The sequence below is a fragment of the Podarcis melisellensis genome (assembly GCF_964234715.1).
Source record: "Podarcis melisellensis genome assembly, chromosome: 11".
Lineage (NCBI taxonomy): Eukaryota > Metazoa > Chordata > Lepidosauria > Squamata > Lacertidae > Podarcis > Podarcis melisellensis.
Window position 1 is genome coordinate 17,601,126 of NC_138543.1, and position 144,179 is coordinate 17,745,304.

Consider the following 144,179-nt stretch of genomic DNA (forward strand, 5'->3'; position numbering starts at 1 on the left):
AAGTGCACTATGTGAAGGAATGATTCCATGGCTTAGGCTCATGAATGATAAGTGAAATGTGCCAATCAAGTATATCTAACTATGTTCTAAGCAAGCCATAAATAGCACACAGTTGATATGTTAAAGCAGTTAAATGAAGCTCATTAAGTTTTTTGAAATCTTGTTTTATATAAATTAGAATCTGAAATCCGTTTGGAGAATGTTCAGCATCAATTAAAACGTGAACCTAATAAACGCTTCAGGTTTGACCGGACTATCATTGCCTGTCGTGTTCATTTTGTACAATTATATGTAATTCAGGGCAGCAAAAATAATTTTAATGAGATATTATTTATTTTTGGAGCAACGTTTCTGGTTTTCTCTATATGTTGAAGCCAATCCAATGTTTTAACTGATTTTAATATGGTATCTTTATATTTTATATCCTACCCATGGACCTTATGGCTAAGGGTGAGTAAGAAAGCGAATAATAATAATAATAATTAATAATTTATTTTTAATATCCCGCCCATCTGGCTGAGTTTCCCCAGCCACTCTGGGTGGCTCCCAATCAAGTCTTTAAAATAGTACAGCATTAAATATTAAAAACTTCCCTGAACAGGGCTGCCTTCAGATGTCTTTTAAAGATAGGATAGCTGCTTATTTCCTTCACATCTGAAGGGAGGGTGTTCCATAGGGTGGGCGCCACTACCGAGAAGGCCCTCTGTCTGGTTCCCTGTAACCTCACTTCTCACAATGAGGGAACCAGAAGGCCCTCGGCGCTGGATCTCAGTGTCCGGGCAGAACGATGGGGGTGGAGATGCTCCTTCAGGTATACAGGACCGAGGCCATTTAGGGCTTTAAAGGTCAGTACCAACACTTGGAATTGTGCTCCGAAACGCACTGGGAGCCAATGCAGATCTCTCAGGACCGGTGTTATATGGTCTCGGCAGCCACTCCCAGTCACCAGTCTAGCTGCCGCATTCTGGATTAATTGCAGTTTCAGGGTCACCTTCAAAGGTAGCCCCACGTAGAGCGTGTTGCAGTAGTCCAAGAATAAGTAAATAAATTGAGGATCCTATGGCAAGATCCACCGGGATGAGCAGTTGAGGATGTAGCATCGTAATTCTGGATTAGCTGAAGATAGGCTGGCATAATTTGCTCAATGGGGCTCAGGCAGCTGAGCTGGAGCTGGCTAATCTGAGTTTGGTGTAAGTGTCAAAATGGTGCATTCTGCTTGTGTGGTAGGGGCAACACCAGAGAAAGGAGACTTGGACTGGATCCTAAGCCTATGCAGCTCAGCACATGACCTAGCAACCAAGCAAAGAATATCTTTTTAAAGGTTTGTTTCCCTTCTGCCTAGCTTTGGCAGAGCAGCAGCCCCACCACTGAACGTGTTTTGGATCTGTAACTTGCAGTGATTTGCTAGGATTGGGAGCTGTTCACTTCTGAGGGCCTCTCCAGGGGATTTGCCTTTGCACATATGCCGAGTTGCAGCAATGAATACAGGAAGCCTAACAAAACTCTTGCTACCCTGTTGGGAGAAAGGAAAAAAACTTTTCAACTCAGGGCCCATTGCAGTTGAGAGCAAAAAATTCCAATTTTCATCAGAGAAATGTTAGAGGGTATGGAGTTATGTGACCCCCGAGCCAAGGAGATAAGAAACTATGCAACCTTCAAGAAACATCTGAAGGCAGCCTTGGAGAAGGAAGTTTGTGGAGGCAGTGGAAGACAGGAGTGCCTGGCGTGCTCTGGTCCAGGGGGTCACGAAGACACAACTAAACGACTAACAACAACAATAATGTTTTCTATTTCATTAGGTTTTATATACAGTGGCACCTCAGTTCTCAAACAAAATCCGTTCCGGAAGCCCATTTGGTTCCCAAGATGTTTGAAAACCGATGCATGGTTTCACATTGGTTGCAAGAGCTTCTTGCATTTAGCGGAAGCTGCATCGCACATTTGGGTTCTGAAAACGGAAGCATTTACTTCTGGGTTTTTGGCATTTGAGAACTGAAATGTATGTCAATGGAGGCATTCCCGGAACCAAGGTTCCACTGTATGTTGGAAGCCACCCAGAGTGAGGTATAAATAATAAAATTGTTATTATTATGGAATAGGACATCCTTATTTTCATCAGAGAAATGTTAGAGGGTATCTGTACGTGTGTGGATATAGATATAGATGATATATAGATATTTGTGCTTGAAGATAATATTGGCTTTTGATTCATTTATTTCATAGTTGAAGATTTTGCCTGAATAGTTTTGTGCATCTCTGTTCTTCAGAGTGCTTTCTTTGTTCTCTGTACTGTGGCTTTTTGAACCACCTTCTTTTCTAGGGTAGGTGGGTAGTGTCTAAATTTCAGGGACAAGCTTAAAATGAGTGGGTTTCGATTGTTTGGAACCTGCCGTAGAAAAACCATTAAAGCATGTGGGTGTAGCATCCACAATGGAGCCTGAATCACTTTTCTTCCTTTGCGGTTTCCATTTAATCAGCACCTTTAATGTGTTCAAGGCTGGCCGGTGTGGAATTGCACTTGTTGAGACGGTGTTCTCATACAAATTTTGCAAGCTCTCAGAAAGGCTCAGAATAAACGAGGGACAAAACAATATTAAGGTTGTTGTACTAAGGGGCCTAAGGTCATCACGACGGACTTGTCGCAGATAAGACACACTGGCACTTCTGAGAATGGGGCTTTGTTTGAATGCTGATCTATCTTCAATCACATGAAAAACAACAACGGAGATGATACCATCAGGGTGTTTGCATCACAGCAATCCTTCCCGGGTGCAACAGGGACAAAATATTCCTCCTTCTTCCTTTGCTTCCAAAATGTTTCACTGCTGTTTGTTACAGCTTTGTGGCAGTCAAGCACAGTATTTGTTAGGTTGTCATAAAGTCTTCCTTTATTTATACTTTTTGAAAGTGTGTGGCATATGTTTCTAATGAAATTTGGTAGAGTTTAAGTAGATCCTTTCCTCCCCTGAAGACTAAAAAGAAAACAAATGTATATGATAATAATTTATAAGAATAATTTATTACTTATACCCCAGCCACTCTGGGTGGCTCCCAACAGAATATTAAAAACATGATAAAACATTAGACATTAAAAACTTCCCTAAACAGGGCTGCCTTTAGATGTCTTCTAAAAGTCAGATAGTTGTTTATTTCCTTGACAGGTATTTCACAGGGCGGGTGCCGCTACCGAGAAGGCCCTCTGCCTTGTTCCCTGTAACCTCACTTCCCGCCGTGAGAGATACACCAGAAGGCCCTCGGAGCTGGACCTAGTGTCTGAGCTGAATGATGGTGGAGACACTCCTTCAGCATGAATTATTGCCTTTCCGTTACAGCTGATATCCACTTGCACCCAGCTGTACATTCAGCTATAGGGGAAATAGGATCCAGTACAGTAGATCAAATGCCGCTTCAGCAGATGTCATGACTCCTCTGAACAGTCTCACATATTGATCTTACTCCGAAGGGTACTTAGTGCACTTCAAGTGATTTTCTGAGGAAGATCAACATGAATAAAGAACAAATATCAGAGAAAGCAACAAAAGAAATGCACAAAGCTTAATTGGCAATGCACAAGTAGGGAACCTCTGTCCCCCTCAGACATTTTGCTGTAATTTCCACAGGTTCCCTCCTCATCATCCTATTGGCCATGCTGGTTGGGACTGATGGGAGATGGAGGCCAACAACATCTGGAGGAGAACAGGTTCTCCAGTTCCAGGTTGATGCCTATCATAGAAGATGAGGCATTTTTCAAATTAAAACCAAAACATTCTTACTGAACCTGTACTGTACAGATATGGTAGCTCACTGAAGAAATAAGCTGTTATTTACATGATTAAACTGAACTGTAACTCAATTTCTGCTTGCTTGTACCACCCCGAACCTGATTTTAGGAGATGAAACTACACAGAGGAAAATAATCATGAGTTAAAGAAAACACTTACGGGATTATCCAGCTTTCCACTTTTAAGATTTATTTTTAGTATTTTTTTGTTGCAAAATAGGGAAGCACTTTGCAGGTGTGTGTGGGCTTGCTTTTTTCTTTTGTAAACTTTAATCCTGTTGTGGAGATGGAATTAAGTATATAAAAAATATTCTGCTAAGGGTTGATGATGGTTTTGTTTCTGTTTTGTGACAGGCACATTTTGCTGTCATTTCCACAGGTTTGAGTATGGTTAAGTTGATTTTTTTAGGGATGCACTGGCCTTGTTCCCAAGGTAAGTTTGATTCAGTGGTACTTACTTCTGAGTAAAAACGTCTCATAACTCTATTGAGCAAAGATTGGTCTTCTCTTGTGACCATATGCCAATTATCAAAGAAAGAAATAAACACCATAAACTTCAAACAGAAATCCTCGTTTACAAATTATGCACAAATTCATGTATATCATTTCCCAGAATGCTTTTAGAACCTTACAGGTCCACCACATATGAAAGAAGGTGTCTTCCTTTTGCTTAGATTTCCAGCAGATATTTGCACTTGTCCTATACATTTTTGCAAGCTTACTAGGAGTCAAATACCACCGGTACATCATTTTCATATAATTTTCTTTCAGCGTACAGCAAGATTCTGCTGCCCAAAGAGCTCCTCCGTCACGGCCTGGGCAGGCCGGGTCTTCCTGTTATATACTTGCTGGGATTGGCAAGGCATATAATCCTCAATTGAATCTCATTTAACTCTTTGGGGGGGGGGGAATTAGCATCAGACGTCATGTGCTTGGAAGTTGCCAAATCAATTAACCAACTAGGGGTACTGTGAATAGCACCACTTTTCCTATAACTTGATATTGCTGGATAGTTTTGATGAACTGCAAAAGCATTTTTAGTTTGCTTTCTGTTCTGGAACCTTTCTTTATTAGTGCCACTTTGTTTTGTATGATTCCTTGCAAATGAAGGAAAACAACTTTTCTCCTTGTATATGTTGATAATATGATTTTGGTTACTGAGAACAAACAAGAGTCTACAGAAACAAGATGGGGTGCAGGCCTGGCCAGGACATAGGCATGACATACTTGTGACAAAGGTGCCCTGTGTGCTTGCTTGCTTGATTAACAGCTGTTGGGAACTTCAAGGTCCCTGCTCTCCCTTCTTATGGTCTTTGTACTGGACCTGGAGACTCCAATAGAGAGCATTTCATGTCAAGAAGGAGCGCAAGTGGGCACCCTATCAAATGACAGGGCAGGAGCTACATGGAACAGGGCATTTTCACTGGTGGTGCCCATAGTATGCCTCACTCTTTGCAGACCTGCATTCTTTTGACCTGTATTTTGGAGCTTTATAATTTAGGGAGACTTTGGAAGAACTGGTTGACAAGTCTTATCAGTCGCTGACATATGAGTGGATTTTATTTGCTGCTATTCTGGGCTTCTGGTGCACCAGGGTTTACATCAGCATAATAGAGTTGGCCAGGATGCCAGAAGGGATACAATTTATGAGCTTTCTCCATTATCTGCACAGCAGGGGGTGTTCAGTCAACAGTGCAAAGGCTGAGCTGAAGCGTTTCCTGCTGGTTACCTGCTTTCAGCAATAGGGGTCGCTGTTTGGTAGTACCCAATTGGTTAGCTGTCAGATTCTAGAGCTCCCTATTGGTGGCTTTTAAATTCCAAAAATACAGAGTGCATTAATAAAACGCAGTGTTTATTCATAAAGCAGTAACCTAAATCTCCATTGCTATATATTGGGTATATATTTCAGTGGTTGAATGTACAGGTTTATGGCCATGCTGTAGTGTAGTGCTTATGCGACTGTGAATAAAAGGTGGCTGGGTTCACCGTCCCAGGGTTTCGGGGGGGGAGGTGACAAAACTAATTTCCAAGTCCCCCCCTTTATTTCCATTACAAGTCCTTGAGTCTGTACTCTGAATAGTGACACCAGGGACCTAGAAGGTGCAGGGCTTGTCAGTCCAACCCCTACACAGACTCCTCAGGGCTGACCTTAAAGCAATTGGAACAATTGGGCCAAATTGGGCCCTGTGGGCTGCTCCTAAGGGCCCCACCACCATTATACCGCTAGATACCGCTGTGGCGGGAAGGTAAACTTCATTTCTGTGTGCTCTGGTTTTTGTCACAGTGTTCCATTGCACCAGAAGTGCTGTTTGTGGACAAACGCCGGCTCCCTTGGCCTGAAAGCGAGATGAGTGCCACAACCCCATAGTCACCTTTGACTGGACTTTTACCTTTTTCTTTCTTTTTTTTTTTACCTTATCCCATGTTATGTACTAAGCTTGGATCCTAGAATAATAGGTAAGTAGGATCCTAGAATGCAACAACTGATTGGCTTGCAGCAGCAGCCCAATCAGACCCCAGGAGGAAGCTAATCAGCCTATTAGGCTGGTAGGACTGTAGAATGCAACAACTGATTGGCCTGCAGTAGCAGCCCAATCAGGCTCTAGGAGGGAAGCAGAATCAGCCAATCAGACGGGACTCATTGTGTAAAGAATGTATATAAAATCCTGAGGTTTTGGGGGGAAATCATCACTGTTTTACAAGCTGCAATAAAGAGCATGAAATCATTTCAGGACTCCGAGTATATTTCACCCCAGCACATAGGGGTGCAATCCTTTTCAGTGGCAGCACCCTCACCCAGAAGAGAAGTTTGCAAAGCTTTGGAGGTCCTCAGGTGGCTTTTTGTGAGTCAAAAGGGTCTATTTAGGAAAGGAAGAACTCACAGCTACCTGTGCACCCTCAGAAATGTTTGGTGCAAGATCTTGGGCCTCCCTGGCTCATAGCTGGCGTGCCAAGGCCTGGAACATATTTAATCCATCATTTGACTGCTGTGATTGGAGTCACCGAGGTTCATAATCTTGATAATTAGACTCGCTCAGACATTTGTGATATAAAATAAGTGGGTATAAGTCTGCTATATTAGGACGTGATATTGAGAAGTCGCCTAAAGCTAAAGATGACTGAAGATTAAGACCTTTGAATTTAGTAGGGAAGCAATTAAATATTTGGGAGTATTCATTGCAGAAGATAATGGATAACTTTCATACGGAATAATTTCTTGCAGTCAGGTGTAGAAATCTTAAGTAGATGTAAATGGAATGGATGAATTTAGGCTGTGTTGGATAGTATATTGGAGAATATTAACTCTAAAATGAATATCCTGCCAACTTTTCTCTTTGTTTCTTTTCACAATGTAGGGAAGATACTGGTTAAGAAGGAAAGAAAAATTATAAGTTGCAATTGTAAGTAGGCTTTGGGAAGCTGGTTTCATTGGGGGAAAAGATTCTTCTCCCCTTCCTATAAGGTTTGTGGATATGGAAAAACAAAATTAAAGGATGCAGATATTATGAATATTTCTAAACTGAAAAAAAATTAATACTAGCAGAATATAATAAAATCATCAACACATAATAAAATTCAATTTCCTATCTCATACATTTCCCCTCCTCTCATTGGTTCTTCATAAGCCACTACATTTTTTTTCTTGTACTGTAGGGATTTGTTTATGCCGTAGAGGGGCTAGGGATCCTTTTGCCAGAGTTTCCTTGACCTCCACACCAGAGGGAAATATTCCAGGATGCAGGAAATTAGAGTCAGATGCGTTTGGAGCTTCTTCTTGGAAAATGTGGCTAGAGGCTGATACCCGGTTTCTCAAATGCCTTGGTACTCAAATGCCTTGGTTCCCAAATGCTGAAAACCCAGAAGTGAGTGTTCCGGTTTTTGAACAGCAGCTGTCGGCTTTTGTTTCTGGGACGCCTGCACCAATCAGAAGCTGCACATAATAATAATAATAATAATAATAATAATAATAATAATAATAATAAATTTATTTATACCCCACCCATCTGGCTGGGCTTCCCCAGCCACTCTGGGCGGCTTTCAAAAGAATATTAAAATACTGAATACACCAGACATTAAAAGCTTCCCTAAACAGGGCTGCCTTCAGATGTCTTCTAAAAGCCTGGTAGTTGTTGTTCTCTTTGACATCTGGTGGGAGGGTGTTCCACAGGGAAAGCACCACTACTGAGAAGGCCCTCTGCCTGGTTCCCTGTAACTAGGTTTCTCGCAGTGAGGGAACCGCCAGAAGGCCCTCGGTGCTGGACCTCAGTGTCCAGGTAGAACAATGGGGGTGGAGACGCTCCTTGGTTTTCGAACCTTTTGGAAGTCAAACGGACTTCTGGAATGGGTTAAGTTTGGTGCTTTTGTTTTTGCTATTTATTTTGCATTTTTGTTTTTGTGGCTTTTTGGGTTAATTTGCTTTTGTGACTGTGTGGAACCAAGTCCAGCTACTGACTGATTGATTGTGTGACTGCAGAAATGGATAAAAGCCCCCCATTCAAACAATGACTATCATCTGTGGAGGTAAGGGGGGGGAAAAGAATTTTTTATTTTTATCATCTACAATACTGTTTTATTTATTTTATAGTACAGTACATTGATTATTGCTTTCATTTTATGGATCAATGGTCTCGTTAGATAGTAAAATTCATGTTAAATTGCTATTTTGGGGGTTGTTTTTAAAAGTGTGGAATGGATTAATCCATTTTGCATTACTTTCTATGGGAAAGCATGCCTTGGTTTTGGAACACTTTGGTTTTGGAACGGACATCCGGAATGGATTAAGCTTGAGAACCAAGGTACCACTGTGGTAGAGATTCTCCAAGGTTTCAGGCAGGAACCTTTCTCTCTCCGTAGAGATGTCAGAGATTGAACCTGCAACCTTAACTATGTGCTTACCAGTGAACTTTGTAGCATAATGGAGGCCGGTGCCTGGATTTCTGAGCTCTGTATATGATTTTAGGAAATGGACTTGGAAACCCATAGCAACACTAATATGCACCGTGCTTTTTCACCTCGGAACAAAGAAGCTTTACTTTCTTCCACTCACTTTTAGAAATACCGGTACATATTTATTTATTTATTTGCTTTGATGCTTGACTGCCCAGTGATTCTTGTTTCCTAATTAATATGTCCACTTTTACATATTGCAGAGTGTGTACAGATTTAATTTCTTTATGCCTGTTCAAGCTGAAATGCATTTTCATGCACTGTTATTGATAGCAGATGGTTGTGATTTCTATGACAAATTAATGCCTAGAGGCTAAAGAAAAACAGGTGCTGTGGTTTTATTTATTTATTTGTGAGTCAACTTTTTTTGATGTTGACTGAAGTTGTGCCGTAAGAAGTTGGAAAAGCACTTGCTTGACCCCGGTTCCCCCCTAAAATGCTTTTCACCAGTTCACCTGTGATCGATGTCAGGCTAATACCTCTGTAATTTCTTGGACTTCTTTTTTCCCCTTTTAATATCATATTGGCAGGACTGGACCAATGCATTTTGGCACCTGAGGCAGACCCTCCAATGGTGCCTCCCCACCCTGCCAGGGAAGGAGGAGTGAGGGAAGATCTACATCAGCAACAAGGGAGAGAATTAAGATCAACATCAGAATTTGCCGCCCTGGTGGATTCTGCCACCTGAGGCAGGCACCTAACTTTGCCTCATATATGGGCCGGCCCTGCATGTCAGTTCCTTTCCAATCTTTTAGTGCATATTGATTTTAGAGCCTTATCTTACGAGATGCATGAAAGGAATGCATGAGTCAAAAATAGCAGTTAAAGTGAAAAAAAAATCTTCAAAGTACAAAAATCAGTCCAAATGATTCCATAAACTACAGCATAACAGGCTATATTTTCTGTTAAGGAAAAAAAAATCACTACCATGAATAAGATATTTTATTTTTTATGGACTTATGTGTAGAGCTCTGAGATCAACGGGAAAGATTTTCAGTGCAACTCAGAATATTATTGCTTGTATTATATATTTGAAGAGTTCCACTGAGAGAGGTGAAGATTGTTTGTGATTTCCCACTTTTAAGAACATAGCTGAAGTTTTATGGCAAGGCTTCCAGTGAAAAGAACACACATTTTGTATCTTCAATCTAAATTAAACAAACACAAACTGAGAAAGTTGTGTATTTGCTACTCTCAGCACATGTTTTAGAGCAAAGGATCACACTGAATCCAAATAGAATTGTTGCCCATTTCTCACTTCCCATATTATACCTAAAATTGGTCTCATTGCATAAGATTCTTTTACTTAGACCTTAAGTGCAGGGGAATACTTGCTATTTTCAGATCTATTATCTATTATTTATTCTTATAATTTATTTCAGGCACTTTTAGTCTATTCTGCATTAAATTCCGTCCCAGAGGGGATTACAGAAGAATAAACATAATGCATAAAATATTATAAAAGCACATGTATATACAGATAATATAACCTTAAAAGAGCAGCAAGAAATTAGCAAGTCTAGCAAAGAGCAGGACCCATCTATGACGACAACAATGTAGCCGAAGGCCTGGGACAAATGAATGTGTTTTAAATTGGCACCAAGAACTGATGCAGTTTAGTGTCAGTTGAATGTCAGAGAGTAGGGCTCAGCAAATGTGGCCCATTTAAGAGTTGCTCATCTCCATAAAACTGTAATATCCAGTCAATTTTGTAATGGGAGCAGGCAATTCATTGGGTAGGTTCTCCTCTGTACAGTTGTACCTTGGAAGTCGAATGGAATCTGTTCCAGAAGTCCGTTTGACTTCCAAAACGTATGAAAACCAAAGCGTGGCTTCTGATTGGCTGCAGGAAGATCCTGCAGCCAATCGGAAGCTGCGGAAGCCCCATCAGATGTCCGGCTACCAAAAATAGTTCGCAGAACAGAACAGTCACTTCCGGGTTTGCGGCATTCGGGAGCCAAAACATTTGAGAACTAAGCTGTTTGAAAAGCAAGGTTCAGGTTACAAACTTAATTCGTTCCAGATGTCCGTTCTTAACCCAAAACTGTTCTTAACCTGAGGCACGCTTTTGCTAATGGGGCCTCCCGCTGCCACCGTGCCACCAGCGCGCAATTTCTGTTCTCATCCTGGGACAAAGTTCTCAACCCGAGGTACTACTTCCGGGTTAAAGGACCCCTGAGCATTAGGTCCAGTCGTGGCCGACTCTGGGGTTGCAGCGCTCATCCTCGCTTTATTGGCCAAGGGAGCCGGCGTACATGTGGCCAGCATGACTAAGCCGCTTCTGGCGAACCAGAGCAGCAAACGGAAACGCCGTTTACCTTCCTGCCAGAGCAGTACCTATTTATCTACTTGCACTTTGACGTGCTTTTGAACTGCTAGGTTGGCAGGAGCAGGGACCGAGCAACAGGCGCTCACCCTGTCGTGGGGATTTGAACTGCCGACCTTCTGATCAGCAAGTCCTAGCCTCTGTGGTTTAGCAGCGTTTATAACCTGAAGTGTTTGTAACCCGGAGGGTTTGTAGCCCGAGGTACCATTGTATTGTGCTTTAAGGTCTGTATTCAGTGCTGAAGCTCCACTAACACAAAAGACGGACGTGCATGAAATGGCATTCCTTTTCTTCTCCTGTCTCCCCCAGCACCCTGCTCTGTGCCCTTGAGATCAGCTTGAGAGCTGGGAGAAAACACTCTGGAGCTGATTTTGGAGGTCCGTAGGGGGAGGCCTGAATTTGATGTGGTTTGAATTCTGAGCAGTTCAACAGAAGATTTCTTCTTAATTTTTATTTTCTCAAACTCTGTATTTTTGACATTAAAAATGTTGTGTTCAAGCCAGATAATCAGCTCATGTTTTAGACAGGGTAACAGATTAGTCTGAGAAAAGTGAGAGCTGGACCATAAAGAAGGCTGATCGCTGAAGAATTGATGCTTTTGAATTATGGTGCTGGAGGAGACTCTTGAGATTCCCATGGACTGCAAGAAGATCAAACCTATCCATTCTTAAGGAAATCAGCCCTGAGTGCTCACTGGAAGGACAGATCGTGAAGCTGAGGCTCCAATACTTTGGCCACCTCATGAGAAGAGAAGACTCCCTGGAAAAGACCCTGATATTGGGAAAGGTTGAGGGCACAAGGATAAGAGAATGACAGAGGACGAGATGGTTGGACAGTGTTCTCGAAGCTACCAGCATGAGTCTGACCAAACTGCGGGAGGCAGTGGAAGACAGGAGTGCCTGGCGTGCTCTGGTTCATGGGGTCACGAAGAGTCGGACACAACTAAACAACAACAAACAGCACCTGCCATTTTAATAAATTACAGATTTTATGAAGAGAGAAAGAATCACCGGTAGCCTCTATATTTTTTAGAGAAGCTTCTTGCTGCCTACCGAGGTACAGGAGACATTTCCTCTGTAATAAATTACAGATTGTTTTATAAACTGAATCCAGTCTTCGCTGGTGCACAGAATACAGATTTACAGTGAGGATAACAAGAGGAGATGTATCAAAAGGTAACCTGAGACTCAAAGTCTGTTTGCCTTGTATTACAAAACCTCAAATGCAATTTTGCATCTCTCTATTTTTGTTGCTGTTGTGAAAGCGCTTATGACTTATGATGTGGTGAAAAGGAGCAAACAGAGGAATAAGGTCAATCAAATACCAAACATTCTTGGTAGGAAAGATGTAAATCTGTGTCATGAGTGCATTGTAAATTAAAAGGAGTTGGGGATCAACAAAATGGACAGAAAAGGGAAAAGGGAAGGGGGAGATTAAAAGCAGATCAGGATTGAGACTCAACAAATGGGTATTGCTGCTGTTAAAACAAAACTTTCCTAATTGTTTCTTAAAGTTATGCATATTTCAGAATATTACAAGCTGGAAATAGCAAATAAAAAATGACAATAATATAACAGTATAAACAATTTCATAATATCATAGTTTGTTACTGCTACTAGTAAATTCTTACATTTTGCAGTATTATGTATTTGAGGGTTGTGTTATTTTACAGATATTGTGCTTTTTTTATCTAATTTGTTTTTTATCTCATTTTGTTTTTTATGCCCTGTGGCATGTTTCAATCTGTCTTAATGTTTTTTTTTAATATTTAGAAAAAGACGTACAAGAAAATTAATATTCTAAACTAAATTATTGTGATGAATTTATCTTGTTCCTCTGCTCAGACAGTGAATTGGTTTGCAAAGAACAAGAACGAAAAGAAAAAATTCAATAAAACATTGGGAAATGGGACTGGTACACCTTCTTTAATTATTCAAATTTAACTTAGCCCTTTAAGTGTTTGGTCCAAGAGTCTGAATGATCATAGATCAATCTATTTTCTAATTTAATTTCTCTGTTGAAACGTTTTCAGTTATAAAGCAGTAAAATGATACAAAAATTCATTAGTGACCAAACCATACAAAAGGAGATTTTTTTCCAATTCTGCTGATCTCAAAATTAAGCTTTTTAGAGATCTGAGCATTGATCATCCATTGTGATTCACTGGCAGAATTTGACACAGCATATATATAACTGAACAGTTTCTAGGTGTAAGTGATAATTAAAGGCATAGATACCCACTACAGTTAATGACACATTACTGGCTCTGGGTGAATAATTTGCTTCCACAGATAATTGACTCTCTTCTTTCTTAATTTCATTAATTTTAAATGTAGACTTTTAAACTTCCCTTATATCTCTAATAGATTTTAAAACCTTCACTGCTGAACCAGGTCTGAACTGTTTACAATTCAAAGCTGTAACACTGTACAAGCCCTTCGGTAATTTAAAGTCAATGTCATTATGTAAAATCTTGTAAAAATCTAAGAAACAGTTCAGTTCGCCATGAGCTCTTTCTCTCTCTCGCCTTGAGTAAATGCTTTTAATATGCAGCGTTCATTTTTCAGCTTAATATCCACTATTAATTCTGGAAGTACCATAAATGATATGTACATCTATTAAATATAATTATGAATTAATCTAAAGGATAACTATATGTTTCATCAGAAATTAATGGCAGAAGCTTAAAGATCAGTACAAAGGCATAAATTTAAAAAGCAGAACACCATCATTTGCCTTGTTATGTCATTTGCTGAAGCAATATGCATGGCTTTCCCTCAATCTCCAGTGATTTACAGGTGCTTTCCACACATAGGAATGATGAGGCTGGTTGCATAATCACCTCTCAAATTCATCCCTCTAAAATGAAGGTCGGCAAAGATTTGCAGCCAGAAGATCAGAATGCCTAGATAGAAAACTCTGTGGCCTGAGTTCCAGAGTAGGCAGGCCCAGACCCAAATGTAGGGACACACACACAAGGTAAAAGTAAAGGTAAAGGACCCATGGGCAGTTAAGTCCAGTCAAAGGCGACTATGGGGGTGTGGCAATCATCTCGCTTTCAGGCTGAGGGAGCCGGCGTTTGTCCACAGACAGCTTTCCAGGTCATGTGGCTAACATGACCAAATCGCTTCTGGTGCAACGAGGCACTGTGACGGAAGCCAGAGTGCATGGAAATGTTGTTTACCTTCTGCTGCAGTGGTACCTATTTATCTACTTGCGCTGGTGTGCTTTTGAACTGCTAAGATGTCAGAAGCTGTGTCAGGTTGCTGTCAGTGGCTCCCAGCTGGTTGCCCAGGAACGTATAAAGATGAGGAAAAGTTTCTTACAGTCCTTTTTTACTTCAAACTTTACAGAGAGAGGCTATAGAATCCAGCCACTTGGATAATGGTATTGTCCTGAATGAATTTCCACCCCACCCCTTCTCTCCCATTTCCTCATTTGACATCCTCATCACTTCCTCTACGGTGCCGCTAAGTGCCCTCTTGATTTTCTTTTCTCATAACAAATATCCAGTATCATTACTAAACATTCATTTTTCCATTTCCCCCCTCCCTGTTGATTTCCCTCAACTTCCATTTCTGGTTTATTACATCAAATTATACATTCCCGCTATAAAGCGGTACCTATTTATCTACTTGCACTTAAGGGTGCTTTCGAACTGCTAGGTGGGCAGGAGCTGAGACCGAAAGACGGGAGCTCACCCCGCCGCGGGGATTCGAACCGCCGACCATACGATCGGCAAGTCCTAGGCACTGTGGTTTTACCCACAGCGCCACCTGCGTCCCTATTAATTTTGCTAACTCTGCATAATTCATCAGTTTTTCTTGCCATTGTTCTTTCAACGGTACTTCTCCGGTCTTCCAATTCTGTGCTATTAAAATTTTTGCTGCTGTTGTAGCATACATAAATAATGTCTGTTTTGCTTTCGACAAATCTTGTCCTGAAATACCTAACAAAAAAGCTTCTGGTTTTTTGACAAATGTTATTTTAAACATTTTTTTTTTCAGTTCATTGTATATCATTTCCCATTTTTTAAAAAATAATCTTGCAGTCCCACCACATGTGGTAAAATGTACCTTCCCCTCCTTTACACTTCCAACAGTTTTTTTGTTCTGTATGTACAGGTGGTATATCACACCAGTAAAACTAGCAAAAATGTTTGCTCTCCTACTTTTAAGGCTTGCCGGGTTTCTGTTTTCTGAATTCTATTTTTAAAGACAATGTTTAGATAAGATTTGTGATATATTGCAGTGCAAAATTTACAAATCAAGTAAGGGTTAAGGGAAACTGCCACATTTCCCCCATATTTTTACTTTATTAAAAAAAAATCCTTTGCTCTCTTGACATGGGTTGTGGCCAAAAAAAAAAAGTTCAAAGGTGTAACAGTTATGGGGCCCAATCCTGGGGAGTTTCAGAGGAAATAAGGGCCTTTAGATCCGAGAGATCAAAAGTTGATGCTGCTCCACACCTGGAATTCCAGCAGAAACACCACTGGAGGTAGATCTACACCCATGGACATCCTGCTACCAGCTTTTGGAGCTCCTTCGTAAATCTACAATATCATATTCAATGTAGCATTAAGGTGAAGGTTCTGTCGGTGCAAGGATATCTTCTGGTGCAGTGGAGCCATCTAGCCTTCTCCTCCCTTGGTACACACGCTAAATGCCAGGGACATGGCTAAATCGAATGCCTAGGAAGAGTCAGGCCCTGGAGATGAAGGACTGCCAGTACAAAGAGAGCCAGAGTCTGACTCTGGAAGCAAGAGATTGCAGCCACAGACAGAGCAGGAGTGGGGTAGTTTGGACCCCCTTTATCAAGAGTTCCCAGACTTGGAGAGCTCACAGGCAGAGGGAGGGGAGGAGATAGAAGACATTGAGGGGGTTGCTATGCAACCAGGAGGGAGACAGCGTTCAGAGGAATTGTCCTTTGATTGCGGGGAGAGCTGAAAGGGTTAAGATGCAACGGAAGTACATAAGAGGAAGGACTGGACTTTGGCGCCCTACGTACTGCGAAAGGGGAGGAGACTCAGAGTGACCAACTCGTAGCAAAGAGTGGCAGGCTCGGAGCCATGCTCTGGATGTAATTTTTAAATAAACAAGCGTACAATAAAACTGCCAGAGAGTCATTAATTCTTCTTGGGGCTTGCTTGCCCACCTGAGATCATTACACTAAATCTGTTTCTGGGTTTCCATCCAACCCTCCAAAGCAGATTTGGGGATAGCACAGAGAACACACAGGGGCTGGAGAAGGAAATTCCATTGCACTTGAACTAATCCTTCGGCAAGGATTGTGTTGAATAGTGTCCTTAATGCTTAACACAAAACATTTCGAAAACACTGGGCATTAGAAATAACATCCAATTTGCAGTTGATTTGCAATTAAATTGTGCCAGTTTCCCTTTCTTTTCCCTTATTTAATTTGTAGACTGAGACGTCACAGATAAGACTCCAAGGCACATTCAGTCCTGCCAGGGAGATCAGGAAGAATAGTCAAGAAGAGGTTGCCACCATTACTTCTATGCTTCCCCTGTATCTGCTGCCAGAGTTGGCTGCCTCTCTAAAGTTCATAGTAGGATCAGTACTGATTTAATTCCTGTTCTGCAGTGGAAATTTCTGTCTTGATCAAATGCTTTCTTCCGATCGAACCAATAAATATATTTCTTTTATTTAATTTTGAGCTTTGTGAGTAAAGTCTCAATGGCGAGTTGTAAACTGGTTATCCTACAAAGAAAAGTTAATCTGCTACGGAAGGCAGAAAATAGTAGATTTGTGCCTGGGGCAAACACACATTCATGCCCTCAAATGGAAATTTTCAAATACGTCAAACATCCAGACACATGGAGAACAATGGCAACAGCCATAGTTAATCTTTGTCAGAAATCCAAAGGGGACATGGTTTTATATTGAACAAGAAATGTAAGCTCTGTATAACAGAAAGAAATCATTTAAATAATAAGAGCAAAACAAAATAAAAAAAAACCCCTCTGTAAATATGTTCTTAAAAAACAAAAAACCCTTCTGTTTCTTTGGAAAGCTTTGCTGTATTATGAATTACTCAGTCTTATACTGTGACATTTCTTTTAAGGCTGCATATATAGTTAAAAAATATGTTGAGGGGGGGACTCTTGTTTCATGTTTGGTTATACTTTATGTGGTTATACTTTATGTCGTGTGGTTATACTTTATGTGGGGCCAAGGAAGCCCTTCATTTTCAGGATAAAAGTGATTGCGCCCCAGCTGTAGCTAAGTACCTTATCTAAGGGAGATTATTCACAGGAAATATCCAGCAGGAAAAAGCAAAATGGGGAAGCAATGGGGTTGCCGGGAGCCAGAGAGAATGCTCTGAGACAGTCTCAGCGCTTCTGTCTCCCACTCCTCAAATGTGCATTGACTCAGCTGCCAAGTGAAGTGCAGACTGTAACATCTGCCAGAATCCCTTGAGGGCACCTCAGAAACTCAGGTGGTCTCTTGTTCCCAAAGTACCCACTAGTGGGGAACGTACTCCAAATAGTTCCATTTCCTCCTTTGAGCACAGGACTCCATTCCAACCACTTGTTTTGTTTCAAATACATTCTTTTCTCTCCTCTCTTTCATTACAGAGTTCTTCTCCAGACTCCCCTTGTACAGTATCTGCCCTGGCCCTCCCTAACCAAGAAAGGCACACTTCTGATAGTTAATTGACAAGAAAAGCACTCACAGCAGCTTTCATGGTGCTTCAGATACACACACACACACACACACAGAGAGAGAGAGAGAGAGAGAGAGAGAGAGAGAGAGAGAGAGAGACTTTTAGCCTCTAGGTCCTGCGGAGCAGTTGCGGCAACAAGGAGACCTTGCCCCTCTGCCATCTTATATACCCTCCCCAGATGTACTGTGTGCCCATTATTTGAGACTTTTCCTGCTCAGAGGTTGTCGCTGCTCCTCCTGCTTCAATCCCCTCCTGGATCTTGGAGACAGAAGGGCAGAAGAAGGTGGGCAGTATACTGAGCCGTCCGTCAGTCAAACAGCCTGTTCTCCACCACATTCTCTGCACCTTCCTCTGTTTCACACTGCCTCCTGACTCTCCCCCTCCCCTCTGCCTCCTGCTTTGCAGGTGGCATCAAACCCCATAAATCGCTGGTGCCCTCTCCTGGGTCACTTTCCTTGTCCCCTGCCTCCACCTCACAGTCTTCCGAGTCCTGTCAGGTCTGACAGTGTCATCTCTTGCTTGCTTTTTCTTCTTTTTCCCCTCCTTGGTTCTCCACTAAGGATGACAGCCCTAGACCTTTCAATCCTCCTGCTACTTTTCCTTCCCTCAATTGTCAAGTATGGGAGTTTCTCTGTCCCTTCTGGCAGCTCAGCGATAAGAATTAATGAGCATTTGGTAGATTTATAGTCCTTTTATTACGTTCCATTCTGTTGTAAGCACAAACAGGCAACTCTCTGCAAGGATATCAGTTGACTACTCTGACTCCTCCCCACTTCCACAGCAAGAAGCATGCCAACGGGAAGTTTCTGCCCACCCCCATCTCCTTTGCTCTCTGACACACTCGGACCTCCAAGTCTGGGGAAAAGGAAGAGGTTCTCCCCCACTCTCCATTGATGTATTGTCCAGCTGCTCCCTCCCTTCTGGTTGCTTAGCTACTATCTCATAGATGGGTAGCTCCACTCTCAACTGTGCAGCTTCTGTGTCTGCTTCTGGAAACACTGGAAGTGGTGTCTCTCTGTGTGTGTGAATATCCCCCCTTTTCTTCTGTTAGGGTAGCTGATCTCCCTGTGATTGCATTCCCCAATCTTCCAATCCAGACCAGCCCCTGACATCAATTGTCCTCACTGAGCCCACCCAAATTCCTTCTGCAGGTCACCTTTTCCCTTCCCCTTTCCTCACCAACCTCTCTCTCCTTGGTGTCCATCCTGCTTTGCCTGTATTTCCCCCCTGTTGCTTCAGTCTCCCTCCGCTGCCTCCATCCTGCCAGGACCCAGAGAGAATGCGCTCAGACATTCCCTGCCCTACCACAGCCCCATTCAGGTAAGTAACAGCGACACAGGTGTCAGTAGGGCAATTCTGCAGCTCTGCCCCCATCCCATGGGCCATGATAGGTGCTTTCTGAAAGCCCCATTACATCCTCAGCTGGGCTGCCCTCTAAGTACAGGGAAACTGCAGAACCGTTCTTTTCTTTTTATATGAAATATTTCCACTTTCGGTGAAATCTGTGCAGAAAGTTTTTAAGGACTTCTCTTAAAAAAAAACAAAAAACAAGTCGAGGAACCACAGCAGTCTCGGGAGCTTGGCTGCCAATATGCTTGGCTTCCTTGACTTCACTTAAAACTCATGGGAATATATAATGAGGTATCTTCTCCCATGGGCTTTTCCAGATCAGAAAGCGCAGGCATCTGGGGAGGCTGGAGAAACATTTAATAGAAAGAAAACCATACTTAACCACCCACACAGCCGCTTCACGGCGATAAGGTCAGCTCAGAGCTGCACCCGCAAAATGATATAACTCCCAGAGAAGGAGACAGAAAAATGGAAGCCTCTATGGCAGAGAAATAAAAATGTCAAGAAACTGAAGGACAGGTTTTGGCCTTTTTCTTCACCCTAATTAGAGGATCACTGTTGTGAAGATTCAATAAGCAGCAGGGCTTCATCCTAAGGTCATTAGTGGATTCTATTGTCCTATGTACAGGTTCTTTTCAAGCATCCATAATCTAAAGATTCAGAATGTGGGCGAGAGCTATGAGTTCTCAGATTTCATCTCCATTCTCATATTTGTGAACAATCTTCTGTTCCTTCCTAATTTTAGATATAACCAGTGCCAGTCATCTCCAGACTGATGTCCACCAGACATTTTGGTCTAAAGCTTCTGCCAAATTGAGGAAGACTGGAATATACCTTCTGATTTTCAAATGCAGTAATAAACTGAGAATATGCTAAAGAGAGTGATATTTATTTTATGTCAGGATGGTACAAGACTTTAAAAAAACTTCTTTAAATGCACACATCATACATAGAAACTGTCGCTCCCAGCTGGAAACTAGAAAACAAAAGTTACTTTAAAGCTGACTTAGCTACTCTGTGTTTGAGATCTTATCTTTTTAATTAAAAATAGGTGGCCATTCAATCACAGTCTCAGTCTTCTCTGTTGTTTCCATGAATCACACTATTTCACTCTGTTTCACTACAGACCAAAATAAATCTTGCAGCTCTTTGTTTCTTTTGGGACAAAGTCCTCCACTTTTATTTAAGTAACAATTCCCAAAAAAAGTTGAGATACAAAATATTTGCATAAGAATGACCGCTACTTCCCCAGGTGGTTTGGTTATTAAAAAGAAGCACATACCAAATATCACCTCGGAGGTTACTTTTTACACTTTGGGTTGAATATGCGGTGGAGAAATTCATGCATCTTCCCTTAAGTGTGATGCACAATGTATGGTGCATGTGGAAGCGATGTGTTACACAACAGAATGGTGAAAAAAAGGAAATTCAAGTCTCTTAAGAATACCAGGTTATAATCAATGTAGTGCTACCGTGCACACATCAGCAGTTGTTTCCAATTGGTGGTCTGCAGACCCCCTAACTCACCCAGGAGGTCTGTGGCACATATCCATCTACTGTCCAGGACATCTTGTTTTGGGGGACTATGCTCTCATGCAAGAGCACGGAATCCCAGAATGCATGAGATCGTGGCCAAATGCGCATCTTGCATGAGATTAAGGTGTCCCCAAACACAGTTTTGGGGGAGCCATGTTTTCGCGCAGGTCATGTGACTCAGGTGGGAGCATGACCCAGAAGATGCATGGCCTGTTTTTGCACTGGGACATGTTGGAGGGTCGGCGGTTGGAATCCCCGTGACGGGGTGAGCTCCCATTGCTCGGTCCCTGCTCCTGCCAACCTAGCAGTTCTAAAGCACATCAAAGTGCAAGTAGATAAATAGGTACTGCTCTAGCAGGAAGGTAAACGGCATTTCTGTGCACTGCTCTGGTTCGCCAGAAGCGGCTTAGTCATGCTAGCCACATGACCCAGAAGCTGTATGCCAGCTCCCTTAGCCAGTAAAGCGAGATGAGCGCCGCAACCCCAGAGTCGGTCACGACTGGACCTAATGGTCAGGGGTCCCTTTACCTTTATCTATGTTGGAGGGTATTGTGGCCCCATTCAATTCAATTTATTTATTTACGGCTATTAGCCCATAAAATATGTACAAACATAAAAACACAGAAGCATAAAAACCGGTACATCTAACAACAGAAGGGGAACACCACGATGCAAGGGTGGTCATTGAACAGTGACAGTAACGGCTTGGGGCCCGGAAAGATCCAAGGGACGGTTCACAGAAAAAGGAGAACTGGAGACGAGATCCGTCATGCGCTCTCATCATGACTGTCCGATTAGTTTTTGTTGTTGTTGTTGTAATTTTTTGGTGGTTTTTGTGTGTGAGATAACCGCATTCAGGAATCTCGCCACCTGCAGAGTTACAGAAGGATCTGTATCCTGCAAGAGCAGTGCGGCATGTGACTCAACAGGTCTGCCAACCAAGCGCAGTAAAGCAGGACCCAGGAATTTAGTCCTAGCTATGCTATGTAAGGGACAGTTGAACATTATATGAGGAAGAGATTCAACTGTTTTCCCGTCACACTCGCATAGCGGAGACACCAAACCTTGGAAAATCTGTAGCTCAACAGGTTCGATGGAAAAACATTGAACCTTGCACGAATAAATGCAAGTCGGTGTGGTGCAGATGAAAGAGATGACATGTATGATAGAAGGCCAAGTGGTGGGGTTATTCCGTGATACCTGGGAGAGCAGACACCCCCACCCCTAGAGAGGTTGTGTTGATTTTCAATGTCTGCTAATCTTTGCTCAATAAGGCTTTTGGCTGAGCGTAGGTTCATCTTTAAGGAGTCCGCTGGGGAAATTCCGATGCTCAAAAGTTTGGGGTGGCCCCATTCGTGTAGCAAAAAAACTACCACAGAGTGATTAACATTTTCATAAGTAGGGGGTCCATGGTTTTGTTTTTGAAAAACAGGGGGGTATGCAGCACTTAGCTAATTGGGAACGAGTGTGCTACAGTGAGCACCCCCTAAATCTGTTGTGAGGTTCCCCCCAATTCTCCAGTGAAGTGAAGGCACAAGACAGGTGTTGATCATCAGGTGAGCAATGCAGAAGGACGCTAGCTGCCAAAGCCCACAGAGGCTCCTTTTATTGATACACATATGCAAACTCAAGCAGATACATTTTGGGCTGTGACCTTTACACATCTTGGTTCCGAGATCGTGGGGTGGTACAAAGTTATTTTGGCACCTGTTTTCACCGCGTCATTTTCCCCTTGCACAGTGTATGACGAAGGAGACAAAAGGTCTCAGAGAAAAGGTTACAGACAGGACACCGCAGACTGCTGAGACCGCAAAAGGTCAGACAGAGGGAACAATGTACAGACAGCTGTGGCTTGTCTGGGGGAGGATGTGCCCTGCACCCCAGGGTCACACGTGCAGGTAAACTGTGACTGCCTGCTGGTGGGGAGTGTGCTCCCTCCAGACCCCACTACCCACGCCGCGATATCCCTACACTCCAGAGCAAATTTGGTGATGGTGTTGGGGGGAGGAGAAGGGGTAAATCGCATTTCACTCCTGCAAGTATTTAGTTGAATACATTTGTTTACAGGTGACACAGTATTCAAGGGGCTATCTCAGAGAGATAATCCTCTATAAGTACAGCTGAATATGGACACATGGTCATTAATTTTCAGTAGATCATAGGCAGCCAATTCAGAGCTTTCAGGATTGGTGACACATGATTCCATCTCCCAACCCACTTTGCAACCTGGCTGTGTTGTTCTGCACGAGCTATAATTTCTGTACCATCTTCAAGCATTGCCTCCTGCAGAGTGCATCGCAAGATCAAGCTGTGAAGTTTTCAGGACATGTACTGCTGAAACAAGGCTATTCTAGTCCCAAACTATAATTTTTTTAAATCACTCGTTTCTATTAAAAATATTCAAAGTGCTTTACAGTTAGCAATTGTTTATGCTGGGCAGGCACTGCAACAACATTTTGTGCTATGTAATCTTTAAAATGAGAGGTAATGGGGCTCGAGTTTGTTTGGAAGACATTTAATAAATGAAATGAATGAATGGGTATGTTTCTGAGCACAATTCAAAGTGTTGGTGCTGACCTTTAAAGCCCTAAATGGCCTTGGCCCAGTATACCTGAAGGAGCGTCTCCACCCCATCTTTTTGCCTGAGGTCCAGCTCTGAGGGTCTTCTGGCAGTTCCCTTCCTGTGAGAAGTGAAGCCACAGGGAACCAGGCAGAGGGCCTTCTCGGCAGTGGCGCCCGCCCTGTGGAACGCCCTCCCATCAGATGTCAAGGAAATAAACAACTACCTGACTTTTAGAAGACATTTGAAGGCAGCCCCGTTTAGGGAAGTTTTTAATGGTTGATGTTTTAAGTATTTTGTTGGGAGGTGCCCAGAGTGGCTGTGGCAACACAGTCAGATGGCGGCAAATAAATAATAAAAGTATTATTATTATTTCCTCAGAAGAGTAAGGCAGCCTCTCCCTCATCAGGAGAGTCTCCATTGTTGCCCTTGCCAAAGCTCTTTATCTATCGGTAGTGGCTCCTTCCCTGGGGCTCCTTCCCTGTCAGATGTCAAGGAAATGAACAACTATCTGACTTTTAGAAGACATCTGAAGGTAACCCTGTATTGGGAATTTTTAAATTTCTCTGTCTTTTACAATTTTTTGTGTGCTGTCAGCTGCCCAGAGTGGCTAGGGAATCCCAGTCAGATGAGTGGGTATAATAATAATAATAATAATAATAATAATAATAATAATAATAATAATAATAGACAGCTTACAAATGGACTCAAACAATGCACATTATGAAACAAAAGACTTTGATTTCAAAGGTCGAGGTTCCATAATAGATTCTTCGATCTATAATCAAGTAACTTCCTGCTCACGCTGAGACTGGTTCCTCTTTTCTTTTCCTCCTCAATCTCTGTGGAGCTGCCCTTCTCCAACCAACTTCATCAATTGCTATCAGAAGAAGAAGAGTTTGGATTTGATATCCCACCTTTCACTCCCTTTAAGGAGTCTCAAAGTGGCTAAAATTCTCCTTTCCCTTCCTCCCCCACAACAAACACTCTGTGAGGGGTGAGGGGCTGAGAGACTTCAAAGAAGTGTGACTGGCCCAAGGTCACCCAGCAGCTGCATGTGGAGGAGCGGGGAAGTGAACCCAGTTCCCCAGATTACGAGACTACCGCTCTTAACCACTACACCACACTGGCTCTCAAACCTGTCACTATCAGTCTCAAACCTGCCACTTTCTATCTCAGCTTCATTGTGTTCCTGCTTTCTCATACCTCAAATACCTGTCCTCGCACTAACAGGTCTTTTTCCACAGCCTTCTCTGCCTGAGGGTGGTTTCATGCGACCATGCTAGCCAAGCTTCTCTCTTAACTTCAGATAGGCCAACGGCTAAAAAAAGTGCTTCTTTGAGGTGAAATTAGACAAATTCCTGGAGGAGAGGGCCTCTAGCAACAGGAGGGGAGAGCACTCACAAGGACAGTGTGTGAAGTACTCATGTATCTCTTGCTTTGTGTGCGCATACATTTGGCCTTCAGCTTCTCCCTCCTGCATCTTCTGTGGAGGAAGGAGCTGGAAGCCCGGCCATTTCCTCTCCTGAGCTACAAGGAAGAAGAAGTGATGGTTAAGCGAGTGCTCCCCCCTCCTTCATTTCACCAATTTCTTTGAGAAAGAAAAGATGAAGGAGAAACCTATCCAGGAGGCAGAAGTTTCACGGAATTCAGCATAATCTGGCTGGCACTGTATCCTTCCCTGTGGCTGCATGAAATGCTCCCTTTTCCTGTTGGTCTCTGAAGCAAATGAACGTGTTGGAAGATGGGAGCATTATACATCATTATCACCGAATAGGTTTGTTATAAAGTGAGCAATTTTTATACCGCTTACAGGGGTATACGCACCTCCATTTGTTTTCTGAGTCAGCATCATCACCATCCCTGATATATTTTAAGGCAGACCTTTGCCAACTTGGTCTCTCCAGAGGTTTTGTTGGACTGCAACTTCCACCATCCCCAGATAGCATAGGTTGGGGTTGATGGACCTTGCACGAAGCTATTTTAAGGCCTCACATTTAAATCAGGTATTTGGTTTTGGGAAATTGAGGCTGATCCTTCTTTTTTATTGTGTATTTGACTGTTTTAAAATCTGAATGTTTCTTCTGCTGTGGTCAGGAATTGTCCCAAGAATTCCCTTTGATGAAGCATTCTGTTACTCTCGAAAGTAAAATAGAAAAGAAAGTTAAATGCCTGCTGTTGCTATAAAAAGATGTTATCTTCACATAACATCAGAATCCAAGCAAAACACACTTGCAAGCTGCCCTTTGGTGTCTGATGATGATCTATTATGCAGAAAATCCTAGCATCTATAAACTTCCTTTGGGGCAGAAGGATTGTCTGCCATTGGGTAGCTGTTATAGCCATGGCTTTGGTATTTGCCCCAAAGGCCAGATTCATAAAAACATGAATATTTATTTAAAATGCCTATCATTAATTTATATCTGGTAGAAAAAAAATCGAGTTTTTCCATGTCGAATAATATTTCCCCCTAATATTTCATTGCAGTCCAGAGCTGGCTATTCATTATTTTCACAGTGCAGATGCTTAGAGAAATCTTTAACTTGCCACACTTATACCATATTAATATTGGAAGGAGGAACTGAAACAATGCAAGTCAAAAGGCAGGGGAGGGGGAGATCCTATTGTGTTCCTTCTAAAAGTTCTTAATTTTCATTTTGTTTGTGTTTAAAAGAGCAGGATCATCAAATAATCTCATTTCATTCTTAACAATATTAAGTTTCAGAATTCTTTAAGACTTATTAATATGCATTGCTCAGGATGTCTGTAATTTCTGAAGAACACAAGATAGGTATGCTCACTGCACATCAGGCTTGGTATATCTCCAGTGGTACGATCTTTTAATAAATGTGTTCACTGATGAGGAAATTAGAACTTGTATGTATTAAAAGGGCTCACTTCTTATACAGCCAAGTGCTTTCATGAATAGTTATGTTTCTGTCAATACCATAGCTCACTGGGAACAGGTTAAGTGCAACTGAAAAGTTTGGGAATCTCAGACAGTATCTGCTTCTTCCTGTCCTAATTATTTTATTATACTTTAATATTATTTATTTCAACCATTTGTATACCACTTCATCACAGTTATTTCTAAGCAGTGTACTAGAGACCCAATGCAGAAAGACTAGCAAAAGGTTAAACATAAAATCAGAGTTCAATTTAAAAGGCTGCTGGAATAATAATAATAATAATAAGTTCAGTAAGTGCCAGAAGTTCAACATGGAGGCAGTGCCACAAAAGTGATGCCTTGATGCATAGTTCCTGTGGCATACAAGCCATGCATCTGAGCTAGTGGCTCCCCTAAAGACCTCAGAAAACAAGCAGGGATCCTGGACCCAATTTGTTAGGGACCTTGTATAATAATACAAGTACCTTGAATCTGGCTTGGTAGCATATAGGCTTTGGGTAGCATATAAGCCAGTGCAGGCTTTTGAGCAACAGAGTTATGTAATGGTGGTTGTCTCCATTAATAATAATAATAAATTTTATTTGTATCCCGCCCTCCCCAGCCGAAGCCGTGCTCAGGGTGGCTAACAACAATAAAACAGTACAAAAGTACAGCACAAACAACATTCTAAAATCATTCATTATAAAATTAATTAAATTCAAGCCACTGGCCACCATAGGGCCAGAGCTCCGTGAAGATTGCCGAGGGAGGGAGTCAGGCTGTGCTCTGGCCAAAGGCCTGGCAGAACAGCTCTGTCTTGCAGGCCCTGCAGAAAGATGTCAAGTCCCGCAGGGCCCTAGTCTCTTGTGACAGAGTGTTCCACCAGGTTGGAGCCACAGCCGAAAAAGCCCTGGCTCTAGTTGAGGCCAGCCTAACTTCTCTGTGGCCTGGGACCTTCAAGATGTTTTTATTTGAAGACCATAAGTTTCTCTGTGGGGCATACCAGGAGAGGCGGTCCCGTAGGTACGAGGGTCCTAGGCCATATAGGGCTTTAAGGGTTAAAACCAGCACCTTAAACCTGATCCTGTACTCCACCGGGAGCCAGTGCAGCTGGTATAGCACTGGGTGAATGTGATCTCGCAGCGAAGACCCCGTAAGGAGTCTCGCTGCAGCATTCTGCACCCGCTGGAGTTTCTGGGTAAGTCTCAAGGGCAGCCCCACGTAGAGCGAGTTACAATAATCCAGTCTGGAGGTGACCGTCACGTGGATCACAGTGGCTAGGTCAGGGCAAGAGAGGTAAGGAGTTTAGCAGCTGAGTTTTGCACCAGCTGGAGTCTCCAGACCAGGCCCAAGGGTAGCTCCACATACAGCACATTGCAATAATCAAAACCTGAGTTTCCCAATGCATGAAGTTGGATCCTCCCTTACAGAGGGTCCATGTTGCGTGCGGCCCCTGGGACTCCCCCCAACCAGCTGGTAGGCGGGGCTTTGCCCTGCACCCGCTGGTGGAGCCATGATCATGCCACTAGCTTTTAGCCAATTGGCATTGTGGTGTGATCGGGGTTAAGATATTTAAGCGGCAGTACGACGTGGGGACCTCCTCTTGCTTTGCACTGCCATACACTCACTCACCCACCCACCCATTGTTAGGTCAGTGTCTGGCCTTGCTTTGGACTTTGGTTGGTTGCCTGTTTTGGATCGGGGGCCGGGTAGGAATTTTTTCCAATGTGGCAAATTGGCAGTGGCCACTTGGTTTTTGCCTACCTCTTAGCAATCGTCACAACTTTGTAAGGTTTGGCGGTTAGGTATTGGTTAAGGAGAGTGTGTGGAGAGGAGGGGCGGCCATCCCCTGCCCCTCCATTTGATAGGGTATTCCGTTAAAGGAATCCGGGGGTCTGGATCTTGTCTGTTGCCCGGGGAGGGACTAGGGCCAAGCCAGGACCCCTGGGAACCCCAGGGGTGAAGACCAGTCAATAGCCATTGTTGGTGCTCCCTTTGCTGGTAGTTTACCCTTTCAGGTTCCCTGCAGGGTGGACAGGAGCCAGTTATATTCATTGATACTAATGCCTAAGCCAATACCAGTCACACTTGTGTATTCCATCAAGTTGTGGCCTAAATTTTGCCCATTAACCTTTAAACTAAATTCTGTGTCCATCTCGTCTTTATTTCCTGGGGAACGGGTTTTGGGGGCTCGACGTGCAATCACCATGGCCAGACTATCCCTGTCCGAGAATGGCCATAGCTGATATACTGGCCATAGCTGGTAACAGGCACTCATAGCCACTGAGACTACTTGCAGAGGTTGATTTAGGGGGACATTTCTGGTTCTCCCACACTGGGCACTGAGCTGAAATGGTGCTGCAGGGGGTACCACAACAATGGAAGTTAAGAGACACCAAATTTGGGCATCAAACTGTTGGGATACTGCCAGGGAGACAAAGGCCATCACTGCCTCCAGCTGGACTCCGGACGTCCATCGATCTCCCGTAGACATGCAGTATCAGCAATTAGTGACACCAAGCCTCATAGATTGCCACATTCCTGGGCTGATGCACACTCTGTCAGCAGAATTCACACACAGCAAAAGTTGCACTCAGGAGGGTATCATTTAGAATGTTTATTCAGCGTTGGTCAGAACAAAGAACAAACGTGACTGCCTGCTGGCGTGTTCTGGCGCAGAGAGAGAAAACGAAAGCAATAGCAAACATAAACATCCTGTGAACTGGAAATACGCAGACTCTGACTCACACAAAATCCTGCTCCCTTTTAAGGTAGAACGGAAATAACCTAACACAAACAGTGTTTCGCTTAAATTTGAAAGCCCAAAGTCCACCACTGCTACTTAAACCTCCAGTGGCAATGAGGGACCCAAAGGCACCCCCAAACTCTGAACCTGTTCTTTCAGAGGGAGTATGACTCCACCCGGACGCAGGTGGCGCTGTGGGTTAAAGCCTCAGCGCCTAGGACTTGTCGATCGAAAGGTCGGCGGTTCGAATCCCTGCTGCGGGGTGCGCTCCCGCTGCTCGGTCCCAGCGCCTGCCAACCTAGCAGTTCGAAAGCACCTCCGGGTGCAAGTAGATAAATAGGGACCGCTTACCAGCGGGAAGGTAAACAGCGTTTCCGTGTGCAGCTCTGGCTCGCCAGAGCAGCGATGTCACACTGGCCATGTGACCCGGAAGTGTCTCCGGACAGCGCTGGCCCCTGGCCTCTTGAGTGAGATGGGCGCACAACCCCAGAGTCTGTCAAGACTGGCCCGTACGGGCAGGGGTACCTTTACCTTTTACCTTTATGACTCCACCCAGAACAGAAACTGGCCAATCAACAGAACCACCAACCCTTATTGCTTTCTCTTGAGCTTTAGTGGGTGGGACCCTCCCAATTTTTGATGGGCATCACATTCTAAAACCTGGGCTTAGGTTTCCATCTACCAGGAGAACACCCCCGATCCGCTCCCACCCCAGTCATTAAGTTCTGCTGTATGGATTTAGTGGGAAAGAGCAGAACACAAAGAAAAAAGAAGGACACTTATGCACTGTGATCAAGCTTGTTCCTTGCACAATGCTGTGATATTGCCTGGGCTAATGGACTATGGAATAAAGTTCTCCTAATGGAACAATAGCTACAATCTGCACTCCCATCTCTGTTGCTGAGGTTACAAACATGAAAGGAGTCAGCACATGGATGCCCCTTCCACTCCATGTCTAGTCTGTCTGCTCTAATGCCTTTGGGTCACTCACAGACTGTTTGTAGTTGGCTCAGGGTATGACTCCAGTGGAAGAACAACAAGGAAAGGAGAGTTAAGAGGTAAATTACAGCCACTTTCGTACATACTCAGGAGCTGCGCTTTAGCCATCAGGCTCACATAAATGCTTGCTTCCCTATCTGGAGAATTCAACAGCCATTAGGCAGCTCTTATCTGAGAGTCAAGAGATTTTTTAGGAGGGTTTATTCGTCTTAAATAGCCTTACTGGGTCACAGTTTAAATCTAGCCACTTAAAAAAAATAATTCAAACCTTCAAGTGCTTATGCTGTGTTGTGAGTCAGAACGAGGAGTCTCTTGAAGCTGAAGTTAACTCTACGATGCAATGCCAGAACCGTGGAGAAGAATCAGTTCAAAGAAATGTCTATGAAATCTGACATATAGACCACCCCCCGCAAGTTATCCTTTTCTATTCCGATGGTGGAAATGTCTTTTCCGTTCTTTCATATACTTATTTCTCTTCTCAGCTGTAGCATTTCACTTTCCTAAAGCTCTCCATGCATTTATTTATTTATATATAAAAGTCTGCTCTTCACAGTCACTACAGAAGGTGAATATTAGGCCTAGAATCACATAAGAAAGCCTCTTTCCCCATTTAGCACTTGTGGAAACAGCTCTCAGAACTCAATAAACCCTAGCCTGGGCTTGCTGAGAATACTGCAAGGCACCTGGATTCTCCTCCAAACAAAACAAAACAAAACACCCATTGATTTTGTGCTTTCTTTTTTAAAAAAGAAAGCTTTAAACACAATTAAAAATGTTCATACAAGCATAATTTACTCAATTTTGGCTTTCATATTATTCCCATCTTAGTGACTCTACGCAGAAGGGCTTTCCTCCTCCCTGCACGTGTGTTTTTATTCCAGATTAGCATATTTTGAAGCGTTTATTCCAGATTAGTGTTCTTAAAGAGAAACAGCATGGCATATCAGCACCGGTAGTTGAAACGCAGCAGAATATTCATTATTTATGAATATCATGCTGTGTTCAAAATGCAGGTTTTCATGGCGGCACGCTGTTTCTTTCTAAAGTAGAATTCCTTGATAAATGAACATTGTATTTTGATTTGTCCCATCAGATATAAACTGTCAGGAACGCAGTGGGGTCTCTTGCATTCTGACATATCACAGTTCAATAAGGGGGGGGGGAGCCTTCCCCCGACTGTAATAAAATTTGAAGTACCTGAACTTGATGACATGGGTGTTGACAAAAATACACACCGGCTCCATACTGATTTATGAATCCTCAAATTATCCATACTAGTGGCATCCTGTCAAAGCAAAATATTGTAGTTGAGACAGAAGTTCCACCTTCGCAATGGCTCTTCAAAGAAAAAAAATTGCACCGTTTCGGGTGAAAGATACCATGTCAAAAATGCAAAATATAGGACAAAAGCTACAAAACCCCTCATTAGGTATGTTTCAGGAAACAGTCCCCAAATTACTTGCCGTGCTCAGTTTTTGCAGTCTCACTACTGCCATTAGTGAATACCTGAGGGTCCAATGCATTTTGTGAATACCATACAGTACTTTTCTGTGTATGAGACGCCCCCATGTATAAGACACCCCCTATTTTGGGGGACTACATTTAAAGAAAATGAGGGGAGATGGCCCAAAGTTGTTGAGTTTTTTAAAGGGGGAATTGCACGTGTGCCATCACCCCAGCAGGGCCTTTGCTGGGGGTTGGCAAAGTGGGCAACCGCTCCCCCCACACCACTGTGCTCCCTAGAGACAGTGCCTCCCGCGGCGGCATGGGGGGGGGGAGTTGCGCGCCCGCCAACCAGCTGGCTAGCGTTGCGGAGCTTTCTCCCCCCCCCCACTATCTGTGTATAGGATGACCCCAGTTTTTTGACATGATTTTTGAGACAAAAAACCGCGTCTAATACACAGAAAAATACGGTAAATTTGACCAGGATGATGCCATAAATTCAACAAATACTAGTGTCTTTCGAAACAGGACTACTGCTCACCAATAGCAGCTCTGTTCACTCCCTGCTGATAGGTCTGGGTTTGTATTCTTGACACCTTTGACTGGAGAACCATGTACCATAGTGTGACTGGTAAGCAGGGATGTAAGCAGACCTCATTTTCCTTTCTGCCCTGTATGATTCAAATCCTCCCATTCTGCAGCAGTTTGCCTTCTCCAAAGACTGCATTTGCCATCCGAATGTCCCCTGTGGTGAACTGATGTGACTTGCGTAATTCACATAAATACAGTGGTACCTCTGGTTATGAACTTAATTCGTTCTTAACCTGAAACCGTTCTTAATCTGAGGTACCACTTTACTTAATGGGGCCTCCCGCTGCCGCCGTGCTGCCACTGCACAGTTTCTGTTCTCATCCTGAGGTAAAGTTCTTAACCCGAGGTACTACTTCCGGGTTAGCGGAGTCTGTAACCCGAGGTGTTTGTAACCTGGGGTACCACTGTAATTGCATAAATTACGTTTAAATTAAATTACGTCTGCTAACCAGGAAGTGGTTGCTCCAGGTTAAGAACTTTGCCCCAGGATAAGAACGGAAATCACGGGCCAGCAGCGCAGCAGCAACAAGAGGCCCCATTAGTGAAAGCGCAACTCAGGTTAAGAACTGTTTCAGGTTAAGAACGGACCTCTAGAACGAATTAAGTTCTTAACCTGAGGTACCACTGTATTCTACCCCATTCCTTTCAGTGCAAATGAAACCAAATGTGCATCAGAGAGGGAGAACCCTACCCGCCAGGCATCCCATGTTCTTGAGGGAGATCCCAGTGGCCATTTTGGATGCCAGGCTCTCATCCTGGGAAAAAATGCTTTTTTCAAGTCAAGATCGTGGTGGAGGTCATGTGATTCACCTAGGAGCGCATCCCGGAAGACGTGAGCCCCAAATTTTGACTTGAAAAAGATGGACAGTATGTAGGGAAACCCAAAGTAAATTACAGATTGCTTATGGACTGAAAGAAATAATAGCAGCAACTGCTGATTTTATTCACTGTACATGAGATGGATAAGCAAACGCTGACGATTTCTGCTCCTTTTCCTGTTTTTGTCGGACTTTTCCAACATCCTTAGTGGTGTGATGAAGGTAAAGGTAAAGGACCCCGACAGTTAAGTCCAGTCACAAACAACTCTGGGATTGCGGCGCTCATCTCGCTTTCCTGGCCAAGGAAGTTGATGTTTGTCCACAGACAGCTTCCAGGTCTTGTGGCCAGCATGACTAAGCCACTTCTGGTGAAACCAGAGCAGCACACGGAAACACCATTTACCTTCCCGCCGGAGCATTACCTATTTCTCTACTTGCACTTTGATGTGCTTTTGAACTGCTAGGTTGGCAGGAGCTGGGACCGAGCAACAGGAGCTCACCCTGTCGCAGGAATTTGAACTGCCAACCTTCCAATTGGCAAGCCCTAGGCTCAATGGTTTAGACCACAGTGCCACCCACGTCCCTAGTAGTGTGATAGGAAAGGAGGTGATGGGCCCAGTGGCCATGATCTTCATTTTTTTAATGTTGAGCTTCAGACCGTATTTTGCACTCTCCTTTTTCACCCTCATTAAAAGGTTCTTTAATTCCTCCTCACTTTCTGCCATCAAGGTTGAGTCATCTGCATATCTGAGGTTGTTGATATTTCTTCCGGCAATCTTAATTCTGGCTTGGGATTCATCCAGTCCAGCCTTTTGCATGGTGAATTATGCATATAAGTTAAATAATCAGGGAGACAATATACAGCCTTGTCGCACTCCTTTCCCAATATACAGCCTTGTTGTACTCTTTCAGCCTCCCCTACAATCAAACAAATAAAGCTAGTGGTTTTTCAGTGCTGTGAACATGCATCCAGTGGAGACTTAAGAGCTGTCTGAGTAGCCTGACGACATCCAGAGATCCATCAATGAAAATGATGTGTGCTTTTGCGTGCATAGTCCTTGATTCAGCGGGAAGTGCACATGCAGTGCTCATTGGATCAGTCCCTAAAGGCTTTGTGTAGTGGAGCTGACTAACTAAGCTGATTGACCACAACTGAATGAGGTTTATATTACCATTCTGCAGGGCCGTGGAAATGCCTTGAGTAGCTGAGAAACAAGACCCGAATCATGTAAAGCTGTCGATTCCAAGGTGTTTCATACAGATAAATGGGTTTTATGTATACATTATGCCCCAATGAAATATGGGTTCTCTGCAAAGTGTTTTATTTTCCTTATTTCATTTTATGATGATTTCATTTTGTGGGCGTTTGTGAGTATTTGAGGGCAGCGAGGTGTTTTATTGACTTCAGGGATTCTATTTCATTTTCAGGCACAAAAGGGGATTTTATTACACTAGATTTATTTGCCCAGCTTTGGCTATTTCCTACTGCATATTCTCCAAGATGCTGGTAGGCTGGTTTGTAATTATGCTCAAAATTGTGGGTTCATTAAAAAACCACACAAAAAACCCACAAACCACATGTGAGCTTTATTTAGTACAGTTTCGGGTCATTAGATTTGAAACATTTTATCAGTCTATATTACCCGATGCTTCCAGATGATTTAGAGGCACCCATCAGTTTACTTCGCTTAGTTTCCTTAACTGAAATGTTTTGTCTCGTTTCATTTTATGTTGAATGGCTCTCTCTCTCTCCCTCCGCTCCCATTTTAGTCTGTATTTTAGGTTAACAAATATAACTCAAGGAAATCCTGTGACAGTGATTTCGAACTCTTGTTCAAAAATCATATTGACAGAAACTATTTTCACCGAAGAATAATTGTAACAGTCGACGGGATCCAGTCCTTCATATATTCATGGGGTGGGCTTCAATCCTATATGCAAACCGAGGAGTAAGCCCCACTAAACTCTATGTGACTTACTTCTGAGTATGAATATGGATGGCAGCACTACTGAGTTCATTAGTCCTAGTGAAGGAAAAGGTCAGTGAATATTTGTGTGGGATCCTGACGCAATGCTTCCCTTTTTCTGATGTCAGTCTCCTCTGGTGTTTCACTTGTGCTCGGTCCTGAAACTGAAGTGCAGAATGCTACAGCACGGTTGCCGGCAGGAATGAGACCTTGTCAGCATATAACTCAGAGATCTGTAGTGGGTGCCGGTTGTTGGGTTGTTTTTTTTACCAACTCGGGACCAGTCTACCTTGAAGGATTGCTTTCCCCTACATATGCCCACTTGACCACTTCGATCCGCAGCACTGCCACTTTTGCAAGTGCAACATAATTATAATTCCACACTTGAAAGAACTAATCTTTCAGTGTGCCAGTTCCCGCACCTTGGAACTCCCTTCCCATTGACATTGGCAAGTGCCTCCTCTGTATTCTTCTTTTCTTTCTTTCTTTTTTGCATGCTTTTCGTTTCAAGCAAGACTATCCATGTAAATTTGTGATATGTGACTGAATCCCACTCGAACAGTGGCATAGCGTGGGTTGCCAGCTTCCAGGGCCATGCAGAGTGGATTGTGGGAGGGAGGGAAACGGAGTACGCCTGCATATTCAACGGCCTAATGGCATCTGCATCACCCAAGAGATTGCAGCCACAGAGATAAGGAAAGACAAGTCATTCTGTTGTCTGGAGAGGTTGCTTCCTGGTTTGCATGGATAAGCCGTTTTCCATGGAGCCAAGTGATGGAAGCGGGCAGCTGTATGGAGGTAGCCCCAGGTGTTCAAATTTTGCACCGCTAACAATTTTCTGCCTAGGGCAACTGCCCCTGTGTCCCTCCTCACGCTACGCCACTGCACCTGAAAGTAGAAACAGTCTGGACTGAACACAAAACCAGGCTGATATATCCCTGTGGCAGGCTGTGCCCTGACTAGTGCTCACTTGTGGGCTTCTCACAGACATCTAGTTGCCCATTGTGAGAAAACGATGCTGAACTAGATGGGCCTGTGGCCTGACTGAGCAGTGCTTTTCTCCTGTTCTTATGTTTAAAAGGAGCCTATGCTTGAACAAGGGACGCGGGTGGCGCTGTGGGTTAAACCACAGAGCCTAGGACTTGCCAGTCAGAAGGTCAGCGGTTCGAATCCCCACAATGGACTAAGCTCCCGTTGCTAGGTCCCTACTACTGCCAACCTAGCAGTTCGAAAGCATGCCAGTGGAAGTAGAAATATAGATACCGCTCCGGCAGGAAGGTAAACGGCATTTCCGTGCGCTGCTCTGGTTCGCCAGAAGTGGCTTAGTCATGCTGCCACATGACCCGGAAGCTGCACGCTGGCTCCCTCAGCCAATAAGGCGAGATGAGCACCACAACCCCAGAGTCGGCCGCGACTGAACCTAACGGTCAGGGGTCCCTTTACCTTTATGCTTGAACAAGCACATGTGCATGCACACACACACACACACATGAGTAGTCTGTTTAAATGTCCTTGAAAGGGAGAAAAGACCTGCATTTAAAAAATAATAATCCTCAAACTGACTGTTCCCAGAATACATCTGTACGAGTGCTATGGGGGCAGACACAGTAAATGTCAAAGGACTTTACATACTGTCAAAGATGTTAAGCATCATCAAATCACCTTTTTCACACCATGCCAATTCAATGATGTTTTTTCTATAGTGTTTGGCATGCCAAGGAAAAGAGTGCTATGGGCCTCTATTATGTTGAATGATTCACGTTGCTCCTCTTCACAACCACAGCAGCTGTGAAACTGCTGAAATGCCTTTTCCCTCTTTTCCAGACTTTGATGAATCTTAAACTAAAGGTGAGCGTTATTATTTAGGGCAAATTCTCATTTCCTCCCCCTCCACCCCAGAAATGATCTATAGTACTGTACTCATTATTCTTTTATGGTGCGTAGCTTTTTATTATTATTTAAAAAAGCTTGTCCAAGTTAGTTTAGGGGAAATGTCCACGTTTCATTGAAGCTTTTAAACTTATCTGATATAAATCAAGGAAAGAGGGTTTTTTGCTTTTTGGTCTGTCGCTCTGAATATTAAAAGAAGCCTGTCACCCTTTATCAGAGAAAGCACATGATGCGTGCATTCAACTTTTAGCTAAGAATGGGAGTGCAACTTGAAAAGAAACAAATACAATAAGGAAAGGCTAGCAAAAGTTGAAATGGTTCTGAGAGGGGGGGGGGGGAATGTGTGCAAGACGATTGCAGTATACTCCCGTACATTTCTGACAGTAAGAGCTTTTCGACAGTGGAAAGGTCTCCCTTGGGAGGTTGTGGACTCTCCTTCCTCAGAGGTTTTGAAGCAGAGGTTGGATGGCCATTTGTCATGGATGCTTTATCTGAGATTCCTGCATTGCAGGGTTTCGGACTAGATGACCATTGAAGTCCCTTCCAATTCTACAATTCTATGATTCCATGATTCTATTTCTACTCACAAGTTCCACTGAATTCAATGAGATTTACTGCCAGGTAAGTGCCAGGTAAGTGTGTTTACCAGGGATGCGGGTGGCGCTGTGGGTTAAACCACAGAGCCTAGGACTTGCTGATCAGAAGGTCGGCAGTTCAAATCCCCGTGACGGGGTGAGCTCCCGTTGCTCGGTCCCTGCTCCTGCCAACCTAGCAGTTCGAAAGCACATCAAAGTGCAAGTAGATAAATAGGTACCGCTCCATCGGGAAGGTAAACGGCGTTTCTGTGCGCTGCTCTGGTTCACCAGAAGTGGCTTAGTCATGCTGGCCACATGACCCAGAAGCTGTACGCCGGCTCCCTGGGCCAATAAAGCGAGATGAGCACCGCAACCCCAGAGTCAGCCACGACTGGACCTAATGGTCAGGGGTCCCTTTACCTTTACTTTAAGTGTGTTTACTGTTGCAGACAAAAAAATCATTTATGTACATGATATTTGCAGATTAGCATTGAATGTGTACAGAGAAGAATGATCAATATGATAAAGTGTCTGGAAACCAAGCCTTATGAGCAACAGTTGAGGGAGTTGGATATGCTTAGCCTGGAAAGAGGAAACTGAGAGGAGATATAATAACCATCAACCAATATTGAAAGGGCTGTCACATGGAAGATAGAGCAAGCTAGTTTTCTGCTTTCCAGAGGGTAAGACCCAAACCAATGGATTCAAGTTACTAAACATCAAGAAGAACTTTCTGACAGTAAGAGCTCTTTGACAGACTCCCTCAAAAGGTGGTGGGATCTCCTTCTTTGGAGGTTAGATGGCCATCTGTCATGAACACTTTAGCTGAGATTCCTGCACGACAGGGGTTGGACTACATGACCCTTGAGATCCCTTCCAACTCTACTATTCTATAAAAAAGTTTTGTGAAGTTATCCCTCTCAAAAGAAATCAATTAGCCCAAATTACCTTTCCGTTGTGGTGGTGGTTGATCAGTAAAACAGCCCCATTTTGCAAAAAGTTACCTTGCTTGTTGTTTCTTATTGCTAGGTATTACTTAGTGAGTTTTTCCACTTAGGCCAATGACCATACTTGGTGGAGACATTATGGGGGGAAAAGTCTAATTCTGTGCTTTTCCAGGTCTTGCTACAGTAAGAATAAATGTTAGTAGTTCCTTATGAATCATAGATTTCCATTTCCCCTCAAACAGAATAATAAAGTCACTGGAATTCTATTTCACCCTGTCACTACTTCAGGTTGTATACAGTACCAAATTGCATACAACTGGCAATACCTTTGCTATTCGTGAATAATAAAATCTCATTTCTTTGAGGCATACTAAGTTTTTTTAAGAAGCAAGCCAAAACTTCATTTTTGTGCCTCTGAAGGCTCTGTCATTGCTTCTTTAGCTCTGGAAGACAGCAGGTGGGATCTATGTGACCTTTTGGTCATCTCTAGAAGTGTTCTGAGGGCTTCTTCTTGAAACAATGAACTCTTCAGGACACTATCACTTAGCCAGGTGACATTGACTAAGACAGTTAAATTTAATATGTGAATGCAAGCTGTCAAGAGCAGAATAAGAAAAGGTCTACCAAATATTGTGCTGAACTCAATATTCCTGATCCTCTCCAAGAAAACATAAAAATGTAACAGCACTCATAATTGAGAATGGAAGGTTAAAATAGACTGTTAATATAAATATAACTTTTTTGCAAGCAAAATTAAAGTGGGAGGATTTCCTTGAAAATTTTCTCCAAATATTTATTTCAATGCCAGAAAAGAGGGAACAAGGCCAGCCATGCTTTTCAGCAAAGTGAGGCAGTCTCGCATAACACATTTGGTAGGGTGTGTGTGTGTGTGAATGGCAGCAGTGATAAGCTTGAGGACATAGCTATGTATGCCATGTGACCTACCCTGCACTGTAAGCTTTTCCTCAGATGCAGAGAAGACACTGTCCCATCAACAGTGTCATAGGTTTTCACACTTCTCTTCATGGAATAGAAGATGGCTTCTGTCTCAAGGCACCAAAATATCTTGAGAGGAAACAAGATGAGAAAAGGCATACATTTGGGGATTGACCAATGTCTAGTTTTCCAAATAATTTAAATAGACAATTTTACCTTTCTCGGTGGGGAATGTATCCCCTGTTTCTGTCTATGCCCCCAATAATGTTTTTTTGCCATTGTTCTCTCAGCTCCTCAGTAGCATAATTGGTTTCAATCCCCTCCCTTCTTGTCTCGCTCCCTCTATATTTTCACAGAAGTAGCAAACATCTGTGGATATCAATGACCAGATGATGAGTCTGAAGTCAAAACCTAATATCTTTTGGAAGCAGTTTGAGCTATGAAATGGCAGGGAAGGAAGACACTGTTCTCCACCTCCCTAGTCAATTCTACCATGGCTTTTCTTCAAAGGAATTCATCCTGTATCTGAGCACTTCCTTTGATTATCTTCTCTCACCAGCTCCCTATCTTTAACTGATATAAGTCATATCCTCATATAGAACCAGCTTTAATTCTCCCCCAAACCTCTTTAACTCATAATTAATTATTCTCTTGTTATGTGAGATCTTGGTGATCTCCTGAGAGGCGATAGCGATTCTGTCTCATGAATCAGGACCCTGGAGAGCTCCCAATGGGCCATGCTGACTGTGTTTGCAAAATGCTGTCTCCACAAAGGAAAGAGTCATCTGAAGACTTTGAAAAGCTAGTCTTCAGATGACCAATGGTATCAAATAGTATGGTAAACAGCCTTATTAGAGAAACTAACCAATAAAGTGAAGCTGATGTGGGGACAAATAGAAGAAGACGCCTTCACCCCAGTTTGGTTCCCCTTTATCACATACACATTCCAACAAGAATCATAGAATCATAGCGTTGGAAGAGACCACAAGGGCCATCGAGTCCAACCCCCTGCCAAGCAGGAAACACCATCAGAGCACTCCTGACATATGGTTGTCAAGCCTCTGCTTAAAGACCTCCAAAGAAGGAGACTCCATCATGCTCCTTGGCAGCAAATTCCACTGTCGAACAGCTCTTACTGTCAGGAAGTTCTTCCTAAGGTTTAGGTGGAATCTTCTTTCTTGTAGTTTGGATCCATTGCTCCGTGTCCGCTTCTCTGGAGCAGCAGAAAACAACCTTTCTCCCTCCTCTATGTGACATCCTTTTATATATTTGAACATGGCTATCATATCACCCCTTAACCTCCTCTTCTCCAGGCTAACCATGCACAGCTCCCTTAGCCGTTCCTCATAGAAGAAGAATCTGTCGATAGCATATGAATCAATCTGGTTAACCTGATTCAAAAATACACACTCACATCCTTCTCTCACACAAAAACAATTCTCACTACAGCCAACCAAAGACAACCAACCACACCCTAAGCCACCCACAACCTCTCTCACCACCAAGGAGATAAAACAAGTGAATAGTAAGAGAACCCATACAAGTAACACTGACACAACCCCTCACACACACTAAGTAAAATAAAAGAAGCATAACCACCCCACTCACCACTCCCCCCTTCCCCCCTTTGTTCTTCTTCTTCTTCCTAATTGTTTAAACCAATCCATGAACCAAGAACTTATATATTGACCCCTAATAATGAAACATAAGTTGTAGATCTTTTTCCACATTTATTGTGCTATTTTGTGATAAACAAATGACATGAGAAAACTTGGTATACTTATTTCTATAACATTATTCTTGTTTATAAAAATTTTAAAAAGGCTGTCAAGACCTTCCCTTTCAGTAGTGTTGGCCCTACGGGAGAGCTGTCTGCAATCTGTAGATTCTGCTACTGCTATCACTACTATAGTGCTAATATAAATACTTTGAACACTTACTGGAATAAGCAATGCAAGCTCTTAGCACATTCAGGAATCTTCACTGAAAGGTGAAGCAACAGCTGTCAGCTTAAGTCTATATTCATTTTTTTAAAAAAAATCCTTCTGGTCAATAAGTCAGAAGGAATAAAAAACAACACTTGGAGTTCATGTCAGTAGGGAGAGCTTAAAGGAAAGCCTTTAGCTTTAGAGGTGGCTGCTGTTTTCCCTCCTCTACCCTAAAAGCTTGATAAGTTTGTGAAAATGCAGGAAGAGGTGAGAAACAGTGAAAGTGGCAGATGAGAGGGCTAGTACTAAGCTATTTTGAGCTAATGCCAAATTTGGGTGCCGATCACCCAAGTGGGGGAGTTAATTTCCAACCCCTTCCCCCACTTTTCATATTTTCTTTTCTAATTTAAGAAAGGTACAGGCAGATACACTGAAGTGAAATGGGTTTTCCCCCATCCCTCCTTGCTTTTGAAATGTCAACAATGGTAACTATAAAGACTGCATAGGTTGGTGATACACAGCACACACAGATTCTTGCATATTGGTAAAACAACGAATCAGTTATGAGTCAATGCAAAATTGCAAGGCAGGCTGGACTCAGGTCAGAATGACTTGGAGATTACTAAAGTGGGGAAGGTTATTTATTTCTATCTCTTCCCCATTTTCATGCCTTGCCTCAGTTTATTCCCATTACTTCTGAAATGCCAACACACACACTTCTGTCCATTGGTAAAACACACAAGAATCTTGATCCAGCTGTAATTTTGATCACACCAGTTTTTGAAGTGCTTTATCAATGTACACATTCCTATCAGCGATGGAGAGTTTGGGGAAACAAAGACAATACAGTGGTATCTCGGGTTACATACACTTCAGGTTACATACGCTTCAGGTTACAGACTCCGCTAACCCAGAAGTAGAACCTCGGGTTAAGAACTCTGCTTCAGGATGAGAACAGAAATCGTGCTCTGGCGGCATGGCAGCAGCAGGAGGCCCCATTAGCTAAAGTGGTGCTTCAGGTTAAGAACAGTTTCAGGTTAAGAACGGACCTCCGGAATGAATTAAGTACTTAACCTGAGGTACCACTGTAATGAACACAGGGAACTGAAATCTGTAGCAAACTGCATGCGTATCAGGAATGCAGAGGAGTGGGGAGATGATAATAGACTGAGGACTGAGAGCAGGAGCAAGCCAAGGGCGCACAGCACTCTGAACAGGATTCTGAAATCAATAAAAACAAAACAATGGAAATGGTGACTGCAGACCTTGGTAACTCACAACGCTCGTCTTGCTTCCATATTGGAAACAAGGCCAGGTAATTTGGATGCCCCAAATCAGGGGAGAAACAGAGATGAGATGGATTTGGGAACCATCCTTGGTAAGAGTTCAAGCAGAGCCCTCTTCAGCAGATGAAGTGATCTTGTGAGGGGGCAGGAGGGACAAGCAGAGTGCTGAGGCAGGCTTCCTACAGGCATCTGGTTGGCCACTGTGAGAATAGGATGCTGCACTAAGATGGGTCATTGGCCGGTTCCAGCAAGCTCCTCTTGTATTCTCATGGATGGTGACTGTCAGAATTGGGGAACTTTTAGAACCAATGGAGCAATCCGTGTGTTTTAGAGCTTTGAGTGTTTGTTGTTGTTTAGTCATTTAGTTGTGTCCGACTCTTCATGACCCCATGGACCAGAGCACGCCAGGCACTCCTGTCTTCCACTGCTTCCCGCAGTTTGGTCAAACACATGCTGGTAGCTTCGAGAACACTGTCCAACCATCTCGTCCTCTGTCATCCCCTTCTCCTTGTGCCCTCCATCTTTCCCAACATCAGGGTCTTTTCCAGGGAGTCTTCTTTTCTCATGAGATGGCCAAAGTATTGGAGCCTCAGCTTCAGGATCTGTCCTTCCAGTGAGCACTCAGGGCTGATTTCCTTAAGAATGGATAGGTTTGATCTTCTTGCAGTCCATGGGACTCTCAAGAGTTTCCTCCAACACCATTGGTGGTGTTGTATGGTGTTGAGTGTTTGAGAATGCTGATTTTCCAACCTCTGTAGGTCCAAGAGGCTCCCAGCTTCACAAATTCACCTTTCCTGAGTTGTGAGGAGATGAGAGCAGTGTTGAGGAAATGGAGTTGGCATGCTCATCCTCTCTGCCCTGATATGGGTGATGTTGAATCATATCACCAGAAGAAGACTCATATTTCATTTTTTGCCTTTTCCGAAATTACATACAATGCATTTTCCTTAAATCCATGTTGGAAGCACAGGCTGAAAAGATTTGTACTTCCATATTACCAAGCAGCATCCCCGCAAGTTAAGTGGTCAAGTTAGACAGCGGTATTTTTTAACATGCAATTAGAAAGTTGTCGGGATGTGGACTGATAATCAACATTGACTGAAGAAGTTAAGTGAGGACAGAAATAGGTACTCGAAACTAATCAGTGTTCCACAGATAACTTCCCCAGTCAAAGATACTGTGCAGAACTTGATTTGACTGTCCTCTTAACTGAAATCCCATTGCAAACAAAGGAAATGCTCTGTCCTATTGATTTTTTAAAGCTACTAAATTCTCCCAGGGTGTTATCAGTATGTCCTCCTCTTCTATTTTAAATATATTTTAATTTCCTAATACAAGCTAATCAGCAGGCTCAACATTAATCTTGCTAGGGAGGAAGTTTTTTGTTAATGCAATAATTGTAGCCCATCAGTTGACTTGGGTTATAAGCAACTAGCTTTCATTCTAATTCCCAAATGGGTCAACAAGCAGAAAAGTGAATTGTATTTCATGTTGACATTTTGCTGTTTAAAGCTTGCCGGCCGCAGAGAATCAGCTACTATGTGGACCTGGAGCACAGCTCACTGGACTGAAGTTATTAACACAGCAACCCTGTACTATGATTACTCAGAAGTAAATCCTATTGAATTCAATGGGGCTTACTCTCATGCGGGGTGGGGTTAGATAGCAGCCTGACATATCACAACACACTCTCACATCTTATTCTGTACTTATGTAAAGGTGCTGAGCATAATCAGATAGTTGATTTCATGTAGGCCAATATTGTCTGCTCTGACTGGCATATGCTCTCCAAGGCCTGAGGAAGGGTTTTCCTCACCCTTGTGCTCGCCATCTTTCCTAACATCAGGGTCTTTTCCAGGGAGTCTTCTCTTCTCATGAGGTGGCCAAAGTATTGGAGTCTCAGCTTCAGGATCTGTCCTTCCAGTGAGCACTCAGGGCTGATTTCCTTCAGAATGGATAGGTTTTATCTTCTTGCAGTCCATGGGACTCTCAAGAGATCTCTCCCCCTTTATGGATCACTGCCTTGCCATGGTGAAGGGGCTTGAATAACTCAGAGAAGCTATGAACTATGCCGAGCAGGGCACCCAAGATGAACAGGTCATAGTGGAGAGTTTTGACCAAACATGATCTACCTGGAGGAGGAACCAGCAAGCCACTCCAGTATCCCTGCCAAGAAAACTCCATGGACGCTTGCTACTAGGGGTCCTTTAACTGGAAACTGAGCCTGGGATCTTAGCACCCTTAGTGATGATGTATAATGGGAGAGAAGGAGGGGTGGAGGCTCACTCGGAGCAACACCATTATTCCAAGAGGCCACATTCCCAAGCCTGTCTCTGTGAATATTGAATAAAAATGGATGGTAAGATTTTTCTTGTCCATTCCGGGCAACCTGCCATGTGGGTTGGTTTCTCTGCTGCCTGACACTGTGGCCCTTTGGGTGTTGCTGAATTTCAGCCACAGACAGCATGGTCAATGTTCAGGATGATGAGAGTTGGAGTTCAACAGCATCTGGAAGTCCATTGGTTCTCCATCTCTCTTGTACCACATCCTTTGTGCACATCAGAGATTCTTCAAATGTCATAGTACACTTCAGACATTGGTTCTTTAGGTCGGAAGGCATCGTGATAGACATTCACCTCCAGCTGGAGTCAAAAGTCCATTTTGATTCCCCCCCACCTCACCCCGGCAGGAAATACATATCTATATCTCAAAGGATCCATTGTCCCACATCTCATAAAAGTATCAGCAATTCCTGTAAAATATGTATGTGCAAGTGTTAAGATTCTGTGTATTAAGCGACGCACGGTATTTTGAGCAGAATTTGAGACAGGGTATAGGGAGAAAGGACTCACATAGTAGGACTCTAGACGGATCTGAGTTGAGAGGATGGTTAATCACTATGCAACACTAAGCACCATGCTAAGACCCTTATGCCAGCTTCTGTAGATCATTGCTTCAAGTCCATTGTTCATAGCATTGGGCCATGAAGCATATTCTAAGAATAAGGCACAGTGCCAAACATTTCGAATCAAAACAAGCAGATATTTTCACTGTGAAGTGTAATCAAACATATATTACAAGCATCTTCTGCCGATGTGCCAAGGACCACAAATGACGCTCCTTTAATTCCGCTTTGAGATGTTCTATTTATTCTAATGCCGTGCAAGAATTCTTACCAAGTAACAAAAGATGCTTTGCATTTTGAGACTCAAATGTCATCTAGAAGAACAGCAGTTTAAATATGGATGCCTTTAACAGCAAATGACAGTGGTGTACATTAGGATTATCTTGAAGGAAAATAACAGATTTTTTTTTTTTTTTAGAATAGCAAGCCACAACAAGTCCAGTTACTGCTGCCTGGGGCCATTGCATATTATTAAATGGTAAGAAATGTAAATCCTTTTGCCATTTATAAAAGGCAAACCTGGAAAGCAACCCAGAGTCTTCATGTGTTGTAAAGAGAATACACACTACAGCCAACGTTTACATAACTGCGCAATTGGGAGGCAGATGCTGTAGGAAGTGAAATGAGATCATTCATGTTTTATTGAGGTTATGGGACAGCAAGGCAAAGGAAGCTCATATCACTTAAAACTATGCTAAATAAGGGGCTGTGGAAAGAGTTTGAGTTAGAAGGAGCAGTTTATAATGCTGCATCCTTTGGTAGCTACTGCGGTTAAGCCTTGTGGGAGCTGCTAGTTATGGAAAATTTTCTCTTCTGGCTTCCTGCCCTGGACTCTTTTGATTTTCCCTGCATCTCATCCCATACTGGCTGTTCCAAGTGCCCCTGCTAGAGAAGGCTTGTGGCCATGCTGAAATGACTAATTTATTTCCCCCAAAGAAAGAACATAACATTCACAATGTCTACAGCCTCACATTCCTGGCATTGGGCAATTGGGACAGATTAGGGATTCTGCTGGTTTGCTGTCCGCCTCGCTGCCTAGTATTCTTCCTGCTTGAGCTGACAGAGCTGGTCTCAGAGGCAGTGTTGAGGCCTCCCAGACTGCTGGTTTGGGGGCACTTCAATATTCATGCTGAGGCAACTGGCTCTGGGGTAGAAGAAGAGGAGTTTGGATTTGATATCCCGCTTTATCACGACCCGAAGGAGTCTCAAAGCGTCTAACATTCTCCTTTCCCTTCCTCCCCAACAACAAACACTCTGTGAGGTGAGTGGGGCTGAGAGACTTCAAAGAAGTGTGACTAGCCCAAGGTCACCCAGCAGCTGCATGTGGAGGAGGAAGCAAACCTGGTTCACCAGATTACGAGTCTACCGCTCCTAACCACTACACCACACTGGCTCAGGACTTCATGGCTGCCATGACAACCACGGGGCTGTCCCAACTTGTCACCGGCCCGGTGCAAGAGGCAGGCCACACTCTGGACTTTGCTTTATCAACTAGGCAGGAAGAGGTGGTTCTGAAAATGGGGGGTATTGACATCAGTCCCTTGTCATGCTCAGATCACTTCCTGCTGAGATTGAGGCCTTCAGAGTTTAATTAACTATGAACCACAAAATCTGAGATCCCCTCAAAATGGGTGTCAAAGTTTTGCAATCGTTTTGCAGAGTTTTGCAGCAAACCCCCCACGTTTTGCAGCATCCCACAAATGGAGTAATTGATACATCAAAATGTAGCTAATGCCTCCAAACTCAACGTTGTCCAATTTACTCCATACCAGCGCCAAAGTTTTGCAGCGTTTTGCAGCGTTTTGCAGCAAAAAAACCCGTATTTTGCAGTGCCCCACAAATGGAGCAATACCCACTCAAACCCAGGTGTGAATAAACTTTGGCACCATTTTCGAGAGGATCCCAGATTCTGGGGTTCGTAGCTAATGAAGCCAGCTTTCAGCAGCTTTCCCCCGCTATAGAGGTGGAGGACTTCTGAGGATGGTTTGCCCTCGGAGGCTGATGGATCCAATGGGTTTCAAATGGCTCTGGGATTTTCTGGCTGATAGACTGGCCTGTTGAAGCCCTGATCAACTTCTGGGAATTCTGAATAACTTGGGTTACTGACATGATTGCCCCTGAGCACCCTTTCCCACTTCGTGGTGCCTGTTTGGCTCCCTGGTGTACTCCAAAGCTTAGGGCAAGGAAACAAACAGCTTGAATGTGAGTAGATGAAAACTCCAGTCAAACGCAACTGAACAATGGTTCATTATTGAACCTACCTAGCAGCAGTAAAGGCAGCAAAGAAGGCATACTTTGTGGCCTCTATTGCATTCTCATTGCGCCATCCCGCAGAGCTTTTCCAGGTGGGGCCTTTTACAGTCTGGCCTGAAGGAGGTTGACAGAACTGATAGCTGGCTGTGACTTGTTTGCAAAGCACTTTGTAGATAATATCACCCGCATCTGCTGGGACCTTGACTCCACTGTTACAGCAGATGGATCTCAGGAGGGATCCAGAGCAGTCATGTTGTGTTGAATGAGTTTCAGTTGGTAAGACTCAAGGATGAATAAAAATGTGGACATTTGGAATTTGGTTATGTCACTCCACAGAACAGGATACTTCTTCATTCTTCTTTCTTACATCCAGTATCTTGCAGTAGCAGCTGACAGGGAGATGGTGGCACTCACCTGATGTCACTGATGCGCACCAGATTAGGGAGGGGGAGGGGCAAAGCAATGGGGAGGTCAACACGGTGCAAATGCACCAGCTAAGCCAGATCAACGCTGCTGGTGGTGTGTTCGCAACTGATCTTCCTATTGCCTCGTTGCAGTAAGCAGCAACAACAGCTGTTGAGAGTTGAAGTGAGTGGTGCTATCCCATTGCACCATTCACTACTGATTGTCAATGTGCCCTGATAGCACTGTGGTCATAGTAATAATGGCATGACCTCACAAACATACATCTAGCTCAGTATTGTCTATTCCGACCAGCATTAACTTCCCAAGGTCTGCTATCATCCAGGCCTGCTATTTTGTTACAAGTGTATACCTGGACTGTACAGTCTGTACAATCTGACATCCTTTTGACTGGACACACACTAGGAACCGGTCCTGATAATTTCTGCCTAAAAAGAACATGCTCCATGAGCATAGAAAGCTGCCTTATACTGAGTGAGACCTTTGGTTCATCTTGCTCAGTACTGACACCTTTGGTTCATCTTGCTCAGTACTGAGACCTTTGGTTCATCTTGCTCAGTACTGTGTACACTGACCAGCAGCAGCTCTCCAAGTTTTCAGATGGAGAGTCTCTCCCAGTCCTATTCTGAGATGCCAGGAATTGAACATGAAACCTTCTTCATGCAAAGTAGATGTTCTACCACTGAGCTATGGTCCTGTCCCTACGAAACATGATCCTAGGACCCCCAAGTGATGGTACTTCCCTTTGTTGGTGGTCTTACCTCTGAGCTGTAGCTCTTCCCAGATACTGGCTCATAAATTAGATCTGCCTGGTCCTGCCTATTGAGAACTAATGAGTTTACCAAAGGGTTTCTTAATTAAATCACTGTTTTTGGTTTTGATTTTTTCCTGTTCCAAGTAGACGCTGCACCTGAGAAGCTTTATTTTGGGCTGATTCAGTTCTAGGTCCCTTGTCGGTGTCTGAGGAAAGATGAAACCCAGCTAAATAAATTATTTAAATGACGTTAAGGAGCAATAAATCTGATTGCTCTTGGCAGAAGTATGATACAAAGATGGCATTTAGATGAGCTCTGGGAGGGGGGAAAATGTGTATCCGAAGATGAAAAGATGCTAAGCACCGTGCCCTGTGGGAATCTTCACAGAGCTATTCACAACGAGAAAGTCCAATCTGATTAGAACTTTGAAGCGTGATTGGCAATCAGGGACTGTGTCTTTGGCAAACCAGCTCTTCTGGGCTCCTTTGGAAAAAATGTGTGATGTGCTCGCCTTTTACCCTTTAAGCTCTTGAAGGAAAGCCAGCTGGAAGCCTCTTTAAAATACAGAAACGAGGCAGATAGAGGCTTAGCAGTTGTGTTTGCAGCCCACATTCACGGCTGGTGCATGATTAAGTATCAACAAGCTTCAGTGTTAGGATCTGATGTTAGATAAGCACTCCAGAAATTAGTCATTTCCCACCCTGAACTCGGAACTTCTACAGTGATGGATCATAATCACAAAGAGCTTGACATTCTAGCATGATTTACCATCTCCTATCTCAGAAGGTTTCACCTCTTAAAGAAAGGTCAAAGTAGAAGAAATGTCATTGTGCAATTAGCAGAAGTGTGAAAGATTTTTAAATACTCAATATAGGTGTTGGCGAGGAAGTGGGGCTCATCATAACTGGGACCCCAGCATGGGGAGGGAGGGGCTTTAATCCTTTCATCTGCACTTGCTTTTTGCATTAGAAATAAACTTTCACTTGCACCGCCAAAAGCAAGTGTGGGGATCCCTATGTCAGGGAGCCAACAGGGAGAGCAGGTTGTTCACAGGTCAGAGAGAGAGAGAGACTTGGCCTACCTACCGTTAGTTTCTTTATTAAGGAAACAGGACATAGAACACACAGAGACTTCTAATGGTTGCTCGTGTCTTAATAAAGCAGTTGTCCGGACTGGTTTGTAGCTCCACCTTCACTCCCTAGCCCTGAGTGTCAGGACCCTTCCTCTGTGTTCTTCTGCTGTGGTGTACTCTGAAGGACCCTCTCTGTGTCTGCCTGGCTCTCGGCTTAGTAACATGCAAAAAAATGCCTCATTCTGGGAGTGCAGGGGGCTGCAAGCTGTCAGAGTGGCTCTGTGGGAGAAGTCTGATTCCTGTTTCTGCCTCTTTGCTGTCCCTCAAGTTCCCAGCCTCCAGTACTTTCCAGCTCGTTCCCTCATCTGGGGTGTGGCCTGTTTCCCACCACCAGGATCCAGGATCCAAATCCTCTTCCTCCATGCTTTACCGTGTGTGTGTGTGTGTGTGTGTGTGTGTGTGTGTGTCTTGGTCAGGGAGCTTCCACCACTCCTCCTCATCCAGCCAGTCCTTGACACTCGATCAATATCAGGACAACAGCAGGAGCAAGCGGCCAAGCCCAATTTTCTCTGCTAGTGTTCCAGTCTGGATTGGAAACCCTGGTTCTAAAACAACAACAACAACAACAATAATAATAATAATAATAATAATAATGCATTTCTTTATTTATACCCCATCCATTTGGCCAGGCCCCAACCCAGTCACTCTGAGCAGCTCCCAACAGAATATTAAAAACACGATAAAACATCAGACATAAAAAACTTCCCTAAACAGGGTTGCCTTCAGATGTCTTCTAAAAGTCAGATAGTCATTTATTTCCTTGACATCTGATGGGAGGGTGTTCCACAGGGCGGGTGGCACTACCTAGAAGGCCCTCTGCCTGGTTCCCTGTAACCTCACTTCTCGCAGTGAGGGAACTGCCAGAAGGCCCTCGGAGCTGGACCTCAGTGTCCGGGCTGAACGATGGAGGTAGAGACGCTCCTTCAGTTATAGTGGGCTGAGGCCGTTTAGGCCTTTAAATATGTGTCTCATCAAAGGTGACTCTATGAAATTATTTTATGACAACTGGCACATCGCTTCACATCGATTGTTCCAGAGTCCCTTTATCATTCCTTACGCTAATAATATGAGCACATGCTGCACAGAGCTTTCCAGACGTTTCATGTTGTTAACACACTTTTTAGACATGCATCATTTCGTGAAACATTAATTCAGTTTTACTAGCAAACCGGAGGTTAAACTAACCCCTTTCCAACCCTGCGAGAAGCACGGGAAGTGTTCGTGCGACAAACCTACAAACTGCAGCCGACACACTAATGTGTCGCAACACACAGTTTGGAAACTCTGCTGTAGAGCGTAGTCATATCAAAAACCTCACATCAGACTGGTCCAATGTGCGGTCCTCAAGTCCTTTTTGGTGGCCCTCGGCTACATCTGACATCCACCCATCCCTCATGCTGCTTTCCCAGAGCTGGGTAAGTGGAGTGTAGGGCTTTGGGAAGGAGGTGTGAGGGCTCTGACAAGGTCCTAGAGTCCTCCTGCTTCCTCCCAAAGCCTTGTTGTGCTTTCCCAACTTTGGGAAGAAGCTGGGAGAGCTCTAGGACCCTGCCAGAGCCTCACACCTTCTTCCCAAAGCTTGGTGCCTTGCTTGGGAAGGTAGCTTGAGGGCTGGGGTGTGTTTGTGCGGTATCCAATTTTGGCCTTGCTCACCCCCTCCCCCTGCTGCATGACAAGACAGTGTGTGGGTTGTACACTTGGTATGAAGACCTGGGGAGCTCTGCCTCACACTTTCCTTCTCTCTCCCAATCAGTTTTCCTTTGGTGTCATGTCTCTTTGCATTGTAAGCCTAAAGGCAGGGACTGTCATTCTGAGTGAGCTGTAAGCCACTCTGGATGGTCCCTTTTGAGGGATGAGTCAGATTTTTTAAAGGTAATTAAATAAACCTTTTTAGCATCTATGATACAGACATCTAACAGGATTGATTTGTATTAGTTATAGGCTTCCCGATAGGAAGTTCTCTGGGTGTCTCACAGTATAAAAATCAAACACAAAACAAGGCAATAAAATAAAATGCAACATTAAAAACGCTGTACAAAGTAATAATAGAAACCAGGTCAAACAAATTGGAGATGAACAAATAAAGATCAACAGAGCTGAAACAGTGCTAAAAGCTACAACATGATTTGAAAGGTTTAGGAAATTGAGAAGATCTTTTCCAGGCACACACACACACAAAAACATATAAAAGTAGTTGCCAGTTGAAGCTCACCCATTGAAGTTCATTCAGTAGCAGCACTGAAGGAATGGCCTCAGATGCAGATCTCAGGGTCTGGTTAGGTACATGTGGGAAGATGTGATCCTTCAAGTATTGAGAATAACCTTAAAGGTCAAAACAAACACTTTTAATCAGGCTCAGAAGCATACTGGGATCCCTTAAACCACTACGTGAGCAGATCAAAACACTATATCACGACATCTGGGATTGGCTCACTCCAGTAACATGGTCAGTGTCCAGGACTAGACAAATAGATACAGTCGTACCTTGGATCCCGAATGCCTTGCGAGTCGAACATATTGACTCCCGAATGCCGCAAACCCGGAAGTGAGTTGAAATATACTCGGAGTCCAGCAGTGATTTCATGCTCTTTATTACAGCTTGTTAAAACAGTGATTGAATTGCCCCCCAAACCTCTGGCTTTTATATACATTATTTACACAATGAGTCCCATCTGATTGGCTGATTCTGCTTCCCTCCTGGAGCCTGATTGGTCTTCTACTGCAAGCTAATCAGTTGTTGCATTCTTGGATCCTATCTGCCTATTGTTCTAGGATCCAAGCTTAGCACATAACAGAGTGCTCTGGTTTGCGAACGTTCTTTGGAACCCGAACATCTGACACGACTTCCACGGCTTCTGGTTGGCTGCAGGAGCTTTCTGCAGCCAATTAGAGGCCGTGCCTTGGTTTCCGAATGTTTTGGAAGTCAAACAGACTTCTGGAACAGATTCTGTTTGACTTCCAAGGTACCACTGTATAATGCTTCCATAAAAACCAAGTGTGATTGCTCTAGAGGAGCTCTCAGCCGCACATTTGCCCCTTTCTTCCCCAACCATGAATCTCTTTTGAAGCAATATTCTTTGTGCTCTTTCCCAGACTCATTCCCGAGGAGAGATACCCGCTAACAAATAGTTCCCGTATAAACGCTGGCAGCAGAGCTGCTGATTTCACTGAAAACTGTGTGGACAAATGTTCAAAGAAAATGTGTGCAGATGGGAAAGGGAAGTGATTTCTAATTCTGCAAATGTTTATCGACTAATTTCCCTGCTGGTTGTCGCAGCCAAGTCTCAAGCTGTTGACAAGCACCGTGACAATTCTGTCTTTTATCGTTCCCTTTGGGTTTTTTTTAATTTAAAAATGGGTTTTTATTAGGTTAAACTTTTGAAAGACCCCTGACAAGAGAAACTTGATGCATGGTTTCACCTAATGATTATGTAATTCAGAAGACCGTTTGTTATTTGCAACAGAAGAAAAAGTGCATGTGTGTGTTGTTTGTGCACAATGTTCATGGCAACATGAGCACAACCCTCTCTCTTCATCACTGCCAGCTTCTCTGCAGAATGGCTTTTAATTAGTATTCATTTACTAAGTGGTGGCCCATAAAGGGTTTGTTTCTAACCTAAGAAACAATTAAACCAGACCTTTACCTCTCTGAAATATGTTACTCATTTTCCCCCTGTCAAGATACTTAAGCCAGATGGTCCACATTTATTTCACCGGCTTCACCTTTTCCCTGCACAGATGTCCTACTTGTGCAAGTAAGTTGTCACTTTGGAATTTGCTTTTTCTGTTTCAGCTGCACTTTCTGCAGAATTTATATAAAGCAAAGTTATTTCATAATAAAGGGCTAGCCTTTGTCTTCCTGCAGCAGACTAACATGACTACTCATCTGGAATTTGTATAGCGTTGCGAATTATAGTAATAATACTAGTAGTATTTTTTACACCATTTCTATACCACTTGTGCTCTCTCTTTCTCTCTCTCTCTCCGTCTCTCTCTCTCTCTCTCTCTCTCTCTCTCTCTCTCTCCTCTATTATCTATCTATATCTATCTATCTATCTATCTATCTATCTATCTATCTATCTATCTATCTATCATCTATCTATCTATCATCTATCTATCTATCATCTATCTATCGTCTATCTATCTATCTATCTATCTATCTATCTATCTATCATCTATCTATCTATCTATCTATCATCTATCATCTATCATCTATCTATCTATCATCTATCATCTATCTATCTATCAATCATCTATCTATCTATCTATCTATCTATCTATCTATCATCTATCTCTATCTATCATCTATCTATATCTATCTATCTATCTATCTATCTATCTATCTATCTAATCTATCTATCATCTATCTATCTATCTATCTATCTATCTATCTATCTATCTATCTATCATCTATCTATCATCTATCTATCTATCTATCTATCATCTATCTATCTATCATCTATCTATCTATCTATCTATCTATCTATCTATCTATCTATCTATCATCTATCTATCTATCTATCTATCATCTATATAATCTATCATCTATCTATCATCTATCTATCTATCTATCTATCTATCTATCTATCATCTATCTATCTATCATCTATCTATCTATCATCTATCTATCTATCATCATCTATCATCTATCTATCTATCATCTATCTATCTATCATCTATCTATCTATCATCTATCTATCTATCTATCTATCTATCTATCTATCTATCATCTATCTATCTATATCTATCTATCATCTATCTATCTATCTATCATCTATCTATCTATCTATCTATCTATCTATCTATCTATCTATCTATCTATCTATCTATCTATCTATCTATCTATCATCTATCTATCTCTATCTATCTATCTATCTATCTATCTATCTATCTATCTATCTATCTATCTATCTATCTATCTATCTATCTATCATCTATCTATATCTATCTATCTATCATCTATCTATCTATCTATCTATCTATCTATCTATCTATCTAATCTATCATCTATCACCTCTCTACCTCTAAGTAGTGTACAGTAAACTAAAGAAACAACAACCTACAGAACAACCAGTATTACAGAAATACAGTTAACATAATACAAAGTTACATTAATACGCTCACAGTTCTTTCTTCAGCTTCTGCCCCCTCCTCCTCCAGTCGCTTTCCACTTATAGTTTCGATCTTCACAGTCTGGTGAAGAAGGAATAATAGAATCATAAAATTGTAGAGTTGGAAGAGACCCCAAGGGCCATCTAGGCCCCCTGCCTGCTGTGCAGGAATCTCCGCTAAAGCATCCATGACAGGTGGCCATCCAAGCTCTGCTTAAAAACCTCCAAGGAAGGAGAGTCCACCACCTCCTGAGGGAGTCTTTTCCACTGTCGGACAGCTCTTACTGTCAGAAAGCTTTTCCTGATGTTTAGCTGGAATCTCCTTTTTTGTAACTTGAAGCTGGGAACTTGGAGATCGCAAGGTCTCCATCTAATGGCAGCCTGCGGCTTGTGGAGGGCAAACTACCACCAACACATAACACCTTCTTTGGGGATTTGCAATGGCTACCCATCTACTAGCAGGCCAAGATTAAGGTGTTGGTAACATGTAAGGTCCTATATAGCTTGGGACCAGGGTCCTTGAAGGAAGAAGAAGAAGAAGAAGAAGAAGAGTTTGGATTTGATATCCGGCCTTTCACTCCCTTTAAGGAGTCTCAAAGCGGCTAACATTCTCCTTTCCCTTCCTCCCCCACAACAAACACTCTGTGAGGTGAGTGGGGCTGAGAGACTTCAAAGAAGTGTGACTGGCCCAAGGTCACCCAGCAGTTGCATGTGGAGGAGCGGAGACGTGAACCCGGTTCCCCAGATTACGAGACTACCGCTCTTAACCACTACACCACACTGGCTCTTCTTGTTCTTGCTCTTCTTGTTCCATGGTAGATCACTGTGATCTGTTGCAGAGCTACTTCTGTAAGTTCCAAAGATATCACAACTCTGCTCCACAGACCCTGATGCACGCAGAGGCACATGGGGAAGTGTGACCAGTTGCACTGGGTACAGAGCCTTGAGGCAACATGGGGGGCTCTGTAACTATTATGTAAAATGGAAGGTAAGAGGCTGGGGGGGGGATTTTGGAGTTGCACAGGGAGCCACTGAAATTTGAGACCCTGAGGTACACCACTGGCATAGGGATTTCGGCGGGGCTGTTTTGTGGAATAGCATTCCTGTTATTACTAGATAATGATATATAATGAATGAAAAAGGATGTTCAAAATAACTTTTGTAAAAAACCCAAAACCCTTTGGGGAATTATAGGGACCTAAACTGTATAAAAATTCTGCTGCAAGTGTAGATCCGCTTGAAGATGACAGAACAATGGCTCTTGTTTATGTATCATTCTCCACTTTGTTTATTATTTTTGCAATTCAGAAAATGGTATATGGTATGATTGGTGGAGCTGCTGTTTTCTAAATGTTTCTTGATGTCGCATATCAAACACATTAGGCTTTATTAATGTTAAAGCAAGAAGCCTTTTCTCCATGACTATGAAGTGCATATTGATCCGTCAACAAAATAAAGTTTTAGTTCAATTTGTCAACGTTCCTAGCAGATTTAAAATGAAATCACAGTATCAGCCATATAGCTTGATTTGCTGCATTGCAGAAGCCTTAAAAAAATACCTATAAAGCTTAAGAGCTTGTATATCTTTAGGATTTCTAAGGACAGCTACTGCGTTTGACAGACAGCTATCCTCCCACACTATCTAGACGTAGTTGGAAATGAAGGATTGGCCCTCTTTCTGCAGCTGAGCGCAGTGCTGAATATACATTTGGTTTTGGGAAGGGAAGGGAAAATAAAATGTGGAGATGGGTTATTCTACTGCTATCGTGCTCAGAAGGTCTGCTCATAAATAAATATGCCATTATGAGATGCATAATTTATGTTTATTTTTTATTATTTAGATGCATCTTCTGACCTTCAATTACATTATCAGAGCGGACAAAAATAATTTCTTGCAAATGCCACAAAATAATACAGTCGTACCTTGGTTGATGAATGCCTTGTGAGTCGAACATTTTGGCTCCTGAACACAGCAAACCTGGAAGTGAGTGTTCCAGTTTGCGAATGTTCCAACGAAGGAAGCTCCTGCAGCCAATCGGAAGCCACGCCTTAGTTTCCAAATGTTTTGGAAGTCGAACGGACTTCTGGACGGATTCCATTCGACTTCTGAGGTAGCACTGTACAGTCCTAAAGTTAGGGTGTGGGAGAACTGAAGGGGTAGATGTGCCTCATCCAACGACTGCCCAGGGCAGAAGTCGGGCCATTGTAGCGTTCTTAAACTTCACCATCCTATTCAATACTTTTTGCTTTACTAATTTCTTCCCCATGGATGGTTGGTGAAACTCAGCCTGCAGTGATTTTCACAGTAGTGCAGAGGGAACCAGTGAGCTTATGTAGAGGAGATTTGTTCCTATCCTGTGTCTTTCTAGTATCAGGCAGAGTGGGAACCAGGACTGGCCATAATGCTCATTTGTATGATATTTTGTTAAATAATTAAGAAATCCATGTGTTGACGTGTTTAATCTTTTTACTGGTAACTGTTTCTAACTGTTTTTAATGATTTTGTTAATATTTATTGTAACATCTTTGAGGTTTTATCACAATCAAATGGTACCTTGGTTTTCAAATGCCTTGGTTCCCAAACACCGAAAACCCAAAAGTAAGTTTAACGTTTTTTGAATGCTTTTCGGAAGCTAGATGTCAGATACGGCTGTCAGCTATTGTTTCCAGGGCACCTGCACAAATCAGAAGCCATGGTTTTCGAACATTTCAGAAGTCAAATGGACTGCCGGAACAAATTAAGTTTAGCGCTTTAGTTTTTTCTATTTATTTTGCGTTTTTGTTTTTGAGGCTTTTGGGGTTAATTTGCTTTTGTGACTGTGTGGAACCGAGTTCAGCTACTGATTGATTGATTGATTGATTGTGTGACTGCAGAAATGGATAAAAGCCCCCCATCCAAACAATGGCTATCATCAGTGCAGGTAAGAAAAAAAACGTAATTTTGATTTTTACCATCTACAATACTGTCTTATTTATTTTATAGTACAGTACATTGATTATTGCTTTCATTTTATGGATCAGTGGTCTCGTTAGATAGTAAAAATCATGTTAAATTGCTATTTTAAGGGTTGTTTTTAACCCATTTTGCATTACTTTCTATAGGAAAGCGCACCTTGGTTTTGGAACACTGTGGTTTTGGAACGGACTTCCGGAAAGGATTAAGTCTGAGAACCAAGATACCACTGTATATGCTTTTGGTTAAATTCATTAATTGAATCAAATGTTCCTCTTCTGTTTGCTTCCCCGCCCCCAACAACAACTACGAAATGGATATTAATTAAGGATTTTTTAATTGTATTTGAGGTTGCAATGGATATCCTCTCTGGTGCCCTTGCAGCTTTGTAGTTTGATAGCTGTATAGCCGTCTGCCCAAACAGGGACGGCTAAAATGGCCAAAAGCACTTTCTTTTTTTATGTAAATAGTCTGTCAAGGTCCATTAAGTGTCTGCTTTGTAATGTAAGCTAGGGTCCTGAGTTGCTACTGAATCTTACTAGTTGGAGATCCTTCTGGGAGGTGAGCAGGAAAAGGCATGCCACCAAGGTCTGAATGTGTCAAAAACCACAAAATAGACTGGCAGTCTTGAGATTAGAGATGGAAAGAGACAAAGGCCTGACATTCTCTCTGTTGAGCATCAAAAGCTATGGCTTCAATGGTCTCTCTAATGGAGCTGCAGGATCTTTTTTGATGTATTAATGCTGTGAGCATTCCTTTTTATGCTTAGTCTGTATATATTGTTATGAATTGTGGATGCTAGGCACACTTAAAGTCCAGGATCCAATGGGTGGTTGACATAGTGAGACCCTGTGTATTATTATTATTATTATTATTATTATTATTATTATTATTATTATTATTATTATTATGTACCCCACCTGTTTGACTGAGATGCCCCAGCCACTGTGGGCGGCTTCCAACAGAATATAAATAACACAGCAAAACATCAAACGACAAAAACTTCCTAAACAGGGCTGTCTGCTTCTTATTTTTTTAATGTATATATATTTCTATTAAGTTTTACATAACAAATTTAAATTGAAACACATCATTCACCTCCTCATTTAGGAGTCTCTGAATCTTTTGACTTTCCTCCACCCTTCCGTGGTTACCATTATCAATCTTTCTTTCTTTTTAATCTGCTTACCTTATTTTCTCTAATTTGTTAAAAGAATAGTAACCCAATTTTCCATATTTTTTTGTACATTACAAGCATTACGCAAATCCTGCCATAGTTTTTAGGTGTTTACAGTGTTCTCTTAAGTACATTATAATTTTTCCCCTTCTTAAAATTCTTCTGTTCCTGGTTTCTGATTTTCCCAGTCAGTTTCGCCATTTCGGCATAGTCCATCATCTTCATCAGCCATTCTTCTCTGGTTGGAACTTTGTCTTCTTTCCATCTCTGGTCAAAACAAGGCTGTCTTCAGATGTCTTCAGGAAGTTGTGTAGTTGTTTCTTTCCTTGACATCTGATGGGAGGGCGTTCTACAGGGTTGGCACCACTACAGAGAAGACCCTCTGCCTGGTTCTCTGTAGCCTCACTTCTCATAGTGAGGGAACCAACAGAAGGCACTTGGAACTTGATCTCAGTGTCTGGGCTGAACACTGCTCCTTCAGTTATACAGAGCCAAAGACATGTAGGGCTTTAAATGTCAACACCTAGACTTTGAATTGTGCTCGGAAACATACTGAGAGACAACGCTGATGTTTTAGGACCAATGTTATGTGGTCCCAGCAACTTCTCCCAGTCTCCAGTCTGGGAGCCACATTAATTGGATGAATTGCAGTTTCTGAGTCACCTTCATAGATAGCCCTACATAGAATGTGTTGCAAGTGGGAATTACCGTATTTTTCACTCTATTGGATGCACCGGGCCATAGAACGCACCGGACCATAGGAGGGGGAGAACAGGAAAAAACAATTCCCCCCTTGTTCTCCCCCTCTAAGTCAAGGTGCGTTCTGTGCGTTCAAGGTGCGTTCACCCGAAGTCTCCGGAGCCCAGCAGGGGTTGCCACTGGGCTCTGGAGGCTTTGGGTTCCTTTCGACCTGCTCTTTGGGGCTGGGGGGAAAACTCCCACCAGGCTCCCCAGGCTTGCGGAGCTGCCCCAGGCTTGCTGAGCCGCCCCAGGCTTCGGGATGAATCCTGCTATCCGCAAGCCTGGAGAGCCTGGCGGGCACTCCCGCCGAGCTCCCAAGGCTTGCGGATAGCTTCCTGAAGCCTGCATTCGCTCCATAGGACACACACACATTTCCCCTTCATTTTTGGAAGGGGAAAAAGTGCGTCCTATAGAGCGAAAAATACGGTAACTAGAGCATGTACCACTTTGGTGAATAACTGCATGGGAAAGTAGGGTCTCAGCTGGTGTACCAGATGAAGATGGTAGATAGCTGCCTTGGACACAGAATTGACCTGCACCGCCATGGACAGCAGAGAGTCCAGAATGACTCCATGGCTGCGCACCTGGTCCTTTAATGTATCTCATCTGAAGGCAGCCCTGTTTAGGGAAGTTTTTAATGTGTGATGTTTCATCATATTTTTAATATTTTGTTGCCCAGAGGGAAACCCAGCCAGATGGGCAGGGTATAAATAATAAATTATTATTATTATTATTATTATTATTATTATTATTATTGACCAGGGAGTTCTTGCACCTGCTTGCCCCCTGTCCCTCAGAAACAGTACTTCTGTCTTGTCTGGATTCCACCACAATCTGTTTTATATATCTATATAGATATATATCTATATATCTATATATCTATATATCTACAGTATATATCTATATATCTATATATCTATATATCTATATATAAAATTCTTATTAAATTTTCTGTTTTATAATTTAGAATATTCATTTATACAGGTACAACCTTAAAATATCAATGACTTCCCTTCTTCTCTTTCCATGGTTCATTTTACATGGCATAAATCCCTGCATATTTTATATAAACGAAACCATTCAGTATTCCATTATTACTTCCACCAAAACTTATTTACATTGTTGAATTTACCTTAATGCTGCCAATTTTTTCAACTGTACACTATTCCCCCCCATATACTCAGTAAACATTTTCCAATCGTCTTTAAACGAATGTTCTTCTTTTTCTCTTATTCTATACGTTAGATCCGCAAGCTGCGCATATTCCATAGTTTAAGTTGCCATTCTTCTTTGGTTGGGACCTTGCTTGTTTTCCATTTGGGGGCTAATCAATCTGTTAACCAACCTCCAATCTACAGCCACCTCCAGCCACTCACACGGACCATTCAGAGATGTAAGATTTTGCATAAGTGAACCTTACATTGCAGAAATGTGTTAAGTCTCCAGCCTTCTGACAGCAGACAGTGCCTAAGAATGTAAATGAAGCCTGCTGGCCCGTGGTTCATATAGTCCAGCATACTTTCCCCCCAGTAGCCAACCAGATGCCTATGAGAAGCTTGCCAGAGGTCTCTCCCCTCCTGCAGTTTTCCAGCAACTGGTCTTCAGAAATGGGCTGCCTTCCACTGTAGAGGTAGAACAAAGCCTTGTTGTTGTTGTTTAGTTGTTTAGTTGTGTCCGACTCTTCGTGACTCCATGGACCAGAGCACGCCAGGCACTCCTGTCTTCCACTGCTTCCCACAGTTTGGTCAAACTCATGCTGGTAGCTTTGAGAACACTGTCCAACCATCTCATCCTCTGTCGTGCCCTTCTCCTTGTGCCCTCCATCTTTCCCAACATCAGGGTCTTTTCCAGGGAGTCTTCTCTTCTCATGAGGTGGCCAAAGTATTGGAGTCTCGGTTTCAGGATCTGTCCTTCCAGTGAGCACTCAGGGCTGATTTCCTTCAGAATGGAGAAGTTTGATCTTCTTGCAGTCCATGGGACTCTCAAGAGTCTCCTCCAGCACCATAATTCAAAAGCATCCATTCTTCGGCGATCAGCCTTCTTTATGGTCCAGCTCTCACTTCCATACATCACTACTGGGAACAAAGCCTTATCCTCCATCACTGTATCACATCCTCTTTCAAAGCCATCCAGTGTGTTAGCATGAGAGAGGGGCAAAGGCTACGTCATCTTCACATATGAAAATGCCCAAAGTGACATGCGGGTGTCACTTAACACTTCATAGAGGCAGACACCCAGTTCTTCTTAAGTTACACAGTCCAGACTGAGGCAGCTTCTGCAGTTTCCTATTGCTTTCGCTCCCTCTCTTCTTTCAAAGACTGCTTGTAAAGATACAGCTGCCAAGATTTTCAAACTCACCCCCCTTTTTTTCTTTTTGGTATAACGTATTCTGTTACTCCCTGTGCCAGCTGAACGCTCAGCAAATAGATTCATGGCTAGTAGAATTCGGATAGCTCTCCACTTTATTGCTTTGCCTCCTTTCTATTGAAGAAATGTTTCCTTACATATTATCACATTTTATCTCTCTCTCTCTCTCTCTCTAACATGGCAATTACCTGCTGCATTCAGGCTTCACTGCAGGGTACTTTTAGTGCCGTGTGTGCCCTATCTGGAGCCATTCATTCCATCTCATAAGCAATGGGGAGAGTTTAAGTTAAACTGCCCGCTTTACTGGCGAACAGCTCAAATCAAAGATGCACTGTTATTTACTTGCTCCTGCAGAGTCCTGTTTAGTTTCCATTCCAGACACTCCGAGTATAATGTTCCTTTCCCATTTCTCAGGTAGCATTCAATGCAGGATGGAGGTGTGGGGCGGTAGGGAGAAAGAAGGCTGTGTTGTTTATTTTGTTGCAGCACATTTTCAGCAAGCTATCCTGTAGCACATGGATCAGCAGGGGGCCGGCCCACTGTCCCTCAGACTTTGTGGGGGGCTGGACTATATTGGGGGTGGGAATGAACAAATTCCTATGCCCCACAAATAACCCAGAGATGAATTTTAAATAAAAGCACACATTCTACTCATGTAAAAAAAACAGGCAGGCCCCACAAATACTTCAGAGATGCATTTTAAATAAAAGGACACATTCTACTCATGTAAAAAACACACTGATTCCCGGACCATCCGTGGGACGGATTTAGAAGGCGATTGGGCTGGATCGGGCCCCCAGGCCTTAGTTTGCCTATGTCAGCAAACGTTTTCAGCAGGGGGCCAGCCCACTGTCCCTCAGACCTTGTGGGGGGCCGGACTATATTTTTTTGGGGGGGGAATGAACAAATTCCTATGCCCCGCAAATCACCCAGAGATGCCTTTTAAATAAAAGGACACATTCTACTCATGTAAAAACATGCTGATTCCAGGACTGTCTGCGGGCCGTATTTAGAAGGGGACTGGGCCGGATCCGGCCCCCGGGCCTTAGTTTGCCCACCCATGCTGTAGCGTAAGGAACTATTTAATTCCACCCACTGAAAGATGGTCGGGGGGGGGGTAATGTAATGCATATAGGGATATCTTTTCTTCAGAAACTTTAAAACTATGAGCAATTTGGCAGGTTTCCTGAAATACTAGAAAGAGTTGAAAAGTGGGGAGGATGGATTACCGTGGCTGCTGGGGTATCTTGTCTCATCAACTCACATTTTTGGCCCCTCAAATGTCTCTGAATATTACAGAAAAGATGAGAAGAGCTTTGTGCAAATAGTCCCTAGAAATTATACATGCAATTTGTGCGCAAGGAAACTGAAGGGACCATTTCATGAAATTTCTCTATGGAGTGGAGAAATCCTCCTTGGTTTCTTGGGGACAAGTTTTGCTTAGCAGAAACTCTACCTGTGCCATGTTTTCCCTAATACTTATATAGGTAAGAGCAATTCTGTTGGCCACCTGGCCGCCATCTTGCCTCCTCCACAATGTTCCAGACCTAGTACTATTCTGGGGCATTTTGTGTGTGCGTGTGTGGGATAATAGTGGAGAATGCTTGAAGAAATGTTTTCTTGGTGACTTGGTGTGTGAGAGATGGGGGGGGGAGAGGAAGAGAGAGAATGAACAAAAATCTTAGATTCCCCCCCCCCCCGAAAAAATGTATTTGAGCCAGTATGGCTGAGCTCTTGTGTAAGTTGCGTGACAGCAGCTTTCTGGGATTTCAGCCTTTCCCATTGTAATGATCTCAGGCAGGCAAGCAAGCTCTGATAAGAATTAAGGAGTCTCTGGCAGTACATTTTATGGTACATTTATTTACAATTAACACCCAGATAGCAGCTCCGAGCCTGCTGCTCTTAGCGATGAGTTGGTCACTCTGAGTCTCCGCCCCTTTCACAGAATGAAGGGAGCCAAAGTCCAGTCCTTCCTCTCTTGTGCTTCTGTTGCATTTTAACCCTTTCAACTCTACTAGTTTGGGGAGAAGGTGGGAGGACTCCCCCCCCCTGCTCTCAAAGGAAGAGCCCTCTAAATGCTGCCTCCCTCCTGGTTGCATAGCAACCCCCTCAATGCTGTCTATTTCCCCCCCTCTGCCTGCAAGCTTTACAAGTCTGCGGCTCTAGCTTAGTCTGGGAACTCTTGATGAAGGGGGGCTGAACTAACCCACACTCACTCTGTCTGTGACTGTATTCCCTCGTCTCCAGACTCTTCCCAGGTGTTCGATTCAGTCACGATTCAGCCAGAAACTACACACTTCAGTTCACTGTCAGAACAACTTTGTATGGACAGAGAACATCCTCAAAGGAAGAATGGTTGATGAAAATCTTGGAAAACTGACAGCACTGGAACCATTTAAGGAAGACTGGAAACTCTTTCTAGTCTATCAAAAAAGTTATTTCCCATATATGAAGACCACAGCAACGTTTGAAGTGTAAGAAAAAAGCAGAATATATCAAGAAACATGTTAAAGAGGACAAATTGAGATAAGATGGAATCTTAAAACACAACTGTACATAATGTGGGTTCTAAACATCGATGTTGGGTGAGCAAGAAGTCACTGGTTTTGTTGAATTGAAAGAAACCTGTCCCCCTTCCCCATTTTTCCAGGCCTTCCCATCTCTACTGTTGAGTAACAAATTTAACTTTCAATCTGGGAAAGGAATAAAATATTATTATACAAAAAAGGAAAAGAAACATCTTTACATGTACAAATGTATATGCATGGGTTCATTTCAGATGCTGAAATGTGGACATTTCCACAAGGAGCAACTGCTCACTGATCAGAATGCAGGGGGCAGCCTTCAGCCACAATGCTCCTCCTGATTTCCATGTGCCATTTGTAGGTGGAATGATGTCTGAAAAGGTCATGGAAGCCATATCTGAGCGTGAGTCATGCACCTTGTGTTGTGACGTGGGGTTTGTGATTTCAGCTCTCTTGACATAATATGCTGGAGACAGTTCTCTAGTAACACTTCTTTATTAAAGCAAACAAGACTAAGATCTGAGGAGGGAAGAGCTACATTTATAGGGACAGGGAACTAGCTAGAAAGGATACATTTTGGAGGGAACAATATCAGGCAATCACAGTCCTGCCTTTTGGAGGAAACCAATAAGACAGAGGATCCAAATACAGCAGCTTAAATGAACCAATAATGGCTGTACCCTCTGGAACCCTAATGCAAATACAGACAATAATAATACAGATATAAAATCCTTTGACTCAATACACAACACCTTGACTCTATTTTTACATTTTTTTTTAAAAAAATGCATCTTTATTGGTTTAAAATACAATCTTACAATAAAGATAAGTACAACAAAGTTAAGCACAGAAAAGAAAAGAAGAAAAAAAGAAAAGAGAAAAAAATGAGAAAAAATGAATTCTCCACATCAAATAGTACAAAAAAATTAAAAGTAACAAGGAAAAAAACAATTAAAAGTATCAGATATTTATACAACATCATGTCTTATCCAATAAAGTCTTCTGTGGAAAGCTTACAATCGTTCTCATTATGCTTTTTCTGTTGTCTTGATTTTATCACACAGTTGTTGTATATCTTATTCCATATATGTCTCTAAGATGTTTATTCCATTTATTTTTTATACACAAATATCATTCGATTCTGCTAGGATGGTATCATTTTTACAATATAGTCTTATATATTCCTTAAATATTTTCCATTCACCTTGACTAAAGCATAGGGTAGTAAATGGATGGCACCGATAAAAAGATTGCAGTGGCTTCCTTTTAGTCCGTCCCAGGGGCGGGGCCAGCTGCCCGTGGGGGCGGAGCGAGCCGGGGCAGGATGCTCTGTGAGGCCTCTGAGGAGTTTGCCTGCCTCTTCTCACGCAGCTGCCCTACAGCTAAGGGGGAGGTGGCGGGCAGACCTTTTGGGAGATGCGTAGCCCGGGTGCGCTGCAGGCCCAGCGGTGAGTTCCTCCTGGCATTTTGTCACACACCCTCAAGTGGTGACTGTGGAGTTTTACCCAAGGTGTGGGTCCGGCAGGCTTCCGTTGTGCAGCTGCTCCCTCGGAGCATAGCTGAGCATAGCAGAGTGAAACACAGCGTGTGTCCTTCTGTGTGTGCAAGCTTGCAGAAAAGCAGAGTCTGTACTAGGCTTCTTACTAATCTAGAAACTTTATTATGTACAGCAGCAGAGAAAACAAATCAGCCATTGTCAGGAGCAAAAAACATAATGGCTCCCTCGAAAGTCAGACAGAACAAAGAAACAGCTTCTCCGGAAGTAGGGAAAGCTCCCCCCCAGATGCAGGACACACTGAGCTGTTAACCCTGTAAGCTCTGATCCTCACAGTGACACCTGGGGCAGCCTGCCCATAGGTGTCAACCGTCCCTTATTTGGCGGGAAAGTCCCTTATCCCAGCGCTGTGTCCCGCTGCTGTCCCTTATTGATGATGTCCCTTAAATTTCCCGGGTTTCAAAGGAAGCAGCTCCTCTCCCTCCCTCCCTGCCAGCCAGGGAGGAGGAAGGCTCCAACTGTGTTGCTTGGCTGCATTGCACACCCAATAAGGAGTCTAAGAACGACTGGGTGGTGGAGCTTGCATGCCTTGTGCCTATAAAATCTGCCGCGTTACCTGGGGACTCGCCTTTGCTCAGCGCTTCCCAGCGAAGAGGTGACAGTGGTTTCCCTTGCTGCATCCCCTTTGCCGGGTTGCTGTGCTGTGGGAACCACCGCTTGAGGCTTCGTTTGGCTGCTGGCTGGGCTTTCTGCCTTTGACGTGGAGGGGCTCAGAAGTTGAACATACCTGTGCTCTGAAAATCCCTTATTTTGGCTGCTGATCCCTTATTTTGGAGGCTGCTGGTCCCTTACTTTCAAATCTGTAAGTTGACAGCTATGGGCCTGCCCCCACCGCACACCCCCTTCCTCCGCCCCTGATCTCAACCATATGGGACAGCTGCACCTTCCTGCATTACGGGGGGTTCGACCAGATGATCTTCAGGGTCCCTTCCAATTCTATAATTATATGAGTCTATAGGAGCAAATGCATGAAGACCAGCTTCTGAATAGAGTCCCTATGTCTGCTCTGTTCCACCCTTTCCAGTATCAAACTGAGAAATTCTGCAATGTGTGGCAAAACCCAGTGCAATACTATTCTGTGGGATCAAATTTTCATTTTTTTAAAAAAATGTTTAATTATCCCAGACACCACCACCTAAAAAAAGCTCTATCTAACTCAAAAGCAGACATTCTGAACTTTAAATGTCATCTGTGCCAAGCAAAGGTGTTTTGCACTGAAACATTGTTTGCTACAGAGCCTGCAAAGAAACAAAGTGGAACTTTCAAATGGCAATAGCAATAATCTCTCCTAGTAAATGGAAAACAGTGTGTAATGAAAAGAATGATAGCATATTGATACCATGGCATCATGAAAAAAGGCAGATGATTTCCTAGCAGTGTAATATACCAAAATAGTCCAATATATGAAATATACTTATGGGGAAATTGGCTCATGTGATAGTAGGCGCAATCTCAGCAGGATAAATCATATTTTATAGAAGGAACTGAATATACAGAACACTGCTGGGTGATTTATAAGTTCTAGCACTCTGACAGTTTGCTGGTCTATTACCTGTTTGGCAATGCTGTATTCATAAATCAGCATCCGTAAGGTTTCGATGGGATAGCATTCACTCAAGGACTTAAGCAAAGCAAGGTTGGAATCACAAATTCTGTGGTCTCCAAATATGTGTCAGAATAATTCCCCAGTTTTATTGGAAGCCGATAAAAGAAAGAGCATATATACTCACAAAGCCACCCAGAAGCAGTTTCAAGTTCTTTTCTCCTCTGACAAAATATCTATGGACCTGCAGCCTTTAAGTTTCCTTTATGCTCAATTCCTAAGTAGATATGTTGCTGAGACACTTATTCCCAGGCTTGGAAATAGGGGTGCTAGGTTATTGCACTGCTCAGCTCAAATGCACTGTGGGCATTATGGCATCTAGTTTCTCTTCAGCTCAGATTTGAATCTTGGAAAACCCCACAGCTTTCTTTTGACCCCATACAGCCTCCAATTATGGTGCTGGAGGAGACTCTTGAGAGTCCCATGGACTGCAAGAAGATCAAACCTATCCATTCTTAAGGAAATCAGCCCTGAGTGCTCACTGGAAGGACAGATCCTGAAGCTGAGGCTCCAATACTTTGGCCACCTCATGAGAAGAGAAGACTCCCTGGAAAAGACCCTGGTGTTGGGAAACATGGAGGGCCCAAGGAGAAGGTGACGACAGAGAATGAGATGGATGGACAGTGTTCTCAAAGCAATCAGCATGAGTTTGACCAAACTGCGGGAGGCAGTGGAAGACAGGAGTGCCTGGCGTGCTCTGGTCCAGGGGGTCACGAAGAGTCGGACACGACTAAACGACTAAACAACAACACAGCCTCCAATCTCACCTTATTTCAGATGAGAAATAGTTTGGATCATCGTGAGCCTGACCTACCATAGAGTGGTGTTAGCAGGATAAGACTGGAATAATCCCCATGACTTCTGTCTGAAGTTCCATAGTGGATGGATGAAATTTAAGGAAACCAGGACACAATCCTAGACACTCTTACCTGGGAGTTAAATTCCATGGAACTCAAAAGAACTTGCTTCTGAGTAGACCGAGCTAGGCTTGCACTGTTTATAAGCAAATCCTGTCCATCAATATTTTCATTTACAAGGATGTCTTGACAGAAACAGAAATAAAACCAGCCCCAAATATAATTATTTTTCTGTCAGTATTAGCCAGGTAGATACTTATTCATCAGAGCATTAAAATATATGCAGACTCTGTATAACCACAGATAAGAAAGGGATTAGTCAAATCCTCTATAGGCCAGATACCATTGACTCATCTCACTGCATCCTCACTGGAGAACATCTCCTTTCATCTGTTATAAAATGGTGTTCAATCAATTAGAAAAAGTTAAAATTGGAATACCGTGGCTTAACATGGTTGGCAGTGCCATAAGGAAATCCATGTATAAGAATGAAGCATAATGACATTCTCTAGTGGCTTCGAGTCAGTTAAAAACAATGTTATCTTCATAAATTGGAAAAAATATAGCTAGGATTTCCAAGGCCCAGCTGTTTTGTGCCTCATCTAAATATCCATGCTAGTGGATTTGTTTTGCGTTTATTTTAAATGTCCGAATTAGAATATGAAATCAAACCAGAAATATTCATATCCCAACTGTGTATTCATACCCCAGCTGTGTTTTTTATGGTGGGCATGAGGATGTTGTTGGATGTTAATCCTGTCATTCCTGTCCACTGTCCATCCTGGCTGGAGATGATGGGAGTTGCCATCCCAAGTTGCCCATTCTTGGTTTATAGCAGGAGTGAGGAACCTCTGACTCATGGAAAAAAATATTGGCCTATCAGGAGGTCCAACTTGACCTGCAAAGGCACTGCCCACCTGTCAATCTGCTGGCAGGTGGTTGCAGAAGACAGGCTTCCTTCTCCCTTCAGCTGATGGGCAGGGGAGCAAGTAGCTCTTTGCCAGCTCTATTGTGATGGCCTGGGATTTGAACTCGGAGGCTGAACCTGAGGGATCCCAGCCTGCACAGGATTCCCCACCTCCAGAACCAGCTAAGCCGAGGCTGGGGCATAAGCCCGAAGGGTCCTCACCTGTGCTGGATCCTCAGGGGCAGGCACCAGCTGAGTCTGCTCTGGCTCCTGAGGTGATGGAGGACCCATTGCTTGCAGTTGCTCCACTCTCAGTCCCGTCAGGGGAAGCTGAGGTTACCTCTGGGTCCGGTAACCCTCCAGCCTCTCCTGAGCTGCAGAGGCTCAGGGCAGAAAGGCGGAGGGAACTAAGTTCCCGCAGGAGGAGTGCTCGCCTCCAGGCCAGGAGAGGCGAGTCACCTGTGGACCGGGGCCGCCCTATGCCTCGAGGCAGATAAAAGCCGGCCAGCCCCAGTCCCAAGTTGCAGGAGCAACATTGTTGGTAGCCAGTTCCTGCCTGCACCCTGTCCTGCTTTTCTGCCAGAGCTCCTGACCTCACCCAACTCCCTGCCTTGGACCCAGCTTCAGCATTGACGGACTACCTCCATACTGCACCCTCGACCTCGAACTGGACTCGGACCTCGCCTCACAGTTAACCCATGGGACCAGCACATCTATGCTCAGAGCTTCTCAGAGCACCAACCATAGGGCTGCCAATGCCCATTATAGCAAGGTGTTTGGGATTTTGACAGGTGCCTGGGACAGTTCACCTGTCAATCATGTGGCAGCATAATTTGCCATATGTTTGTCTTCCCAGCTCTCCAAGTCTTTACATGAGTAGAATGTGTCCTTTATTTAAAATGCATCTCTGGGTTATTTGTGGGGGCTGCCTGGTGTTTTTACATGAGTAGAATAGGAATTCATTCATTTTTTCCCCCTTCAAAATATAGTCCGGCCCCCCACAGGGTCTGAGGGACAGTGGACCGGCCCACGGCTGAAAAAGGTTGTTGACCCCTGGACTAGAGGATTAACATCAGGAAAAGCTAAAGGTTGCTCCCGTGAGTTGGCAAGAAGGGAGCTGGAGTACAGGCAGAAATTTAAAAGTCCTGTCATTCCTTCAACTCTTAGCACATAAGGGGGTGCAGGATAATTCACAAGGCATCACTGCCAAGCACATACAGATTTCTCATAAAAGCTGGGACTACTGCCAACATTGTATCGCCATCTGTTGTTCTGTAGGGGTGAGAGGAGAGGGCACAGAAACTATACTGTTTGGGTTTGTCGTTTTCTAGACTGGCAGTAGATGCCAAGTGAAATCCAGATCCTAACCCTCAGGAGACTGGAGCTAATACTTTAGTTCACACTCATTTATAAGGCAGAATGTTCACCGCTTGTTATCAGTGGAACGGAAAGAAAAATGGCCCGATATTAATAAATATAAGCAATCTTTCTTCTGGATGAAAGCCCCTGCAGCTTCTGCAAAGTAATGGAGATAATCATTGCCCGTATTTAATGGGGAGAATCTCAAAACTGTATAGAAGATCTGAGAAAGAAAATTACTTTCAGGAGGAATTTCTTGTTTAATTGAATTTAGCTACTTTCGAAATGTATAATGTAAAAGCCACTGTTATTTCTGCATGGAGCTGAATTACTAATGCAAGACATTTTGTTAATGGGCGACAGTGAATTAGATTCCTTCCCAGTGAAACTGTTTGATGCTCATTGCACCGGACACAGAAATGGAGGTTAAAGACTACTTTATTAAAGCCCTATTGGCTTTATTTCTAGTTTCAGTTATCACGTAAGTGAAATAACAATAGTAATAATAGCTATTATGGCAGTTAAAATATCAAAAGCAATAAAAATGTAAATAAAGCTTTAGATGCAAGCAGAAAAATATACAAGAAGACATAACTATATATTTCAGTGCTATGTAACAATTCCAGATGCCTGCGGACAAGCAATTGGCCAGTTGTTTCAAACAAATATAACACCAATCCTAAAGGATGCACACTGGCTCCCATTACATTTCCGAGCACAATTCAAGGTGTTGGCATTGACCTTTAAAGCCCTACACAGCTTCAGCACTGTATACCTGAAGGAGCCTCTACACCCCCATTGTTCAGCCCGCACACTGAGGTCCAACTCCGAGGGCCTTTTGGTGGGTCCCTCACTGTGAGAAGTGAAGTGACAGGGAACCGGGCAGAGGGCCTTCTCAGTAGTGGCGCCTGCCCTGTGGAACACCCTCCCATCAGATGTCAATGAAATAAGCAACTATCTGACTTTTAGAACGCATCTGAAGGCAGTCATGTACAGTGGTACCTTGGGTTACAGACGTTTCAGGTTACAGACACTTCAGGTTACAGAGTCCACTAACCCAGAAAAAGTACCTAAGGTTAAGAACTTTGCTTCAGGATGAGAACAGAAATTGTGTGGTGATGGCGCAGCAGCAGCGGGAGGCCCCATTAGCTAAAGTGGTACCTCAGGTTAAGAAGGGACCTCCAGAACAAATTAAGTTCTTAACCTGAGGTACCACTGTATAGGGAAGTTTTTAATGTCTGATGTTTTATTATGCTTTTATATTTGTCAGAAGACATCCAGAGTAATGGGCGGTGTACTACTACTACTAATTCACCTCTTTGCACTGCTTTGCCAGGTTATAAGCTCATCAGCCCCAGAAGCATAGCCAATGCTCAGGGATGAAAGGACTTATATTCAAGCAACAAGGAAGTATGGGGGGCACAGAAGCCACAATGGACATAATTTCCTTTTAGGATTTGCTACATCAAGAGTATAGAGCCTAAGTTAGGAGCAGAAAAGACTCTTCATGTATGGAACAACAGCCGCCTGGTTCTTATTAGCCCAGACTTGGAAGGAAGAGAAGAATGGCAAACCAAGCTGATGGACTATGCCGAGATGGCAAAGCTGACGGGAAAACTCAGAAATCAAGAGGATAAAAACTTTATAAAAGAATGGGGGGAATTATAAGTTATTTAGGAGACCACTGTAAGCAGATGGAAATGAGCAGGATTTTGAATCACTTGCAGTGTAAAAATTACTATGGAAAATATGGTTGGATATTAAAATTGGAGTACTGATGAATATGCAGTTGCGTGTTGAGTTCCACAATTGCCACCCCCCAAAAATTCACACTTCACACATCAATTTTTGTTTGGTTTTTGGCATAATTTTGGCCACAACTTTATTCAAATACAAAATGTGAGTGGTTGCTTAGGCATTGGTTATGACTATCTGTCCATGCCCTCAGGGACAGAGCTGGCCTTCCGGACACCAACGGAAGCCAGGGTGGGAAACAAGTATTGGGTGAGAAAGTGAAGTCGGGCATCAATCTCCCACTTCTCACCCTCATGTTCCTGTGGGGCTTGCACGGCCCAAGTTCAACTCCATGAACAAGGACGAAAGAATGGCAAGCCCCTGGATTCCTTTAACGGAATTCCCATCACATCATTTGGAGGGGTAGGCACTTACCCCTCCAAGCACCACTTTAACCAATGCCTAACCGCCAACCTTACAAGTTGTGACGATTTGCTACGCAGTAGGCGAAAACCATAAGGCACCAGCCAATCAGCCAGATGGCAAAATTCCTACCAGGCCCTCGCACCAAGGCGAGCGACCCCATGACAGGCATAGCAAGGTCAAGAGAACCAAAGAACCACCCCATTAAGGGGAGGGAGGGCGGGTGATCCGATGCAAAACGGCCAAGAGGACGTCTAACGTCTGGCCCCCTGTATTTAAAGACTCTAACCCCTCCTCCAACTTGGCAACAGCAAATCAGACCCAGCAACCCAATCTTAACCCTTTAATAGGCTTGGGTCTCTAATCTGCCTAGTCATGGCATGGTGGCTTGTTACCCCAACCGCAACACGTGCTCTCTGTTAGTGAGAACACGCTTTGTAGATGTTTAAAAGGAGACCTCATGGAGGGAATAGGGGGAAGTCTTGAGATTCGGAGAATCTCTTTATACAGATATGTTGTTACTAGTTTGTGTTTATTTGTACTTTGTAAAACCAATAAAAATGATTTCATAAAAAAAGAGTATAGAGCCTAAGTCTATCCCATACTGGAGGCTCCATGAAGCTGAACAATATTCCCCAGGCGCCACATGAATTCTGATTGAAATGAGAATATATATGTATAGTCACCCAAGAATGCCTGGAATTGATTGGCAACCACCTGCTCAAGAATTGGGAAGACTGCACCAGACTTCACCAAGTAAGCAGCAACCACAGCAATATGGCTGCCATCACAAACAGCGCCTGCGTGTTCAGGATTCCATGCAATGGAATGCGGTTCTTGTGTGGTCGATACCCACAACCTGCTCTTTTAGATGTCAGGGAGACATGGTCTTGATCAGGAAATCTCGAAATTCCATCTGGAAGCTGAGTCCAAATGTCTCTCCAATAAGCTTCTGCTGACAGCCATGTCAAATTGGGGCTATCCAGGAAGTCGACATGCCGCACGAGGTCAGGAAAGCTAAGGGAGGAGGCAGGTCACATATTGGTCCTGTAAGCATTTTCTGCGGAGAGTCCACTGAATTTGTATCATTATTACAAGGTCTTGGCTGACATTTGAGGGCACTGTTAATGGAAAGAGGACAGTAAGAAACACTAAAGATTTGTGGGAGGGAATTCTGAGCGTTTGAAGTTCACATTTTCCTTTCATGAGCACAAAAGCCTATAAAATGGCCTTTTCTGACCCTAAACACAAAAAGTCCAGAATAGAACCTGAAAGGTTTCACATGCTAATCCAGGGCCGTTGGTTGTTCATGTCTGTGTTTGAAACCACAGGTGACTTTAAGTTGTACTTTTGAATGCTCATCGGCTCTGCTCCTCAGCTTGAATTATCTTGTGTGAAACACAGCAGCCTTGCACAGCTACATTTAAATGACTGAACCGTTCCATATCTAATATGGGAGCAGGAATAAAGAGCCAGACTTAATGGGTTAAACATAAAGGAATGGGGAACCTGTCCCCCCCCCCAGATGCTGTTTGACTCAAACTATCAGGCCCAGCCAACATGTCTAAAAACAACTGCAGGGCTATCCCTAGGGTAAAGTCTATATGAATTGTCCAGAAATCACAGGCAATTTTATAACCTGCTGCTGATTATAAATCAGTGTAAAAATGGAGGTAGCGTTTTAGAAAAATAGAACTGCATGAAAAAGAAATACTTTTAAACACCACATGTAGATTTAAAATAAGAACATGTTTAAAAAATGCTACATCATCCTATAGCATTGGAATTGTGAACATTTCTGTTTCATGATTTTTAATGCTGTAAAACTTTAAGGCCCATATATTTTAATACACAGTTTAACCACAGGTTACTATAAAGTGATATTATAACCCTAGAGATGCTGACTCAGTAGAAAGGCTCTGCAATACCTATTAATTGACCCGCAAATTCCAGAAATGCATTAATCCCTGGTTTATTCTGCCTGCACACAAGGCCCTGGGGGCTTATTGTTTTTCAAGCCGTATGAGTTTGGCACTAACCAAATGCTTGAGTTGTGAATTCTGATATCTACATTCAAGGCTACCTGCTTTAACTAGCCCTTTGAGAACGGGAACTGGAAAAAGCAGATACTGCTCATATGCCTGAAGTCCACTGAGGAATGGAAATCATTTGCACAGACATGATTGACAGTAAAGAAATGATGATAATAAGAATAACGGAGGCAGCTATTAGAATTCTGGTGACCAGCACCCCTGTGGTATACTTATCACATCTAATCCAAGATACCACCTTCTCCCTGAAGCTATATTTCTGTAATGAATGGGAGCATTTTTGAAACTGAGAAGATTGAAAAATACACATTCGCCGAAGACATCGCAGTTTTTATTACTGCTACTAAATTGCGCATCTGAAGAACACATCCTTGGTTTATTTAGTAGCACTAATAAAATGGAAGTGTATATCATTCTGTAACGCATACCTTGTTTTTCTTTCTTTTCAGGATTATGGGAAGAATGAAAATAGAATCTATTCGTATCTGAACTACAGCCTTTTGGCCAGACACCAGGGTGTGTGGTCACCGAATGTGTGGTTTGTAGGCTTTGTGCCTAGACGGCAGCTTAGGGACTGAACACAGGCTTCCTTAAAGCTTATGGAAATAGCATTGAGCGCACCAAATGGATTGCAGATGTCAGAATATTTGGCTACTGTTTTGTGAAATGGGATGAAACGGAATAAAACAAAAAAATAAAAATAGGAGAGCCAAATGATGAATCACAGAAGACAGTTCATAAGTTCCAATCAATGAATGTTCGATTTTCAGATAATGTGAATAAGAATAGAACAGAATGCACACACACAAACTCCTTTTCTTCATGTGTGGGCATTGGCGGCTGAAAACTAGAAAGGAACAATGGGCAATTGCAGAGATCCAGACTCTACTCAAACTGGATTCACCTTTGGGGGGGAGGGGGGAGTTTTCCTACACACACACACACTTCAAATTTATCAGCATCACTAAGGTAAACCAAACCTTCACGGCAGCTTAAACATCCTTAGAAAGGGACCATTTCGACCTGTTTCCACAGTTTTGGAAACCTGCAGATTTCACATGCTATGGCAGCACTCTTGTGAATGTAACAACAAAGCATCCAGGAACATTTCTTTTTTGTAAGATACTTCTTTAGTCATTTTATGTACAATCTTTACAACAGAAGACTTCACATCCAAGACAAAACAGTATATAACAAAACCTTGAGTCTCGTATTTTCGTTTGTACTGGTTCTTCTCAGATTCCCTTATTTTACTATTCCTTAATATTTGTCTCCTTCTTTTGGTTCCTTATCCTTAATCTCTTAGGTTCCATATATATCTTTAATAATTTTTCAGTTAATTGCTCTCACCTCCCTCCCTCTAAACCCATTGCTTCCCTTCACCCATATGCGATCTTCCTCACATACTGTCAGGGAACTGCCATTGGATCCAGAGGCGGAGGGAAGGCTTCAGAGGGATGCCAGAGAGGGTCCCAGTAGGGAGAGAGGCAGCCCATCTGCTGGGGAAGGAAATCAGCGTAACACCAGTGGAGAAGGGCGGCAGATGGGGGAATCGGAGAGGAGGCTCCAGGACTCTTTACCGGAGACCAGCGGGGAGAGCACGGGTCCTCCACTGCCCACACCCTCCCTGCGCAGAAGACTTCCGCGCAAGGAGAGTAGGAGGAGACTTGGCGTCAAAGAACTTCTTTGCTGGAAGAAGTTCAAGAAATGCCCACTGACGGATTCTGCCAGCGACTGAAGCAGCCATGGGTGTGAGGCTGTCCAGACAGAAAGGGTTCAACCAGGTAACCTAGCCAGGAGTGGCAGCAACTTACGCACGAGCAACCTCTAGAACCATTACTCATACTGTTGGGGGTTTTTTTGTGTTGCGTTAACAGCTGTTTGTAATTGTTGTTCCATATCTGTTTTAATATCATCCTATAACTTTGCATTTTAGGCTCCGAAGCCAACTCTTTTCATGTCATCTTTTAGAGCAGACTCTAATTGATGCTGTTAACTTTGCCATCTCCATAAATTCACAAATTTTAGCTTGCCATTCTAATAATTTTGGAATTTTGTCTGTTTTCCTTTTTTTTTGCCACTAATATTCTGGTCGCTGCTGTTGCATAAAGGAATACATTCCTTTTATCCTTGGGAATGTCACTAGATATTTAACCTCCAGGAACATTTCTAGGTTACAGAATTACAACAATGCAAATTTCAACATTTTCTGTGACGTGCAGTAGTCCTGAGCATGTGGATGCATAAGAATATTAACTATGAATCAGATTCATTGACTCATGCATTAGAATGCATATCTGATCATAGTAGCACTAGTCTTGCTAACACATATGTTGCAGCCTGGCATTATCCCCTCATTCAATTTCAGTTGCATGAAGAGGAGAGTTGGGTCCCGCTATACCACTGTAAACCAACCCAACTGTCCATGCTTTTCTATTAGGAATTTTAGGTGCTGACATTCCAAAGGAACAGAAAAGGCTTTTTATGTATGTGATGACAGCCGCACAGATGTTACTAGCCCAGAAATGGAAAGAAGACAAAGTCCCTACCAGAGAAGAATGGCAAATTAAACTGTTGGATTATGCCAAAATGGCAAAACTGACCGGAAAGCTCAGGAACCAAGAAGGCCAAAATCTTAACAAAGAGTGGGGGGGGGGGAATTATAATTTATCTTGGAGACCACTGTAAGCAGATGAAAACATTAGTAGGATTGCAACAGCACTTGTAATGTAGCAAATACTATGGAGTGACTTAAAATATGGACTAATAATATGCAGTTGGAGGGTATGACAATAGGATCCATGGAGGGGAAGGTGGGAAGTCCAGAGATTCAAAGGAATCTTTAAATATGGATGTATATGGTTGTATTGTTATAATTCTATACTTGTAAAATCAAATATTATTATTATTTTTTTAAAGTCAACCAACCCAATTGCCCATGCTGTGATGGGAAGGGAACATGAAGGGGACAACCTTTTCTATTCACATGCATACATTCAGAGCAAGATGCAGAATCCTGATCATGTAGGGTTTAATGTCACTGGGCAGAGGTGTGTGGGTAGGCATCTAAATGTCATTCTCTAAAGAATGCCCCAGGAGGTAGGATCTCAGCCCAAGGTGGGTAAAGCGTTTCCCCAAAACACTTGCCCAAGAGAACAGCATTCAAGGTGCAGCACAGTCTCAAGAAGTCAAGGTCAAGCACAGAAAGCAAATCTACCGTAGGTCCAAAACATTATCCAGAAACAATGACAGCAAACAGTCCATCTTAGATGGCTCTAGGGGGTCTTCATTAGGTATCAACCCAGAGGGCTCTCAGCATTGGATTCAGGGTACCCAACATCATCTTCAAAGTCCTTGATTTGTGGGATGTCTCGTTCATCCTCCAAGGACTCAGTATCTGGCACCAGGTAAGGGCTAGGCACCAAGGGACGCGGGTGGCGCTGTGGGTTAAAGCCTCAGCGCCTAGGGCTTGCCGATCGAAAGGTCGGCGGTTCGAATCCCCGTGGCGGGGTGCGCTCCCACTGCTCGGTCCCAGCGCCTGCCAACCTAGCAGTTCGAAAGCACCATCGGGTGCAAGTAGATAAATAGGGACCGCTTTCTAGCGGGAAGGTAAACGGCGTTTCCGTGTGCAGCTCTGGCTCGCCAGAGCAGCTTTGTCACGCTGGCCACGTGACCCGGAGGTGTCTTCGGACAGCGCTGGCCCCTGGCCTCTTAAGTGAGATGGGCGCACAACCCCAGAGTCTGGCAAGACTGGCCCGTACGGGCAGGGGTACCTTTACCTTTACCTTTAAGGGCTAGGCATGAGAGTGGAACACATTTCCATATTCACACAATGCATGGGTGTTGCTGGGGTGGGATATGGATGAGATGTAATTGTGGGTTCAGGGCATGGGAGTCAACTTGAATAACATATTGGGGGGCAGGTAAACCACACCCTCCAAAATTGATCACATAATGCGGCACGTACACACACACACACACACACACACACACACACTTTGAATGGCAATACCCATCAGCTTTGGAGAGGTGGGCAAAGGGACCTCAGCCACTAGGGGTTGGCTCCTATGGGTCAGGAAGCTCTCCTCTGCCACTTGTACAATGTTAATAATTGTGAAAGAGGATAATGCTCTCACAGGACTATATTTTCTTTGGCTCCATTTAAACCGTATTCAATCGGGTTGCCTGGATTCCAGAGCCAGGTTACCTAACTTGAATCTATACATATACAGAAGATTATAATTGCCATCCCAAAAAGAAGCCATGTGGATTAATGTCTGTTTTATAATACTTAGAAGGGTTTAGAAAGGATCAATGCATAGGCTTCCCCTGGGAACTATTTGACTTTGTCAGCTACCCAGACAGGTCTGAATTTTGCTTGAAGAAGTCTTCTGTCCGTGCATCAGTGGAAGCGATGGTATGTCCTTTTGGGGACTGGGATGTTTATGAACAATGTATTGATTGGCCTTGGAGGAGCTGTAAGAGATGAGTAATTTTTAAGGCATTTGTTGAATAAAACAGAAGCATTTGCTACCAGCTGTTTGAAATTAGGTATAATGTGAGTCACGAAAAAGTCAGCTTCATTCTCCTCTAGCAACGGCATATGCATAAAAATGACTTCAACAGAGTCTCCATAGTCAACAAGTGTTTCTGAAACCAGATTGAACAACAGCAAAATCAGATTAAATTTTAAGAATCATTAGGCATTATCAGTAGTATGATATTCTCTGTGGGTTTCCTTCATATATATATATATTCCTGGCTCTCTTAGGCATGCCTGGCAACACTATGGAGTATTACTAGATAAACCCCATGAGATCTGATATTTATCTACATAAATGTATGTTATTGTTTCATGTGTAATTCACTTTGAAAACTGCAAACTGAATAATGTCAATATGTTTTGGTAGCATCTTACTGCTTTAGGGAGTATAGATAGATATCATGCTAGGGTGTTTGTAGGTTCCTTAAAATATCGAAATGATTTTTCTTGTGTTTAATGTTATTTAGAGCCTGATGCTAGCTATGTTCAGCTATTAAGACACCTAGGTTTCCCTAGGCTTGAGCAAAAGAAGAGTTTAGAAGATTTCCCTTAGCCTTGCTGTTGCCTGACAATATCCTCACTTTCATTTTCTTCATTTCTAACTCAGAAAGTAAGAGTAGAGAGTTCATAGCAGTGCTATTTTTTTTAGAAAAAGAGGTGCAAGAACTCACCATGAATGCCTCCCTTGTTCTCTTAGAATGGCAATGGCGCCCACCTGAGAGGTGTCGGAACTGAGTTCTGGCTGAAAAAAAGCCCTGGTTCATATCACCAGGATACCTCATCAGGATGAGCCAGTGTGGTGTAGTGGTTAAGAGCAGTGGACTTGTAATCTAGTGAACCGGGTTCACGTCCCCGCTCCTCCACATGCAGCCACTGCGTGACCTTGGGCTAGTCACACTTCTCTGAAATCTCTCAGCCCCACTCACCTCACAGAGTGTTTGTTGTGGGGGAGGAAGGGAAAGGAGATGGTTAGCCGCTTTGAGACTCCTTAGGGTGGTGATAAAGCGGGATATCAAATCCAAACTCCAAACTCCACCTCAATCCACAATACAAAACAATCCTGCTCAGGCCATTTCAAATGCCAAGTAATATCCCACCCCCTGTTTGAGAGAAACAGGAGGCCATTTCTGGAGAGGATAATCAGAAAAGGACATAAATAGAGCATAGGGAAAGCTGAAGGAAGTCTAGGAGTTAAGCAGAGAGAAAATACACAGCTCCAAAGGCACACACAATAGCATCCAGTATCCCCAGTTCCTAGCCTTGAGCTCGATTTGCATGGTCAAACTCATGCTGGTAGTTTCAAGAACACTGTCCAACCAACTTTGTAACCAGAGGTTCAACTGAATAGAATCTGAATCACATGCACCACAAGGCCCATGCAGCCTCAACTTAAGATGGCTCCCCGGCCTGGCTTTGCACTGCAAAGTTTGCAGCAGCACGTGCAACAAAATGGCGTCCAGCATTCAAAAAACCCCTCAGCTTGCATTAACTAGCCACACACACACAGCCTCCCCCCTCACCACGAGATCGCCAGTCACCCACCATTTTAGTCAACCAGCTCCTTTCTTTTCCCCCATAAGTCAATCGAAGGAGCCTCCAAAACAAATTCAAAGCCCCCCCCCACGAGATCTCCTTTCCTTTTCCCCTACCACATGCCCCCGCTCCAGACAGACCTTTTCGCCGGCAAGGGTGAGTGGGCCGTCGATGATTTATCCATCCGATTCCGATCTGAGCACTCAACACAGGTATGTTCAACTTCTGAGCCCCTCTGAGCCAAAGGCAGAAAGCCCAGCCAGCAGCCAAACGAAGCCTCAATGAAAACCACCGTCATCTCCACTGGGAAGCGCTGAGCAAAGGCGAGTCCCCAGGCAACGCAGCCGATTTGATCAGCACAAGGCATGCAAGCTCCACCCCCCAGTCGTTCTTAGACTTCTTATTGGGTGAGCAACACAGCCAAGCAACACAGTTGGAGCCTCCCTCCTCCCTGGCCGGCAGGGAGGGAGGGAGGGAGAGGAGCTGCTTCCTTTGAAATTTAAGGGACATTTAAGGGACATCCATCAATAAGGGACAGCAGCGGGACATGGCGCTGGAATAAGGGACTGTCCCTCCAAATAAGGGACGCTTGACAGCTATGATCTCTCCAGGTGGGCATTTAGGAATGATATGCAGGTATACTAACAACAGCAATAGATATATACTACAGATATACTAGCAACAGCAATAGAACATATTCATATAGCACTTCCTGGTGTTGAAATATAATTTGCTGCCTTTCCTCTCAAGGCGAGTAGTGAAAATAGGACGATTGCTTGCATTTGTTTGTTTATAAAAACGATTTCTATGTGTACTCATCTAACCTTTGCCTGACACGCAGCTGCTCTTTTATGGTGTTTGTTGAAATTTCAATGGCCCTGGCAGCTTATCAATAAAAATCATCCATTCATTTATACCTCTTTGCATCCTAAATGCAAATATCTAACAAAGAGCATATGTGTGCTATTTACTTTTTTTTTTTGGCATACTTTCGCTTTTATGCATATCTTTGTTGTTGTTTTTCCTCCCTCTCACTTTTCCTTCTCTCCCCACCCTGTATCACTTTATTTCTTTTAACTGAAATCACCTTAATAAAATAGAAATATTAAAATGTGTGCTGCTTACTTGGTTTTCTATATCAGCATATACCAGACATCAGGAAAAAGATTCTAATCACAGCACATTCCATTATAGACCATTATTCCTAAATGCTTGCAGGAAGTGGTGAAATAAGAATTTCATTCAGAATAATCAATTGCCCTCTGTCATTAGCCCTATTCATTCCCCCCCCTTGTGTGATAAAGGTGGAAGGAAATGGACTTGCAAGTTAGCAGCTCCCTGCCCATCACATGACTGCCACCAGCCTTGCCAGCCTCCTCAGTTTGAAGGACAAACTGTCACACTGGGCAATCCTGCTCACAACCAATAGAATGGATCAGGACTTCCTGTTGCACAAGCCCCAAAATCTTGAGCAGGTTTTTTAAAAAATTGGAATTAATCACTGACTGGATGATTTATTTATTTTTAAAGGTAGCCCAGGGTCTGTCAAAATGGCCATTCCTATGAAAGATAATTGATGGTACAGGAACAGGACAAATCATGGGGTGTGGGGGAACTTAAGCAGTAACAGGCTGCCTCAAGCCCAGGGCTGAATCTGACCTTCTAGATTCATACCCTCCAACATTTCTTTGATAACAACAGGGATGCCCTATATACTACTATTAAGAATACTAACAACAGCGATAATAATTTAATTTAATTAATTTAATTTATTGCAGTTGTACCTTGGTTCTCAAAGATAATTCATTCCAGAAGTCCGTTCCACTTCCGAAAACATTCGAAAACACAGCTTCCGATTGGCTGCAGGAGCATTCTGCACTCAATCGGAAGCCAAAACATATGAGTACCAAGGTGTTTGAGAACCAAGGTACAACTTTTAAAAAAAATAAAAATATTTTTTTATACCCCACCCATCTGACTGGGTTGCCCAGCCACTCTGGGCAGCTCCCAACAGAATATTAAAAACATGATAAAGCATCAAACATTAAAAACTTCGCTATACAAGGCTGCCTTCAGATGTCTTCTAAAGGTTGTATAGTTAGTTATTTCCTTGGCTTGGAGGTCGCATAACCCCATAGCCTCCAACATTTCTCCAATCAAAATAGGGACGTCCTAAGGAAAAGTGGGACATTCTGGGATCAAATCAGAAACAGGGACGGCTTCTATAAATCCGGGTTGTCCCTGGAAAACAGGGATACTTGGAAGGTCTGCTATTTGACTTGCAGGATTCTCCTGAGGATATGCATCCTTCACAGTTCACATCCATCACTGGCCTTCTCCATGTCCTCATCAAACGTTTTTGCAATGTGTCCTTGAACTGTGACAATGGATTTCCCACTTCTGATTTAAATGGAAACATTGAACGTTATCACAAGCTCACTCTGTACTTTGATTGGCCTTGCAGAAATCATTTTTCTTTCACACTGGACAGCACTGAAACAGTTAGGGGGGGAGAAAATCCTCAGATGAGATCTGGTGGTTTAAATGAACAATAACAAATACACAACCTTAGAACTGTAAGCATCATGTAATGCTCTGACAAGAAGAAGCCACTTAAATTTATCTCAAAATCCTTGCCTTGCCTGAAGACCTCCATTTTGCTGTTGAAGAGCCTGTTAACATGCTTGCTCATAAGCCAGCCCCCGGAGGTTAAACACAAGAAGCTTTCATAGTTTGCTTTCTGTGAAATGAGTCAAGATCTAATTTATGGGGTAGAATTTATGTGGAAACAAAGGAGAAGACAAATTAGATTGAGAATCCACCTTGGTGGAAATTTATGAGGTTCACAATTCACCCTGGAGGTGGTGGAATGTGAAGTCACATGAGCCAGAGCCAGAGTAATGGCAGAAGACAAGGGATTCAGATACAGTGGTACCTTGGTTCTCAAACTTAATCTGTTCCGGAAGTCCATTCCAAAAGCAAAGCGTTCCAAAACGAAGGTGCGCTTTCCCATAGAAAGTGATGCAAAACAGATTAATCTGTTCCAGACTTTTAAAATAACCCCTAAAACAGTAATTTAACACGAATTTTCCTATCTAACGAGACCATTGATCCACAAAATGAAAGCAATAATCAATGTAATGTACTATAAAATATTTAAGACAGTATTGTAGGAGATAAGGAATACGGGTAGCACTGTGGTCTAAACCACTGAGCCTCTTGGGCTTGCCAATCGGAAGGTTGGAGGTTTGAATCCCAGCGATGGGGTGAGAGCCCCTTGCTCTGTCCCAGCTTCTGCCCACCTAGCAGTTCAAAAACATGTCAAGTGCAAGTAGAAAAATAGGTACTGCTCCGGCAGGAAGGTAAATGGTTCTGGTTCACCAGAAGCGGCTTAGTCATGCTGGCCACATGACCCGGAAACTGTCTGTGGACAAACGCCAGTTCCCTCAGCCTATAGAGCTAGATGAGCATATAACCCCAGAGTCGTCTGCGACTGGACCTAACAGTCAGGGGTCCCTTTACCTTTACTTAAGTCTGCCGGAAACTAACCTATTCTACATACTTGTATACATCTCAAGCCCCTTTTACCAAAGATGAGATAAGCCTGCCCTCTCCTTTTCTTCAGCCTGCTGGTATCCATTGCTCTTTGAATTATATGTAGTGTCATGATGTTTAAAGCTGAACACAAGGTAATTGTTTATGCTCTACTTCTTTTTCTCTCTGAGGTAACTATATCAGACTTACTGCGCTCAATCCATTACACCACCTTTCAAGGTATATAAATCTGAAAACTTGGCTGCAACTTGTGCAGCTCGTTACAATATTTTACGCTGAATGGGATCAAATTAATTTGTGGTGGCAACTCAAAGCAATTATTTTTTCCAGAATATATTGTTCCCTAAGGATTTAGAGTCCGCAGAGAAAATCAGTATGCAAGCTAATATTCCCAATTATTAGTAAATTGATATTCTTAACTTTTTACCCTTGCAGAAATATAATGGAAATGAACATTTTCCCATGGTGCATTTATAAAGGGTCTTGGGGGGATTAGCATGCTGCAGTTTAATTTCTTTAAAAACAGTAAAATATTGCAATAGTAAGAAAGACTGGGCTACAAACCAATTTACAGATGTCTATGGGGCAATTGAGAGTTTCCAGTTCAAATAATCATATATCTGTGTAGGCTGTGCTTCTTTCTGGATTGAAAACAAGTGCATTCAGATCAGCAGCCTTGACATATTCATCCAGGCAGCAATCCCACGCACATGCCCCAGTGAGTATGTCCCACGGATTGCAAGTAAAAGTGCTTAGGACTGTGATATTGATCTCACATTTGTCTCCCACTATCCCTGTACTAATTACAGTGTCTTTCATATACTGTCAGGGACCGTGCTGAGGAGGGCTGCACTGAAGAAGAAGGGTTGGAGCCCCCCTCCCCCCGATCCTGGATCGTCCCAGGAGGAGCAGGAGGATAGTGTAGATTTGGAACAGTGGTTTGCAGAGGGGCATACTTCAGAAGGCAGAAGCTGGGAAATACTGGATGGGGAACAGCTAGAAGAAGAAGAAACACCGGGAGAGGGAGGGTTAACAGATTCACAGTCGTTGGACAGCATTCCTCCACGGCCCTCTCCAAGGTTGAGAAGAGCTCAGAAAATCTCAGGGGGAAAAGCGCAGAGGGTACAAGCTCAGTTTACAAGACGTAGGAGTGACATAGATTAATAGGGATGGAGAGGGGGAGTAAGCCTTAATTGGGAGCACCGCCATTTCTAGGGAGACATGGCCTTTTGTCTCTCACTGTGATTGTTAAAGACTCTAACTGGTAAGACTTCCTTTCGTTTGATCTTATTTACAGCCACGGGGAAGGAAGCTGATCCCCCAAAGCCTGACATATAAATAAGCTTCTTCATGCCACTTTTCCCAGGTTGGTTTAACATTTTTTCCTAAACTTTGGGTGATATCCAATGCCAAACAGACAAACTTGTCCACAGGCAATGGGACTTTGTTTCTTTTCCTCTGCCCTGAAGATCCCCACCTCCACCTGCAAAAGTCTCCCCCAGAAGGTTTCCCAACTTCCTGACATATGGACACCATTAAATGAACTAATCTATCATTTTTCGTTCTCTCAGTGTCTTAATTTTCCCAATCTTAAATTCTCCCTACTTCAACAGCAATTTCTTCATGAAAATTCATCAGTTTTGTAGGGCAAATTTCCTTATATATGCAGTTTCTCATTTTATATGCAGTTGTGACTAATCTAATGTTCAGATTTTCACAAGCAATTTTCGCTAAGAGAATGAATATGTCTATGTTGTTTTATTTAATGAATATTCATGACTTTGTATGCAATTTTATCTAATGGATGCATTTTTGCAAAACATTTTATTCTAATATGTATCATTGTATGTTATTTCATCCCTATATGCATTTCTACACATGCTCTATTATATGCACTCTGGAACACATTACTTGAATGGAAATCATCATTGCAAAATTCAGAGAAGTGCAAATTTTGAGGGTTATCTGTGTTTTAGTTGCCATATTGTTTTGGAAAGTGTGAATTACTGTATTTTTTGCTCTATAAGACTCACTTTTTCCCTCCTAAAAAGTGAGGGGGAATGTGTGTGTGTGTGTGTGTTATGGAGCGAATGTAGGCTGCACAGCTATCCCAGAAGACAGAACAGCAAGAGGGATTGTTGCTTTCACTGCACAATAATCCCTCTTGCTGTTCTATTTTTTTTTTCTTGTTTTCCTCCTCCAAAAACTAGGTGCGTCTTGTGGTCTGGTGCGTCTTATAGAGTGAAAAATACGGGTAGGTAGATATGCCTTTAAATGTGGACTGAATTGAATTTCTCCCAAGCATTTCATCATTGGCATTTTATACTGTGGTGTCTCTCAATCCTACTCTCCTACAGTCCTACAGCTGAAGCAGGCATCTTCTTCATGCAAAGCAGACGCTCTGAGCCACAGTCATTCCCCTGATATACAATTAAAGTACAACTTTTTTCAAAAATGCATTCTTCAGATTGCAAATTGCAAGGCATAACCGAAGCTGGCGATTCAACCATGTCCCTTCTTTTCGCAAGGAAATGCTCTGGTGAGCTCCAATTGTTCAAACTGCCCATTTTGTTTCTACCTGCATGCAATTATTAGAGTTTTCTTGGTTTCTGCACTGCATTGAGTTGTTCAATAGTGGTATACATTTTGTGTGACAGAATGTCGTTTCAAGGAGGGCAGTCAGCTTAATTCCATTATTTGCATTCTATTTGCCTTTTTGCATCTGATTAGACTAGAAGGAAAAGCGGAAGAATAACGATCTTATCAGGTGTATGTGTCTGTAAATGTGTACATGCAGGTGAATATATTACAGGAAGGAAGAGAAGGAGAAAAAGAGGAATGGTGAGGATTAAGAGTTACTCTTTCAAGTACTGTGAGTTTCTGATTTCTTAATAATAAGGAGAAACAGGTAGGGCCTACAACAAAGTGTTGCATTGTCAAAAGCTCCCTTTAAGGGTTCCACCCACATTCTTTGATAATAATTTTTATTAGTTTTCAATTACAACAATCCAATCCAATAACAGTCTCATTATAACAATGCCAAATTATCATACAATTAATAATACCGGTCACTGAAATGTCAAATTATACAATTTAGGTGTCCCCCATGTGCTAGAATGAATGGTTTGATGCTTTCCTTTGTTCCGGCATTCCAAAGTCTTATAAATTCCAATAATGCTCCAGTCTAGGTAAAGGTAAAGGGACCCCTGACCATTAGGTCCAGTCGTGACTGACTCTGGGGTTGCGGTGCTCATCTCGCTTTATTGGCCAAGGGAGCCGGCGCACAGCTTCTGGGTCATGTGGCCAGCATGACTAAGCCACTTCTGGCAAACCAGAGCAGCACATGGAAACGCCGTTTACCTTCCCGCCAGAGCGGTACCTATTTATCAACTTGCACTTTGACGTGCTTTCGAACTGCTAGGTTGGCAGGAGCGGGGACCGAGCAATGGGAGCTCACCCGTCATGGGGATTTGAACCGCCGACCATCTGATTGGCAAGTCCTAGGCTCTGTGGTTTAACCCACAGTCCCTTATATCGCAGCTGCAATTTTAACAACTTTCATTCATATTGACACATTGAATAGGGTTCCAGCCACTTTCATTCCATTCCCTGTCTCTCCAGGTTTTTGATATCTCCTCACATCCATAAAACAACAATTATGAAATACATGGGTTTTTCCCCTGCCCTAGGCCATTTATTTTGTGGCAGGGCCTTGCTCCTTTCAAATTGGTAGTACAGCTACAATGCAATGCTATCAAGGACAAGGGTTCCTTTGTATGCAGAATTTACTGAGTGCATTAGTCTCCCAAGATTTGCTGCACCAGCAAATATGTGCTTAGAATGGAGCAGTTCAACGGCAGCACAACATCTCTGAACAGGACATTACATTAGTATTGCACTGTGTCTGACAGCATTGCAGGCTGATCTTCAGGCACAACTGTTTCAAGAACATGGTGTAAAGGACTTGTTTACCATGATAGCACTGAAGTACTGAGAATTCTTCATTACAATGTGCTGGCTTTTTGTATGTGACAAAGACTGTTAATTTAAATTTTAAAAGAATCACGGGAACGGTAGTTTGTTAAGGGGTACTATGTGATGGTGAACTACTATGTGATGAGTGTGCTTTTAATGTGCTTTAAATGGTGTGTGCATAGCCCAAGTGTTTTCAGAAAATTAAAGTAGAATAACATACTTTTAAAGAAACAACCCACCTGCTACAAATCAGACCACAATAGTATAAAATGTCAATATAAATGGGCTTTAAAATACTCCAAAGCATGGTCAAATTAAGAAAACAGGGATGGCAACTTCCTTGAGGAAGAAATTCCAGAACTTTCCAAAACTAAAATGGTCTGTCTTCAGTCACAACCCACCTTGCCTCAGAAGGTGGTGGGACTCAGAATACTCTTCCCGAGTATTATTAAAATAGCAATGATAAATCCTATTATATGTCTTGCATATTCCATGAACAGAATTCTTACAATGAGCTGCTTCCCACCCCACCCCCCACTGCACCCCAGCCACACTAGGAGTAATATATGATTTGTTTTCCTAGACATGACTGGCACTAACACACAGCAAACTGGGAAACCAGCATCAAGCAGCCATCACAGGCCACACAACTGCCCACCACTCGCACGAACTCCAGCCATTATATAGTGGCAGCCAGTGCTATTTTTCTAGAAAAAGCTTACACTTTCTCTCTTAGAATGGTAGTGGCACTGAGAGGTGCCAGAACTGAGCTCCAGTGAGCTCTGGCTGAAAAAAACTCTGGTGGCAACTGATGGGGGAGTATGAAAGAACAACCCAGGAGAGACTGGACAACTCTGGGCCGGACAACCAAACTCAATACAGATATATTTTAATTACGCCTCAGGGTGAACCCAGTCCTGTACATGCCAGAGATAAGTCCAGCATAATCATCAATGGGATTGAATAAGATCATTTTTAACAAAATGAGAGGGTATATGCAAAAGGATTTGTCCAAGAGGTAGCCAGGGTGGTCTCCCTCTTATATACCTGCTGGGATTGACAAGGCATCTGACCCTCACCTAAATCTCATAACTCTCCTGACAGGTGATTTGGTCTGCAGCCACAGTGCGGAAATAAAGGCTGAGATTGCTCACCAGATACCAGGCACTCTACTATTCAAATTAGGCCCCAGTGTTTTTCTTACAATCCTCTTCTCAATTAAGTAACCAATTTTAATCTAGAATTTAAATTCTCAAAACTTTATTTATTAATTCGAGCAAGTAAACTACTGCTCTCAATTTCTACCTGCAACACACTTGAGCAAACCTGCTCCTCTTCCTTTCACAGATATTTTGTTGCCATTTGCAACTGTGCCTGCCTCTGATTAGTTCTTCCTTCTTATGGTTTTTGTACTGAACCTGGAGACTCCAATATAGAGCATTCAATGTCAAGAAGGAGGGCAAGTGGGCAGCCTATCAAATGGCAAGGCAGGAGCTACATGGAGCAGGGCATTTTCACTGGTGGTGCCCATTGTATGCCTCACTCTTTCCAAACCTGCTCTCTTTTGGCCTGTATTTTGGAGCTTTATAATTTAGGGAGACTTTGGAAGAGCTGGTTGACAAATCTTATCAGTCTCTGATGTATGAGCAGATTTTATTTGCTGCTGTTCTGGGCTTCTGGTGCACCAGGGTTTACACCAGTGTAATAGAGTTGGCCAGGATGCCAGAAGGGATACAATTTATGAGTTTTCTCCATTATCTGCACAGCAGGGGGTGTTCAGTCAACAGTGCAAAGGCTGAGCTGAAGCGTTTCCTGCTGGTTACCTGCTTTCAGCTTTAGGGGTCGCTGTTTGGTAGTACCCAATTGGTTAGCTGTCAGATTCTAGAGCTCCCTATTGGTGGCTCTTAGGTAATTCACAAAATACAGAATCTAGTCATAAAACACAATGTTCATTCATAAAGCAGTAACATAAATCTCCATTGCTACATGTTGGGTATATATTTCAGTGGTTGAACGTATAGGTTTATGGCCATGCTGTAGTGTAGTGCTTATGTGACTGTGAATAAAAGGTGGCTGGGTTCATCGTCTCAGACCGTTTGTGGGGGGAGGTGACAAAAATGATTTCCAATAAGTGCCCCCCTCTTTATTTCCATAGCAAGTCCTTGAGTCTGTACTTTGAATAGTGAAACCATAGAAGGTGCAGGATTTGTCAGTCTAACCCAGGGGTCTGCAACCTTTAAGACAAAAAGAGCCACTTGGACCCGTTTCCGAAGGGAAAAAAAACTGGGAGCCGCAAAACTCATCATTATAAAAATAACTTTTTTGTCACTTTTTTATTATTTCTTTGTTTGACCCCTCAGAATTACTCCTCCTCATAGAAATAAACGTTAAATTAACAAGTTACCTTTTTGTGTGTGTGTGTTCTTCACTCCCCTTCAAAACAGTGACCAGCGTACATGCCCCCTTTCAATGCAGTGACCAGCGTACATGCCCCTTACAATGTAGCAGGCGGGCGGGAAGGTGATGTCGGGACGGTGCATGACTAACGCACGCACCGCCCCATGCGACGTCACAGCCAGTACAGCGCCCGCCACAGTGGGGAGTGTCGGGGTGCACAATGCGCCTCCTCCCCTCGCTAGTATCCGCCCCAGAGCCGCGGCAAAGGTGTAAAAGAGCCACATGCGGCTCCGGAGCCGCGGGTTGCAGACCCCTGGTCTAACCCCTGCACAGTCTCATCAAGGCTGACCTTAAGGCAATTGGAGCAATTTGGCCAAATTGGGCCCCGTGTGCTGTTCCTAAGGGCCCCCCCCCCCCCGCACCAGGGCAATCTAGATGCATTTTATTTATAAGATTTTGCAGACTTTGGCTGTGAACTGGAGCCTTGCAAAAAAAAAAACAACAACCAAAAAAACCAAGTTGTGCCCCACTGCTTCATATTGGGCCCCACTGGCTAGCCCTGAGTCTCATGAAGCCTTGGGTTTGCAATTTTGGGAGAGGGGAGGTTGCCTGCTGGGGAGCGGGCAGGCTGGTGAGGCCCCCTAGATTTAGAGACAATAGCTTCAGCCTACTTAGCCTATACATAAATCCAGCACTGCCAAGAGGTGAAACAGGAAGGTGTTGCTGGCTGCCTCCCTCCCACCCCACCCCCACTGAAGCCTCACTCACTAGGGTCATGAGGCTGTAGTGGCTTCCAATGAGATCTTGCAAGATTTTGCTGAAAGCCGCTGCCATGGTGCAACCCCAGTGGCAGGGATTGGGCAAATATGGTGGTGCTGCCCCATGGAATTCTGCTGCCTGATGTGGCTGCTTCAGTCCGCCTCGTGAGTGGGTCAGTCCTGTGAAGAGGATTGGGCAAATTCATGGAGAATAAGATTATCAATGACTATGAGTCACTTTAAAACAAACAAGACATGTAATCAGACCTTGATATCTCATATTACTTAAATGTTAAAGTAACCCAGAGCTACTAGATTATCATTGTTTTTATTAAGATCAATTACATAGGTGTTTTCCCCCTCCCTTTGTGTAGAGAAGGAAACTGAATACCATCTTCCCCCTCTCTATGTTGCAGCCAATTGCATTTTTCTCCATACTTTAGTGAGAAAATTAAAAACTCATGAAGGGAATGTTAAAATACTCCAGGAAATGAGTTAATTTGTCTGGAGCATATATGCAGTCCTGAGGATGAACAATTGGGGGCTTTTTATACCCCCCAAAGAATCAACAGTTTATATGTAACTGTAATTCTTCAGTGGAAGATATTAAAACCTGCATCACACACAGGAAATATGAAGTGGTAAAACCTTTATTGATGCTCCCACAAAACAGGTATGCAACCAAAGAAGTCTCACCAGAACTATACAGTAATTTGAATTCTGGGAATCTAGCAGAAAAGCCTAGTAATATGTTCAGTATTGCTCATAGGTTTCCATTTTTATAAAAGGATTGTCTTTAATTCACCCAGCGTTGGTAGAGTTTGGGCTTATGGATGGCATGTGGGGCTCAGTTTTTGGACTACTAATTGGGGGGGGGGTTGTCAGTAGATGCAAAATAATTGCTCCTCACCACCGACCTTCTGATCGGCAAGCCCTAGGCTCTGTGGTTTAACCCACAGCGCCACCTGCGTCCCATTTAAATTACAGATAGGGAGTGCTATAAACATTCATGTGTATACCTCAGTGCAAATGGGAATGTGAATGTGTATGGGTCAAGAACTCAGATCCGTGGCTGAGATAACCATCCCTCTCCATTCATTTGTATCCTCAGTAATCATAAACACAGAGCTGTAAAGTCTTTGAATTTATACTAGCAGTTGCAGAAAAAAAGCTAGTTCTGTGTAATGCAGCAGCAAAGATGATTTACTGGAACACTGTGACACACAGTCAAAACTGGAGAAAAATGCATATAATTTTCTCTTCCCTAACCTTGAAAACACACTTCTTGTGGGTTTCCACACGTCTGGTTTCAAAATGGGATCCTGTAATGTTACCGTTCACCTCAGTGAGTCGATGGGGCAAAGCTGAGAAGTAGCAGCCATTCTAATGAATTGAAGTGTGCAATCATTCCAATGTTTCTGTAGCCTGTGCATATTTTATAACCGACTGTAGTTGCTCTGCCATTTTCAGAAATGTATTTCTTTGAACACTGGGTTCAGTTCATTGAACAGGAGCTAATCAAATAAGTAACAGATTTTCACTTCATAGAGATTAGAAGAAAATGGAAGCTCCCCACCTCCTTTCTTCTCTCCAAAGCAGTTTTCGCCTTCCAAAAGTGAGGGCTGTGTCTCCCCAAAATGGGTAGACTTTTAGAAAACACACTTGAATCCGTTTTTCCCACGGAGAGAGGAGAGGGGAATCTGTAATGCATTTCATTTCAGTCATAAACAGGCCTTCAGGATTAGGTAGAATGCTTCTGAGTTTTATCAACCTCATTTTGATGTTTCAGTTCTTACTTTATAAAAGAGCATGCTGTTTTAATGACATTTTGCTAAAGTTTCAGAAACTAATGACTGACACCACTTTCTGAGGTTTGTGTCCCTTCCTATAGCCAGTACAGTTGCTACAGGTATTGCAAAACAGTTCTGATAGAAGAGCCAGGGGCACTCAGAATTCTTGGTTGTTGTTTTTTTATTGATATAGCAAGAAAAAAGAAAAAACACAAATACCAAATTACACACAGGAATAACCATAGACACATAATTTTCTTAACAAACAATAAAACATATATTGGTCTTAACACTAAAGACCCAACCTCCTGTCTATTCCATATTTCGATTTCATATTACTTATCAGGGGCACTCAGAATTCAATTGGCACCAAATGCTGGCTTTGAGAAGGACTGGGAACATCAAGGTTGGACACAGGGTTGGAAAGAGATGCCCCTTCCCAGGTGAGAACAGTAGCAGTGTGATAAGCCACAGCAACTTCAACTGCTGGTCAATTAGAGTTATGGATTATACCTTCCCAGGGAAGACCTGAATTGATGTAAGTGTACAAGAGGGGAGGTCAGTGTGGCGTTTGCCCATTCTTTTTAAAATGTCTGTACAGGGGGAGAGAAAGAGTTAATAGGTAGACCAATAGAAAAGCCAGAGGCAGAGCCTACCTTTTTATAAAAGGGCTTAGCCCAAGGTTTGGGTTGGTAGTTGGTTGGTTGGTTGGGAAAAGGCAGTTGGGAAAGCAGTTGGCAGACAGCTGGAATTAGAGAGACAGTTAGTGCAGTTGGTTCATGTGTGAGGGGAGGTAGAAGAGTTAGGGACAGAATAAAATAAGACTAAGAAGCTAAACAATAACAATGTTTTGAATGCAGTTCAAGTTTATTTGTGTTTGCACTAAACTACACTCTTCTTTGTTAACTGAAGAACCTGACTGAGACTAAATGATTTACCGGGGAGGACCTGGTTGGTGGCAGTGGATTAGTGGTGTATGGGTTAATAGTCCGTGAGAGTACCGGGGGCTCTGTACGAACGCCACAGTCAGGAACATTGAAAATGGAAACTACAGGCTTGGGTGGTTGTATTGTCATGGGACAATAGAAAGTTGGCTTTTACCAGGTCACACTATTTGTTCATTTGGCCTAGAATCATCTGCACTGATAGGTTGCAGCTCTCCAGGATCATTGGCAAAGGTCTTTCTCATCATAGAACCATAGAATTGTAGAGTTAGAAGGGACCCAGGAATCATCTAGTCCAACCCCCTGCAATGCAGGAATCTCAGCTAAAGCATCCATGACAGATGGCCATCCAACATCTGCTTAAAAACTTCCAAGGAAGGAGAGTCCATAACCTCCCGAGGGAGACTGTTCCACTGTCAAACAGTTCTCATTGTCAGAATGTTTTCCCGTACATTTAGTTGGAATCTCCTGTCTTGTAACTTGAAGCCATTGGTTTGAGTCCTCCCCTCCAGAGCAGGAGAAAACAAGCTTGTTCCATCTTCCACGTGATAGCTTTTGAGATATTTGAAGATGGCTATAATATCTCCCCTCAGTCTCCTCTTATCCAGGCCAAAAATACCCAGCTCATTCAACCGTTCCTCATACAGCTTAGCTTCTAGACCCTTGATCATCTTTGTTGCCCTCCTTCCTAAATTCTGGTGGCCAGAATTGGACATTGTCTTCCAGGTGTGGTCAGAACAAGGCAGAATAAAATGGTACTATTACTTCCCTTAATCTGGAAACTCTACTTCTGTTGATCCCCTGATACAACCACTAATAATTTTAACTGGAAATGCCACAGAAAAAACCTGGGCCTTACTGCACACAAAATGTCTGTTCTGTCACTGAGCTATGATCCCTCCCCTTTGACTGATCTGGAATAAATAGGACCCAGCTGGATGACAGAGTTCAAACGGGGACCAGTGCTCTAAGTTTACCCTAAGCCAATGTTTGGAATGAACTAATTTAGCTAAATGAACTTCACTGAACTAGTTCGCTAGTAGGTGTGGAAGTAGTTGCAATAATCATTGGGTGAACTAAAAGTGAATTAAGTTCAAATGTAAGTCAATCAGGCATTTATAAAGTTTGAAAACGAAACACAGAGACAACAATCTACGGCTCATTGTTCAGCTGCAGAGGTGCTGCTTTTAGTAAGGCTGCTTAGCCACTTAATCACTGTTGCAAAGCTATCAGAGGGATAGAATGAGACATTTCCTGCATCTTCCCTGCTGAAGAGATTTGCTTTCTTCCATCAGAGCAGTTTTCAGAGAGAACCAGAGGGACAGGACTAAAGTCAATGACACCTTGTGCCTTTAAGAGCTATGTGGCAGGCAGAAAATAGACAGGGCAAGCCATTTCTAGTAAAAATGCAATTATGGGGAAAGCTTCACTTGATGACATCCTGTCTTTTAGACACCTTATTACTTGTGTGTGAGCCCGCTGGTTTACTTCAGCACAGCAGTTGGTAACATGATGAACTTTTTATGAATGAAAAAGTTCCTTTGGATGAACTTGGGCTGAACTAGTTCATTTAGCAAAAGTACAAAATTTAATTGGAACTGGTTCCTTTTGGTATGAGATGAACCTGAATAAGTTCTGTTTTAAAAATAAACCTTCCAAACACTGCCCCAAGTTACCAAGGCATTTATAGAAAGTGGAAAATAATGTAAAAATTAACATTTAAATGGAAATTCCGTAATATCGCTCTAAATAGAAATATAGCCAGAATTGCATTTGAACACTGTAAAAGGAATATACTGTGCAGCATTCAGGATCTGGGAGTTGGGTAGAATTTTCAGTAAGACACACACACTCAAAAGACGACAATAGATTTCATGACACTGTTTCTCTGTGGATCGCCAGCTTATTCTTTGCATACCCTGCTGGACTGAGAGGAGTTCATAAAAAAACACACAAGCAACACATATCCAGCAGATAATGAGCTAAAGTAGAAGTTGTTTGATGATGTGCAACTCAATCTGCCATGAGCATCTCCTGTGCCAGCTCAGAAATACCTTTACATTGATATTTAGATTAATGGGGCTTGTGCAGGAATTGTTTTGGGTGTATTCTATGCATATAGCACCATCACGTTGAACCAAATAACCTGGAAGAAAATGTCATCTCCTTTATTATTATTTTTATCGCTACTCTGTAAATGTTGATTCTACAGAGCAGTTTTAATAATCATCTGCTCTCATCGTCTCTGATTTTTTTTTTTTTTTTTTTTTGGCCCATGCAATCTTACAGTTAAGGAATATTGTATAAAAAACCAAATGGCAATTCTTTCTGTAACCAAAATATAGCATGTTTCCTTTATGTGATCTTAGCTTTGGTGTTTACTAGCTGCACAGTGTAAGAAATCTGGGCAGTGAAATAGAAAAGGGCTTTTCCCTTGGCCTGCCTTTATATCCACTCAGTTGCCAAGTGCTTTTGTGACATCACAAGAAACCCACAGCCAATGGCAACAGCTGGGGAGGCATCATCTTCATTGCTTTGAGCCTCACAATGGCGGGTGGACCTATCAGTGATTGTGTGCTTGTTTATTCGGGACACGGGTGGAACTGTGGTCTAAACCACTGAACCTCTTGGGCTTGCCGATCAGAAGGTAGGCAGTTGTGAGCTCCCATTGCTCTGTCCCAGCTCCTGCTGACCTAGCAGTTCGAAAGCCGTCAAAGTGCAAGTAGATAAATAGGTACCACTGTGAGGGGAAGGTAAATGACGTTTCTGTGAGCTGCTCTGGTTTCACCAGAAGCAGCTTAGTCATGCTGGCCACATGACCCGGAAAAACTCTCTGCGGACAAATGCCGACTTCCTTGGCCTATAAAGTGAGAAGAACACCACAACCCCTCTTTATTTCAGCAGGACCTATGTGCATTTTCTGTGAGTTTTGGCTTATGCCACGGTCCTCCATGTACCAGTAGCAGTTTAATCATGTTGGCCACATGACCTGAAAAGCTGTCTGTGGACAAACTCCAGCTTCATTGGCCTGAAGCGAGATGAGTGTTGCACCCCATAGTTGCCTTTGAGTGTACTTAGCAGTTCAGGGATCCTTTACCTTTATTTTTTACAATAGAATACTAAATAGAAAAATTAGCTAAAACAATCTACAATCAGAAGAAATAGAGTGCATCCTGAAAACCACAACATACCTAAGCTGTCAAGGTAAAGGTAAAGGGACCCCTGACTATTAGGTCCAGTCGTGACTGACTCTGGGGTTGCGGCGCTCATTTCACTTTATTGGCCGAGGGAGCCGGTGTACAGCTTCTGGGTCATGTGGCCAGCATGACTAAGCTGCTTCTGGCAAACCAGAGCAGCCCACGGAAACGCCACTTACCCTCCCGCCAGAGTGGTACCTATTTATCTACTTGCACTTTGATGGGCTTTCAAACTGCTAGGTTGGCAGGAGCAGGGACCGAGCAACGGGAGCTCACCCCATTGTAGGGATTCAAACCGCAAACCTTCTGATCAGCAAATCCTAGGCTCTGTGGTTTAACCCACAGTGCCACCTGGATCCCTAAGCTGTCAAAGAGGTTACCAACAGCTATAGAAGAAAGGAGCAAGATACACCCCTCTGCAAGGAGGGGATTCCACAGTTTAGGAGCTGCCACAGAGAATTTCCTCTCCCAAACTGCCACCCTGCTGAACTGCCACCCCTGTTATCTTAACACACAAGGGGATCTGTGGATAAGAAATAGTCTTTCAAATATTTCAGAGCACGGTGCTAAAAAAACCATGTCATGTACAGCCAAGCATCTTTTACATTTACTGAACTGGCTTTGGCAATTAGTCTTTCTCTTCTCCTTCTGTTTTTTTTTAATTCTCAGGGCAGCTTCCATGGAGCATAGAGTCATATTCAAATTGTCTGCTGAAGAGTTTCCAACAGATGGAAAATAGCGGCTTTCCTGAAATCAGTGCTGAAAAGTCCTGCGCTTGTACTGGGCACCGGATTCGTTTCTTGAATGCATGGATAATATTTGACTGAGAGGCATGATTTGTAAAGCAAAAATAGGATTTTCACACCATAAACTGCACCACAGGGATTTCAACTTTAATCTTCAATTCTGATAAGCTACTTCTGGCAAACATGTAGCTGTATTTTTCCCTGTGACTCCTAATTCCTTTGTATTAACAGATTACATACCATTTTATCATGGCTCCTATTATCTAGGCATTTCATTTACCATTAATGTTTATGTAGTAATATACAGGGGGATTTCAGAACCTTACAAATCACTTACATGGTCCAGCTACAATTTTCACAGGAAGCTTTGGCAGACTGAGCTGTAATAATATGTATCGGTCAGGATAGCACAGCATCTAGCACTGCCGTTCCTTGAACTCTTGGGTGCTTGGAAAGCTTAGCAAAAATATCACTGTGGCTAAGTTATAATAAATTACAGCATTTAAGGTTGCTGTTCCAGAGGAAAGCAATGTGTTACCAAATGCTCAAATGTGGCTATTAAAGAACTATTACGGCAATTCAATTTTTGCCGGTGTTGATCTTTCAAACAGGCTATTCTATTTGTAACAAATCCAGAAAGTCGGTAGTTTTTAATTCTTTTACGGGGGGAAAAACCCCATCCATCTACTTTCTAATGTTTTGATATTGCCAACAATACAATTTTCAGTACTGAGAATAATTTGCCATTTTGTCATTTCTTCCTAACTAGGTTAATGGGCAGTAGAAAGGTGGTTAAGGTTAAATATAAGTGATTGTAAATTACTCGAAAGAGAGAGAGAAACTAGGGCTGTGTCTTATATTTCTGTGACCCCCAAATTTTTGTGTAACAATAGGCCAGAAGAAATATTTGAGGTCAGCTGCGGAGACCTCAGGCCTTGAGGTAGGTAGAACTGAGGCTGTTTTCTTGGCTGAAAGCAAGAAATTTATAATTTGCCAGAGGGCCTTGTCAGCAATAGCATCCCAGTTGTGGAACATACTCTCTGATCAGCTTTGATGGGCACCTTCATTGTCCATCAATCAGCACCAACTAAATAGCATTCTCTTCTACTAGGCCTCATGGTCTATGGGCATGCTGGACACTGGGCAACATGCCCATGCTGTTTGTATTGTATTTAATGTATGTATTAGTGACTAATATTTTTACATTGTACTTTTGTATTTTGACTTTATTGGCTGTTATATTTTTTAAAAATACACTTTGTGACCCACTCTGAGATTACTTGCGATGAAGTGTAGCATATACGTTTTATAAGTAAACAAATACATACATAAAAATAAAATAAAATAATAAATCATATGCATGCCTACCTGGGAGAAGTCCTATCAAACCCTGTAAGAATGAGTTATGGGTAACAGTGCAGAGTTGTACGGCTGGTATCTAGTTTTTCACATTGCTTATTCCAAGGAATGAGAGGAAAACTAGCAAAGGAGTGTGTCATGGTTTCTGGGTTTTTTTCACCCTTACATCTTTCCAAAAGATGTACAGATTAAATACATCATCATACTTTCCATTTCAGACAAAAGACATTTTCTTTAAATTGGAAATGTCAAACGCAGCCAGAGGATGGATTTCTAACTTCCTATGCCATTTTCCTTTTTTTTGTAATTTCCGACATAATAATGGTGAATCATAGGCTTGTAGTAAGGTTTTATCACTGTGTTTTCACAGTTGATAGAAGGCTGGTCCTTATCAAGGCGCGATAACAGATCAGCCTAATAATGCACCCACCGTTTTTTTGACAACATGTGAGATGAAAAGGATTATCCAGTGTGCCTATGTTGGTATCATCACTGTCGCAGTAGCTGATTCTTAAAGTTTATCTGTCTTTGTCTATTAAATGCAGTGGGACTAACAGTGTGAAGTGTAGATATCAATATTTACAGGCGAGAGGGAAAATGTGGGGCTTTGAAAATAAGCCCAAACTCTACATCGGATGTCATGGGCTTTAGTCAATGAAATCTTGTGTCATAATAAATCTGTAAGTCTTTAGAGTACCAAAAGTTATAATGTGTGTGTTTGGAATTAGTCAACTTGATACCCAGCTGTATGAAAGGGATCAGGAAGTCAGGGAAACTGATGTGAATCAGAAAAAGGAAGTCAGAAAATAACTGCTTTCAATATTCCAGACTCTTTGAAGACACTTAAAAAAGGTTTGTTTCACTTTACGCTGTATGCCCTAGGCTGAGCTTATGTTTATTTTTAACCTTATTGTATTGCACATAGATTTGAAGTCATCATAAAGACCACCATCATCATTTAAAGCTAATAGATTATCATTTTCATTATGTTAGTGGATGATTAAATAACATGCTTACATCTCTTGCATTATTTTGCAAGGCCCTTAACATCTTGGATCCAGGATATCTCAAGGACCACCTGATTCATTATATACCTGCCTGATTCTGGAGGCCTTTCAGGAAGTCACAGTTAGCACACCCTCCAAGTGTCCCTATTTTCCAGGGATATCCCTGATTTAGAGAAGCCATCCCAGTTTCTGATTTGACCCCGGAATGTCCCACTTTTCCTTAGGACGTCCCGATTTTTATCAGAGAAATGTTGGAGGGTATGGAGTTATCCGACCCCTGAGCCATCTGAAGGCAATTCTGTATAAGGAAGTTTTTTTTTTAAAAAAAATGTTTAATGTTTTATTATGTTTTTATATGTGTTGGAAGCTGCCCTGGGTGGCTGGGGCAACCCAGTAAGATGTGTGGGGTATAAATAGTAAAATTATCATTATGGAATGGGCTATCCCTATTTTCATCAGATCAGTGTTGGAGGGTATGAGTTAGTGGTCTCCCATGGCTAAGAATAAGAATTTATACTCCGCTCATCTGGCTGGGTTTCCCCAGCCACTCTGGGCAGCTCTCAACAGAATTGAAAGCACAATAAAACATCATACCCACAATGAATTGTTTGTTAAGCATTGTTAGCCCAATTTACCAAAACTGTCTTTCCATTGAGGTCAAACAGGCCCTCTCCTGTGCCTTGAGAGGTTTAAAAAAATAATAATAAATTCCGGCAAACATCTTACCTGAATTCTGATTTTACAGTTCTGATTTTTATATTTTGTACTGAGTTATTTGCACACTATGTGGAGACAATTCTAATTAGGTGGTATATAAACAAAATAATAAATAATAAACCTCTCCCGTTGAAAGTATAGGATTCAAAGCATGGTCCTACCCCTGAAATGTTGGCTGGAGGCCATCAGATCTCAAAGATCAGCAGGCATCAGAGATCTATACATAAAAACCATCTTCTTTCTACCATGCTTCAAGTTCTATCCAGAGAAGGTAAGATGCACATAAGTCCTGCTGAAATATAGAGGTTAATATCTGATCATTTAATGAAGTCCCATGACTTCAATGAGATTTAAACATTAATTATCTTTTTTTATAAAAAGGTAAAGATAAAGGACCCCTGGCAGTTAAGTCCAGTTGTGAATGACTCTGGGGTTGCGGCGCTCATCTTGTTGGCCAAGGGAGCCAACATTTGTCCGAAGACAGTTTTCCCGGGTCATGTGGCCAGCATGACTGAGCCGCTTCTGGCGAAACCAGAGCAGCACATGGAAACGCTGTTTACCTTCCCGCTGGAGTGGTACCTATTTATCTACTTGCCCTTTGCCATGCTTTTTGAATCTTTTTTATAGATAAGGTTAAAAGGTAGATGAAAGAAGCCCAGTTCAGAGCAATGAGCTTAGTCTGGAAAAAGTAAATAACCCCATTAAAATCACTACATTGTGGATTAAAGCCAAAATGTAGCTGGGTGGGGAGGAAGCATAAAGGTAAAGGTAAAGTCCAGTCACAGACGACTCTGGGGTTGTGGTGTTCATCTCACTTTACAGGCCGAGGGAGCCGGCATTTGTCTGCAGACAGTTTTTCCGGGTCACGTGGCTAGCATAACTAAGCTGCTTTTGGCAAAACCAGAGCAGCTCACAGAAACGTCGTTTACCTTCCCGCCACAGTGGTACCTATTTATCTACTTGCACTTTGACGTGCTTTTGAACTGCAAGGTCAGCAGGAGCTGGGACAGCACACCATCGCTGGGGATTCAAACCGCCTACCTTCTGATCAGCAAGCCCAAGAGGCTCAGTGGTTTAGACCACAGCTCTACCCGTGTCCTGAAGAAACAAGCACACAATCACTGATAGGTCCACCCACCATCATGAGGCTCAAAGCAATGAAGATGATGCCTCCCCAGCTGTTGCCATTGGCTGTGGGTTTCTTGTGATGTCACAATAGCACTTGGCAACTGAGTGGATATAAAGGCAGGCCAAGGGGAAAGTCCTTTTCTATTTCCAACCGGACACACTTGGCAATGGATGTGACATTCAGCACTGCCCAGGTTTCTTCCACTTGGAGGAGGCAAAGTGATGAATGGAAGTAGGCAATCCTCTGGCAGTGGGATGCCATGGAGCAATAATAAGGCAAGTTTGCTTGCTTGAAGGCTGCTGTTATCTGTGATTGGAAGCTGGCGGACATCTCATGATGGACCTAACAGTAGCTTCTGGCACAATGGGACATGGTGACAGAAACCAGAGCACACGGAAACACATTTTTCTTCCTGCTGCAGAGGTATCTATTTACTTGCACTGGCATGCTTTTGAACTGCTAGGTTGGCAGGAGCTGGGGCAGACCAACGGGCGCTCTCTCCATCACTGGGATTTTTTTTTTTTTATAAATAATTTTTATTCATTTTCCAAACAAATTTTATACAATCAACAAATTATTTTGCACTCATTCTTCAATTTTTGACTTCCCTCAGTTTCTCTGTCAATCTTTGGTAAAATTTCTATTTATTGACGCATTTCTAAACATAATATTGCCTTTCCCAACTCCTTTTCCTCTTACTCTCTTTTTTGCAATATTTCTTACTATCTCACAGAGTCTCTTCAAAACCAACAAGCGTTGTCTGTACATCACATATATTTTTCAGATATTCTGTAATTTCCCCCCAGTCCTCGATAAACTTTTAGTCTTTCTGATATGGAATCTTCCCAGTCAATTTGTCCAATTCTGCATATTCAGCCAATTTCCTTCTCCATTCTTCCACTGTCGGAATTTCTTCCTGTTTCTGTCTTTGGGCCAGAAGTATCCTTGCGGCAGTCACTGCATATTGAAACAGTTTACAGTCTCTCTTATTAATTTCGTTTCCTACCATTCCTAATAGAAAGGCCTCTGGTTTTTTAACGAACGTATATTTCAACATCTTTTTCAATTCATTGTATATCATTTCCCAGAAGTCTTTCACCCTTTTACACTCCCACCACATATGATAGAAAGTACCTTCTTTTTCTTTACATTTCCAACACTTATTGTATGTTTTATACATTTTGGCCAGTTTAACTGGCGTTATATACCATCTGTAGAACATACTCTGGTTTCACCTCAGATCGTATAAATCTTCCGCGTTTTTTCCATCACTGGGATTCAAACCGCCAACCTTCCGATCGGCAAACCCAAGAGGCTCAGTGGTTTAGACCACAGCACCATCTGCTCCCATTATTTACCTTTTACCTTTATTCTATTGTAAATTGTTCTAACTCATAAGTGAATAATCATAGAACTATAGAATTGTAGAGTTGGAAGGGGCCATGAGAATCATCTAGTTCAACTCCCTGCCTAACATGGGCCTCAAACCCAGGACTCTGAGATTAAAAGTCCTCGTGCTCTACCAGCTGAGCTATCCCATGCTCTGCAGTCATCACAGGCAGCAAGAGACAGGAAGGAACTGCCACCAGGGAAGAGCATTGTGGTAGACATTGCAGAGTGTGATTCTGGTGAAAATCTACCACATCTGCCTGATGGGAATACCAGTGTGAGTGGGTTTGCTGAGTCAAACCGGAGATACAGTAACAAATCCCAGATTTATTTTCAGTCCCCTTCCTAATTATCCCTAGCACCAAATTTGCCATTTTCATAGCTGCTGCACATTGGTTCAATGTTTTCTTTGAGCAATCCGCCACTATCCCAAGGTCTCTTTCCTGCCCAGTTCAAGCCCCAATCAGTGCAGATGTAATGTTTTGTTGTGCTTTCAAACTGCTAGGTTGGCAGGAAGCATACAACAAGCTTAACCTACAGACCAGTCCAAAATACTTGATTAACCCAATCCAAAGAAAGTCAGTTTTCAGGTAGGCAACAGTATTTGAAATTCTCTAAGTAATCTTAAAGCATCCTTTCCCCTCAGCTCATTTGGTTCAAATCTAGATGAAGCACATATTAAGTAATAGTATTGATTTATTTTTGCTTCTTTTTTTACAGTTTATTAGCCGCCACCGTTAAGCAGTTGTCCTGCACTTGGTACTATAGTTTTCCATTACTTTTATTCCCAGAAATGAAACGAAACATGGATTTGTTGTGCAAGTGTGCTGCAGTACCATTGCTATTTACTGCAATGTGCCAAACTTAATTTCTAAGGTATTATGAAGGTGCACTCTTATTGCATGAAGGACGTCTACCTAGCTCTTTCTAAACGGGTGACGGATCTACACAGAAGTGTGACAGTATAGAGGTAACCTTGAAAAGGACAATGAAAACAGGACAATGAAAAGTAAAAGTTTATATATAATAATTATTATTTTATTATTTTATAAATCTGTATACCACCCTATACCTGCAGGTCTCAGGTCGGTTACAACATAAAGACATAAAATACATAACAAAAACATAAAATACATAATAAAAACAGGAACAACCATTCAATAACCACCCCCAACACATTTGAAAAGCGCATTGGATGTTGAATCAGCCAAAAGTCTGGTTAAAGAGGAAAGTTTTTGCCTGGCACCTAAAAGTGTAAAATGAAGGCATCAGCTGAACCTCCCTGGGGAGAACATTCCACAAATGGGGAGCCACTGAAAAAAGAAGGCCTGTTCTCATGTTATCGCCCTCTGGACCTTGTGGAGAAGGTACACGAAAAAGGGCCTCAGATAATGATCTCAAAGTCTGGGTACGTTCATATGCAAAGAGGCAGTCCTTGAAGTATTGCAGTCCTAAGCCATTTAAGGCTTTATAGATCAAAACCAGCACTTTGAATGGGGCCCAGAAACTAATTGGTAGCCAATGCAGTAGGACCAGGAATGCCGTAATATGCTCAAACCATTTTGCCGCAATGAACAACTTGGCCACCAAATTCTGCACTAGCTGAAATTTCCAAGCAAGCATAAATACCGATTATTTTTATATAGCATAATCTACTGTAAACACTTTTAGCCCACTAGCTTGGAAGCAAGCCCCATCAGAGGTAGATTTAGGTGAGTGCTACAGGTTTCGTCGCACTGGGTGCAAAATTCTGGAGTGCCACTAGGGACACTGCAACTGTGATTTAGAATGAAGAGAGAGGGGGGTGTGTGCTGAATTTTGGCATCGCGCAGGGCACCACTGAAATTTGAGACCCCAAAGTCTGCCACTAGCACCATTGAATTCAACAGGACTTCTGAGTAGACTTGGTTCACATTGTGCTGTTAAGTCCCACAGTTTTCAAAACTTTCAATTTTGAACACAAGAAGTCTGCTAAAAAGACTGTCCCCATTGTACCAATGCAATTAAAAGCACACACCACCTTAAAGGATAAAGGTATGCTATTAGGCAGCAGCTAACCATGCTTTTAATTTGACAACGCACAGTGTGCAGGCTTCCTTTCTTCTTATTTAGATGTTTTTCTCTTGTCATTAGAAGCCAGCAATGGACATGAATGCTTTGTATATAATTATATAGCACTTAGAGGCACCAGGAAATAAAACTCTTAGATCCTGCCAAGCTGTTAAAATGAGACTTGCAACTTGATCAGAATATGTATCAGATTTAAAGCCATGATTAACTTTTATTAACAAAGTATTCAACAACATGAAATGGGACGAGATTGTCCTGGTGATATGCTCGTGTATTTTCTTTTCTGAATCATTTATCCCCTTCTCTAAAAGTAAGATGTTTGCTATCAACTCAGTAAAACACCATATTTTTCAGGGTGATTACTTTTGAATAATGACTGGGAACATGATTCTGGATTTATCAGTCAAGTTTATAGAGAAAAGAAGCGGGCAAGCACTGGGCCTGATGCTGGCACCAGAAATGAGTGAGGATTAATCTCATAGCCTATGTCATCCTCTCATTGTTTTTTGATTATGTCTACTGGAGTAAGGTTACCAGATTTTTTTCAATGAATCCAGGGACACTTTTCAACTTCCTACTAAACAGATAGATTTTGTCAGGGGACTGATTTGTAAATCCGGGGACTGTCCCCGGGAAATGGGGATGTCTGGTAACCTTATACTGGAGGGGCCTGTCAGGAGTAAGCATAGACCAATGGCATCAAATACAGTCGTACCTCGGGTTAAGAACTTAATTCGTTCTGGAGGTCTATTCTTAACCTGAAACTGTTCTTAACCTGAGGTACCACTTTAGCTAGTGGGGCCTTCTGCTGCCGCTGCACAATTTCTGTTCTCATCCTGAAGCGAAGTTCTTAACCTGAGGTACTATTTCTGGGTTAGTGGAGTCTGTAACCTGAAGCATCTGTAACCTGAGGTACCACTGTAGTATGGGAAACAGCCTTATTAGAAAAACTAACCAACAAACTGAAACTGACATGGGGACAAATAGAAGAAGAAACCTTCACCTCAATATGGTTACCCTTTATCACATACACAGCCCAGCAAGACAACAACAAGAACCCGCCAACAGCATTTAAATTAATCTGACTAACCTGATCCAAAAACACAAACACATAACCTCCACACCCAAAAACAAAGCTCACCACCAGGGGAGAGAGACAGCAGAAGAAGATTGGAAGGAATTCAAGGACTATCTTAAGAAATACTGTAAAATTAATGAATATTAGACTGACGTTGGTTTAGAAATTATGGGGTTTCCAGCTGTAATGGATAAGTAAAAGAAAAGGGAGACTAAAAATTAAATGAAAAATAAGGGAAAGGATTTGCTGAATTAATAAATTAGAAATTGGAATGCAGAAAGGGGAGGTATGAGGAAGTCGGGGAAGTAAGTTACAAGAAAATAAGGGATTGAAATTATACCTGTTTTTATTTTTTCTTTCTTTGTTTGTATTAATGTATTGCTTATTTTTGTGTTTTATAAAATCTTGGAAACTTTAATAAAAATCTTTTAAAAAACAAAAAACAAAGCTCACCACAGCCAACCAAAGACAACCAACCACACCTTGACCAACCCCAACCTCTCTCACCACCAAAGAAATACAAGAGAATAGTAAAGTGATGCTGACACATAACCCCACACATACACTAAGTAGAATACAAGTATTGCCTCCACTCACCACTCACCTCTTTCTCCCTCTTTTGCCCTTTTCTTCCTAACCTAACAGTAATGTCTTGACAAATGAAACTGATCTGTAGAAAATGTAACTTGAAAAAAGAGACATTGCACATACTTTTGTAAGCCAAGAAATCTCTAATAAAAATATATTTTTAAAAAAGAAAAAAGAAATGAGTGAGGAGAACAGAAACAAAGGATAATAGTACACTGGAAGGTCCTTGCCGGTCACAAAGGAAATATTGGGTTTGGAGAGAGTTAATGTAGGATCTGTTTCAGGAGCAAATGGGAAGGTGATGATGCAAATAGAGGTACAGTTAAGGTTTATATGATCTGAAGAGAAACCAAAGTAAGGATGAACAGTTAAGAATTGAGAACCAGAATGAGATTCAAGACATACCTGACTGTTTATTTATGCTATAACAGCTGCAAGGATGTTGCTTGCCCAGAGTTGAAAAGACGACAAGGTCACTGCCAGAGTGGACTGGCAGACTAAACTAATGGACTGTGCAGAGATGGCAAGAATGACTGGGAAAATCAGAAACCAGGAGGATCAAAACTTCAAGAAAGAATGGGAGAAATTTATTTTATATTTGACAGACCACTGTAAACACTTGAACTCTTTGGCAGGTCTTAAATAACTCTTGTAATATTACACAGTCTTTGGATACAATGGAGGACTGAAAAATTAGGAGGACTTGTAGTTGAAAAGGTTAACTAAAGAACCCACGGAGGGGAAGAGGGAAGTCTAGAGATTCGGAAGAATCTTGTGTAATTTTTATTATTTGTGATTTTGAGTGTGAATGAGTTTGTAAAACCAAATAAAAATCATTTTCGAGATTTAAGACATACCTTATTGTCAGTTTCGGATTTAAATGGGTCCTTGTTTTTCTAGAAGGTCCTCCACACAATGCAATTCCTAGAGGAATGCCCATCTTTCTCAGTGTATATCATCATTCACCATGTTGTATTGTATTTTACTCTTACTTAGATATTTGAAACTTATGGTTTCAGCTTTCCCCCCTGTGCTCCACAAAATAGCTGACACAATCAGATAATTGGAACTTCTAGTATATTTCTTTATACATGCATCTTCTTATAAAAGTAGATTTTAGCAAGGCAAGAAAATATTTACAATGTAACAGTCCCTGCTTTTGTTAGCTGCATGTCTGGATTTACTATTACAAAGCTCCATACTTCAGATACTACTAACAGCACAAGGCTGTGCAAGTCTACTCAGACGTAAGCCTCACAAAGTTCAATGGAGCTTACTCCCAGGTAAGTATGTATAGGATTGTCACTTAAAATGAACTCTTGCAATTACCAAAGTAATAAAAAAAGTATACCATTTCATTAGGTCGTGTATGGTCTGCTTCTTAGAATTTCCAGAGAGGTGGCCTTGTTCAGTCTATATCAGCAAAAAACCCCAAACCGAATCAAAATAAACAGAGAGCCTTTCAGATCCTTAAAAGATGAAGATTTTAAAATAAAAATATGGTATACATTTTTGTTCAGTTTTTCACTATGTTCTAGAAACTCTGTTATGTTTAAGACAGAAGCAAAAATGTGGTTTTTTTACATGCCTATAAGCTTTTCTTTGCTATGAAGCAATGATTATAGCACATTATTATTGCATTACATTACATCCCCAGGTGTCTCCAAAAGCCCTTACTTATTTATAAGGTTTTCAAGAGCGGTTTGGTCATCACATACCTCCAACTCAGGCAGCATTTTCAAACAGGACTAATCACAAGGTGAAATACAGGTGTACAGCAAAATCACTCAAATCCTGTTGATACCTAATCCATGGATTTTATATTTTCAATAAGCAGTGCCATTAAGCAGAGAACAAATTAGGCATCTCATTTTGCTAAATTTTGCTTTTTAGCACATATGCCATCTGCTCATCTTACTCCAAGAACAACAGACTGTAATTCAGCTCTTTAATTACAGCACTAATTATTCCAGTTAGTTCGTAGGTCCGTGTTTGTTTTTTTTAATGTAAAGCTTTTCAGATAGGGAGCTACACTCAAGGTTGTGGAAAGGCAGGAAAGCGAGGGAAGAATTGTAATTGCAACCAGGCATCAAAAATAGATCTGTGCTGATTTTAGCAAAGTAGTACCAGCAACTCCCAACATGGTAGCATTCAGACAAGCTGGGTAAAACCACAATTGCCCTGGGTGGAATGAGGTGTGTGAATATCTAACACTTCAGTATAACCTAGGCTTTTTAAAAGCCAGAACTCACTGGAACTCAGTTCTGTCCCCTCTCAGGTGGGCACCATTGCCATTATAAGATAAAAAGGGAGGTTCTGGACCCTCTTTCTAGAAAAATGGCACTGAGTCTTCACTGCTGTTGCAGACTCTGCTGTATATGGTGTCTTCAACAACAGACTCACCTGTTTGTAAAGCAAACATATGAATGGGCAGCTTTCAAGTCCTAACCCTGATGCCATACCCTCCAACATTGCTCCAATGAAAATAGGTACCGTACATCCCATTCCATAATGAAAATGCAACTATTTATACCCCACACATCTGACTGTATTGCCTCAGCCACTCTGGGCGGCTTCCAACATATATAAAAAACATAATAAAGCATTAAACATTGAAAAATACTTCCCTATACAGTGGTACCTCTGGTTAAGAACTTAATTCATTCCAGAGGTCCGCTCATAACCTGAGGTACCACTTTAGCTAATAGAGCCTCCTGCTGCCGCCGCACGATTTCTGTTCTCATCCTGAAGTAAAGTTCTTAACCTGAGGTACTATTTCTGGGTTAGCGGAGTCTGTAACCTGAAGAGTCTGTAACCTGAAGCGTCTGTAACCCAAGGTACCACTGTACAGGGCAGCCTTTGGATGTCTTCTGAAGGTTGTATAATTATTTATCTCCTTGACTCAGGGGTTGGATAACTCCATACCCTTCAACATATCTCCAATGAAAATAAGGACATCCTACCATACCCTCCAACATTTCTCCAATGAAAATAGGGACGTCCTAATTTGCTAAAAGTGGCTTAGTCATGCTGGCTACATGACCCGGAAGCTGTACGCCAGCTCCCTTGGCCAAGAAAGCAAGATGAGCGTCACAACCCCAGAGTCGGCCACGACTGGACCTAATGGTCAGGGGTCCCTTTACCTTTACCTTTTAAAGGAAAAGCAGGACATTCCGGGATCAAGTCTGAAATCAGGACGGCTTCTCTAAATCAGGGATGTCCCTGTAAAACAGGGACATTTGGAGGGTCTGTGATAGAAGTGCATCGAACAGAACACTGGCAAGATGGTTGGTGCTCATACAGTTGTATGCATGGAGGTTCTCCATGCCAGCAGCTATCCTGATGGCACAGGGATCCCCCTGGAGTGCAGATCTTATCTGTGTACAGCTGCATGTACATAACACACACACACAAACACACACACTGTCCAATGTTGTGTTTGGCGCATGGCAGATGTGCCGACATCAGGGCTAGTAGGTGTGGTCTCCCTGCCCTCTCCTCCCCTTGGTTGCGCAGATGGAGAAGACTCCTGAGATGAGCCCTGTACTTACAATGAAATTATACATCTCACGGTAGAGTGCTCTGTGAAGCATTTCAAATATGCTTCTACAATTTCAGGCTACCCATGATTCTAGCATTTGGGGAATAGAGCAATGAGATGCATAGCAATGTCATGCATTCCGTCCTATGCAGGCTGACTTGCAACCTAAGGACACCCTCACTGCCTTTTCCCCAATAGGCAGGAAAGACTCTCATAGGGAATGGGTGTTACAGTCCAGGTTACGGGCAGTCAGAGTCCTGGCTTGGTACGTTGGGACTGGGGTAGAGGTCAGGAAGCAGGAAGCAACAGTCCAGGGGCAAGGAAGTCAAGAGTCCATGAATCAGGAAACCAGAAGTCAGGAAGCCAAGGGTCCAAGAGTCAGGAAGCCAAAGCACAGCTAGGTGGGTAGCATGTTGCTGTGGCAAAGAGCCAGAGGGAAATGCTGGTCTTATATACCCCTCCTGGCCCTTGCCATTAGGTGCTCCGAGTCTTCTGTCAAGCCTCACCTGTGTGGCTGTGCCTTGCCTTTCCAGACCAAACTCAGGAAGGCCCCAGTCCTGCGAGGCCCTACCAGTCACAGGGCCTGGCTCCTGCACACACTCCTGACAATGGGTCAGTGGGGAAGAAACAAACCCTTCAGCCTCCCTCTTGCACAGCAGTAATTTGTCCTCACTAATACCAAAGCAAAGCACTTTTCTGCAGTATTAGTGTGGGAGTAAACTACTGCTGAACCTTAAAGATAATTGGAAATGCAGCCTATATTAAAGGTCCTTCAAGGACTCATACTTTTCTTATTGATTTTAGGTTGCTTGGTTTTTTACAACTGGGTCCAATGAGAACAGAAGCACATTTTTTATGTCAGTTATTACCTCTTTCCTCCTTTCTTTTTTGTCCAGTCCTTTCTCATTTATTTTGCTTTTCAGGTTTTGCTTTGTTTTTCCTGGAAAAGTCCTGCTTTGTCATCAATCATGCTACTTTTTTTTTTGGCTCAACATGAAATAAAAGCCATAACGAGAACTGTAAGCAACAGTTATAATTAGGGCTCGGCCAAATATTCTACTGTTCAGATTTCGAGCACAGAAAAAGTGCTTTCTGGAAGGGTAAAATGTTGCCTCCAACAAATCTGGCTTCTCAGAATGGTTGTTCTTCTTTGGCCTGTTTGCAGGTTCCGTCATCAGCTGCTGCTGGTCCTCCCCTGTCCTTTACCTTTACTGCATGTTCCCAGCCAATCACGGAAGGGAGCAGGTAGTGATGTCACAATGCTACATAGTCACTCAGATATAGCCATGTGCTGACTTCACTGAGAACTAACCGAACCGATTTAGAGTGAAAGCTAAACTTCCTGGACTGGTTGAATCTGTGATCCGAGCCCATCCAGTAGGCAGTGACAAATGAAGTCTCTGCAGGACAATATTTCTTGAATAAGCAAATGTATTTCATACAGCAATGTATGAAAGATTGCTGAAAGAAGGCACCCCTCTGTACTGATGAACTTGTTATCAAAAATCACTCATCCTTGCAAGTGAGCCCCAGTTATGATTGATTATGCAATAACATCAACCCATAACAATGATAAAAAATAGAGTGTGCTGGAAAAGAATAAACACTAGTCATGGTGCTACCAAGCCTGCAAGCAGAGCAATGAGATAATGAGTCATTCAACATGATTTCTTAGGGTTTGCTTGTTTTTTTAAAAGAACTTTCAGCCTTGTATAGTTCTGGGGCCGCTGGACTCTTCTCTGCCTGCTGTTGCTATCCTTTGCTGAAATCCCCGCTAGCCTCAGATCTCTTATGCTTCAGAAACAAGTAGTGCTTTCTTACAGAGCTACATACTGATGCTCAATGGTATCACAGCCACTAAGAGAGGCTTGATCAGAGTCCTATGCAAATCATACTATTATTTTATTCTCCTGTGTGCTGTCTCCATTCATACACTCTGAGCACAGCCTAGATAATAATCTGTGATCAATAATTTATGTAACTGGGTGAGTCTCTCTTTCACACCAACATCCTCACATCCATGAATTATTCACATTTATTTTATAATAGCTTTTCATTTGTCTAACCCCATGGCATTAAAATACATACATGGTGAGCAAAATTTCACAGTCTGTCTTAAAGTCATGGAACCTAGAAGTTAATCCGCTGTTGACAAGTCTGGGTCCATCTTAAACTCAGGGTTAAGTGCAGTGCACTGTGATGCAAAACATTTTACTTAAAAGTAAGTTCTGTTGTGTTCAGCTTCAATCTAGATTCTGCCATGAGTGCATACACTCCAATAAGATCACAACTCATTACCAGCATGGTCATAGGATTACAGTCTGAAGGAATACATATGGAACATGGAAACAAAGGATCTACTTAAATACTGAAATTGGATCACACAGGGATCAGGCAAAGCAAAACTCATTTTATCCAGTCCCCTCCCTCAAAGCAAAAATTCTATACATATGACCTTCTCAATCAATGATTGTCTAACTGATCCTTTGTTGGTGCCCTTCAGCTGTTGTGGACTACAGCTCCCACCAACCTCTGCCACATGCTGCCTTGGGCTTATGGGAATTGTAGTCCAAAACAGCTGGAGGGCATCAGGTTGGGGAAGTCTGGTCTAAACTTTTCTTCAGAACCTCCCAGAAAAGAGATCTCACAACTCTTGTAAAAGCTATAACATCTGTCCCAGAGATGAACTACTCAGCAATTCTTCTTACTGTTTAGCCTAATTCTAGGTCTCCTTTCCTTTAAACCAATTTATTCTCATCTTGTCTTCAGTGAATAGGGTAAACTTTTCCTCCCTGTAAATATTTGATTATTCTGGATCCTCTTATCATCTTAGAAGCTCTCCTATGAATAGTTTCCAGTTCATAAGCACATCGTGCCTAGAATGGAATTGAACTAACTACAACAGAAAGGAATAGCTCTTGCTTGCATCCTTCAATGGGTGCTTCAGTCTTGCAGGGCAAGCAGACAGCATATGGCCCAAGTGAGGACTGAGAAGAGAGTGGGCAGAAACAGGACCATGGACAGCTCCAAGGTGCCCAGTTGACTGCAGCATTCTCCTCCTGAGGCATCTACAGGTGTTTTTGTAGAGAGCTAGAACCAACTGAAAGCCTTATGTCGACTAGGAAGACCTGAAGTGTGGTAGACTCCATCTCACTGGTGGAGCTGGCTAGCTGGCTGAATAAAGGACCACAACCTTATTCTGTTGTCTTGAACTTCTGTTAGGCTGCAAAGACTAAGGTATTCCAAGGGACGCATCTCCTGAGTCAGAAGATGGTACTGAGGCTTTGTTTTGTGGTCCCTCACCGAGGAAGTAGCTTGATCACTATCCACATCAGAGTCCTCCATTGTACAGTGTACCTGAAGTTGCTTTGGGGTTTTGGCACACATGACATAATTGACTGATGAAAGGTAACATTCTTGGCAGTATCTGCGATCCATTAGGCTTTAGGTATATGGGTATGGATAATACCATACTCTGGATCCTTCAAATGCTACTGTATGTGAACAACGCCCCCCCCCCCATGGGACACAAAGAGTTCTAACACTTTAGAGACCAACTAAGTTTGTTATTGGTATGAGCTTTCGTGTGCATGCACACTTCTTCAGATATCTGAAGAAGTGTGCATGCAAACGAAAGCTCATACCAGTAACAAACTTAGTCGGTCTCCAAGGTGCTACTGGAAGGAATTTTATTTTGTTTCGACTACGGTAGACCAACATGGCTACCTACCTGTAACTAGTTCTAACACTGTAACTTGTGTTGTCCAATGAAGCTGAATGTTAGAAGATTTAGGATAAATAAAAGAAAGTACTTTATCATGTAGCGCATAGTCAAACAATGGAACTTGCTCCCACGGGGGGCAGTGATGGCCACCAACTTGGATGGCGTTACAAACAAACATACGTACATACATAATTTTATTTCTATGCCATCTTTCCATAGTTCAAACCATGCTCAAGGCAGCTTATTTCCAAATATTTTTTCACTCTCATAATATGCCTTTGTTTTCAAAACTGGAAGCTTTATTAGAACATTTGGGAAGTGGGTGGCTGCCTTACAATACACACATTAGTCCAGGAGGTGTGGATCAGACCAGTTTCTATTGGAATTTATAAAGTTCAAATTCCTCAAGCACCCTTAGAATGTGATAGTTCCTATTGGATCATCTGTGAAGATATCTTTGAAAAATGAAGTCCTACTTCTGGTCTATATGTTCCCAATAGGTTTGAAGCTAACACGCCTTCCAATTCCTGTCCGCCATAATTTAATTTCCTTCATTCATTGAATTGCTCCTGTTGTACTATTATATCGGTGAGATAAGAAGCAGGCCAATAATTCCTTTCTTCCTCCCTTCAATTGCATATTAACTCTTCATTAAAATGCACCCTCTTGATAAAAGTACATTTTCCTGAGGCTGGGATTTCATCAGCATTTACATATATATGGTTCTCTCTACTTCAGTTCCTTTCTAACAGGCACTTTCAGCACTGTAAGTCAACCTACAATTTCTCTTTACGCAACAGCAAAAGAATATTTCCCCCTGCATATTTTTCAATTATTTTCCTCCATTGCTAGAAGAGGCCAAGTTGCTTCTCCCTAAAGAGCTCTATTAAAATGCTAATAACAGTCCCCACTAGAAGTCCATTTGTTAAGTGATGGGCAGAGATTCTTAGTTCAGGGTTTAGTGAGGAATACAAAATTGAAAATCGTAAGTGCCCCAAACATCCAATTGTTAAATGCTCCAAAGAAAGAGGAGGATGAAACACGGAGGGTGTGCATTTTGCGCAGTATGGAAATTACTGCTCTAATTACTACTGGGCTGTCAAAAAATCTGATAGGTAAAATAATGAGGAAGTATCCGCCCGGTCTTGATCAAAATTTATTGTTTTGGCAGAGGCCAGGGTTTGGAAACCTGAGATTGGGAAGTCAAATGAAGCCACACAGGTCTCCCTATCTGGATGTTGAACTTTGGCCCTGTTCTTCAGAGTCCTTGAGCATTTTTGCATGGCTACAATGTGTCCTTGAACTTTGATCATGAATCCTGCCTGCCTTGGTCAAGTGTGTGTGTGTGTGTGTGTTGCACAGTAGAAATTAGCCGACTGTAAAAAGATAAAAATCTCATTTCTTGCTTTGCTCACTTTTGCTTCTGGCGCCACCCCATACCCTCCAACATCGCTCTGATAAAAATGGGGATGTGCATATCTTGGTGCCGTGCTCTCGCAGGAGCCAGCTGACTCTCGTAAGAGCGCTGCAACACCGCAAGTGTCAGCGTTGGCTGCAAGCACCAGCCCAAGCTCAGTGGCGGCAGCACTGGAGGGGGAAAACAGGGTATTCTGGGATTAAATCAGAAGCTGGGGTGGCTTCTGTAAGTCCAGGATTTCCCAGGAAAATCGGGACACTTGAAGGGTATGCATCCACCATAGACGTGTGGCTTTTGGAAGGTTGCCTCAAAAGGAACATGGCTCTCAGGATGAAAAACATATGCCACCCTGGTACTGGGATTACCTGAATGAGATATATCACTGCATGCATGCAGCATTTTCCCCTAGGAGCACTCAAGGATACACAGCACGGGTACCGTTTCTTCTAGAAGAAAAGTATTGGCTGCATGTAAATTTATTTAATGATTTTTTAAAAATAAAAAACCCGCTTTATTACTGTAATTAATATCCTGCTTTTTACAAATCAAATGTAAAAAATACATCAATAAAATCACATTGAAATACTACCAAAACATAGGAAGTCATTGGAATGAAACATTGCATTCAATAGCTATCTGGAAAAGAACCATCTTACAGTCTTTTTTAGTATCAGTTACTTCCTGGTAGTCATTGAAAGCCCTCATTCCTTGGTAATCCACTATTATCAGCTTCCAGGCCATCTTTCAGTTGTCTTTTGGGTGTTTCGGAGTTATAAGAGAACACACAAAACTCTTCAGGTTTCACTAGTTGCAGGCATTCCAGGAAGGAGGTAGAGACTTCATGACAGATCTGTTCATACCCAAGAACAAAGTAAGCAACATGGAAGTTCCTGCAGTGAATAAGTAGCAGGAAGCCTGATAAGGTCATAGGCAACTTCTCCACAGTAGGAATACTGTGGTGAACTCCATGTTTTGAACTATGTAGTCAAAGCATCTACATAAATCAGATGAATTACTGCCAAATATAATGCTCTATTTTCAGGCGTCCTGTTGGTGTAACAGTCCAGCAATTTGTCATTTCTTCCTTTGGCAATTTGATGTGTGCTATGGTAGACGGAGACCCACTCCAGGCTAAGCACCCCTCACTGGCTCCCTCACCACAGAGAACAATGGAAGAGATCTGATAAATAAATCAGGATTCATAGAGAAGAGATATATTTTGAGTTTTAACCAAGTTTACCCAAAAGGTATTCTACCATTCTTTTTTCAAGAAGGGGGGGGGGAGCTACTTTAGGATGATATGTATGAAATGCCATGGGGGGGAAATGTGCTTGTTTTCCTGAAATTCTCTTAACTTCTCTGGTAATCAGGGACCTAAAAAATCGTGTCAAACTTCACTTGAAGCAAGTCAGGAATCCACAAATTCCTCTGCGGAATTGCACCATTCTTCCTAGAATTTTTTGCTTGTTGGCAATTCCAACTCAAATGGCTCCGGAAGCTTCCAGCATTGGTTGGAAGAAATGCTCACCCTTAACTCTGTAGTCAACTGCCATATACAGTGGTACCTCGGGTTAAGTACTTAATTCGTTCCGGAGGTCCATTCTTAACCTGAAACTGTTCTTAACTTGAAGCACCACTTTAGTGCCGCCGCATCACCAGAGCCCAATTTCTGTTCTTATCCTGAAGCAAAGTTCTTAACCTGAAGCACTATTTCTGGGTTAGCGGAGTGTGTAACCTCAAGCATATGTAACCTGAAGCGTATGTAACCCGAGGTACCACTGTACTTGAAAATATATTTGAGCTCCACTGTTCTAGTCTCTGGTCACATAACTCAAACTTCCTTTTGCTAAAACAAAATTTTTTTTTCCTTCCAGTAGCACCTTAAAGACCAACTAAGTTAGTTCTTGGTATGAGCTTTCATGTGCATGCACACTTCTTCAGATACACTGAAACAGAAGTCACCAGACCCTTCTATATAGTGAGAAGGTGGGGAGGGGTGCAAGTTTCTTGGTGAGGTTGATGGACTTCCATTTCATGCGGCTCAATGTGGTGCCTTTCATAGTTCCAGTTACAGATACTGTAGGTAGCCGTGTTGGTCTGCTATAGTCAAAACAAAAATTTTTTTTCCTTCCAGTAGCACCTTAAAGACCAACTAAGTTAGTTCTTGGTATGAGCTTTCGTGTGCATGCACACTTCTTTTGCTAGCGATCCTCTTTTTGCTAGCGATGCTCTGGGACTTAGGGGGCAATCCAAATGGACAGGTGGGATTTTACAGAGTGGCAACATCACTACCATAAGCACAGCCTAGCTGTGCACAGCAACCCAGAGGGAACATGGGGGCAGGGCAAATGCTATGCCAGCCTGCTGCTAAACCAGCCATCAAGCCTAAATTAGGCCTGCTGCCATCATGCTATCTCAGTGCAAATGCTCAAGGCTCAGCCCCTCCAGAATTTTCTGTTTCTGGGTCTTCTGCTAGAAGGCCTTCCACCTACCCACATGGTGATATTACCTTGTGTCGATTGCAGTAGTCATTGTATCACTACCTTGCTAATTGTTTTATTGTTTCACTCTATCAGTGGCAGACAGGCACAAAGGCTGGGGGTGAGGGAAGCATAGGTATTTGATCTGGGTAGAGGGAACCCAATTTTCTTTAAAAAAAAAAAAAAGAATTATACTTTTCAGGTTTATACATTTCACTGATTTTACCATCATTACAGTCAAAGCTTGACTTCCTTCCCCCTCTTTCTGCGGTTCCTTACATTTATTTTTAATGTCTTCTGCATCTCCAATTGCTCATTTATTCATCTTCTTTAAATATATACTCTTATGAAAATGCAGGTTATTACAATAATCCTGCCAATGTTCTTATCTGTTTACAATTTATTTGTAAATATTCAATAAACCATTTCCATTCTTGTATATATAAAAAAGCTTGTTACCTTGATTTCTTATTCTTCCGGCAAGTTTCGTCATTTCTGCATGTTCCGTAAGTTCTTGTATCCATTCTTCCTTTGTTGGGACTTCTGCTTCTTTCCAGAGGGCGAACCCAATCTTCCCCTTCTTCCCACCTGCAACACGGCACGTGGAACATTGAAGTGCTCCACCAGTCCAAAAGAAACAGTAATATATAGTGGGGGACGCGGGTGGCGCTGTGGGTTAAACCACAAAGCCTAGGACTTGCTGATTAGAAGGTCTGCAGTTTGAACCCCCTCGACGGGGTGAGCTCCCGTTGCTCAGTCCCTGCTCCTGCCAACCTAGCAGTTCAAAAGCACACCAGTGCAAGTAGATAAACAGCTACCACTGTGGCGGGAAGGTAAACAGTGTTTCCGTGTGCTGCTCTGGTTCGCCAGAAGCGGCTTAGTCATGCTGGCCACATGACTTGGAAGCTGTATGCCGGCTCCCTCGGCCAGTAAAGCGAGATGAGCGCCGCAACCCCAGAGTCATCCGCAACTGGACCTAATGGTCAGGGGTCCCTTTACCCTTTAATATATAGTGGCATGATGTCTCCAAGACTCTGAGGGGAAAAATAGTGGTGCTATCTAACATGTCACACACATACATCTGTGCAGCTGGCTGCCCCAAATGTCAGTGGCTCTGCTCTGACTCTACCCGATCTAATTTGCTCAAGTTCCCTCAGTTCCACTAGTAGATACTCACCCAAGTTTTAACTGTAGTGGAATTCTGAATTGCTCATCCAGCATTACTCCTGCTATTCTATCAGTTCCCTAAGGTCAAAAGACGAGCTTCAGAACAGGATTTCTTGGCAACTTTGGAAACCTGGCAATCTTGGCAGCTTGCATTCTCTGTTGAGGCTGCAAGCGCCTTAAATTTCTATAGAATTTGTAATGATCCTGTTTAACACTATCTGACATTAGATAGGAAGGAGGCACACATGACCTTGATTAGACTGGAAGTTTTACATAACAAGAACTGTTAATGAATATTCCATGTCCCCATGTATATTTCATCTATGTGCTCCATTTAATTAGTGGTATAAGCTTATCCATTGTCTATATTAGACCACTAAATAATGCATTTCTGTTCAGTAACTTCCTGATTCAATAACGTTTTAACCAGAATTTATCAATGATACATTTCTTTCTCCTCCCCCCTAGTTTATTGGGTTGTTTTTTTTTAAATAAACAAAATTGTGAATATAGTTCTCATAACACCTAAAATGAAAGCAGTTGTGAACTTTATGAATCTGGTGGTTTATTAAGTATGATTTAACAAATGTAAATTTCTCTGTTTTTGCAAATTTGTCCAGTCTTTTGTGGTATATTAGAGACATTGTGAAAACATCTTCTAGAAGAGCATTGCCAACAGCATGCCCAGCATGACCTCTGTCTATGGCATGGGCCTACAGGTCCGACACCCCAATATAATTTGTGATAGAAAGCAGGAATCAACAGGCCTTCTGTCCAGTCAGGATGCGGGTGGCGCTGTGGTCTAAATCACCGTACCTCTTGGGCTTGTCGATCAGAAGGTCGGCGATTCGAATCCGTGCGATGGGGTGAGCTTCCATTGCTCTGTCCCAGCTCCTGCCAACCTAGGAGTTCAAAAGCACACCACTGCAAGTAGATAAACAGCTACCACTGTGGTGGGAAGGTAAATGGCATTTTCATGCGCTCTGGCTTTTGTCACGGTGTTCTGTTGCTCCAGAAGTGGTTTAGTCATGCTGGCCAAATGGCCTGGAAAGCTGTCTGTGGACAAACACCAGCTCCCTTGGCCTGAAAGCAAGATGAGCACCACACCCCATAGTCTCCTTTGACTGGACTTAACCGTCCAGGGGTCCTTTACCTTACCTATGGGATAGACCATTCTCTCTTAGTCTCATGTGTACAGTGGAAATGTTAATGACCTATCTCTCCCATTTGTGGTGAAGGCAGGAAATGTAAGCACTGTCCAGGACATCTTCAAGTATACAAATGTATGTGTAATGAGGGAGGCTAGGGTGAGAACTTGTACCTAGCCCTGGAAATTGAAACATTCAGGGTCCAATTTTATTAGGGGTCATTTTTAGAAGAGATAAATTATCAAGTGGGGAGCTTGATAAACATTCATGTGTATACCTCAGTGCAAATGTGAATGTGTATGGGTCAAGAACTCAGATCCGTGGCTGAGATCACCATCCCTCTCCATTCATTTGTACCCTCAGTAATCACAAACACAGAGCTGTAAAGTCTTTGAATTTATACTAGCAGTTGCAGAAAAAAAGCTAGTTCTGTGAAATTCAGCAGCAAAGATGATTTACTGGAACACTGTGACACACAGTCAAAACTGGAGAAAAATGCATATAACTTTCACTTCCCTAACCTTGAGAACACACTTCTTGTGGGTTTCTACCCATCTGGTTTCAAAATGAGATCCTATAATATTGCCGTTCACCAGGGGTCCTTTACCTTTTTTATTTTATTTACCATATTTTTCGCTCTATAAGATGCACCAGACCATAAGACGCACCCAGTTTTCGGAGGAGGAAAACAAGAAAAAAATATTCTGAATCCCAGAAGCCAGAACAGCAAGAGGGATCACTGCGCAGCGAAAGCAGCAATCCCTCTCACTGTTCTGGCTTCTGGGATAGCTGCGCAGCCTGCATTCGCTCCATAAGATGCACACACATTTCCCCTTACTTTTTAGGAGGGAAAAAGTGAGTCTTATAGAGCAAAAAATACGGTGCTTTACTCATATGAGTGCTTTACTCATGTGAGTGCCTGGAGGCGGTTGGAGGTTGGATGGCGGCTAACAGATTGAGGTTGAATCCTGACAAGACAGAAGTACTGTTTGTGGGGGACAGGAGGCGGGCAGGTGTGGAGGATTCCCTGGTCCTGAATGGGGTAACTGTGCCCCTGAAGGACCAGGTGCGCAGCCTGGGAGTCATTTTGGACTCACAGCTGTCCATGGAGGCGCAGATTAACTCTGTGTCCAGGGCAGCTGTCTACCAGCTCCACCTGGTACGCAGGCTTAGACCCTACCTCCCCGCAGACTGTCTCGCCAGAGTGGTGCATGCTCTAGTTATCTCCCGCTTGGACTACTGCAATGCACTCTACGTGGGGCTACCTTTGAAGGTGACCCGGAAACTGCAATTAATCCAGAATGCGGCAGCTAGACTGGTAACTGGGAGTGGCCGCCGGGACCACATAACACCGGTTCTGAGAGATCTGCATTGGCTCCCAGTACGTTTCCGAGCACAATTCAAAGTGTTGGTGCTGACCTTTAAAGCCCTAAACGGCCTCGGTCCTGTATACCTGAAGGAGCGTCTCCACCCCCATCGTTCAGCCCGGACACTGAGATCCAGCGCCGAGGGCCTTCTGGCGGTTCCCTCATTGCGAGAAGTGAGGTTACAGGGAACCAGACAGAGGGCCTTCTCGGTAGTGGCGCCCGCCCTGTGGAACGCCCTCCCATCAGATGTCAAAGAGATAAAGAATTACCTGATGTTCAGAAGACATCTTAAGGCAGCCCTGTTTAGGGATGTTTTTAATATGTAATGCTGTATTGTTTTTAATACTGATTGGGAGCCGCCCAGAGTGGCTGGGGAAACTCAGCCAGATGGGCGGGGTATAAATAATAAATTATTATTATTATTATTATTATTATTATTATTATTATTATTATTATTATATAAAGCCAAAGCATTATAAGAATAGTTATCAGTCTCACATTCACACACAAACACACACACAGCTGCTTCTCCCCTCCCACGTCATTTCAATTTCCTGTAGTCGCGAGGATGCCTTGCTAACACATTTTTCAGCAATGGTGCATTAATATGATGCAGTGGCAGGGGGAAGAGTGGCAAATAGGAAGCTGCTTTATACAGAGTCAGACACCATTGTCCAGTTCAGTAGTGTTTACACCGAATGGAAGCAGCTCTTTAGAATTTCAAGCAGCCCTATCAGGAGACGTCAGGGATTAAACCTGTGGAATGGCTGTGGTTCAGTGCTAGAGCAGGCAGAAGGTCCCATTTTCAATTACTGGCATCTCAGGCATGGAGAGACTATTGTAGGAAAGCTTGGGGAGCCACGGCCTGTCAGTGCAAAGCTTGGGGAGCCACAGCCTGTCAGTGCATAGCTGTCAAGCGTCCCTTATTTGGCGGGACAGTCCCTTATCACAGCGCCATGTCCCGCTGCTGTCCCTTATTGATGATGTCCCTTAAATTTCCCGGGTTTCAAAGGAAGCAGCTCCTCTCCCTCCCTCCCTGCCGGCCAGGGAGAAGGGAGGCTCCAACTGTGTTGCTTGGCTGCATTGCTCACCCAATAAGGAATCTAAGAACGACTGGGGGGTGAAGCTTGCATGCCTTGTGCCGATCAAATCAGCCATGTTGCCTGGGGACTCGCCTTTGCTCAGCACTTCCCAGCGGAGAGGTGATGGCGGTTTTCCTTGCTGCATCCCCTTTGTCGGCTTGCGGGAATCACTTTGGCTCAGAGGGGCTCAGAAGGTGAACATACCTGTGCCCAGAAAATCCCTTATTTTGGCTGCTGATCCCTTATTTTTGATGCTGCTGGTCCCTTATTTTCAAATCTGTAAGTTGACAGCTATGTGTCAGTGTAGACAATATTGAGCTAGAAGGAGCAATGGTCTGACTCCCCATGGTCTATCAACATGAGCTGCATTCAGGCTGCCTCTGCTCTCCATTGCAGCGCAACCAAAGTCAGGCTGGAAAAGAAAAAGAATGCGAGAAAACAGGGACTGCCTGTCTAAAAGAAGAAAAGGAAATAAAGAAAACTTGGACATTTTGCAATTTTGTGTCTGAAGTAACAAAGGAGAAAAGACTTGAGTGAAATGAAATGGAAGTGTTCTGCCTGTTCCTTAGAGTTGTTTGTTTAATGCCTCTGTGGGCTCGACCTTTCTCAACCCCTATTAAAACAAAAGAAAATTTCCAATTGCTTTGTAGAGAAACTGCAACAAGCTGCAAGGGCATATTGTACTGTATAGCTGGGATAAAATTAATGCCTCACAGTTAGCTGGGTAAACAACTGAGAGACCATGCTGTGCAGAGCTGTTATCTTTCAACGGTGTAGAAATCTAATTGATTTTCCTTTACATTCTTTGCATTGGCTAGATCTTGATGCCTTTGAGGGTCTTCCAACTTATTTATTTGCCTTACGCTATAGGGTCACAGGAGACATTAGAGCAATTTTAACTCCTTCTCACCCAATGAAGTTGGTAAGATCACAAGCGCAGCTAACCTGTTGGGGGCCAATAGCTGTACTCAGCAATTCTCCCTGCGTTCCTCCTCACCAGCCAGCCTTCAAAATTCGGTGTTAACTGCAACATTGTGCCATGTTAATTGATCCTGGGTGGTCAAGGTGATGTGTAATTCATCTCCATCTGGGTAGCTCCTGTTCATTTGTTCTGAAGGCTATACCTCAGGTTAAGAACTGAATTCGTTCTGGAGGTCCGTTCTTAACCTGAAACTGTTCTTAACCTGAGGTACCACTTTTGCTAATGGGGTCTCCCACTGCCGCCGCCATGTGATTTCTGTTCTCATCTTGAAGCAATGTTCTTAACCCGAGGTACTATTCCTGGGTTAGCGGAGTCTGTAACCTGAAGCATCTGTAACCTGAAGCATCTGTAACCCGAGGTACCACTGTATTCAAGGAATCAGGGATGGAGATTTCCCCCCCCCCTCTTCACACTGGCTTTTGTGTTGGGAAGTTGAACCTGGCAAATAATGGTCCTACTGGGCATAGGAATGAATATGGATTCAGGCAGAAGGACACATGAATCTTGGGTGGAACTTGTGGTGGGTGGAGAAAGAAGTGGTGAAAATACCAGAATGGTTTAGGGATGGAGGGAAGAGGACTCAGGTCAAAAAGTCCAATGATTATGCCTTCCTGTGTTATGCAATTGTTTCTCTTCTCTTTCACACACACTGCAGTCTGCCTCTGTTGCAAACAGAGAAGCATAGGAGCCAATGCCAAGGGGCTGAGTTCACTTTGGCCCCTCCTAATGAAATATTTGAGGGGGCAAGTGGAAGGGAACAGCAACACCCACAAAAGAAGAATGGATTAACAAACCAATGGACTATGCTGAAATGGCAAAACTAACTGCTAAATGACGAATCTCTAATAATGAGATGTCAGTGGAAGAATGGAAGCCCTTTTCAGATTATTTAAGTAAATACTTTAATTCATTTTCAATACCAGATGGATTTCTATCTTCAGCAACAGAAGAACAAGAATATGTTATTTTCGGGTTTATAGTTTATGCTTTGTGTAATGTTAGAAACAAATGGGCAGTTCAGAGAGTGGAGATATAACGTCTTATTGAGTGATATGGGAAGTCACAGAAAAATAAGAATGGCAGCGTATGGTTTTTTAAAAGATGTATATGTATTAGGTAAAAAACATATATATATATATATATATATATATGCTTTCGTAGATTTTCACGGGTACAGGAATGCAGGTTTTGGTGTCCTCGGGTGTCTTCCCGTGTAAAAGTTGGGGTGTCTAGGCGACGTTTCGACGAGGTCTCACTCGTCATCTTCAGGCTGGTGCTTTCGGCTTCTTGTTACTGGAACAGAGCAGGATCTCAGTGTTTGAGTTCCTATAAATACTGTTGAGGGGGTGTGGTGTATAGCCTCCAATGTTCTGGGCAGAGAGGAAGTTCCTGGGAACTTCCTCTCTGCCCAGAACATTGGAGGCTATACACCACACCCCCTCAACAGTATTTATAGGAACTCAAACACTGAGATCCTGCTCTGTTCCAGTAACAAGAAGCCGAAAGCACCAGCCTGAAGATGACGAGTGAGACCTCGTCGAAACGTCGCCTAGACACCCCAACTTTTACACGGGAAGACACCCGAGGACACCAAAACCTGCATATATATATATATATAGCTCCATATATATATATATATATATATATATATGGAGCTAGGCCCCACCAAAGTTAATGGGCATTGCAATTCACATAGATCTGTGTGCCACATTTTGTGATTGACTGCAGAGAAGGCAGTCATCTCTTTAATAAAGACAAGGCGGGCAGCTTTCTCACACAAGTAGCTTTGCTGGAAAGAAACGCCATTAATTTTGTGGCTGATGTTTAGAGTGGCAGGCTATGCAGCTTTCTTCCCTGCTTGCCATGATAAAATGCAAGCTTGGAAGTATCCTGATAGAAAGTCTTCATTCCCCTACATGCTGCTCTCTGTTTGCACATTCAACATTAGCCACTCTCTCCTCCCAACCAGCCCCTCAACCTTGTATGTGACTAAGTTTAGAGAGAGGTTTAAAGCTGCTCTCAAGGCAAATCTAAAAAAATAATAATGTAATTTAAGCAGTGGTAACTAGAAGCACTGGCCTGTGAGCTCTCCAGTTGGAGAACAGCCTTTTTCAAAGGTGTCATGGACTTTGAAGAAGCATGAACTAAGGGCGAAAAGGAGAAATGAGCTAAGAGGAAGGCATGTTTGGCAAACCCTCACCATGATCACCTATGTCCCTGCTTGTGGAAGGACATGTGGATCCAGAACTGCCCTCCACAGTCACTTACAGACTCACTGTTAAGACGGTTTCCATGGAAGGCAATCTTACTCGGCTACGAGTGATCACCAAAGAAGACGAAGACTGAAGTTGAGCACACTCAGTTTGTTTCAGAAGCCAAGCCTGATGTCAGATTGCTCCCAAATCACACACTGGCTTAGAAGAAGTTTTGTTTTCTTCTTGACTTGTTATTCTGCAAACATCCATGCTGAACGTCATGTATGACCTACCTTGAACCTTGAGAATTACTTCAAATAATAAATTGCGTTTTACAGTGTTAATAGATATTAACCACTAATCAAACCAATTAATAGATTAACATTTGGTGGCTTCATTAAACTGTATAGAAATTTAGTCTAGTCTAAGCTCTGGATAGGGGCAGCCATAACATTTTTATCATGTATTTTAAAGTTAATAGTTGCTCCTGTGATTTAGTCTCCTCTCTTACTCCCCACTAATGTAATATCCTTCTCAGTAATGAAAGGGAGTAGGAGAAATTCTGAGCTGTAGGCAGATTGATTGGATAACATCAGTAATGGCTGTTAAAACTAGAATGGGGCAGAAAGATAAAAGGGAATAAATTATGGGATTATACTCATTATGTGATTTCAGTTGATCCTACTTCTACATAAGTGTGTTTATGAAAACAATCTCAGATTCATAATTGAGTCAAGGCACTACATCTGTTTAGCTCATCACTGATTGAAATTTGAAGCATGAGTATTCACAGAGAAGTAAAATGGCATTTAAAAATTAAAAAGCATGCCCAGTATTAACATGTTGCAGATTGCATATTTATAGCTTCTAGCACTTGCCTTCCTAACCTTATGTGTTGGGCACGACCCCTTTTATGCTTTTCTGACTTATTTATCTGCAGAAATTAAGATTAAAGCAAAAGGTCCTAGTAGAAATGAACATAAATTATATGAATTACATATCTTTTTATTGCTAATATGTAAATCTGCAGTGATTCTAATTTGTGACAAGGCTAATGAATATGAGGTTATGACCTTTTGCTGTCAGGAAATGCTTGAAGTGCTAATAGCAGACTCTTAATCATCTCTGTATCAAGAGAGGGAAGGAGCTCATCCATTAGCACCAGAGTCGAACTCTTTTCGGACTTTTTCTTTTCTGTCTGCAAAGGGATCTTTCTACCATTGGTGGGATTCAAATATACCAACAGCTCACCTACAGACTAAAGCACAACAGCCTCCAAAATGCTATACCACAAGATTTGGCTGGATGTGTAGATTGGCTCTCCCTCTTACACAGTGTGGGTACACTTGGAATACTGTTTACAGTTCTGGTTATATCACCCCAAAAACAATATCATAAAGTTGGAAAAAATTGGAAAAGGGCAACCAAAATGATCAAGTGGGCAGATCAGTTCCCTAATAAAGAATGGTAACATTTGAGGCATTTCCATTTAGAGAAGAAGTGTCATCTACAGCCCAATGAACAGTTGTGATTTTGAGGACCCGATCCCCGCTTGGGGAATAAAGACATGTGGACACGGTATATTGGGTTAATGGGCAAGAAAAAGACCACAACCTTATTGATTACAGCATGTGAGAAGGTATTGGCTTAGGCATTGGACCACGGAAAATTAGACTCCACCCACTCGAAGAGGGGTGAGTCTGAAGAGGGGTTAACCACCAGACGGGGGATCCTGTTGATGTTAATACAACTATAAGCTCACCCCTGATGTCACCGAGGGTCGTGCCATGGCCCCCCCCCCCCCGCCACACGGGCATCAGACAGGATCCACGACCGCCGGATTCCTTTAACGGAATACCCAAAATTGAAGGGGTAGGCGATGGCCACACCTGCCCTTCCACATACCAACAACACATTCCAATGCCTAACCGCCACCCGAGCCCAAGAGGCTCGTCGCCAATACCCGCACAGCTGCAACCAATCCCTAAGACTATTTGTTATGTTATTATCGAGAAAAATGAATGTGGTGGGATAATGGTTGCATGTTATTTTGGTACATGTCCTGGACTGTGTACTATAAGGAGATAGTTTCACATGTCCTGTTGGGACTTGCTTAATTGTTTAACAAAGAATCAATGACAGTAGAGAAGCCTGAAAGATTTCCCTAGTGGCATGTAATTTAAAAGAAGAGTAAATTTTGTGTGTGTGTGTGTGTGTGTGGAATAGCAGAGCTTGTTGTATATAAAAGGAGACAATTTTTAAAAGGGGGATGTGGGAGGCTGAATAAAGGGGAGAAGGGAGTGATTTGTGCTGGAAGAAAAGTCTTGTAGGGGGAGGAAAAAAATATTGTGGCTGATATAGTTTTGCTCAGCCAAGGACAATGCACCAGTTTATTTCTCGCCACTCTTCCGCCCCCCCTAAACTTGAAGCCTTTGAGATATGGAATGCAATAGAGGCTATAAACCAAATGTACCCAAAAAAAGGAAACATTTACAATCTACTACAGAACTATGGCTTATGGTTTTTCTGAGGAAGACAGATCTGTTTGTGCCAGGCTTGAGAAAAGGTCTTTATAAAAACTTACTTGCTTCAAATTATCAAACAATATTTTCATGATATGGTGCCAGGCTGTAGAACATTGATCAAAACACAAGAGTGGCAATTGTAATAAGCAAAAATCCATTTCAAAGGCTTGCTAAGGATTTTTAAGGAGATTACCTTCCTTTAAGCAAGTTTCTCCCAAATGATATTTCTGAGCTGTCCCAAAGCAAAAGAGAAGAAACCTGGATTTAGGGAGAAGGAGCGTTCCTGACCTAGTGAGCCATTTCTGCTCTTAGGATTACTCTGACCTGAGGCTGTTTGCACAGCAAGAGTCTTACAAGGTTCAAGAATTTTAAGTACCACAGAAGAAAGCTTAATTCACACTAAAATGGAGCATGCCTGTATGTATTGCTGAAAGGGTTTAACTGGAAGATTCCATGGAAGCTAAAGAAGAGCAAGGATATCTCTCTAAGCACCTAGATAGGCTGATAATGAACTGTTGTTATTTTCTGCTATCTAACACATGAGTGTTTAACCTTAGATCAGGTGATTAAGGTATTGAATTTCAAATCACCATTTTGAAGGGAGTTGGTCTTTGGTCTTTCCTTCCCAGACAGAATGGGAGTAAGAGGTAATAATGAAGCTCTCCAGGAACTCCATAGTCTTAGGCAGGATGTAGGCTAATACAAGCTGTAATGGGGGAAGGACACACACAATTTCTGAGCCCATATGTGTCTAAATAGTTGCAGCTGGGATATTCCTGATGGCACATTTTAGGTCTGTGGCCCTCATTGTTGGTAATATGGGTATTAATTGTCAACAGAGTCTGTGACTGGATATAGCAGCCTTTCTCAACCTGTGGGTCCCCAGATGTTGTTGAACTACAACTCCCATCACCTCTAGCTAGCAAGGTCAGAGCTCAGGGATGATGGGAGTTGTAGTCCAACAACATCTGGGGACCCACAGGTTGAGAACCACTGGGATATAGGTTCTAAACTTGTTGCAAGCATATAAGGAATACCTGTTGCCCACTCAAAATGTGTCCAAGAATTGACAGACGAAGCAGTGGAGAAAAAGAAGGCAAAGTTTATTGCTGAGCAATAAAGACCCAGGGGAATATTTTCCAGAGCCTGGGTGTCGGAGCCCCTTGGGCTTTGGGTTTGTATACCTGATTACAAACAGCATTAGGCATTACATATTCATATATTGCAGCAAAATCAAACCAATGAGCGGGGCAAAAGCCCTTCCTATGCCCATATAAAGAATACTTCTGCTTTTCCTATATTGTGCATCATTATGCCCTTTACCCTAATTTTCAGCAATAAAGAGGAAAAGAAACCTATTTGGCCATTGAAGCCTGAGTAACCCCTCCATTTGTTATCGGATAGAACATTGCATTCTGTGGCAGACTTCTCTTTCCTGTTTTCCCCATCTCACCCTCCATCTCAAGAGCATGAGAAACAGTCTGGGGAAGGTTCCCTATAGGAAAATGCCAACACATCAGATCTCTCGTTTCCTTCAAGCACAATAGCAGGGCAGAGAGAAATAGGGCAAAGGGAAACTTTGGATTCCTGAGATTTAGGCACTTCTAGCCCTACTGAAGCCTTAGTGAGTTAAGCATCATTAGGATACATGGATATATAGAAATCATAAAGGTAGAATTCTTCCAGGTGGTCTTGCCACAAACTGATCTTCTGACATTACTTTCATAGCACGGGAGTCATAACAGCATGATGTTAATCGTCATTCCTGTGGCTTACTGTGAAAGAGAGGGACAAGGGAACAGGGAGGTTGGCGCAGTGTAGGTGCACTAGCAGGAGTGTTGAATTCCCCTCACCAGTGCATTTGCATTGAGCCAACCTCTCCACTGCCTTCCTCTTACTCATTTCCATCTTCATAAGCAATATTGACCACACCTCAGAAGCTAGTAGAGTAGCTTTACCCCACCTGGCAAATCTCTTCTGATACATCGCACTGACTTCTATTCCACCAGAGACCATGAGAAGGGCTCTTCCATTTCTTGAGCATCTATCTCAGAGCATATATTCTCCTATCAAAGTTTTATACAGAGTAGTCAATTTTTCAGAAATGTACTAGACTGTGCAAGGTTGCATTTTGGCAGGCAGAACTGAGTGATTGCCTTTGCACACAATTTATTAACCCAAATGTAAACAAAGTGCAATTACACAAATGCAGTTTTGAAAGTCCCACTTTGTTAAAGGAATCTGCGTACCAGAACATGTGCTGATGTCAGAAGCAACACTTCTATATTATGCTCATGACAGTCCTTAATTTATCAAAAAGTCATGTCAATGTAATTTATCTCACAGAGTTTTGACAAGTACCTTGATAAATCTCCAGTCTCCAGTAGTTAGGCAAAAGTGCACAAGGGAAATTAACACTTCCATTGTGATTCTTCTCTGGTTCATTAACAAGCTACATATAAAGAAAAATATCCATCAAATATCATTAAGCAAAAACATTATGCAAATTAAAAATTCTAATAAATCATTCTACAATATTTAATCATTCTCCGCTCATGTAATCTTCCCTGTATAAATAAGCCATCTGATTAAATGCAGCTTAAAGCTGCATTTGAATTCTTCCAAACACATTAATGCGAACTTACAGCGTGACATTGAGAATGTTAAAATCACGTTTGGAAGAATGTGTGACATTCCTTAAACCAGAGAATCAAGCAGTTGGCCCACAGTGTCTCTTTTAATGGCCAGAGAAGTTACTTGAGGAATCAATGTCCATTGCTTGAGTCTATATAACTGTTGCTTCAGGCTGGGCCCCTCAGTTTGTGCAAATTGTCACTATTCACTGATCCAGAACCTAGTTCAGTTCCACGTGATGGAGTTAGCTCCTGTTGCGCTGTCTCAGCAGTATGAATAGTAGTATTGTATTAATATTAGACATCCCTTCTAATCCATAACAGTCTAGTGGATGTACTATGCAATGTGCTGACCTTTAAAGCCCGGAACGGCCTCAGCCCAGTATACCTGAAGGAGTGTCTCCACCCCCATCGTTCAGCCCGGACACTGAGGTCCAGCTCCAAGGGCCTTCTGGCGGTTCCCTCACTGTGAGAAGTGAGGTTACAGGGAACCAGGCAGAGGGCCTTCTCTGTAGTGGTGCCTGCCCTGTGGAACGCCCTCCCATCAGATGTCAAGGATTTTTAGAAGACATCTGAAGGCAGCCCTGTTTAGGGACGTTTTTAATGTTGATATTTTATCACGTTTTTAATATTCTGTTGGGAGCCGCCCAGAGTGGATGGGGAAACCCAGCCAGATGGGTGGGGTATAAGTAATAAAGATTTGTTGTTGTTGTTGTTGTTGTTGTTGTTGTTGTTAAATCTACAAAGCTCGATACATTTAGGGACTGCTTTCCAACAAATACGGACAAGCTAATATCACTGAAGTAATCCAACATTCTTTAACTACCATGCTTTCAATTTATATTCATCTTCCTTATGCCATACATTTATCTTGCATTCCACAAAGTGTAATGTCAGCAGGCCCCAATTGAAACTGCAATGTGCTAAATCACTTCATTTTAACAGGTCTCCTAGAAAGGTTTTCAGTGGGGCTGGGCAATGAAATGTCATGTCTTGGTTGTTACTACTCCTCAGAAGTATGTGAGCATCCATAAAATGTGAAGATAGTTATGATTGTCCATGCCTGTGTCTCATAATGGCATGCTAAAATCCTATAGATAAGAACACTGAACATTCTGAGTGTTTCACCAAGAGCTCGACATATATTCACAGCAGTAGCACACTCAAAAGATGGGAAAATGTAATTGATATTTTTGACAGTTGCAACGGCAATTGCATCATTCTTGTTTTATTTTCATCTAGCGGCTGTATGCTAGCTGCCAGACAGGGACAGCATCTTTGATTGGCCAAGGATTTATGGGCTTGAAGACTTACAAACAAAGGAGAACAATTTGCCTATGCAACATCATTATATGCTTTCTAGGCTGTTGACATGCCAGCCTGAACCCATCTTCATTTTGACAAAGTTGTTTTGTTTAATGCAACTGTCACAACAAGCTAATTGCTAAATTTGTACAGGCCACGGATGTCTCTTCCTGGAAACTCTTATTTCTCTTAAGTGGACACATTTTTCACTGTTGCAACTGGTGCTTCAACTGGAGGGTCTGAACTAGCCTTCTGGACTGAATGGCTCAGCGGGGACTCAGCTACATTAGTCAAAAAATAGTTTTGAATGTGTTATAAACATGTGGCACCAGATGGCGCTGGAGAGGAAAAGAAATTTATTTGTAATTTTCCATAGCGTTTTTTTCTTGTGTTATAACAATTTAATTTATGACTTATTTATAGCGTTGTTTCCCCCCCTGTGTGTAGATCCACCCCTGATTTTGTGGTTGAATCAGCCAACACTCCTCCATCTCCTTTGTTAGAATCTAGGCTGTTATTGTGGCATCGGAATAGGAACTGCTATGAAATGTTGCATGTGAAGTGTTCTTCTTCATCGTTCTTGCCAACATGCCATCCTCCTGCCATGATATTCCATTTCATTCCCCTCCAACTCAGTTTTCCATTAAGGGGAAGGGATGCAACTCATGTATGTATGTATGTATGTATGTATGTATGTATGTATGTATGTATTTTCTATGCCATCTTTCTGTCATACGTGTGGAAGAAAAACTTAAACATGTTGCAGAGTTCAGCAGAGTTCGCAAACATAGACCAGAGGCAATATTTCATCCAGCAGAGCTTTTACTTCTGCTGAAGGCAAATGAGCGTAATAGTCACAAATTCGTCACAATCAGGATTGGCACAGTCCATAAGAAATCCAGTTGCAGCACTTACAAAACTTATACACTTATAACAAGACTAAAACTTAACACTAAGCATACTATGTACAGAACACCACACCAGAAGGAAGAGAGATAGAAAGAGAAAGTGAAACCCAGGCTCCTTCTGGCCTATATTTATAGTCACCATGACCTTAATGGGGAGAGATAAGAGAACCAGTTCAAACCAGCTTCCCAGAAGGTATAATCCAGGCTTCCTCAACCTTGGACCTCCAGATATTTTTGGCCTGCAACACCTATGATCCCTACCTAGCAGGACCAGTGGTCAGGGATGATGGGAATTGTAGTCTCAAAACATTTTGAGGGCCGAGGTTGAGGAAGCCTGGTATAACCCAAACAATCATGACCCTTCTGTCTGCTTCTCTCACACAGATAAGCTTCTAGTAGCTTCTAGAATCCTCTTGTTTTATTCAGAATAGAAAAGATCTCCACACATAGATCAATACTTTCTGCACTAAGAAATGCAAACTGACACTTTCACCTGGGGATCACAGGGTGGTTTAAAAACACAAAAACACACAACATACCGGTAGTAACAAACAAAAATAATAATCCATCCCTACAGTTTTTTCAAATAAATTATAAACTTCCCCCATTCTTTATTAAAGACCTTCTCTTCCTGGTATCTGATTCTTCCTGTAAGTTTTGCTATCTTGGCATAGTTCATCAATTTTATCTGCTACTCTTCTTTGGTTGGAGTTCTTTCCATTTCTGGGCTAACAGAACAGCCATGGTCATGTACATACTGTAAATAGTTTTTTCTGGTCTTTAGGGATTTCTGATCCTATAATACCTAAGAGAAAAGTTTCTGGTTTCTTAGGAAAAGTTATTTTCAGCAATCCCCCCCTCATTTATTATATATCATTTCCCAGAAGTCTTTTATCATCTTACATAACCACCACATGTGATAAAAAGTACCCTCTTTTTCTTTACACTTCCAGCATGCTTTAGACTTTGATTTATACATCTTAGCTAATTTTCTAGGAGTTAATACCAACAATACATCATTTTCATATAATTCTCCTTCAAAGTGTAACATGCTGTAAATTTTAATCCTATTGTCCATAGCCACAATTCCTATCTATCCTGTCATATATTGTGTAATACGGCATTTTGATGAAGCTAGAGTCTGATACATTGCTTTGAGCTGTTGTGTTACACACGGTTATAGTCTCACATAGCTATATCCCGCTGTCGCCTGCATGGTGACTGCAACTTGTCATTCTAGTAAGTAACTAAGCAATTTGAGAATCTTCAAGTTTCCAGATTATTTAAATGTACGCAAATTATCCAAAAGGTTCCTTGGAAGCATATTTATAGTCACCAGCACAGCTTCTTGTCCATTATTAGACCATTAACCACAGCCTCTCCCAGCTTGATATCTACAATATAGGTTCTCCTCAGGTGAATTTTAATGAGGATTCATACTGTGACATTCACAATCAGTCTCACAGTGACAGGCATCAGTGACCATTATTTTTCAATTAAGCAAATATAGTTTCGTGTGACAAATTCAATTAATGCTAATTATTCTCTTGCATTAGTTCTCTCCTTCGTTTATATTGTCCCTTTCTTTTTTATTTATATGTTTTCAAACTCTGGAAAAATGCATATTTGTACACTCCAAACACCCTGTGAGTGAAAGAGAGAGGGGGAGGGGGGATCAGGGATAGGGAGCCCATGGTCCTCCAGATGTTGCTGAACTGGAATTCAAGGTCCAAAATCATCTGGAGAATCACACTTTCTCCACCCCTGGAATAAAACATAATCAGTAATGGAATACATAATCAGTATTGGAATGGAATAATCAGTAATGGAAGTGAGAGCTGGACAATAAAGAAGGCTGATCACCGAAGAATTGATGCTTTTGAATTATGGTGCCGGAGGAGACTCATGAGAGACCCATGGACTACAAGAAGATCAAACCTATCCATTCTGAAGGAAATCAGTCCTGAGTGCTTACTGGAAGGACAGATACAGAAGCTGAGGCTCCAATACTTTGGCCACCTCATGAGAAGTGAAGACTCCCTGGAAAAGACCCTGATGTTGGGAAAGTTGGAGGGCACAAGGAGAAGGGGACAACAGAGGACAAGATGGTTGGACAGTGTTCTTGAAGCTACCAGCATGAGTTTGACCAAACTGCGAGAGGCAGTGGAAGACAGGAGGGCCTGGCATGCTCTGGTCCAGGGGGTCACGAAGAGTCGGACACAACTAAACGACTAAACAACAACAACAATGGAATACCACAAATTTAAGACTGATACCACAATTTGTGGTAATGGAATACCACAAATTACAACTGATACCAATTAATCAGTTTATTGTTGCACAATGCTGCATTTAAAGCACAGCTGGGGAACTCATGGCTATCCAGAAATTGTTGGACTTCAACAACGATCAGCCCCAACCTACAAGGCTGACAATTGGGGTGATTGGAGTTGTAGTTCCACAACATCTAGAGAACCACAGTCTCCCAACGGGTGGTGTAAATGCTGCAAAACTGAACAAAGAAAGTGTACCTTACATCATAGAGCAACATAATGCTACTGGCCCAAATCTGTGAACATTACATTTTTCTTCCTTTGAGCCCCTATCTAAAATGTACATTGTCTTAGATGACTTAGACTGCAGTCCTACAGCCTGTGAGCCAGCCAACCTCCAATGAACTGGAGAGTTTGGCAGAAGGAGGTCTACTACTCTCCCGGTATGCCCCACGGAGAGCCTCAGGGTCCATAAATAGCAACACCTTAGAGATCCCAGACCCTAAGGAAGTCAGATTAGCCTCAACCAGAACCAGGGCCTTTTCAACACTGGCTCTGGCCTGGTGGAACTCTCTGTTTCATGAGACCAGGGCCCTGCAGGATCTCATTTCTTTCCGCAGGGCCTGTAGGACAGAGTTGTCCCGCCTGGCCTTTGGCTTGGAATCAACTTGAACTCCTCCCCCTCTTTCCTCTTTCCTTTTTTCTTTCTCCTTCTGTGATGGAACTCCAATTTGGAACTTCCCTGGCTTTTTTCTGGCCCATGTAGGACCAGTCTGGATAGTTGGCCTTGGTGAAGATTTGACATTTTCATCCCCAAAAAGTTTTTGATTTGAGTTTCTACTGAAATGAGGCTGCATTTAATGTTGTATTTTAATCTTGTTTTTAAGTTGTATTTTAACAAATTCTTTTTATACCTGGTGTTAGCCACCCTGAGCCCGGTCTTGACTGGGGAGGGCGGGGTATAAATATTTATTTTATTTTATTATTATTATTATTATTATTAGTCGTTCAGCATTTATGCATCAGGAGCTCCTCTTATGCTAGTAGAAAGCTCTGCCAGCATAGATGCACCATCAGTGGCATGTCTCCAATAATAGAAAGTAAAATGGCTGGACTGGGGAAGTCACTGGAGATGTCAGATCCAAAGTCCCCTTATTCTCCCAATATGCTCCCAGAGAACCCCACAGCTAGTCTGGGAGGTGACATAGCTTCCCCATTCTCCCATTATGTCAGGGTGCTGTCAGCGGCTCCCGGCCGGTTGCCCAGGAAAGTATAAATACAAGGAAAAGTTTCTTACAGTCCTTTTATATTTCAAACTTTACAGAGAGAAGCTGTAGAACTTAGCCTCTTAGATAATGGCGTTGTCCCAAGTGAATCTCCACCCCTCTCCTCTCCCACTTCCTCATTTGTCATCATCATCACCTCCTCTACGGGTACCGCTAAGTGCCCTCTGAGCTCTTTGCTCTCCTACTTTTAAGTCTCGCCAGGTTCTGGGAGATGTCGGGTCTGGAATGCCTTCTATTGACATGTCAGCCAGTTGCTGCTCCAGCTCTGCCTGTTCCTCCTCTCCCATTACTCCCAAACTTTCCCCCTCATCTGCCTCTGAGCTGTGACCTCCCTCAAACCCCTGTTCTAAATCTACACTGTCTTCCTCTTCCTCCTCCCTGGAAGGGTCAGAATGGGGAGGCAGTCTCCATACTCCTCTTCCGCTCAGTCCCAGACACATCAGCATCAATGGAAGTGAAGAAGGGAAATGGACTCCCCTCATGCGCAGTCTCTCAATGCCTCTCAAATCTGCTTCAGAAGATGGGGAAATTCTTTGGAATAATGTGTGTGTGTCAGGGGGGAATTGGTGTATCTCCCATTCCATAGGACCAAATAGCCTTCTCTTTATGTGAGTGATACCACTGTATACAATGCACATGCTATAAAAAGTTTCATAAAAAAGCAAGATATCTGAAGGTGCCTGTTAAACATTAAGGGGTTGATGCTCATGATCCAATGATGTCAGGCTTCGGGGAATCGACTTCCTCCCCCTGTGGCAGTAGATAAGGAGATCAAAGAAATGAACGTCTTACCAGTTAGAAACTTTAATAATCACAGCGAGACAACAAAAAACCCATCTCCTAGAAAAGGTGGTGCTCCCAATTAAGGATCACACCCACTTCCGTCCCTATTAATCTACATCACTCTTATGTTTTGTTATCTGAGTTGTACCCTCTGCGCTTTCTGTTCTGACACTTTCTGAGCTCTTCTTGACCTTGGGCTGAGTGAAGGAATGCTGTCCAGAGACTGTGAATCTGTTAACCCTTTCTCTTCCAGTGTTTCTTCTCCTAGCTGTTCCCCATCCAGTATTTCCCAGCTTCTGCCTTCTGAACTATGCCCCCTTGCAAACCACTGTTCCCAGTCTATACTGTCCATCTGCTCCTGGGAAGATGCAGGAGCAGGAGCAGGGGGTGGGCTGGGGTGGCTCCCACCATTCATCCTCAGTGCAGTTCTCCTTAGCACTGTCCCTGACAAATGAAGAGTGAAGCATAGCCCATGGGATAGTTGAGTTTAAATGTGTTGTATTGTGGCCATTGTCTTCTGTAACACTTCTGAAGTGCTTAAACTATACACTCTTACTTGGAGCAGAATCTTTCCACATAATATAGTGATATCACCAGTGTCATGAAGGGATTGGAGAACACATCACTCATGAATCTAGATAATAACTTTGTCATCTCTTTCCAACAAAAACATCCCAGCAACTGGAAGTACCTGTCCCCAACCAGATACAATTAAGTCCAGTGCTATCCAGTGAGTAAATTATATAATGATGCTATCGACTGGATTTTTCGCCCTATAGGACGCACTGTCCCATAAGGCGCACCTAGTTTTTTGGGGGGGGGAAATAAAGGGGGAAAAATATTTTTTCCCCAGTCGCGGGGCTGGGGCGGGGGAGGCCCAAGGTCTGTGAAGCCTGGATGCGCTGATCTCAGCGCGCGCTGGCTTCGGCATGCAGGCAACTCTCCGCAAGCAGCGGGAGCGCTCCCGCTGCTTGCGGAGAGGTCCGCGAAGCCTGGAGAGCGAGAGGGGTCGGTGTGCACCGACCCCTCTCGCTCTCCAGGCTTCAGCGAAAGCCTGCATTCACCCCATAGGACGCACACACATTTCCCCTTCATTTTGGAGGGGGAAAAGTGCATCCTATAGGGCGAAAAATACGGTACATAACTGGATCACTGTATAAACTTCTTACTGGATTTTTCTAGACATTTTCCTTTTCAGAAAATACTTGAACACTCGTGGTGGCTTAGCAAACCAATTCCACCTCCCAACTATCCTTTACACTAGTTTTCTGGCAGTTCAGGTAATGACTTCGTAGATGTATTTGTCTGTCTGTTCCACAAAGATTTATGTGGACTGTTCTGCACCATGTAGGCGAAAGAAAAAAAAAATAAAGGAACAAGTGAGGGCAAGATACAGTAAACATTTTTTTTTTCTAAGCCCTGACAGTAATGTTCCTACTTTGTTACCCAGATGAATGTATCTGGATAGCTCATTAGAGAGATAATTTCTTTGTGAATGATAGTTGTGTGATCTCCATGCACTGGCTTTCTGTGGAAGGTTGAATCAATTCTAGAAACATCAGCCATATTGATGAGTAAATGAAAAACCACTTTATTGCACTACAATAAATAGAGGTGGATGCTGCAACAATGCTTATTGAGAATGTTAGGCATGAAATGAACTTTTCAACGCACTCCATAATACAAGACAACCTTCTGCAATTTGTAAACAAGGGAGAATGGCACCGCTGACAAACAGAGATCATCTTATCATAGAACTATCCGATAAGTAAATGTTCAAAAGATAAATATTAGAAACATAACATCTTGTCTTGGAAAACAACACGTACAAGGCCAATGCTGGAAACAAGGGATAAGAATATAATTCACAGAAGAAATGCCTATGTTTGCATGTGTGGGAGAAAAGATGTTGGATATTTTATATATGCCAATGTGTTCATTTCTTTTGGCTTTAATATGAGACTAAAGGCCAAGTGGTACAGAGATGTGGTAGCTAAATGAAGGTCCAAAGGTTATGGAATTGTGTTTTCCATACTATCTCTGTGTTCACACCCACCCACCCCATGCTGCTGCCGACTGAATTTGGGCTGTCAAGAAAAATAAGGGAATTGTGCTGGCTCTGTTATGTATGCCCAAGGCTGTGTGGTTTGTAGTAGACATTAGGTCACATTGCAAAAGATAAAATAAAATGTGGATGGTCTAGTGCAGCCATAAATAATGGGATGCATTTGGACACTGTCGTCTGACGGGGACGTCAGTACACTCCCGGTCCTGAAAGATATTCATGCTTGCTAACAACTGTGATGTTTGAAGGATAGATCTTACTCTTTTACAGAGCTATTAAAAAAAAAAATCTGTAAAGCTATATAAGTGTTACGGGAATGAAAAGCCTATTGGGAGCCATGTCACATTAACAACAGAAAGATTTGTACCTGATGGATGGATTCTCAAAATATGAATGTCTCTTCTGACACATAAAGATATTTTAGTGCAGATGAAGGCATCACAAAGCCCCAGGAAACGCTCTCCTGCTATAAGTGATAACCGTTCTGATAAGCTATGCATTGATCAATGCCATTCAAGGATGGCGTAGAATGAGACATTAGGACAAACAGTGTCAACAAGTTCTGATGGATTAAGTCTGGGAGAAAAGGTTGATCCATTAATTGAATGGATCTAGTCATCAGGAGCAGGCAATAAATTGGGGTACCAACTATATCTATTTCTGGTTAGAGGATTGGAGCTGCAATCCTATGCACACTTATGTAGAAATAAGCTCCAGTGAGCCCCGTGGGACCGACTCCTGAGTAAACACATATAGGGACTGAACTGTAAACAAGTTAGAATCATCTGCACTGGAGCCGTGACATTTTTAAAAAGCAACTTATTTGAATTTCTGTTTCAAGCAGCACTCCTAACCGTATTCCAATACTTTTGAAATGTATAAAATGTCATGCTAAAGTTTATCTGTACAAACCGAGAGCAACTTGAAGCCCATAGTTTTTGTCTGGGAAGTTAAGGGTTGGCTAATAAATTCTTGAATTTGCAATCCTAACTATATAAATAAAACATGTTATTCTGTCAAAATTGCAACAGTGAAGACAGGTCTGCCCAAAATACGTATTGTTTATGTATTTTTAAAATATAGATATATTTCATATTACCAGCTTAAAAGAGAGTGTACGGCATAAAACACATTCAAAAACCATAAAATGATGAGAAGTGCAGATAAAGATTTCAAACAATGCTTGCTCAGTATGACCAATAAAATACATAAAAATTCCAGGGGAAATAAAAATAGTTCTGTCTGGTACCAGGCAAACCCCTTTGGGTATGGCAATCCACGACCAGAAAGGAATCTTCCTGTAGATTTTATTTGCATGTGAGATGGATTTGGGGGAATTGTCCTGCTGATAGAGTCCTCATTAGTAGGAGAGGGGGAATTTCTTGAGTCCGCTTCTCATTTTCCAAACTTCAGTTCAGATGTTCACATTTCCAGATCAGTTTGCAGCAGCAGCAGCAGTTGTTGTTGTTGTTGAAATCCTCAATTTATTAGAATCAGCATGACTTCACAGCTATGTATCGTTCCTTAAGAGCAAGTTCCTTTGAAATTAGTGGTCCTTTAATGAAAGACCTTTAGATGGGTAAAACACAACATTTAACTTTTTAATAAAAAATGAAATGGTAAGGATGGGGGAGAAATTAAATTCTGTTTTCATTTAAAGGTGAACCTCCCTAATTTGCACTTTCTAAGACAATGCGAGGGCCTTCTCAGCAGTGGAGCCTTCGCTATAGAACACCCTTCCTTCAGATGTCAAGGAAATAAGCAACTATCTGACTTTTAGAAGACATCTGAAGGCAGCCCTGCTTAGGGAAGTATTTAATGTTTGAAGTTTTATTGTGTTTTTACTATTCTGCTGGGAGCCACTCATTATTATTATTATTATTATTATTACCAAACCATCCTTTGAAGGTTGTGCTTCTCCAAATTTTCATTGCGGTTCTCCAACCACGTAACGTGCACAAAAATAAATTGGTTACCATGCTATTCACTGCTGCTTTGGGGTGTGTGCATCTATAGACCTTCCAAGTGTCCCTATATTCCAGGGAAAGCACCAGAGTTACAGAAGCCATCACAGTTTCTGATTTGATCCCGGAATGTCCCGCTTTTCCTTAGGACATTTCTATTTCCATTGGAGAAATATTGGAGGGTGTGAAGTTATGTGATCCCCGAGCCAAGGAGATACAACCTTTAGAAGACATCTGAAGGCAGCCCTGTAGAGGGAAGTTTTTTAATGTTTCATATTTTATTATGTTTTTATATTGTCCCAGAGTAGCTGGGACAACCCAGTCACATGGGTGGGGTATTATTATTATTAAATAGGACATCCCAATTTTCATCAGGAAATGTTGGAGGGCATGCATCTATTAGCGGGTGGAGTGGAAGAGGTGCTCTTCTGGTGTTGATGGCACTGCTACTCCCAGGGATGAGTTTGGCAGCCTCAAGGGTGATGTTGCACTGTGAGTACAGGATTCTGGACTGTGGTGGACATTTGGCCTGAACCGGTAGGGCTCATAAGTTCTATTTGCTATGAAGGAATCTGAATTTGGAAAGGGTGAATGAAGGTTAATGGGGCCAGAAGCACTGTTTAACATTTTTCGATGGTCAGCAGTCAAGTATGCCAGCCGTATTCTGTGTCGAATAAATAGCTTGGCTCACGGCCCAGAATGGCAAGTGGATGTTTTTTCGCAATAGCCAAGAAATAGCTGAGAGCTACTTGAAGGTTTTCAGTGGGGTCAGTGTCATTCTTCCCAGCTAAGGATGATGTAAAGGAGGTCCCTCGGTGAGGGAGAAACCATAGAAGTGGGTTTTGAGATAGTGAGGGGTAAGATGACAAATTGAGCAGCAAATGAGAGAGCAGTGAAAGGCTAAAAGCATCTCTGTATGGGTGCCTCTCCCTGGAGATAGCGAGCAGGGTAGCTGTTCTGCTTGTAACTATGCTGCCCATCTCCACCTATTCTCAATTTGTATACTTGAAAATAATCCCAAATATTATGAAAAGCACTATCAACCTCCTGGAATCTCTCCTACCCAATCAAGGCCGCTGGAATGTCTCATTGCTTAAGGAAGTGAGCATAACAGAGTATTATGTGCAGCTGGATTTGTACTTAAATTGGTGTAGATCACTATAATGGGTTGGACTTTCTTAGGTCCAGGTAATAGATCTCAACTGCAGTGTAGTAATAACTTGGAAGCCTAGGCAGCCATCTGTCATGTGATCAGCTGCATGCATGATGTGGTTTTGCTGCTAACTGTTGAGCCCGATTTCTAGGATCAGTCTGTTAGGAAAGCAAGAGACCACAGCAGCCAAACTAAACTTAGTGTTATGTACTGAAGTTCTCACCCTGGGCCAGCAGGGGGATACTGTAGATAGTTTTCACTCAGATCCACATATGCAAATAAGGGATTGAAAGTGACGTTCAGTGATTAGATAGTTACAGAAAGTTGCTACTGTTGCGTTGTAGTGGAGCTCTATATAAGCAGGCTGGCTGAACCCTT

The 144,179-nt window shown here is 42.6% G+C and overlaps 3 long non-coding RNA genes across 6 annotated transcripts; 2 read left to right on the plus strand and 1 right to left on the minus strand.

Annotated features, from left to right (window-relative positions):
* Positions 1-38,846: 38,846 nt before the first annotated feature.
* On the minus strand, positions 38,847-96,914 carry LOC309380727. Of its 4 annotated transcripts, none has more exons than XR_014173081.1 (3): positions 94,236-96,914; positions 54,790-54,858; positions 38,847-39,115 (listed from the first exon to the last, which is right to left on the minus strand). It is a non-coding gene; the product is annotated as an uncharacterized lncRNA (long non-coding RNA). The 4 variants fall into 4 exon arrangements; XR_014173082.1 differs by lacking the exon at positions 94,236-96,914 and adding an exon at positions 57,331-57,792; XR_014173083.1 differs by lacking the exon at positions 38,847-39,115 and adding an exon at positions 50,080-50,213.
* A 1,099-nt stretch (positions 96,915-98,013) lies between these two features.
* On the plus strand, positions 98,014-99,718 carry LOC309380763. Its single transcript, XR_014173119.1, has 2 exons — positions 98,014-98,245; positions 98,390-99,718. It is a non-coding gene; the product is annotated as an uncharacterized lncRNA (long non-coding RNA).
* Positions 99,719-101,634: 1,916 nt separating this feature from the next.
* Positions 101,635-108,653, plus strand: LOC309380784. The gene is made up of 2 exons (XR_014173141.1): positions 101,635-101,820; positions 108,235-108,653. It is a non-coding gene; the product is annotated as an uncharacterized lncRNA (long non-coding RNA).
* Positions 108,654-144,179: the final 35,526 nt, after the last annotated feature.